Below are 103,148 nucleotides of genomic sequence, written 5' to 3'. Positions count from 1 at the left end.
GCAAGTTTGAGGTTGAATCACACTGGTGGTGCTGCCTTTAAGGTAATTGATGTCTCCTACTGCCAATGATTGTTCTGCACCACTACCCCAAGATAAAACAACCTCCAACTAGAAGATAAAACAGTTCTTCAAGTCCCTTGAAGGAACCAAGAGCTTCAGCACAGCAAATCTCTAACGCACTTAGAAGAAAAGGGGGAAGGAAAAATAAGACTTTTTGTGATTGCAAAGTATGGGCATGGATGTGTATCAAGATGTGTTTTACAATGCATTTGGTTGGGTTTATATAGGCCCAAAATCAACCCTTTCACACCCTTGGAATACCCAAGAATAACCACCCACTTATGATCAATTTAATTGGATAATGAAATTTATGGACATGAATTGGAAATTAATCCTAATTCATGGCCATTCCCCACTAAGGATCATGAAAGGCCTTAACATCCATTCATTCCCTATTAAAGATCATAAAAGGCTTTAAAATTCCATAAAGGGAAAGAGATAACCTATGGCCATAAATTGAGAATTAATTTCATAATTGAAATTAATCTCAATCAATATTCTTGACCCACATTCCCACTCATAGTAGTGACCATGAATGGACTTTAGGGTACCCATAGGATGTTACAACCTTTTGGAATTCAACCATTATCTCCTTTATCACATGGGTCCCACACCATAACAAAGTAATCAAAACCTTTTGAAACTTAAAAATAAAAAATATATATTACATATTTTAAAATCTAACAATCCCCCACAAGTTTCAAAACAACACAAAAGATACATGTTGTGACTGAATTAGATACTATAGGACACATTGTTGTAGGTATTTTCTGGACTTGAACCTACACTAGGTCTAATGGACCGCGCTACAGAGTAGAGGTAGAGTCAGACTCCTTGAACCTTTCCTCATAGGTGTAACAGACAGTCCCATTAACCATATCCCATAGGTCGATTCTTGAGCTACCCATCATATAATCACTTTGGACTTTTGAACCGACCATGTCCCTTATCTTGAACTCGTGAATGTTTTAGAGAACTCGCCTATAAGTTCTCATCGACGGTGACCACACCTCCTACATTCACTTAGGTTAGTCCCTGGTGTGTACCACAACTGACAGACCCCCACATTTCCTAGGATTAGACTAATTATGAGCTTTACTGTTCAACCTCTTTCTTGTGGTAGTACTACTTTCACCATCTACAGCTTGGAATGAATATTTATACAAGTAGTAGTACAGAACCAGTTAATCGGTGACTTCGTTTGTATCCCTTGAACCTAATTCAGGTATTTAGCCTCTTCACATAGGTAGGGTGTCCATCACATGACCTATGGATTAGGCATTAACCCCATTCCTATAGATGCACTACACAAGTTCTTGACAGACATAGGCTTTGTGAACATGTCAGCTTGGTTACTTTCTGACTTCACATAATCGATAGCTATCATTCATTCATCTATGTACTGTCTCATAAGGTTGTGTCTGAGGCATATGTGCCTCATTTTACCATTGTATATCCTGTTCTTGGCTAGATGAATAGCCGTTTGGTTATCACAATGTAGTAATACCGATGGTGCCAATTTTTACCACAATGGAATATCCGCCATTAAGTTCCTAAGCCATTCGGCTTCCGTTCTTATCTTTTCTAAGGCTATGAACTCAGCTTCCATGGTAGAGCCCATTCCACAAGATTATTTTGTGGACTTCCATGAGATTGCACCGCCTGCTAATGTAAATACATACCCACTAGTAGCTAAGAACTCGCTTGTATCCGATATCCAATTTGTATCACAATACCCTTCCAAAATCTTTAGTTTACCACTATAGTGTAAACTATAGTTTATAATGCCTTTTAGGTACCTTAGTAACCTATCAACCGCGCTCCAATGTTCCTTACTTGGATTATGAGTATGTTGACTCAATTTTTCTACCGCAAGGGTAATATTCGGACGCATACAATTCATTAAATATGTGACCGAATTAATAATCTGAGCATATCTTTTTTGATTCACTGGTTCACCTAGGTTTCTTTTCAAATGACACCCCATATCAAAAGGTGTTTTAACCTTTGAAACTTCGTGGTACCCATACCTTTTAAGTATGTTTTTCGCATAACGGGCTTGGGATAATGAAATATGATTTTCTTGCTTGATGATCTTGATCCCAAGGATCACATCAGCCTCTCCTAAGTCTTTTGTGTCAAAATTAGACATCAAAAGTTTCTTAGCTTGATTAACCATTTTCAAGTTTGTTCCTATTATAAGCATATCATCTACATATAGTAGTATGAATACGTCCCTACCACCATAGAACCTGCTATATAAGCATCTTTCAACGTCGTTTACAACGAACCCATTTGAAATTAGAACCTTATCCAATTTTCCATGCCATTGTTTTGGTGTATGCTTTAATCCATATAATAATTTCCGAAGTTTGTAAACCTTTCGCTCTTGGCCAGTTACAACACAACATTCTGATTGTTTTATGTAAATTTTATCCTCTAAGTCCCCATTAAGAAATATTATTTTCACATCCATTTGATGGATGACTAGGTTATGTATTGACGCCATTGCCAACATAACCCTTATCGTGGTAATTCTAGACACTGGGGCAAATGTGTCAAAGTAATCAATATTAGGCTTTTGCCTAAAATCCTTGACAATAAGTCTGACCTTGAAACTATCAAGTGACCCATCACCTTTTAATTTCTTTCGAAATATCCACTTGGTTTCCAAAGTTTTGGACCCGAATGGTAAATCCATCAATTCTCAAGTGTTATTCGTTAAGATTGAATCTAGTTCACTCTTGATTACCTCTTTCTAAAAGACGACATCCAGTGATATAATAGCCTCTTTGTATGTAAGAGGGTCCTTGTCTACTAAATAGATAAGCCACTCATCATCTGTATATTTGGGTCTTTTGAATCGCTTGCTCATCCTAGACCGACTTTCGTTATCATTACTCAATTTTTGATTGGTAACCCTTTCATTTGACTCCATTTCTCCATTAGTCAATTGACTATCCTTACTTGTAGGTAAGTTAGACTTAAAGAAAAATAAATTTTCAAAAAACTCAACGTCTCTTGATTATATGATGCTATTTGATTCAATAACATCATCCATGGCTTTAATCACCATGAACCGGTATGCTGTACTATTTGTAGCATATCCCAAAAATATGCAAACATATATTTTTTGTCTCAATTTTATTTTCTTGGAATCCGGTAATGACACCTTAGCTAAACAACCCCAAACCCGTAAATGTTTTAGACTTAGTTTCTTACCAAACCATTTCTCAAATGAAACCATACCAGTCTTGTTATGTGGGATTCTATTTGATAGATAACATGCCGATAGTATGGCTTCCCCCTACATATCAAGTAGTACACCTGAACTCAATAACATAGAGTTCATCATCTCTTTAAGAGACCTATTTTTTATTTCAGCAACCCCATTTGATTCCGATTAGTATAGAGCAGTTGTTTCATGGATAATTTCATTTTTCTCACAAAACTTATCAAGGTTAAAATACTCAGTCCCTCTATTGGTTCTAAGTCTTTTAACCTCATTGCCAAGTTGATTTTCAACTTCTATTTTGTAAGATATAAAAGTCTTTTCGGCCTCATCCTTTGATTTGAGTAAATACATAATGGTATATTTAGAGTGGTAATCTATAAAAGTTAAGACATACCTCCCCTAGACTCATATGAATTGTAGTCACTTAAGTCACTATGGATTAATTTCAAGAGATCACTCTTCCTATCCACAGTCTTGTGAGGTTTTTTGGTTAACTTTGCCTCTACACAAGTTATACACTTGTTCACGGGGGATTCCACCTTATCGGTGATCATGCCTAACTTGCATAGTTTGGTGATATATTTCACACTATTATGATCCAACCTACCATGCCACAAATCAAGAAAGTTAGAAGAGACAACCATGTAAGCGAAAAAAGTACTAGTTTTTTCAATTACAATATTTTCAACGCTTAGTACAAACAACCCCTCACTAAGGTATCCCTACCCTACCAAAACATTGTTTCTAGTGATAACCGCCTTATTACTTTCGAAAGCTAATTTCATTCCTACTTTATTAAACAAATAAACTAAAATTAAATTGTGCCTAATGTCCGACACATGGAGAACATTGATGAGAACCATAGTCTTCCCTGAAGTGAGCTTCAAAGTCACTTTTTCTTTTCCCATAACAGGGGCACTTTGAAAATTTTCCATAAATATTTTTCATCATTTATACTCATGGAATAGGAAGAGAACATCTTCAAATCACTACAAATATGTCTTATAGCCCCGATGTCCAATACTTAATCCTTTGATTTTTCAACCAAATTTGCTTCAGTGACTATAGCTATAAAGACATTGTCTTCAACTAGGTTCACCTTTTTATAATTTTTCTTCCTGAACCGACAATCTTTCTTGAAGTGCCCTACCTTTTCAGAATTGTCTTAACGAATCTTCCTTTTCTTGCTTTGTTTGTTGGTTTTTACCAAGTTCACTTTTAGACGTCTTTCCCCAAGGTCTTTTTCACCCTTCTCTTTGTGCCGGTTCTTCTCCTCAATTTTGATCCTTATAATCAATTGGTCTAGAGTCAACTCCGTCTTCTTGTGTTTCATAAACGCCTTAAAAGCATCCCAAGAAGATGGAAGCTTTTCAATCAAGGCACCGGTCACAAATTATTTTGGTAGAACCATCTTTTCCTTTGCTAGCTTTCCAACCAAAATTTAAAATTGATCAATTTGGTTTGAGACGATGTCACTATCTTTCATAGTAAAGTTTAGAAAGTTAGCCACCAAGTACTTCCTTGAACAAGCATCCTCAAGAGAGTATTTTTTTTACCAACGCATTCCAAATCGAACATGCATACTCCAAAGAACTATACAAATGGTATAAGTCATTTGATAATGCGTTCAAGATTTGATTCTTGCACTGGTAATCCGCTTGAATCCAAGCCACCCTTTTGCCCTCCTTTTCAGAATCATTGCTTTTTTCTGGCATGGGTACAGTCAAGGAAACACCACCCCAATTTGGGCTAAAATAAATAACATCATTTGCCTCCATCGTTAGAAGTTTTGACTTCTAAACTGTTCGATCTTATCAAATTCAGAGACAATCATCATCTTATCCAAATTCGGGATAAGCTCCGTCACCGACGGGATAACATTGGTGGAAATTGAGTCAACGGTAGGGAAAAGAGGAATCTCCTTACCATTGTGGCTAACAGGAACTCCGTCTCCTTGGTTGTTGATTACTCCTTCAATACTATTGTTTGAAGGATTTCCTTCATTGGCAGCTCCATCAACGGCATTGTTGTTCATTGCATCACCCTCATTGCTTACAACTCCAAGATCAGCCATGAGATTTTATAACAATCAATTACCTTAAACTTGTTGGGTAATTGTATTACAAGTCCTTATAAACAATTGAAAGAACATAAACTATAATACAATAGCTTAAGCAGTAGAAACTGGGCTATAGTTATTTTGACCTTTGGCTGAAATGAGAAGACCAAAACACGAACTTGATGTTGAGTCACACCCGCAATAACTTGAGCAAGTTTGAGGTTGAGTCACACTTATAGTGCTGCCTTTAAGGTAATTGATGCCTCCTACTGCTAAAAATTGTTCTGCACCACTACCCCAAGATAAAACAATCTCCAACTAGAAGATAAAGTAGTTCTTCTAGTCTCTTGAAGGAGCCAAGAGCTTCAGCACAGCAAACTTCTAGCACACTTAGAAAAAAAAAAGGGAATAAAAAATAAGACTTTTTGTGATTGCAAAGTATGGGCATGGATGTGTATCAAGATGTATTTTGCAATGCATTTGGTTGGGTTTATATAGACCCAAAATCAACTCTTGCACACCCTTGGAATACCCAAGAATAACCACCCACTTATGGTCAATTTAATTGGATAATGAAATTTATGAACATGAATTAGAAATTAATCCTAATTCATGGCCATTCTCCACTAAGGATCATGAAAGGCCTTAACATCCATTCATTCCCTACTAAAGACCATAAAAGGCCTACTAAAGACCATAAAAGGCCTTAAAATCCCATAAAGGGAAAGAGATAACCTATGGCCATGAATTGAGAATTAATTTCATAATTATAAATAATCTCAATCAATATTCTTGACCCACATTCCCACTCATAGTAGTGACCATGAATGGACTTTAGGGTACCCATAGGATGTTATAACCTCTTGGAATTCAACCATTATCTCCTTGATCACATGGGTCCCACACCATAACAAAACAATCAAAATCTTTTGAAACTTAAAAAAAAAAAAAAAAAATTAAATATTTTAAAATCGAACAGATGGAGAAACAAATATTAAAATGATGATATATGGACACTGGGAAATGGAGAAACAAATAACGAAAAGAAGATTCAACAAAAGCCCAAGATAGGACGAAACAAAAAAAAGGATGATACATGAAAACCTAGAGGTGGGAGATCCCAAGAAGATGCAAGATGGCTACTTCTTAGAATGTCTAGACTAGCAGTACGAATAGAAAGAAGCATGTTTCAATCCTAATAAGAAATGGCTTCCTAGATTTGCTTAGTAGTATGAGACGAGGAGGTTACTAAGTTAATTAGCCACTTTAATTTTTCAAAATCCACTTCCATTCTCTCTGACAAGGAAGGATATTTTTATGATAGGACCCACACTTATTGATGACACTTTTCCAGATAGATCTTGAGAAAGAACAAGAGAATCTAATTTTCTTGAGAGTTTCAACAAAGACAACAATTTGAGATTGACATATTTCTTTTAAGAGAAAAATCTTGAGCAGGAAGGGAAGAAGTCAAAGCTATTAGCTTGCACCAAGGAACTTTAGGAGCTTCGGATCTAATCTGATTCCAAGTAAAAGCAGAGGTGAAATTCTTTGATGAATTGGGAAGCCATTTGACAAAATCACCTCTACCAGTGGATCTCAACAAGGAATGTGAAAGATGAAACAAAACTTCAATGAAATGAGAGAAAATACTAGGACATGGATACCACAATTATAGAAGAGATCTTAGCAATTCTATCAGAGTTAGCATCATATGTATTATATGATTCCCATGGTTGAAAAAGAGGACTCCATTGGGATACCAATTATCAAGCCAAATAAAAGTATCACAACCATCATCAATGCTTGAACAAATGGAATCACCGTCAAGATGTCTATATTTAAGGATATTCCTCCAAGCCCAATAGGCGTCCATAGTTGTCCAAAATAGTTAGTTCTTTACTTTTTAATTTCAAGAAAAAGTTTCTCTAAGTTGTAGGGAGGGTATGCTAGCATCCTCTCTCTCACTCATGAAATAACTACACTGTCATCTTATGTATGAAACCATTCTGCCCACCTCATTTGTACTCTTTGATGCCACTTGCTCAAAGAACCCTCTCCGTAATTTTAATATTAAGAAGTAGGTCATACTACATTAGTATACTTTCATTGGATTATGATGTTGATGATGATGATGATGGTTATTGTTATAGTTCTGCTACTGTAATGACCATGGGCAAATACGGGGACCACCATGTGTCCACCTCAAACCTCTCTGGGGGAAGAGAGATGAGCATGAGGATAAACGATTTCAGAGAAATAAACCAGCCCTCGAGGTCTCATTTGATAAGGAGTCGCCACCTAAATTAGGATCTAAGACCCTTACTAAAAATAAAACAAAAAATACTCCATTCGAACTGATCCAATCCAAAGGTTGTGGGTCCGGGAAAGGTGTTAAGCATCCCGATCCATTTGATAAAAATTAGACTCCTACAATAGGTTGATAAATTATGTGGACCAACTAATCACAGATCAAATAAGCATGGAACAAGCAAAGCACGATAAGGAGGGGGAACAAATTAACATACCTTCATCCAACTTCCTGCATCCCGGTCCACTTGATAAAAATCAGACTCCTACCATAGGTTAATAAATTATGTGGACCAACTAATCACGGATCAAATAAGCATGGAACAAGCAAAACACGATAAGGAGGGGGAACAAATTGACATACCTTTATCCAACTTCCTGTATGGTTAGTATATTGAATTTAAGATACCTATGGAAAAAGTGTACTAAGCTAAAGATGTTAGGAATTCTTACTATTACAAAGATATACGTGACAAGTAAGTATGGCAGGACATATGAAATCATGGGAATCAAGAGCGCATGAGAAACTTAGAGAACATGAATAGAACATATGAAAAGATTAAAGTGAGAAATAAAATATGATACACATGCTAAAAATTATAAGAGTTGCTATTCAGATAGACAATTTGATAAAACAATCACAGTATATAGTAGTAGAAAGTATCCATACATGGGGGATCGAAATAACATACATGTTAAACATAGTGAACATAACAACCAATAGTATCACACACACCCACACACACGGAGTTCATGTTCAATAAAGATCAAAATACCATTGATCCCTAATTATGGCATACAAGTGTAACACATGGAGATCTGAAAAGATGAATGAATACAAATTCAAAATGAACATATGCATATTGAGTATGAACACCATAAATAACAAAGATACAACCATCAGAAACTATAAAATAAATAATGAAAATTCGTGTACAATAAAAAGACAAAAATACCACTAGACCTAAACTCGAGCTAAAAAAAATAAAAACCATGGAAATGGGGATAGCAATTTCCAAGTCCTTTTAGTGGCAGTCTAATAAATATATTGCATTAAAAATCCAACAAAATCCTTAGCCCAACAACTGCTTATGTGACATTATGGATCATCACGAGGTTACTTCAAAGCATTACTAGCGATGTGGCACATGTACCGTGACATTCACGACTATCATCATGAACAATATAAGGCACTTAATTGTTAATTTCGTAGGTTCCCACTTCAAACTCCCCTCTTCTTTTCATGATGAAGTTAAAAAAGCTTCGGCCAGATTTTATTGGGGTGTTTTTGAAGAGAAGCAAATTATCCATTGGATGTCTAGGTATCGTCTGTGCAAACCTAAAAGTAGAGGGGGTTTGGGTTTCAAAGACACAAAGCTTCAGAATCGAGCACTTCTGGCTAAAGTTGCTTAGAGGTTATGGTCCTCCCCTGATTCTCATTAGGCTAAATTTCTAAAATCTATTTATTTCCCGCACTATGATTTCCTCCATGCTAAGATTGGGTGTTATACCTGTACCCCGGGATATAATTAAATATTATTCCTTCTCGTGACGTGTAGATACTGCTGCCATGTATGCTGGTGACCTGTTCTCCATGATGGTCAAACCTAGTTATAAAATCATTAACCACAGTACAGGCTTACCTGTAGAGGAAAGGTTCCTCAACCGCCAGTGGGGAAAGTTCGTTGACGGCGACTTCGTTGACTATCCTCCAAGTACCAGCCCGGAAAGCGAGGAGTTTAGGAGAGAGCATCCTGGACCGTCGCCTCAGTTGGACACTTCGTTCAGTGATGAACTTGACATTACCGTGGCGAAGCTATTCGGGGTCATGAGTGACAAACCATGACAGGGGTAAAGTAAGTTCTAGCCCTCAAGTTTTATTATTTATTCTTTCTTTGGTGACCTCGAAGTACGGGTCAAGGCCTGAACCGCTCGAGCTATTTTATGTGAGAAGGAAATATTTTAATTTCGGGTCCCACTTACCTTTGGAAAGTACATTGAGGGCTTATACCCATCTCATGTGAACCCATCTTAAAGTGGGCTTTTCCCTAATTAAAGCTTGTGGGCAGGCCCATTTAACTTGTATGGCCCATTTCACTAAAGGCCCATTTAACCTATTGACCCAATGATGGGTTATTCCATTCACTTACCCACATAGAACTAATGGGTCAACCCATTAGGCCCTCATGACCCATTTGACTTGAGGTACCCAAATACCCACTTGTTATAAATAAGTCCAAGGGGGAGAGAGAGAACATTTACTTCTCCTTCATCATTCTCATCTACCCTAAACGTGGAGGAGTAAAGAGGAAGGAGAGAAGGAGGGAGAAGAATGCAGCAGCTTAGTGGGAGGTTGGAGACCCCACCTCTTGAAGCCTCAACGTGGAGCTTCTCCCTTAAGGTAGGTAAGCCATTAAAGATTTCTTCCTTCTTTTATTTTGATTTGGGATTTGGAGAAATGGGAGAGAATCGGTCTAGGATTGTCTTTGAACCCAAAGGTCGATTGGAACCCTTGGCTATAATTATTGTGGAGCTATTTCACTCCATGGCTAGTCCTAAAGCTCACAATCCCTCTCCAATCGAAAGGCTTAGGGTTCCTACCCTATTATGCCCTAAAATAGGATTATTGTTGCTTTTCCTCTTAAGTTATTGGGATTACATGGACCTAATGAGGTCATAGGACCCTACTAAACTTAGGGGGAAGCTTTCTTGAAGCCTCCTTACCCTCAAACCCCTTGGGGAAGAAACCCCTAATGAGAAACCTTTCCATTTTTGGTTCTGCAGGTATGTGGTTTTACATACGGTTTCAGTACCTACGAGAAACCACCCTGAAACCACCCTCCTGAAAAAACTCTGTTAAAGTCGGTTTTAGGTGTGGTTTCATGTTCTGAGACCACCCAACCACACTGGGCAGAGACCTTCCTAAGCCCCTGGTTAGCTAGGATTTACATGTGGATTCAGGTTTTGGGCACGAAACCACCCATAAAACCACCCTGTCTCTGAAACCTTAAACTTAGCTAAATTATGGGGTATCTTTTTTAGATTCTTTCCTTTTATATAATTAACCATGTTTTCACTTTTCCATTAGGTTGTATTTTCCCTTCTTGCAACGTGTTACTTAACCTCAGCGGCAACCCATAACTTGAGAAATAACACATACGGTGAGTGGGTTTGGTTGTTTGGGCTTAATATTATTATTGCATTGTATATTATGTAATCATTATAATTATTAAGCATGGTTGCGCATATTGTATACTTTTATATATGATTGTTATAATGTTGATTGGAGATATTTTACTTTGATGGGTCTCGGTGCCGAAACCCCGAATACTATATACATTTATGAAGTAATTATATTGAATGTCATGTTGAACTGTATGCGCCGTGCCGTGCTGGTAACCGGGCACTAAACCAGATGAAAAGTTCATGCGCCCGGATTACCTCTCGGGACGATAGGACTTGCATGTAGTATATCTGCGGCTAGGATTTCACACCCTTATGCTACGACCCTTACTAACAAGGGTTTAGGTGTTGGGTAATCAGTACACCGGATTCTGTGGAGGTGGGAGAGGCCAGTCATGGTAGTATTGGTTATCAAAGGTCTGCCACTGAGTGGTCTTGGAGGCTTTGATCGGCGTAGGTCCCAGGTGACAATTGAGGTTTCATTGTGGCAATAAGTTAAGTGATCCACAGTGTCTCCCGAGTTATCACAGTAGCATATACCTTTGACTTAGTTGTTTATTAGGTGGAAAAATGGAATTAACATGTGCATGCATCATTGGACTATGTGAATTGCGTGTTTGTGCATCCCCATCTCCTCACTGGCTCAGTGGAGCTAACCCCCTCGTGCGCACACTTTTTAGATTATGATGCAGGTGACGGATATCTCGCGGGACTTGGAGTTCAACCCTCGGGATACGATGAGATTGGTGAGGGAGAGCCGAAAACTGTGTTCGAGGAACATGGTGACGGTTGTCCTTGTGATGATTGTGCCTACGGGCCGTGAGGATATTCGGACTTGGTCCCTTTTTTATTTACTTTTGGGGCTTAGGCCCGTGTTTGAACATTTACAGTTGTACCCTTTTGATAGTTATTAGATGGTCATTGGAAATGTAACTCACTACTGTAATTATTGTCTAGCCTTTGAACATTTTGTAACTATTTGATTCTATATGCTTCCGCAATATTACTGATCTTTGGAATGTAATATTCCTTTTTTCCGCATTCTGATATTATATTGTGTTAATATTGGTTATGACTATGCGTTGGGATACTGTGTCAGTGATCTGGGCGGTTTAGTAGGATGACACGCGTCATCCTAGTCACCCTTTATATTATATTATATTTCTTGTCTAGAATAGGGGCGTGACAGCGTGGTATCAGAGCGTGATGCTCTGCACCAACCACAGTCTTGCGGACTTATGATTTACTCTATACAACTAGGGTCTAATTTAAAAGCCTTCAACAAAAATAATTGGAATGTGTGTGTACTTTAAGGAGAAGACAAGTCAGGGTGAAAGCCGATGATAATAGTGAATAATAGGAACAATAGTAGAAGGAAAAGATATATGTATATATATTCCTTGATTTTCAGCTGTTTAGTACATGGTTCACAAGTCCAAAAAGGGGAATTACAAAATTTCGGCTGAAATGATAACTGTGAGTTCTTACAACCAGGGAAGAAAAAGAAAATGCTAAATAGTAAGGCTAATAACTGGAAGGTTCAGGGAGAAACATGCTAGAAAGGGCTGGGAGTCTATAAGTCCATCTCATCATCACTGCCTGACTCATCATCGGTCCCTTCATCATGAAGATAGGAATGTATGTCGTGCACCTGCCTCTCGAGGTTCTCGATGTGCTGGTCGGATACATCTAGTCGGGCATTTACACCAGCGAAGCCCTGAGTCATGTCAGTGCTCATCTGACCCAAGACCACAAGAATCCTGTCTATGTCTGACCTTCCTGGAGCAGTGCCTGATGTCGAGGCCACGTGTGCAGCTAGCTGAGGAGGAGGCTCCGGTACCTGAGGCTCAGGCCCGTAACCCTCTGCTGGGGGAATTGGTTCCCCATCACTGTATGTGTCAACTGTAATCCGCATCCTCGCCACTGCATTGCGATCTAGAGGTGGATCTTCAGTTAAGTCTTGATCCTCCCCGCTCAAATCAACCCCGAAGTGTAGAAAGATAGTTGTAAGCAGCCTCCCATAAGGTAAATCTAAGTTCTTCTTAGGATTCTCCCCAACATGAGCCATGGTGCTCATAATGATTTAAAGATAGAAGGCATGGTGCGGTGACCTGCTATGGGCACGATGTTGTGCTAAACGATTCGGCTCAGTATCCTTGGAGACATAGCAAATGAAGTTTCAGGCACCTTCTTCTCAAATGCCCCGTGGGTAAGCTCCTTGTATAGTCCTATGTAAGCCTCTCGCTTAAGGAAGGAGTAAGGACTCTTTTTCGGTGCACTATAGGTCTTCTCTCCCCAAACACCCACATTTAGGATACCTGCTAGCTCTGCTGATGTGAAAGTTATAGTAACTCCCTTGACATATGAGATAATTCTATAGTCTCTTGTGCCCAAATTCTCGGTGACCAAATTGGAGTAAAAGTGACGGATGAGCTTGGGGTAAAATGGTTCTGGGAGATTGAGGAGGTTGGTCCACCCCAATGCATCAAATCTTGGCCCCACCTTGTAGGCTTTGAGGTCTTCCAATACTACATCCCGTCCTTCCACGATACTCTTGAGGCGGAAGTAGTCTTAGTAAAGCCCCTGTTTCTCTAGGTCTCGAAACCACAGTGGATCCAGAACTCTAGGTGCAGCTTGTTCAGCCCGTGCACGACGTGTCCTTGGGGCCATGGATTTTGTTAACCTGCAGCTAAAACCAAACATGTATAGCAGGTTAATATATTGAATGCTAAGGCATGAACAAATGAACAAAGTAAGGAAAGTGAAGCTTAAATTTTAGTCCTTGATTTTCCCTTTTCAAGTAACTAAATTACAGCAGGATTTTAAATTTGAAAGTTCAGATTTCTATCAATCTATGGCCTAAGATGCTAGGAAAATAGGAAATGCATGGCCATTGTGGGGGTGATTTGGTAGATAACAAAGATCTATGGTTACATTGTGCTTAGAACCTGAAATCTCATACAAAACAGCAAGACCAAACAAGAAGAAAAAAATATATATATATGGATTTATTGGTATAAAGCATGCTCGAAATTTCAAAGGAAATTTTCAGATGTGGTGCTTGGAGTTATATCATGATAAACAAGTGACTATGTCTTGAGGCAACTAAATTAGAGGAAACTAAGCATATATAGAGCAAAAATCGATTCAGATTTGACAAAAAAAAAACAAAACAAAAAAACAAAAATTTCGGTCCAGACTTGGGGTTGGGAATTTGAGTAATGGAAAACAAAGTAAAGATGATAGTGACAACCCAAATAAGTGCAAATTGATACTACATAGCAAAACAGAATTCATTTGGGGCAAAAAGAAAAGGAATTTTCGGATAGAGTTTGGGATTTCTCCAAAACCCAACCCAAATCCCTAATGTAGGTGCAAAATCGTGGGAGATGCCTCATATAAGTTGCATATGATGTGAAATCGATTAGGAGTAGGCTATAAACAGTCTATCTTACAAAAAGAAGTGAAACCCCAAGTTTCCATAAACCAGAAAACGCATATTGGGGCTTCTCCATGAGAGAAATCGATGGGAGAGAGAGAGGGATCGATAGAAAAGGAAGAGACCATACCTGAAATCGATCGAGTGCTATGGTGGAGTGATTTGAGTACCAAAATCTACCAAGAAATGGTGGAGAGAGAGGCTACGGTTGCTCCTAAGGTTCTCCAAAGCCTTTCAAAGGTGTTTTGAAAATAGAATAGTAACCCTTTAAGTCGCAGGTTTTAAAATTTTAAGTTTTGGGCCATGTGGTTTTACCCATGGTTTTAGTTAAGTGAAACCACCTGTGAATCCGCACTTAACAGAAGCTATTTTCTGGGTTCTGTTAAAGTCGGATTTACCTGCGGTTTTGAGAATTAAGTGAAACCACACTTAAAACCACCTTGGCCAGAAAGAGTTTTTGACCCTGTTTTGCTTAACCGACTTGTTTCTAATGCTTATTACCCTCATTATTGCTTCCCTTACCCCTCTTATGGCCTGTGGTTACCTTTGTAAAGTAATTTTATGGTTGATTGCCTATGATTGCTATTGTGCCCATAACTATGGGTGTTGACTGTAACCAAGTGTTTACCATGGTTAACACGTGGTCCAATGCCAACCGTTCCCCTGCTAGGGAAGAAGCCGACAAGGCTTCGAATACGATTTTATCGATAGCACCGCCAGTTAATAATAACGCGGATGTCGCCGCCTTGTTGAGCAATAGGTTACAATCCATGGAACGAGAGCATAGGGAGGCACAACAAGAGCAGCGCCAATTCATGCAAAATATGACTGCTATGTTCCAAGACTTTGTTAAGGAAAGGCAGCCAGTGCCCCCTCCTGTGCAAGTCAATCCTCCCCCACCTGCCCCTGTGGATTCTGCCATACCTAATGTTCCCTTGGCTCCTACTGTCGCTGGAATTTCTTTGGCACAAGAGGTGCTAACACCTACTCTACCTCCCACTTCAGTGGCTCCTCCAGTCCAAGCGGTGGCTCCGGCTTGGGCAGATGCTGCTAGGCTATCGGAAAGATTTCAGAAACATCGCCCTCCAACCTTCTACAAGATGGCCTATGATTCCTTTTTCCCGGCAACATTTATAAGGGACCTTGAGAGGATCTTTGAAGTGATACAGTGCAATGACACGGACAAGATCCGGTGTGCTACCTACTAGCTCCGGGGTGATTCTGATGCTTGGTGGCTCTCCTCTAAAGACCATTTTTGGGCAACTCACCCAGAGGCAACTTGGGCTCAATTCAAAGAAGTCTTCTTCAAACATTTCTTCCCTCAGAACTTCTGTGATAAGAAGGAGTCTGAGTTTATGAGCTTCTTTCAAGGATCCAAATCGGTCCTTGAGTACCAGCAAGCTTTTGAGGAGTTGTTTTACTTTGCCCCGGTGCACATGAAGGCCGAGGATGTGAAGGCTAGGAAGTTTGAGAAGGGGCTTAAACCTAGCATTAGTACTTCTATGGTGCTTCACAAGTACCCTACTTATGCTGAGACGGTCCAGGCCGCTAAGGTGATTGAGGACCAGCAGAGAGAGAACTACAGGGCCATTCAGGCTGGTAAAAGACCCATGACCTCTCATGAGCCTAAGGGATCCACAAAATTCCAAAAGAGAGGATCCTACATTACTGCTTTTTCGGTCCAATCCCGTAGGTCAGATGTGGTGCAAGCACCCAGGCCTACATCAACTCCTCACTATGGTTCCCAGACTCTTATATGTTATAATTACAAGGAGTCCGGGCATATGGTTCGAGACTGTCCTCATCCTCGGATGATAGGTCCTCCAAGTGCAGCTACACAAAAGGCACCCCAAGCCAAGGCAGTTGTGCGTTCTCTTCTTCCTACTCTGGCCCATAGATCTCAAGGTCGGGTGTATTTTGTGACAAATCAAGAGGCCCAGGCCGATTCTAGTGTTATTACAGGTAATGCACTCTACTCTTTAGATGTGCATATTTATAGCTTTTGTTTCTATGATTGGTTGTCTGTTGCTTGTCAGGTGTGGTTCTTGTTTGCTCTCAGCCTGCTTATGCTTTGTTTGACTCGGGGGCATCACATTCTTTTGTGTCCCCTAGCTTTGCTAAGAAGATACCTGTCGAACCAAAGCAAATGGCCCAGAAATTGATAGTCAGTACACCAACGGGAAGCAAGGTTGAACTTGACTTGAGTTGTGGTCCTTGCCCTGTACATGTGCGTGGTCGTGGGCTCGAAGCAAGTTTAGTACTGCTGGATATGAAAGACTTTGATGTGATTTTGGGAATGGATTGGCTATCAACTCACAAGGCCAGTCTAATCTGTTCAGAGAGGAAGGTTCTGTTCAAACCAGCTGAAGGTGAAGAGTTTGTGCTTATGGGTACTAGGCGGAAGAGACCCAAGAAAGTTATCATCTCTTCCCTCCAAGCACAAAAGTTGGTGGCAGAGGGATGTCAGTGTTACCTGGCATCTGTGATAGACACTGAAGCCAAAGTCAGGCCTTTGGAAGAGTTATGTGTGGTGAAAGACTTTCCAGATGTCTTTCCTGAGGATCTAACGCGGTTGCCACCAAATCGCGAGACAGAGTTCATGATAGATCTGATTCCTGGTGCAGCCCCAGTATCCAAGGCACCTTACAGGATGGCCCCAACTGAGTTGAAGGAGCTACAAGAGCAGTTGAATGACCTGTTGAAGAAGGGTTTTATTAGACCCAGTGTATCTCCTTGGGGAGCACCTGTGTTGTTTGTGAAAAAGAAGGATGGTAGTATGCGTCTGTGCATTGGCTACCGTGAGTTAAACAAATTGACAATCAAGAACCGGTATCCTTTGCCTAGGATCGATGACCTATTCGATCAACTACAGGGTGCTAAGGTGTTCTCGAAAATTGATCTCCGGTCAGGGTACCATCAGTTGAAGATCAGAGATAGTGATATCAGCAAGACAGCATTCAGATCTCGCTATGGTCATTATGAGTTCTTGGTCATGTCCTTCGGGTTGACCAACGCCCCGGCCGCCTTTATGGAGTTGATGAACCGGATGGTCCACGATGTTCTAGAAAAGTATGTCATTGTCTTCATTGATGACATCTTGGTCTATTCCAAGAGCGAGGAGGAGCATGCAGACCATCTTCGCCTAGTATTGCAACGCTTAAGGGAGAAGCAGTTGTACACCAAATTCAGTAAGTGTGAGTTTTGGCTACAACAGGTGGCATTTCTGGGACACTTGGTTTCTGGCAAGGGTATAGAGGTTGACCCTGGCAAGGTGAAGTCAGTAGTTGACTGGGCGACACCCAAGAGTGTGGCAGACATTCGCAGTTTCCTGGGACTAGCTGGCTATTACAGGAGATTTATTGAGAACTTCTCAAGGCTCTCCGCTCTTATGACATGACTGACCCGCAAGGGAGTGAAGTTCGAGTGGTCTGATAGCTGTGAAAAGAGCTTCCAAGAGCTCAAGCAGAGGCTGATTTCCGCCCCAGTACTTACTATTCCTAATGGTACTGGAGGGATGGTAGTCTACAGTGATGCATCCAAAATGGGCTTAGGTTGTGTCCTAATGCAAGATGGGAAGGTAGTGGCCTATGCTTCTCGGCAATTGAAGGACTATGAGAAGAACTACCCGACCCATGATTTGGAGCTTGCAGCTGTGGTTTTCGCTCTGAAAATCTGGAGACATTATTTATATGGTGAGAAGAGCAAAATATACAGTGATTACAAGAGCCTCAAATACTTCTTTACACAGAAGGAACTCAATATGAGGCAGCGACGGTGGTTGGAGTTGTTGAAAGATTATGATTGTACTATCTATTACCACCCCGGCAAGGCAAATGTAGTAGCTGATGCGCTGAGCCGGAAATCTCAGTCCTTGTCACTGGCATCACTGGCAGTCAGTGAGAAACTCATCGAGGAAGCTAGAAGAATGGACCTGGAATTACTGGTTGATGGTGTTACCTTATCTCTGTCAGCTTTATCAGTACAGTCAACACTGGTAGGGCGAATCCAGTTAGCCCAGGCTTCTGATGAGGAGTTTCAAAAGATTATTGAGGCTATCAAGGAAGACACGCAGCGGGAACTAGACTTTACTTTAACAGAGAGTGGTGTTCTCATGTTTAGACATCGCTTATGTGTTCCTAGTGACCCTCAGTTGAGGAAGGAAGTGTTAGCTAAAGCCCATGACTCTCCTTATTCTATTCATCCAGGTAGTACGAAGATGTATAGAGATCTGAAGGAATATTACTGGTGGAGTGGAATGAAGAGGGATGTGGCTGAGTATGTGGCAAAGTGTCTTACTTGTCAACAAGTGAAGGCGGACAAACAGCGACCTCATGGCCTCTTACAGTCATTACCTGTTCCAGAGTGGAAGTGGGAGCATGTTACTATAGACTTCATCACCGGGTTGCTCCGCACACCTAGAGGTGTCGATACCATATGGGTTATCGTTGATAGATTGACAAAGATGGCTCACTTCATCCCCATGAAGATCACCTATTCGATGGACAAGCTGGCTCGCTTGTATATTGATAATGTAGTTCGTCTGCATGGAGTTCCTGTTAGCATCATCTCCGATCGGGATCCCAGATTCACATCTAAGTTCTGGGGTGGTTTTCAGAAGGCAATGGGTACACTGTTGAGTTTCAGTACGGCCTTCCACCCTCAGACTGACGGACAGTCGGAGAGAACTATTCAGACATTGGAAGATATGCTCTGAGCTTGTGCCATTGATATGCAGGGCAGCTGGGACGAGCATCTCTCACTTATTGAGTTTACTTACAATAACAGTTACCAGGCTACTATAGGAAGAAGTGTGGGACACCTTTGAGGCTCAGTATGGGAAGAAGTGTCGGACACCTTTATATTGGGACGAAGTAGGTGAACGGCGTATTCTTGGACCCGAGTTGATTCAGGCGACATGCGAGAAGGTGGATTTGATTCGTGAGCGGATCAAGGCGGCTTAGTCCAGGCAGAAGGGTTATGCAGACCTGAGGCGGAAAGACCTTGAGTTCACTATCGGCGATAAAGTGTTCCTTAAGGTATCACCCTTCAAAGGGGTGATGCGTTTCAGCAAGAAGGGCAAGTTGAGTCCGAGATTTATAGGACCTTTTGAGATCCTTGCACGGATTGGACCAGTGGCATATCGGCTGGCACTTCCTCCATCTTTAGAAGGTGTGCATGACGTCTTCCACGTGTCCATGTTGAGGAAGTATGTCCATGATCCAAGCCATGTACTGACCCACGAACCACCAGAGCTCGCGACCGACATGTCCTACAAAGAACTGCCTGAAAAGATTTTGGACAGCAAGGTTGTTCATCTTTGCAACCGGCCCATCCATTATGTGAAGGTGAAATGGTGCAACCATCCTGAAGAGGAAGCTTCTTGGGAGGCAGAGGTAGAGATGCGGGCGAAATACCCTTTTCTTGCATATCTACAAGGTACGTCAAATTTCAAGGACGAAATTTCTTATAAGGTGGGGGGGGGGGATGTTACACCCGCACCCCGGGATATAATTAAATATTATTCCTTCTCGTGACGTGTAGATACCGCTGCCATGTATGCTGGTGACCTGTTCTCCATGATGGTCAAACCTAGTTACAAAATCATTGACCACAGTACGGGCTTACCTGTAGAGGAAAGGTTCCTCAACCGCCAGTGGGGAAAGTTCGTTGACGGCGACTTCGTTGACTATCCTCCAAGTACCAGCCCGGGAAGCGAGGAGTTTAGGAGAGAGCATCCTGGACTGTCGCCTCAGTTGGATACTTTGTTCAGTGATGAGCTTGGCATTATCGTGGCGAAGCTATTCGGGGTCATGAGTGACAAACCATGACAGGGGTAAAGTAAGTTCTAGCCCTCAAGTTTTATTATTTATTCTTTCTTTGGTGACCTCGAAGTACGAGTCAAGGCCTGAACCGCTCGAGCTATTTCATGTGAGAAGGAAATATTTTAATTTCGGGTCCCACTTACCTTTGGGAAGTACATTGAGGGCTTATACCCATCTCATGTGAATCCATCTTAAAGTGGGCTTTTCCCTAATTAAAGCTTGTGGGCAGGCCCATTTAACTTAAGAAACCATTTAACTTGTATGGCCCATTTTACTAAAGGCCCATTTAACCTATTAACCCAATGATGGGTTATTCCATTCACTTACCCACATAGAACTAATGGGTCAACCCATTAGGCCCTCATGACCCATTTGACTTGAGGTACCCAAATACCCACTTGTTATAAATAAGTCCAAGGGGGAGAGAGAGAACATTTACTTCTCCTTCATCATTCTCATCTACCCTAAACGTGGAGGAGTAAAGAGGAAGGAGAGAAGGAGGGAGAAGAGTGCAGCAGCTTAGTGGGAGGTTGGAGACCCCACCTCTTGAAGCCTCAACGTGGAGCTTCTCCCTTAAGGTAGGTAAGCCATTAAAGATTTCTTCCTTCTTTTATTTTGATTTGGGATTTGGAGAAATGGGAAAGAATCGGTCTAGGGTTGCCTTTGAACCCAAAGGTCGATTGGAACCCTTGGCTGTAATTATTGTGGAGCTATTTCACTCCATGGCTAGTCCTAAAGCTCAAAATCCCTCTCCAATCGAAAGGCTTAGGGTTTCTACCTTATTATGCCCTAAAATAGGATTATTGTTGCTTTCCCTCTTGAGTTCTTGGGATTACATGGACCTAATGAGGTCATAGGACCCTACTAAACTTAGGGGGAAGCTTTCTTGAAGCCTCCTTACCCTCAAACCCCTTGGGGAAGAAACCCCTAATGAGAAACCTTTCCATTTTCGGTTCTGCAGGTATGTAGTTTTACATATGGTTTCAGTACCTACGAGAAACCACCCTCCTGAGAAAGCTCTGTTAAAGTCGGTTTTAGGTGTGGTTTCATGTTTTGAGACAAACCACCCATAAAACCACACTGGGCAGAAACCTTCCTAAGCCCCTGGTTAGCTAGGATTTACATGTGGATTTAGGTTTTGGGCACGAAACCACCCATAAAACCACCCTGTCTCTGAAACCTTAAACTTAGCTAAATTACGGGATATCTTTTGGGGATTCTTCCTTTTTATATAATTAACCATGTTTCCACTTTTCCATTAGGTTGTATTTTCCCTTCTTGCAACGTGTTACTTAACCTCGGCGGCAACCCATAACTTGAGAAATAACACATACGGTGAGTGGGTTTGGTTGTTTGGGCTTGATATTATTATTGCATTGTATATTATGTAATCATTATAATTATTAAGCATGCTTGCGCATATTGCATACTTTTATATATGATTGTTATAATGTTGATTGGAGTTGTTTTACTTTGATGGGTCTCGGTGCCGGAACCCCGGATACTATATACATTTATGAAGTAATTATATTGAATGTCATGTTGAACTGTATGCGCCGTGCCGTGCTGGTAACCGGGCACTAAACCATATGAAAAGTTGATGCGCCCGGATTACCTCTCGGGACAATAGGACTTGCATGTAGTATATCTGCGGCTAGGATTTCACACCCTTATGCTACGACCCTTACTAACAAGGGTTTAGGTGTTGGGTAATCAGTACACCGGATTCTGTGGAGGTGGGAGAGGCCAGTCATGGTAGTATTGGTTATCAGGGGTCTGCCACTGAGTGGTCTTGGAGGCTTCGATCGGCGTAGGTCCCAGGTGACAATTGAGGTTTCATTGTGGCGATAAGTTAAGTGACCCACAGTGTCTCCCGAGTTGTCACAGTAGCATATACCTTTGACTTAGTTGTTTGTTAGGTGGAAAAATGGAATTAACATGTGCATGCATCATTGGACTATGTGAATTGCGTGTTTGTGCATCCCCATCCCCTCACTGGCTCAGTGGAGCTAACCCCCTCATGCGCACACTTTTTAGATTATGATGCAGGTGACGGATATCTCACGGGACTTGGAGTTCAACCCTCGGGATACGATGAGATTGGTGAGGGAGAGCCGGAAACTGTGTTCGAGGAACATGGTGACGGTTGTCCTTGTGATGATTGTGCCTACGGGCCGTGAGGATATTCTGGACTTGGTCCATTGTTTATTTACTTTTGGGGCTTAGGCCCATGTTTGAACATTTACAGTTGTACCCTTTTGATAGTTATTAGATGGTCATTGGAAATGTAACTCACTACTGTAATTATCATCTAGCCTTTGAACATCTTGTAACTATTTGATTCTATACGCTTCCGCAATATTACTGATCTTTTGGAATGTAATATTCCTTTTCCCCGCATTCTGATATTATATTGTGTTAATATTGGTTATGACTGTGCGTTGGGATACTGTGTCAGTGATCCGGGCGGTTTAGTAGGATGACACGCGTCGTCCTAGTCACCCTTTATATTATATTATATTCCTTATCTGGAATAGGGGCGTGACATTGGGAGCCGTCCATCTTGGGGTTGGAGAAGCCTTTTAATAGGCCGTGAGGTGTTGTTAGAAGGTCTTATTTGGAAAGTTGGTAATGGGGCTAATATAAACCTTTGGGAAGATAGATGGATCCCAGCTCTTCAGAATTACAAATTGGTTTCTCAGAAGCCAGTTGGATGTACTGTTATGAAGGTAGCAGATATTATTGACCCAGTGTCTCGTAGATGGAGAGTTAATCTTATGCAATCCCTCTTTAACCCCTCTGAAGTTGCTGCTATTCTTCAAATTCCTCTGAGTATCTTTCCTTCGGAGGACAAGTATATTTGGGGAGCTATGAAGGATGGGAAGCTCAGCGTAAAGACTGCCTACCACTTGCTGGCCCGAATAGAAGAGAGAAATATTGGGGAGAAAGCTTCTACTTCTAGAGTTCGTCATTGGGAGCATGTTCCTGATGAGGTATGGAATCGCATCTGGGCTATTCACACTCTACCAAAAATCAAATCTCTATTATGGAGAGCTTGCAATGAAGCTTTGGCTATAGGCGAAGGACTGTTATCTCGGCAGATTATAGTTGATCCCAGCTGCTTGAAGTGTGGTGCTTCTCCTGAGTCGGGTGACCATATCTTATTTGAATGTCCTTTTACGCGAAGTGTGTGGTTTGGTAGCCCTCTCCAGCTTATCCCTCCTTCTCATAAGCCTATACTAGCTGATTGGATCAAAGGGTGGGATGTTTGGTTTAAGGAAGATAAAAAAATGGCAAGGGAATCGCTTTCCATAGCCTCTTTTCTGTGTTGGTACTTGTGGCAGGCGAGAAATGATTAGGTCTTCAGTGGTAAGGTTTGGACGCCCTCAGATGTCATTCTTCTAGCAGAGAAAGCATTCTTGGAGTTCATTTCTGTTGAACAAAGGCAAGGTAACCCCACTTGGGTCAGACCGAATGTTCCCCCTTCTATTCGACTTTGGGAACCCCCTCCAGTGGGTGTGGTAAAGTTAAATTGTGATGCTGCTTTACCCAAAGGTGCAACAAAGGGAGGGGTGGGAGTGATAGGTAGAAGTCACACTGGTTCCCTCCTTGAAGCTCGCTCTATCCCTCTTCACTTTGGCTCAGTTGTTCTAGGGGAGATCCTTGCAATTAGGTGTGCTCTGCTGTTAGCTTTGGAGATGAACTTTGAGAACATCTAGGTGGAGTCGGACTGCTCTGTTGGGATTGGTTTTCTTATTGGAGGGAAATCCCCGAGCTGGGAGGTGGAAGACTTGGTTTCAGATGTGAATAGTCTCTCGGCTTCTTTCTCTTCGGTTTCTTTTTCTCTTGTTCCTAGGGCTATGAACGTGATCTCAGATGCCCTGGCTAGGAAGGCCCTGTCTATTGTGTGTTTGACAGACTGGCCACATTCCACGCAGTGGCTTCAGCATCTTTGTGGGGTTGAAGCTGCTGGTTGTACACACCCCCCTTCTCAATAAATTCCCCGTTTACCCAAAAAAAAATAAAAATTTGTTAATGTGATGCTGCCTCATGGCATTATTCCTTCTGTAACATGTAGGTTCTAAATAGTTTGATTTATTGAGTCAAATGAGCTAGTCAAAATGCCCTAAACCTCTGAACAAATTAGTCTTAATGATATGCCAATGCCGGTTAATTACAAATGAAGGCCTATACTCTAACTTTATGGGCTTTAAGAATACTATGAAAATTCCTAAGCACCTTTGATGACAATCTAGTAAACATTTGGCATTAACATCCAAAAATATTCTCAAAAGTCATAGGACACACTGCCTTGGTTACTCAAAATTTTAATTTACCAGCTTTCGTAACATCTTAAATCGTCACAGGTTACATAAGACATTATAATATGATGGCATATAGTGCCTTGTGACATTGTGTGTCATCACAAATAGTTAGGCATTTAATTCACATAAGGTCTCCTCATGACGTTTCAAAATGTCCTACTTAAGTGACATTTAGCATAGGTTGAATATGTGAACATAGAAAACCATCCTCCCTAATCATCAAGGAAGTATAGAATATGGTTTTACAGAAGCGAGTCTGTCTAAAGTGTTTTTTAATAAGTTACCTAAAACGCCCTTCAATTGATTCTAAACCAGTAACCATATAGGTCCTTAAACTGTATTTAAATTAGTAACGAAACAGGTCCAAACTGATTTTAAATCAGTAAATAAATAGGTCCTCAACTGGTTTAGAAACTAGTTGCCAACCAAGCCCTCGACAATGAACCAAACAGACCCATAACCAGTGGCCAAACAGGCTCTCAACAATGAGTCAAATAGACCCATAAGCCAAACAGCCCACTTTACCTCATTCTCTTTCATTCATGGGCTTTAGCCATTACCAGGGTTAATTACCAAGACTGGGCTGTAAAGGCCGGCCCATGACACTGTAAGAATCTGAAAAAACCAAATGCAGCCCAACCCAAGTTCCCAACCAAAAAGCTTTCAACCTTCTCTTGGGCCTATTGGGCCTCATTACATGTAGAAGTAATAAGTACCCCCAATACCAAAAAAAAAAAAAAAAAGAAGAAAAACAAGAAGCAAAAATTTAAGAAAAACTATACTATCTTAAAAATCCATCATATAAAATCATATTACCAATACAATAATAATAATATATTTTGTCATCTATCAGACATATGGAAGGGTGAAAACCCGTATGTCTCAGTGTCTCTATTCTCTCATCGTATAGCTTTTTGGTTCCTAGCATAGTTTCTAATTGGGCTCTAGGCTCTGCTGGGCTCTGGGCTCTGGGCTCATATAGTCCAACCATACGGAAGAAATATTCTTCTTCTTACATTGGTAACTACTTAGAACTGTGTAGAATGATTGCCTTTAAATGCTCTAATACGAAAAAGTTAATTGATTCAGATTGAAGGAACTAAAAGAGCCAGGGGTAAACCTAAATGACTCTGGGAGAAGTGGTGAGGAACGACATGCATAACTTAGGCTTTGTTTCATGTATGGCTTTGAATAGAGTTGATTAGAGGGTAAATATCCATGTAGCTGATCCCAGTTGGTTGGGATAAGGCTGAGTAATTGTTGTAACTACTATAACCATACTTATTCATAACATTACTAGTAGTTAAGAATATTGTAATAATATTGTTTTGCATTTGATAACCATTTTTACTCTTGTTTTCTTTTAGGAGATAGTTTTCCTTCGCCATGCAATGAAGTTTCATCATACTATCCTAGGGTTTACAAACCCCTATAGGGTTTTAGTATATTCCCTCTCAATCCCCTCCCACACACATCTGAACCCCAACGGTCCCATTCACCATGGCTTAATGAAAACTTTGTACTTTAAGGCAAAGGTTCCCACAAAAGGAGTTGGCTTTCTTGAATCTTCACACACACACACACACACAAAATTAATTCATAAATGTGTTGGGCTTAGGCTGGGTCCAGTTTAAGTTAACCTGAACTCTGGTTTGGGCCTGGCCCAGTTAGTTCAAGCTAACGAAAACCTTGTCTAAATAAGTTGAGCATAGTCGGAGCAAGTATCAATCCTACACCGATTGTTAGTGAGAAATCTCTTTTCAAATATAATCGTGAACACTCACCTCTCATAAATCGGTATTTGAAATGGCGATTTACATGGTATCAGAACAAGTTAGGTCATCTTCCTTCCAGTTTGGTCTAGCTCTATCTTCCTCTCGAGAGAGAGAGTGTTAATCCCACATCGATTGTGAGTAAAAAAATCTCTATCCTAGTATACCCATGAAGACCCTCCTTTTATAAGATCGATCTTTTAAAATGGAGATTTACAGAAAAGGGTTTCATTATCAATCCTCAATCTTTGACAAAGAGATCACTATAGTATTAAGATCTCAGGCTTAGTAGAGCTTAGGGTGGACCGTTGAATCTAGGAGTGCAAGGTTGGTCCTGACGGTCTGAACCCGCCTTGAGCCCGAACAGGGTCTGGGATGAGATACCTTGGCCCTGAGGGCGGGTCAGGGTTGGAAATTTCTAGCCCTTAATCAAGGTCGGGTCGGGTCATGGTTGAGGCCTCGGGCTAAGCCCGGCCCGGCCTGACCCTATCTTCTTCTTCTTTTTCATTCTTTTTTTTTTTTTGTTTTGTTATTCTTCTTCTTCTCAGCCAGTCAGCCTGGCCAACCCATGCATCTCCCTTTTCCAGCTTGGCCAACTAATGCATATCTCCTTCCCCCCATTATCAGGGCCAATCAGGGTCGGGCCGGAGGGCAGGTCAGGGTTGGATTTTTCTGGCAATGAGTCAGGGCCGGATTGGGCCTAGGCCCAACTAAGGACACTCAAGGTTGGGTTGGGGTTTCAAAAGGCCCGGCCCAACCCGACCCTATTGCAACCCTAGTTGAACCGGTCACCTAGACCAAAATGATTTATGGATTGATGGTACTAAATGCATTAATTTATTAAACATTGATTAGGACTGGTAGTAGCAATTAGTTGCTCATCTAAAGACAACAATTAAACAAATGAAGATTACTATGATTATTAAAATTTCAATCATAGAAGTCAACCTTAGTCCTCCCATATTAATGTATATAATTATAATAATTTAAGGTTGGGGGGAGGGTTGGATGTAAATATAGAGAATGTGAACTTAATCGAAACAAATGGGTCAACTCTATACTTTAAACTCTAAAGTAGTTGCCTCGGTGAATAGGGAAGTCGAGGATGTTCTGTCTGCCTCCGTGCATGTTTCACAGTCGGAAGTTTTTCGGAGTTCAGTGGTGATTCCCCCCTCCCCTCCTGTGGGAACCTACTACTTCTTCGTTGATGCGGCTACTGGTTCTAGCCCCAAGGCCCTTGGCATTGGCTGCGTCATTTTTGATCCGGGTGGTGAGTTGTGCTTGATTGCCTCTGAGCCTTTTGCCTTGGCACCGACGGTGGTTGATGAGGCATTGGCAATCCGATTGGCTCTCTCAGCAGCTAGGAAGTTGGGAGTGCTCTCCATTCTGGTTACGTCGGATTGTTTTTTCCTCATCAAATGCTTGTCCCCCTCCCCTCTTCCTTCTTCCCCTAGCTTCTCTTGTATTATTCAGGATATTTGTATCCTGAAAGTTTCTTTCTCTTTCTGTGATTTTGTTCATGTCAATAGGGATGCAAATGGCTTGGCTCATAATATTGCTAAATGGGCCCTCTCTAGCTCGCTAAGCTGCTTTTGGGAACCCCCTTTTTCTAGGGACCTCATGGACATTGTAACTCCTTTCGGCCTAATGAATAGTTTTTTGGCACCAAAAAAAAAAAAAAAACCTCTAAAGTAGTTGACCACTTGATGTGGAAAATGTACCATTAAACACAATGACTAATCTTTGGGAAGAAGAAGAGCCACCTTTGAGATGACTCTTGACTTAAAGACCAACTTTATTCTTTAATGCTCTACTGGCTACTGCCATGAAATTTACTTTCAAGAAACCTTGAAAGATCATCCTTAAAGTTTTTAATTCCTTTAAAAAAATGCAAAACCTTTTTGGGTACTAACCAATATTTCTTGTTTAGGTTAAAAAATTAATAATAATAAATAAAGAAACAAAATCTATTGATCAAACAGACCATAGTTTTGTGGAAAATGCATGGAAAGTCCTCTTTTTTCATGAAGAAAGAACAGTCTCTAGCTAACAAGATAGTCTTCAACTCTTTTACGTAGGAAAAAGACATAAAAATTGACATGAAGAAGCCAAGAAAGATCTTCCTACTATCTTTATTGTATTTGTTGAGGAAATTTGGAAGAAATTATAAGAATAAAATGCTATGTAAGTGATCTGCCTTCATTTAAGTTAAAACCAATAATATTTCAATTCTAGTCTCAACTAGTGGATGAAAAAGAACAACTTTTTTGTGGAAAATGTATAGAGAAAGCCACCCGTCTAGAAGAAGAAATAGTCTTTCAAATGACAATCTTGGCGTGCTTGGAAAAAAATTATTGATAGTCCTCTTATTCTTCATCATTTCTATGTAATTTAACCACCATTGTTTTGGTCCAAAGATAGGTTACAACCATGAAATTGACATGAAGAAACCATGAAATATCCTTTTTAGTTCTTCATCATTTCTATGTAGTTTAACCACCATTTTTTTGGTTCTAAAGATAGGTTACAACCATGAAATTGACATGAAGAAACCATGAAAGATCCTTATTTTGTCTAAAGGAAAAGTAGGATGGAATTTTTGCAACAAATGCTTTACAATATAATTATTATCATCAAGTCTAATTATAGGATAAGATCGTCGTTGGTCCTTCTTTTACTTGCTTTTTTACCAGGTCCGATAGGTCAGTCGCCCTGTAGTCGCCTGCCTAGGTTTGTATATGTTTATTCTAAAACTTTATCCCATAATAAATAATGGGGGAGTCTTTCTTGGCAATCATGGTGAAACTCAAACACTCTTGTCAATTAAAATGTTAATTTCTCGATTAAGAGTCTCTTTGGTATGATTTATGTTTATGTTTATTTGACATAGTTCTATTTCAATGAGTGTTTATACTCCTTTTTACTTATTTTAAATTAATTAAATTAAAATTCATAAAGAAATAAGGAAGTATTTATGATTTATTGGCATAAAAAGTTTATTGTTATTTATGCTCCATATCTTACTTGTGTTAAGAAAACTGTTGGGGGGGAGGGTTAAGAGGTAGGAAAGTTACCCTTCTATCAAGAAAAAAGAAATGTATTTGAACAACATGAACCCTAAAAAATCTAAGTGAAATAATGATTGAAGAAAATACAAGTGAATCCAAAATCCATGATGGGAAGTTTGATCAATAATAATAAAAATAGAAAATGAATAGAGTGAAAGTAAAATTTATTGGTAAAATATGTAAATCATAGGAAATACTTGAAGGCTTTCAGAACCGATGGCTAATTGGTTAGTTATGGTCCTAATCATTAGAGTAATTTATATTTTAAAACCAGAACTAGACTGAATCAATTAACAAGTTAGAACCAATTATCGTGGTTTATTATATAAGGGTGTTTAGTTTTCTCTCACTATCATCACACTATTGGACCATACTCTTTTTTTGTGTGGAAACCATTGAACCAAGCTTACTCATGTTAAAATAGTCCATTGAGTTGAAAAGCATTATATTTCATAGATTTTTGTCTAATTTAATCATAGATTGTGTTGGACCCGATATATGGATATTAATAATACTTTTTTGGAGAAAGTTTTCCTCCACTGTAAATGTATGAAAAGTACACCCATCTAGGATCATAAATTCTCTGCCTCCTTTAGTATGAAGTGTATAATATCTTCACTGTTCTTCTGCACCACATATAAACCCCCTTGAAAAAGAGATTCTGCCTTGATCGTGGGTAAAGAAAAACTACCTCCTACATCCTTTTGGCATAATTGACACAACCAGCACAAAAAGACCAATGCACCCCTGGTCCTTTTTTTGCTTTTCTAGGGGGTGTGCCAGTCTTTTAGCACTAGGTTGTGTCTAGGTGTAGGTACACGTCACGCCCAATGACCGGTTACCGTTTCTTTTCCCAATAAATAATAAGTAAAAAAATCCAACCTCTCATTAGATTGTACTTCCAACCTTATTAACAAGGAAAAGATTGTCCTCAATTTTCTAATTTCTAATGGAAAGCTTCCTTCATTATGGTTATTTCCACCACAAGACAAACAAATGTGGCAATTCTAACAGGTAGGATAAATAGGTTATCTTTTTTTAATCTATAGGATTTAGTCTTTCTTCATAGAGAGAAACTCTTCACCCATGGTGATTTGATGTTACGATTAGACTCTGGGAAGAATGAATGTCATAATTAACCCCAACCCCCATTGTTGAAGGTCCGAAATACCTTTATCCAGTCTAATCCAAGAGTTAGATTTCATGGACGAAGAGATTCTCTTCACTACGGGTTAAGAGAAACTGGGTCCTAATCCATATGTCAAAATCAATGTCCCGTTCTAATACTTAACTTGTACGGGACTTTTCTCTTGGATTTTTTTTTGTCACAATATTTTTATTTATCCCTATTCATTTTTTATACTTCTATATAAGTATGTGGTAGAGATGAATTAAGCTGAAACTTAGCAAATGGATATAGTAATGTGCACAACATATTCTCAATGTTTGAGAATAGAAAGTGATTACCAATAAAAAATAAAAAATAATAGAGTTAATTTTTCTTAGTGATATTAATACTACTTAGTGTATTGGGTATCAATGGGCAAGAACTTCACCAATTAATTGGCTGGTGAGGCGACTGATTGTTGTAATTCATATAGATGAAATAGTATAGTATGAACAAAAGATCGAATTGAAAGAGCTTAGGTCTAATTTTCTCTAACTACTCATATGTAGTCAAAATTTTGCAATATTAACAAATACAATATTGGTGGCTAACTAATTTTTTATATTGTAATGTGAACATAATAAACAAATTAGAGCTAAGGCAACACTCTTTATAATTAATTCTTCATTTAAAATAAATTATCCATATTTTTGTGCTTTTTCTTTAATGTTTTCCTTGCTATAGGCTTTTCTATTGTTGTTTACTTTTTTAAAGCTTTGTTTGTTTGACGGATAAAAAGAGGTGAAAAAGTTGTGAGGGTGGGTCTCACATATTGTGGGTTAAGTTGATAAGATCGAAAAGGAAAATTAAGAAATGAAATAATAAAATAAAGACTAATTACTAGGGTGGGATTTCGTGGGAAAGAGGAGAGAGCTATACGCAACATGGCTTTAAAAGTGAGTGGAAACAGAATAATTATGTGGAGTGTAACATCATTACAAGAATAAAAGCATTAATGAAGTTGTTTAATAAGTTTTCTACTCCGTTTAATCAAACACTTTTATTTATGATAATTTATGAAAAATAAGTATAAATTCACCATCTCTTTTTACCGTTTTCATTTTTCTATCAAACAAACAGTGCCGAATTAAAAAAACATGGGAACCTAGTACTAGTACAAGGAACCAGCCACCTACCAAAATAATTTTAAAAATTAAAAATAAAACTAATATTTTAGGTCTAAACTTGAGTTGACAGGTACCACTCCTTTATAAGGAGAGGAAGAATGAAGAATAGTAAAGTAACAAACTGATAATCTCTAACTACTCATATGTAGATTAAATTTAACAAAGGGTAAATTACACGTCACCCTTTGGTTTTCAAACGAAACTCAAATCACCATTTGGTTTTTTAAAATACTTAAATCACCTCCTGTATGAGACCCCCCATATGACAAATTAATCTCTACCATTAGTTTTATGTTGTTAAGTGATGATGTCAGTTAGTTAAATAAATTTAAATTCCTAAACTACCCTTGACATCCAAACATAGATTTTGAAAGGTAGTATTATAAATTTAATTCTAATGTTCTAATACAAGGGTAAAATAATACTTTCACACCAATAACTAATAGTAGACTAACACCGTTACTATAGAGGGAGACGAATGAGTATTTTCAAAAATCAGGGGGTGATTTGAGTTTTGTTTGAAAACCAGAGGATGATGTGTAATTTATCCTTTAACAAAACTAATAAATTAGAACTAAGGCATCTATAAATTACTCATCTAAAGTCAATTTAACATATTAATCTTGTGGTTTACCTTTAATCCTTTCTTTACCATGTGTCTTCCATGTTGTTGTTTACTTCCCTAACAAAAAACAAAGCATGAGAAGCTAGTAATAGTAATCACCCCAACAACCAAAACAAACTCTATTATTTTGAAATGGGTCCAAACTAGTTTACATACATGGATAGGGAGAATCAAGAATAGTCTTGTCAAGGGACAATTGGACAAAGATGCTTTTGACTGAGGACCAAAATGTATTAATCATTAAGGTCAGTAGCTCAGTATAGGTCACAAGCATGGAATTCACATGGAAAACCATTAAATATAAGACCAGTCAGTTCTGAATCACGTGTCTCACATAAATGAAGATTGGGACATGGAGATTGCCAAAGGCCAAAAGATCAGAGAGAAAAGTGCGTTCCTTTTGTTTGATGATCGAACACTGCTTGACCAAGTGGGACCTGGTGACTGAGTTCGTGGAAAATGGAGGGAGAGATACAATAACTTGTCCTCACGAAGCAAAATAAGAAGGAAAAACATTGCGACTGCTATTCTCTTCCTCTTAATTAATGTGTGTTGTGTATATTCGTCATTTTACGGTCCTAAAAGTTCGATTAACTTTTTAGGATTAGTGTGTGGTTTGTGTGATTACACTTTCATCAAAAAACATAAAAAACTTTATCTTTGGATCACCAGCATATTGGCCTAAAAAAGAGAAAAGAGAATACAACCATGAAAGATCTATCATTGGTGAACATGATCTCCGTCTAATCTAGGAATAATTGTTTATTTTCTTCTAATATTGAAGGTTCCGCTCACTAGAAAGTGAACCAGGGTTGGGGACTGGAGCCCCTGATGCGAATTTTTTGGGAGTCATTAAAACTGGGGGTAATTTTGTACTTTAGGAGAGTAGGGTTTCTTTATATTATATTGTGTCAAACATTATATATAGGAGTGATCTGATAAGGAAACAGGTGTATTAGGGTTTTGGGAAGTAGTTTTCTGTCTGAGAGTGTGGCCTACGCTAGCATACACTCCCATGTGTTTATCTCTCTCCTCCTCAAAATAAGGGGCATAGGTGTCTTTTCATATGGGGAGGAGAGAGATAGACTCATGGGAGTGCAGAGTCTGGCGTAGGCCACACTTTCGGATAGAGTTTTTTTTTTTTCTTTATTTTTTATTAGAATAGTTGAAGCTCTGGTTTATCGCATGACTATGGACGTAGTCCAGTTTGGATCGATGAACCACGTAAAACGTTGTATTCTATGTGTATGTGTGATTTTCTTTTGCTGTCGTTGGTTTGATGCGTTACTAATTCTCAACAAGATCCTCCTCAAAACTATTACTTCTATACCATCTCATGCTATATATCATGGGTGTGATAGATTTGATGGATCAAGAGATTCCGATCAAGAGTTGACATTGGGTGTATTGGTCTGGTTCAGTGGTTTACTATCATAACTATATAGTCCAGCTCGGTTCGGTCCAGTCAATTTCGGCATTTCATCAACAAGAACCAAATTGGTTTAATTATAGTGTGAACATAATCAAGAGATGGGTCTTAGAGTCTCTACTCAACCATGCAATTTAATTAACATCAACGGAGATATATAGGAAAGGAATCAAGCATTCCTAGTTGTTTGGAAATAGAAAGTCAACATTCCATGTCTCTTTCGTATTGATGTGTGATATATGCTAGTTAAAGGAATTGGGTCCTCGTTTGAGCCCTTCTTTTTTTTTTGGGGGGGGGGGGGGGGGGCATACGAAGACACAGATTTATTGATACTAACAGGTATTACACATGGATGGAGAAGAAACTATCTCCTTAATCCATGACTAAACCATTTGACCAAAAGTTCTTTCATTAATGACTTTCTTTTATTGAAATAGGATAAAACAAAACATGTGAACAACTATTTAACTGGTCAGTTGGTCAGTGGATTGTTAGTAGAGTGCATGCCCCTAGGAGGTCACCCATTGACTCTGTTGTTTCACATTTGTGCATAAGGCACCCCTTCCCCTAACCCTAATGGTAGTAATTAAAGTCACATTGGGCAGCTGGATAGGATAGACAAAAAATAAAATAAATAAATAAAATTAAAATAATGAAGTTCTTCTTATAAGTTGAACCTGCGAAACTGAATATGTTAGGGTTCAAAAAATATAAAATAATGAAATACATCACCATGAGTAGGATCAATTTAAAGTAATAATACATTCTTCTTTATTTACAGGATTGCAATCAATATGTTTATTCATCTTTTCTATTTATCAATCTTTCAAAAAGAATAAGAAAAGAGTTACAGTACAACTCTTGTAATTTGATACCCAAACCCAAAACCCTTCTACACCTCTCTCTCTACTCTCTCTCTCTCTTGTTGTCTTTCTACTTCTGGATTCTCTCATTTACTTGATCCTCTCTATCCTCTTTGGTAGACACTTCTTCTTTAATAGATTCATTATATTCCACACTTGGAAGATACAAACCTCTTAAAAGACTCTTCATTTTCCACTCTTTTGGAAATCTCCACCTTCTTGACGATTCCACTACTTGAAAGACTCTATATTATTATTCAACTTGCTTGAAAAAACTCAACTTTCCTGAAGACTTCATTCACTTGAAGACTCCTCATCTTCCCCATTAAAAGCCTTAATGGACAACCCAATTGGATCATAAAACAAAACCCATCAACTGGTCTAGATAAAAGACATCTAACCTAGTAATCTGCACCTCGGGTTTTACTGCACTGGTAGCAACATATTCGCATCTTGTTGACCTTTGGTCTTGAATTGTGCTTATCACCAGCAATGACAAGTATCTCATTACCACTCAAATATTAACAACTTTTAGTCACACTTGTTTGATTCATATCATCATCAATCCTCCTTCCTTTCCTTTCTCTTCCAAATATCTCTTTCTTTCCATACAATCGCATTTTTTGTATGCTACATTGTCACAATAGAAACATGACTTCATTTGTGTTTCTGCCTCTTGAGTTGGACTATGAGTATCATCTCCTTGCAAATCTTTTGTCGTTGTTTCTATCCCTCTATTGGTTCTCATTATTATTCATCATCAATTCTTGTGATTCTGAACCACTATTGGGCCTTTTAAGTGTCTCCATGTTCAAAAGAGTTGATGTAACTTCATCCATCTTAAGCATGTCCTTTCCAACAAGAAATATAGTGATAAGAGTACATAAACAATTGGAAGAGAATACAGTAGAAGTAAGGCTTTGTCCTCCTCTTTTACAGTATCTGTATATAATATACGATATACGGTACACATTGACACCCTTACCCCACCCACCCCAATAAGGCCAGTATGGATCATAGTTGAAAAACAAAGTTTTGATTCGGCCGAATCACCCAAATCAAGTCAAAATTTTGGAAAACCAGTTAATTGTTTTTTACTCTCTCTATTATCATTAATTGGAGGTCAATTGTTCTTTTTTTTTTTTTTTTTTCTTTTTTTCTTTTGATTTATAAAAAAGGAAAAACGAAAAAAATAAAAAGGATTATTAAAGACGTAAGCTTTGGCTTTTATCTTTACGAGCTAGGGAGGCATGGCAGGCGCCGCAAGCGTCCGAATCTTAGATGCTTCAAATGGGTGATTATAATTTGATTTGGCACATTCGTATCGCCCAAATATTCGATAACAGTTAAAAATATATTAGCACGTGAAACTAATTGGTGGGCTTTCTGTTTTATGTAGGGGTGTCAATACCTAATTCGAACCGATGAAACCGGCCCGAACCAGTTCGAACGAGTCCGAACCACATCGGATCGAACTCTTAATGATTCGATTCGGTTTGTGGATCCAGAAAGACAAATGGTTTGGTTTGGTTTGGGCTAGCCTGACGGTGCACCGGTAGCCCGAAACCCAAATTGAACCGACCTAACCCGATAAATGAGTAAATCAGTAAATGCCTAATGCCCCATTGCCCCCTAAATGTGTTGTGATAGTTTCTCACTTTATCTCATATCCTTTGTTAGTGATTACCCAGCCAATTGTATCCATAGGCCATAGGACATAGGATACAAAGATGCATTGTATTTGTCTATTTGAAATATTTTATGTACTTAAAAGAGAAAGAGAAGAAAAATTAGCACTAACCGGACCTTACTAGTTATATAAAATCGGTACCAAACCGAATCCAAACCAATATCAACCCGTTATCATAAATCGAAAATGACACGAAATCAAACCGCATCGAAATCGAAACCGCACCGAAATCAAATATTTCTTAATGGTTTGGTTTCGATTTTTATAAAAGTCACATCGAAACCGAAAAACCCGAATCGAAACCAGCCCGAACCGGCCCGTTGACACCCCTAGTTTTATGTACGAAACCATATCATTAATTGGTGCACAATTGTTCTCTTTTTTTTTTTTATTTATAAAAAAAAGAATATTAATAACGTAACCTTTGGCTTTTATCTTTACGAGCTAGGCAGCCGTCCGATTCTTAGATGCTTCAAATGGATGCTTATAATCCGAGCTTTCATCCGTCAGTAACGAGCATAAGTGACATGTGTCACGGAGATGCATGGGCAAATAAGACAAGAGGAAGGTATTGCCACGTGGTGTGGTCCCACCATAGGCCTCTGCCGCCAAATCCTATGCTTTCCTTCCGAACTAGTTCCTTCCCCGCGTGTGCTACTACTACGTACTTTTTATTTGTTGGTTCTTTCTGTTTACGTGTTTTAGTGTGCTTTTGATGCCTTGGAGAGGATGACGCGACACGCTCGGTCCCGATGCTGACTCGGGATTCGTGACTCGTTGTTGAAAACCAGTTTTGTCTCGGAAAGGCCGAGCATTCTTGATCAGTTTTAGGCCCCGTTGCGTCTACGCCGAGCTCGATCGATCATCTGTGTGCATGCTGATATGATTTCACCAAAATGCCACGAGTCAGCAGAGTTGGAACGAACGAGTGAACTCAATAAGTACTGTTCTTTCATCGTCTTCAGTCACAGTCGGAATATACACATCCATGCACATATACACCTAACTTGCAGGGGACAAAGTCGGTCAAAGGATAGAGAGAGAGAGAGATGGTCGGTTTGCCATTTATTACACATGATTCACGCACTGTGCGTAAGTTAGAGATAGGTTCGGTTTCCTCTGTTTGCTGCACATGATTCACGCACTGTGCGTGAGTTAGAGAATCGGTTAACATGGAGCAGGTTCAAGCCTCTAGACTTGAACAGGGAGTTGTTCTTCTCCGACCCTCGACAAGGAAAGGCTCTCTCTCCTTGAAAAGATTCAACTTTCTTGAAGACTTCACTCACTTGAAGACGCCTCACCTTCCCCATTAGAAGACCTTAATGGACAACCCAACTGGATTATAGAACAAAACCCATCAACTGGTCTAGATAAAAGACATCAAACCTAGTAATTTGCACCTCGATTTTTACTGCACTGGTAGCAACATATGTGTATCTTGTTGACCTTTGGTCTTGAACTATGCTTATCATCATCTGTGAGTGACAAGTATCTCATTACCACTCAAATATTAACAACTTCCAATCACACTTGTTCGATCCATATCGTCAATCCTCCTTCCTTTCCTTTCTCTTCCAAATATCTCTTTCTTTCGATACAATCCCATTTTTTGTGTCCTACATTGTCACAATAGAAACATATGACTTCATTTGTGTTTTTGCCTCTTGAGTTGGACTATGAGTATCATCTCCTTGCAAATCTTCTGTCGTTATTCCTATCCCTTTGTTGGTTTTCATTACTATTCATCATCAATTCTTGTGATTCTTAACTAGTATTGGGCCTTTTAAACATCTCCGTGTCCAGAAGAATTGTTGTAACTTCATCTATCTTAAGCGTGTCCTTTCCAACAAGAAATATAGTGATAAGAGTACATAAACAATTGCAAATCTACTGATTTGGTTGTTCTAAATAAATGAGTTATTTCCTTGATTGAACACTCATGTCGTTAATTATGGAAAACAATGGAATAGTACATCCTAAATTTCGGTTGTTTGCTTGAAAACTTTTGACTAGTGGTATCTCTACAAAAGGGAAGTTGAAACATTTTCTTCCTGTTGAGGTAACCTATGTTGTTTGCTCTTTGGAAAAGGAAAGTAATTGACATTTATTTTTATCGTGTTCCTTTACCAATTAATAAATTTCGGGTAGTGTGATAAATAGGATTACGACTAGAGCAACTCCAAAGTAATAACGCACTTTACTTTCTGTATGGCCTCGTGGTGCCTAAGTCATCCATCATGAAAGATAAATCCTTTTTTCCTCGATGTTACTTCCATCACATGTTATGTTGTATGGGTCATGCGAAACCAATGATTGATTTTTGCATTGTAACCCAAACCCCTTCAAGATTATGGCTAATATTGACTAGTGGATAGCAGATCAAAACCTCTATATTTTTTTGTCCTATGTTGATGATAGTCCACCTGCAACTCCTTATTTGGAACTATGTGATTTCTTTGAACTTAAACACACTGGTTCTACTACAATCATCTGCATGTGATGGAAGTATTTTGGAAGCAACTCATCAAGCTGGCTGGGCATTTGTTATCATTTCCAATGGAATTATTATTATTATTGTTATTAATTTTTTTTTATGAGTTATGGATATGCAAGGAGTGCTCAAGAGGCGGAAGAAAGGGGGCTGCCCTTGGGAGTGCAAAAAACAAGGGCTTCAGACATCGATTCCGTTGATGTCTGGACTAACTATGAGGAACTGATAAACTGGATAACACAGGATACAAGTAGATGGCCTCGAGAAGTATTTACTATTATGTGGGATAGTAAATCAGTTATGGACTCCTTCCTTAATGCAATTATTAGTAAGAAGGACAGGCGTTATGTGGAGCTAGCTCATAAGCTGGCAGTGAAGATTAGATATAGTAGTTGTATGGTCCATGTGTACATAAAATATCAAGGTTCAAGCCAGCAGTAGACCTGAACCGGTCTACTTCTAAGCCTGAACGGTTCATCTTCCGGTTAAGCTTGAAAGATACTCTTTAACAGTTTAAACCAACATAGGTGATGATGTATGATAATATCTTAGCTACTTTTCCTTTGGATGTGGTGTGTGTGTCACGACCCACTAGGTCAAATATTGGTGTTAGGTAACAGTTGAGGAATTTGGACCCCACTGGCTGATCAAAAGTATTTGTGGCCCATATGACTCCCACGATGGGTAAGGTTCATTCTATAGAGATCTCTAAAACTTAGAAATCTCTAATCCCACTATTTGATTTTTAGAGCTTCCCTTGGCTTACAAACATTTAAAGTTTTATTCTTACCCAAAAAAAAAAAAATTCACCAACTTCATCTTTGGCTAACCATATATTTTCAGCCCGGATCACGGTTCAAGGGATCGGTAGCGGATTGGAGGGATCATCTCGATCAAATCGGTATCAGTGGAGAGCAATATCGATTTTGGAGTCATTCCGTATCTATGGATCAGTACAAACCAAGGCTAAAAAGGTTACAAAATTGTTTTTTTATTTTAAATAAAAACCAATTAAGGGTAAATTTGTCTGATCCAAACGGATATGGGGTGATCTGGATCGGTATCACATAGGTATCAGCCTAGACCGATCCCATATCCGATACCAATTCCTAAAACCCTAGCCTCGATAGATTGAAATTGACCATGATTGGCCATTTGCCAAATAAGTAAAAGTTTCTAACATAGTCCACTTAGGAAGTTTATCCAAAAAAAACAACACTAAGACCCAGGTTTTGTGTTCATATTTCAAGTTTCAGTTTAATCAGAGTTTGCCAAGTAAACACAATACGATTTTAAAAATCCAAGATTATAGAAGAATACAGAGTAGTGGTTAATTAGATTGTTGTATACGCATAAAATACATATAATGGTATGTGATTGAATTAGGTTTTAAAATTTGGTTCGTGACTAATCTAAACCATGTCTCCTCTATCCAATTATCAAAATTATCAAATTATCCTAACCCATAATAAAAGATTTGGTGTATCAAATTGACACACTAAAACTGCAAAATTCATAACCAAATAACACAATCATTAACATTCACCATCGGTATCAAATGGTTCAATTTCATAAATAATAATGAGGTCCACAATAATATACTCCCTCTTTCTTGTCCCAATATTTTGGGTCCACAATCTTTATTATTTAGTGACCCACTAATCCCATGTTCAAACAAAAGATGGGAGGCAGTACTCAACAAAAAAAACTTTTGATGAAGAATTTTTTTTGTTTTTCGGTGCAAGAAGATGAATGATACCTATTTGTGAATACAAATTGTTACATCAAAGCCCTTTCTATTGCAGTGTTATCAAACTTTTTGCTTTATTATAACCAACTGCACTTATTAAGGTAAGAGATGGCAACACCAACACTTTAACCTGATTAGCACATATCCCAGTTTGCTAATTTAGGGTTAGTGGATTATTTTAATCTGAAATTAACACGTGATGATGATCGATCACGTTAAATTAAGGTTAAACTCTTGGCTCAATGCCTGGTTCCAATCGAATCCGGATCCCCACCCGAACATGTAATTAACCATCCCACCCCATGGATGGTATGATATGGGGTAGTGTAGTTACCCGCAGGGGAGAGGAACCTGATTCCAATCCAAGGGGCCAATCGGTTTCCCCGTGGGATGGCGGAGGAACCAAATTTTTATTTTTATTATTATTTTTAGAGGGTTTTCTACAAGAATAGTGTAAGAAGGAATCTGCACGCTACACCACTGAAGGGTTAGATTTTAGAATAAAGTATCATTCATATGGGACCTATATGATCAAGATAAGAAAGTGAATGTCAATGTGAGCCACACTGTTTAGATTTTCATTAATGTATTCAAGAATATGATTGTAATCTTGCTTTCATTATTTTTAATATTAGGGTTTCTTGGTTTTTCTGTCTCAATTCTTACTATTAGGGGTGCAAGTTTGACCGGGCAAGCCTGAGCTTGCGCGAGAATATCATGACCTGGGTTGGGCTATTCAGCCCACAAGCTAGACCAAGGTTGGAATTTTCGGTCCCGGATCAGGTCAGGCTGTGTTGGACTTGGATATAGGTTTTGGGTTATGTCCAACCCGACACTACCCTACTGCAAAGAACCTACTTTTGAATAAACTCTCTCAATACTCTTTAGGTTGCAATTGAAGAGTTGATTTTGTTGGGGAATTAATATTTAGTGAAATTTGCAAAGGAGACTGGACAAATTAAGAACTCCATCATCTCTATTACAGTATTACACTCTCTAGCAAGCTGTAGTTATTTCGCATTAAATTAGGAGAGTCAATTTGGACTAGCGATGGAAAAAGGTGGACCCGGTGAAGAGATTCTCAATAGGAAACTCCAAAAACTCCATCTAGTGGACATAGAATTTTGTAAACCAAAATATTTTTTAAGACAGAAAGGCCAATAGCATAACAGAAAACACTAACACTTTAGATAGTACTAGTTGAAGAGTGAGTAAATTTTTTACTCTCATTCATTATATTTTCTACAAATACGTACGGGGAAGGTATTAGTACACAGGAGATTCTTTCATTAGAAAAGGCCGTACCTAGTGCACAAAGCTCCCACATTTAGCAGGGTCTGGGGAGGGTCAAATGTACACAGCCTTACCCCTATTTCTAGGACTTGAACCTGTGACCAAGCGTTTATGGGAGATTCTTTCATTAACCTCATCAAATAAGGAGGGGGGGGGGGGCTGCACGATGCCTCTGCACCCTGAGTAGACACCTAGGCGAACTCTCCATTGGCCCTACCGTTTGTATAGAAACCATAGGACTAAGTAGAGATCTCTTGTCCTTGAGGAATTTAGTCAAATTTTTTTATTGTTATATTTAATAAGCTTTTGAATTAGAGTTTTCACCACACAAAAAAAAAAAAAAAAGAGTGATAAAAATCCCCATTTAAGGAAAGTGGAAAAACATATAATGAGAGAAAGTGCTGGAAAGTGACAGGAAATCATATAGAGGCAATAGATTAGTTAGTGTAGATAAAAGATTGAAAAGTGTTGCCGAGATTGATATATAGAATTAAAAGTTATGTCTTTTGCTGGTGCGGGCCTAGGCTTCTAATCCAAGGAGACAAAAATAATCGATAAGGAGCACTGAGACACATACGAGACAAGGGTCTGCATCTGTTACAACTAGCCACGTGTCAGATGATTGGAAATAAGGGTCAGTCCCCCATATCATTTGGTTCTCTAATGAAGAAACTTCTTTGTTTTGCAATTTTATTAGAGTTTTCTTCTAGCTTCAATTCCTAATTCATATTATGACAATTTATCTTAAATAAATGATTTTTTTCTTATAATTTGTAATTCTACTCTCTAATTTTTATTTTTTTTAGTATGGCATAAAATTATTTTCTAATGAGGGTAATAGTGTCATTTTATACATACATTCGAAAAATCTATACCACGATGACACCTTTTGATAATGACATAATGAAATGTCATTAAATTATTTTTGAAAATCCTTTTATTGCACTATCTTAAGAAACTTTTGAAAATAAGATAAAGAACAATTAAAAGAAGGTGTCAATATCTAGATACACCTATGAAGTGTCATTGAGGCACTCTCTAAATAATATTTTAAACTAATCTAGTACGATTAATATTCTCATACTCTTAACATAAGAGATACATAGAAAAGTTACGCGTGCTTCAAACCAAGTATGGAAATCTTGTGACACTGCATCTAATTAAATTTTGGATTTGGTTTTGATTCTTCTTAATTAATATTTTCAAAAACAATATAATTCAAGGGTCAAATAGCAGCCTGGTTGCATTCCTTCTCGCCCCTTCCCCCCCCCCCCCCCTCCGCCCCCCGGCTCCTTTTTTTTTTATTATTATGGTTGCATCTTGGTGTGATCAAAGTAGTGATCAATTGAAAAATTGTAATCTTCCTTCCATTGATTGTTCTCGTTTTATTGTTTTCAAAAAATTTTAAAAATATTTCAAGAATAAAAAAAAGATTTTCAAAATAATTTAAAAATGACTTATCATTATGTCATTGTCAAACGATGTCATTGTCTTTAACGGTTCTCTAAGTACGTAAACAACATTTTCCCTTTAATTATTAACCGATTTATGTTTCTCTCAAGTCTCAATCTACCATGTAATCGGAAATGTTATGGATGATTTTCAACCACACCTAATGAGTGCTTGTGGCTGAGGCCAGAAATTTTGTTAATTTTTGAATCCGTAATCACTTTATTAGAAGAAAATGAGAAAAAAAAAAGATAATTACAAGCAAAAAGAAGATAGCTGGACCTCCCTAACAAGAACAGGACCTAGCTCTTCTCCAACCATGGTGGGAGCTGAAAGATCCAGCCCAACAAAAACAGGAGGTTTGGTCATTTTACAGGGGGAGCCTACCTGTACAATGAACCAAACACCCCTTATTTTGCTGGGTTGAATCCTCCAGCTGTCACAGCTGGAGGAGAACCGAATTGACAAGAACAAGCCAAGAGAGGAAATTAAAGAACCCCACCTAACAAGCAAAGCAAAACAAGAGCCTAACCACCAAACAACAAGAGAACATAAGAGAAACTCCCCAAAACTCCACAAGGAAAATTTTCCGAGGCCAATCTGGATGGATTTTACCTAATAAAAGAACTACTATGCCACGTTGCATTCCATAATAAAGGTTTGTCTGTTCGTTGTGGGCTTGTGCGATGGAATTTTACAAGTTAGACAACGAAAAAGAGAACTTCTATATTTGCTTTGTGCATTTTCTAAACATTTTTTTTTTCAGAAATTGTTAGGAAACCGTCCTAAAATGTAACGATATTTTTTGTTTTTCATACGTTTCAAATTTTTAGGTCATAACTTAAAGATGAAATATTCTCTGTGCAGCAGCGCAGGTTGTGCCTAAACACTTGACGGTGGGCAAAATGATCACTCTACTCCCCTAATAGGCAGCCCATGTGTTTGGGTGCAATCTATGCGACTGCACAGAGAACAGGGCCCTTAACCTAAATTAATAATCCCCAAAAAAAATATCTATATGCTGTCAGTGAAGGCTATGCAAGCAGTTCCTCTTTCTATCTCTTAAACTTTCTCCCATGCGTCCATGCCCCTCTATTGGTGAAGGAACTGGAACCCGTCCTCTGATTGGCGGTGTTTGGCACTTGTCCTTTTTGTAGGAAATGGTCCTTAAAAAACAAAATGAAAGTGGGTGTGACAAGTGTCGAGCTAGCAATGCCCGTATAGTCGGGTCCCCTTCTCTAACCCCTCAATAAATTCTTGAGTACGAAACTATTATGCTGCCGGCGTGGAATGGAATCTTCCGTACCAATCAAATGAGAGTATTGAAAGAGCACTACATATAATTCATATATAGAAGGCCCACATGTCACTGAAGGGAGAGAATCAAAAAGGAACATGACATACCATCATTTTTCTTAAGTTTATGCTAGAGAAAAATATCTGAGTACCTAACGCTATTGAGTATTATTGTCAGATTATGCAGTGGTGGAGTATAGAAAAGGACTCATCATTATTTCCTACTTGAATGGTTCATAGCAATTTCTTGGAAGTAAATAATTTTTTGAATGAGGGTTGTTGTGAGCCTTATGGCTCAAAGTGAGAAGTTCTTGGAAAATACTCTTTATTTTACCCACGAGCCTAAAAGTTGGACCTCCCTTTTAATGTAGTTCTTCCATCCATAGAATTAAATCTTGGTTGAAACTGATCACTTTCTATGAGTTGTCTTGAATTTGAGCTTGATTAAAACAAAACTTAAGATGAAAACCCAAGTTTTGATTCTAATTTTCAAAATAAGGAGATCCAATGTCGAAATCTCAAAATGAGATCCAACACATCTCAATTTTCATCCTAACTGAAACTGAGTCTAAAATCTAGATCTTGATTCTTATTTTCATCAATGTTGGGGTGTAAAGAAAGATGGGAAAAATATAATAAGGAAAGTATTATATATGTGTCTAATGGAGTTTATTCTAATGTATGGGCGTTAGATTAGGTCAACCTAGTATGAGATAGATTAAATGGCTAGATTTAACACGTTCCATCAACTTTAGAGTTTTCAGTGTTAACAGAAAGAAAATGCTATCTAGTTGCGTGTAGTGCGCGGATCCAGCCTGTGTCAGACACAGTGTCATGTGAAAAGAATGCCGCACCCTTAGGATTTCCACCTTCTTATGGGGGTACAGTGGTCATTTCGTAAGGCCTCTGTCCAAGCATAAGGGTCACATGCCACACGCGATCAGGTAGCGGTTCTTTCTCACCCCCCCCCCCAACAAAAAAGGAAATATCCCAATATCTCTACATGGTCTAAGCCGTCATGAATTGGGGTTAGACCATCATACCTAAAGTCGAGAGGACTAGATTCAAAGTCTAGATCCAATTGGGCTTAAAAGAATAGAGTCAAGAGCAATAAAGACAAAGGGAGGGAAGTTGAAGCAAATAGAAGTTTACATATGTAAATTAAAAACAAAGCCAAAATAATATAAACAAAGACATAAAATAGTGTTAAAGAGTAAGGGGTCGCAATGAAGCCCTTTCTACCAAAAAAACAGGGAAGCCCTACAAAATGTGAACGATGTAAAGGCAATAAAAGGTCAATAGTCTTCTGTTCAAACCGTAATAACATCTTCCACATAACATCTTTGAACCTTCCCTCCTAACTTCCACATAACTGACCCTTTCTTCCTTCCAAACCTCAAATTATACCTATGGACTACACTCTTCCTTCTCTCCTATATAAACCCCAACCCCCTACTCACCCCTCACTTCCATACCGAGAAATCCCTCAAAAACAACAAAAACCCATATTTCCCTGTCTCTTTCTTCATTACCTCCTTCTCCTCCTCCTTCACCTTCTTCCTTACTTCAACCCCTCACCCTAAAAAATGGACATGTTACCCAAGTGCCCTGCAAACTATGTACCTCTCTCTCCCATTAGCTTCCTCTCAAGAGCTGCTACTGTGTATGGAAACCGCAATTCTGTCATCTATGGCAGAACCAAATTCACTTGGAGAGAAACCCACCAACGTTGTCTTCGCCTTGCTAGCTCTCTCCGATCACTTAACATCGTCAAGAATGATGTTGTCTCAGTTCTTGCACCAAACATTCCTGCACTTTATGAGATGCATTTTGCTGTTCCCATGGCCGGAGGTGTTCTCAACACAATGAATACAAGGCTAGATGCAAAGAACATTGCCACCATTCTCCAGCATTCTGAAGCTAAAGTCTTCTTTGTTGATTACGAGTATGTTCCAATGGCACGTGATGCACTCCGCTTACTTGTCACAGAAGAATCTCTGATACCATTTGTAATTGTCATCGACGATATTGATTCCCCTACCGGAATTCGCCTAGGGGAGCTTGAGTATGAACAACTCATCCACGACGGCAATCCGAGGTACACTCCGGAGCCACTCGCCGACGAATGGGATGCGATCACGCTGAATTACACTTCCGGCACGACATCGAAGCCTAAGGGTGTAGTTTATAGCCATAGAGGTGCTTTCCTAAGCACTCTCAGCCTTGTTTTGCAGTGGAAAATGGGGGATGAACCAGTTTACTTATGGTCACTTCCCATGTTCCACTGCAACGGGTGGACATTCACATGGGGAGTCGCCGCACGCGGCGGCACAAACGTGTGCATTCGCAACACATGTGCTGCTGACATGTACAGAGCAATCTTCGAACACAAGGTGGCATACATGTGTTGTGCACCTATTGTGTTTAACATCCTTCTAGAAGCGAAACCAGCGGAGCGCCGCCGTCTTGTTTCACCAGTTGAGATACTAACTGGTGGCGCACCACCACCTGCAGCGTTGCTTGAGAAAATTGAAAAATTAGGATTCCACGTAACACATGCATATGGGTTAACAGAAGCAACGGGACCGGCTTTAGTGTGTGAGTGGCAAGCTAAGTGGGATCAACTGCCTCGTCACGAACAAGCCAAACTGAAGGCCCGGCAAGGTATTAGCGTGCTGACGCTGGCTGAGGTAGATGTGAAGGATTTAGACACCATGATTAGTGTTCCAAGAGATGGGAAATGTGTGGGTGAGATTGTGTTACGTGGAAGTAGTATTATGAAGGGCTACTTTAAGGATCCAGAAGCTACTGCCAAAGCTTTCAAAGATGGATGGTTTGTTACCGGCGATGTTGGAGTGATTCACCCAGATGGGTATCTGGAAATTAAGGACAGATCTAAAGATGTTATCATCTCCGGCGGCGAGAACATTAATAGCGTTGAAGTGGAGGAGATATTATATAAACATCCAAGTGTGTTAGAAGCTGCTGTTGTAGCAATGCCTCATCCACGTTGGGGAGAGACACCTTGTGCTTTTGTTAGACTCAGAAAAAGAGAGGAAGGAGAGAAAGGAGAGGTGAAGGAAGGTGATATTATCTTATATTGTAGAAAGAATCTTCCACATTTTATGGCTCCAAAGAAGGTTGTGATGAAGGAGGAACTCCCAAAGACTGCTACTGGTAAGATTAAGAAGTTTGAGTTGAGAGAAGAGGCAAAAGGGTTTTCTGTTTCAGAGAGTAATATTAACCAGAAGACCCCACAAAGCAGGAATCAGAGATCACAGTATACACATCAGCAGCCTATGGAACAAGCAGTGATGGCCATGTCTCGTCTGTGAGGTTTTTTCGGGCTTTTTTTTTTTTTGAATTTTTTTTTTTTTTTTTTTGGAAGGGGGTTGCCCTTTAGTACTAAAGTGTATATGTTGGTCGTTAGCGTATGTTATGCTTGCTTTCCTTTATAAGCAATAATAGAAATTAATTGACAGGTTTTATTAGTCTTGTTTCTGCAAATTTTTGTTTTCTTTTTCTTTCGTTTTTTGGGGATCTTAAAACTCTCCAGGTTAAATCTGTTGCTGTGACATCCAAACATAGCCTTAGACATTAACTTCAATTCTGCTAAAAGCATGGAAATGGGAGAGGGATTTATGATTACAATCTGTAAACTGGTGGGTCTTGAACCTATGAACCATTATATATATAAATGGGGTGAAATTTAGAGATTTTCTATGTAAGGGTGATGGTGGATCAAGGAAAGAGTACCAATACATGAACAGGTGAAAGTATCTTTAAGGCTATGTTTGGATGCCAAGGAAAGGAAAAACATGACAAAAATCATGATAATACACAAAGACAAAAATCATGATGATGTAATAATTGATTTATGTATTTATCTCTTTCTTCAAATTCAAATTTTCTTTGAATTTTTTTTCTTTTCTCAGCATCCAAACATAGCCTAAGGGTAAGTTTGCAAAAACAATGGGATTCAAACCCCCTTCAGCCCCCCCCCCCCCCCCCAAAAAAAAAAGAGTTTTGTTAAGATTGCTCCAAATATAAATTTACCTGCTGTAAACTTAATCCTATTATCTCTACAGCTTAATTTTTTGTTGAAGTTGCAAATTTTCATTCGTAGTTTCTTATTTCCTTTCACCTGTGTTTTGTGTTTTGTTTAAATTGTAATTTGGGTTTTGGGGATTAGGTGTCAGAACCATTAATATTCCACTAACTTAAATGTTTGCCACCGAAGAAACTTTTAGATATCCACAATTGGTAGCTTTTCCGGTGTCATCCAAATTTCAACTTTCAATCCTATTAGTTACATGTTATTTTCTTTTCAATATAGTTTTTCTTTATATGGCTTATATTATTGTGTGGAGGAGTAATTTTGCTATTCCAACAATTGAATTTATAACATATATTTTGCTAAGGCTAAATCACTGCATCTTGAGTTTAACAATAAAATTTAAGGGCCAAGTGGATTTCCTGTACCAGTGGAATCTCCCCTGTCACACCAATGGCATCACACTAGTAGGTATCATCAGTAGAGCCCACAATGGTCAGGAGAAAATGATTTAAATAAATCCTTCGAAATGACATACATTAAGTAGACAACGTGAGGATTTTTTTCCTTTTCAAATAATTGTAACTTTTAAAAGAACTTTTCAATTATATTGTGAACTTTGGTTTCAACCCATCTTGAGGTTCAATTGGGACTAAAATTTAGAAGGAAATTTTAAAAATAAAGTTTGGATAATATCAAAGTTTATTTTGTGTCAAGAATGTGTTGGTGAGGCCAGGTTATCTTTGACACCACAAAAACATATCCCTTACCATCTAATGATCTAAACAAATTGAGCAGACTTGGGCACATCGCACACTCTAGGTAAACTGGCAGACGACAGACACATGGGGGGACAACCATGGATACAGGGTTCATTTCACTAGGTTGAGGGAAAGGTCAGCGGACACATGTTAGGTACCTTGGTAGTGTGTCCAATCTTTCCCAAAAAAACTGAAGGACATGGAAATTGAAATGTGGTCAATTATGATCATACTTTATGTATTTAATTATTAAAATCACCACATCATCCTTCTTTATGGTAAAAAAAAAGTGGAGTATATTGAGAAGACACTTTTAGCCTTTGTCGGCCAAATTGGGTCTAATCAATTTTTGTGCATCACATAGTATCTTTTGTCCTTATGCAGTGAATAAAGATTAAAGGTTGACCTTGCATGTTCTAAATTTTAATAATAAGTGAGAAGAACAAAAAAAAAAAATTTATCTTTTGGTGAACCTTGCAGAACAAAACAGTACGAGGACAGTGGCTTGGACAGCCACACTGGCAGTCCTCAATATCTGAGCTTAGTTATCAAAGTTGCTGTCATGAACCCCACAGTTTAAAAGCCCCATATAACATGATCACTGGCATTTTTAAACGGTACAATTATATAACCAACAACAACAATAATTGTTACATGGGCCCACACCCTTCATAGTTCAGACCCCCATTTCGTGTGAACAATAATGTTAGGTTCACGGGAATAAGAGCAACACAACAATTATTCCTATCATTAACAAAAGGTTTATTTGTTTTTTTTGATAAAAGGTTTCGTACACGGTCATGTATGGTGCATATATGAACTTATGGGGAATGATCGTCTTACTCCTGCCCGAGCGTCTTGCCTGAGTGAGGGTAAGGCAGTCATTTATCATTTTGCTGTGTCTTGGCAGTAGGGTCCTACTGGGCAACTCGACAGTAAAGGATCCAAATTGGCAATACAGTCCCAGAGTTCCATGACTAGTTCCATCTAAGTGTACTCTTGTGGAGAGGAAAAACTGACTTATCCACTCCTTTTTATATATGATGATCCATTTATCAAGCCCACCACATCTACCTATTTTTGTATATGATTTGTGTACCAAGTCCACCCCATCCACCCATTTTTGTATATGATCTATTTACCAAGCCCACCTCATCCACTCACCTCTTTGTCTATTATCCATTTACGATGCCCATCTCATCCACCCATTGTCAAGTTACCGAGTCAATCATCAGTGATCCTTAACTATAATGATACCAAGTTGAAATTATCTTGAGTTTATTCTAAGGTTAACATATATAACACATGACAAACTAAGAGGTTTTAAACTATATGGAACTGGAGAAACCACAGAGAAACAAAATATATATTAGAGTTCAACCAAAATAGTATTATCAAACTATGTGGGTTTTTTTTTTTTATCCCGAATATTACCTAGGATCCGGGTTGACCCCTACCATTTTATTAATAATCAAACCAAACCATGTGGTTTCTGATTAGGGGTGCAAGTTTAGCCCTATCGGCCCAAACCCGCCTTGGCCCGCCCTGAGCCCCAACAGGGTCTGGGCTAAAATATTTGGCCCTGAGGGCGGGTCAGGGCTGGAAATTTCTGGCCCTGAGTTAGGGTAGGGTCGGGTTAGGGTTGAGGTCTTGAGCTAAGCTTGGCCCGGCCCGACCCTGATTTAAGTTATACTATAAAATATATATTGATATAATTTATACATTATAGACTTTAAATTTCACCCACATTTTTTTATATAATATATTATACATGAAGATAATAAGTGTTTTATATAATTTATTATATTGTTATTTTATGTAAAATTAATAAGTTCTTCCCAACCCATTCTAGCCCATGCATTTTTTCCCCCTCCCCATGATCAGGGCCAATCAGGGTCGGCCCGGCCCGACCCTGAGGGCGGGTCAGGGTTGGATTTTTCTGGCCTGAGTCAGGGTCGGGTCGGGCCTGGGCCCAGCTAAGGGGACTTAGGGTTGGGCTAGGGTTCTATAAAACCCGGCCCAACCCGACCCTGTTGCAGCCCTATTTCTGATTCATAGTTTTTCATTAAAATCCTAAAGATATATATATCCAACAAATTAAGGAAAAGAAGAAAAAGAAAGAGAGTGGCTAATATCTGTCAACTGAACATTGAATGTAATGGCTTTCGCCGGCCAAACAAAAATTAATGTCAGAAAATCTCAAATTTTTCCATCATTTCTCTTAAGGTCATACATATCCAACAAATTAAGGAAAAGAAGCAAAAGAAAAAGAGTGGCTAATATCTATCAACTGAGCATTGAATGTAATGGCTTTTGCCAAACAAACATTAATGCCAGAAAAGCTCAAATTTCTTCATCATTTCTCCTAAAGTCATTGTAGATCCTCCCTTCTAAATCAACCTATCAAACCATTAGTTAGCTGTGTGTATCAAATGAAAAGATCGCTTCCTATAAATCATGTGGACAAGTTGAAACACAATCACAAACTCACACTGCGTGCAAAACACATATGAAGAAAGTCAAGATCGAGCAATATGATAACGATTGTTATAGTATTATTGGTTGGTTGTCCTTTAATTTTGGGACATAATTTTTGCTTTGGCTTCGGCTGGCCATACACGTATTAATTTGTTTGCTTCTCCTCCTCCACCCAAGAAATAGCTGAGAAGGTTTCTTGGAGATATTAATTTTGTCATTTGTCCAAGTAGTATTATGGTCGTCCTTTTCGGACATTTATTTCCTTTTGATTGGCTGGGCCATTCACGTAGTTGTTGCATCTCTACCCAACTCAAGGCCGGGAGCTCGTTTTTTGGTAGCTAGTCATCAGAATGTGAGGGCATTTTGGTTAATATATATTCTAGGGGTGTCAATTTCAGACCCGGATCAGCTCGATTATTAAAAGTGTAATATCAGTCGTTTCCGGTGTGGGGTCTTTGCCCGTCGGTGATTAATCGGACTGACCAACTATATGCCCGACCTAAACCCACCCTTTTAGCCCGACCTTTAATATTGTTTGAAATTACCATTTTTCCCTGCACTGCCCATAAACTAAAGATTCAGGCACAAAAACTGAAGTCGATTCCGAGCACAAAAATTGTATGCATGTGCAACTATGGTTGCTAATCTTTGATGCAACTCGTCATCATGTTCCGATGTTTGACAAGGTAGAAATATACTCTCTCAGTATTCATTAATATTTCATAGATTTGTCATGGTATTTATCAGAATATCAAACAATTTTATAGTCTTTTACTCCTTAAAAAATCTTAAGATTTGATGATGGGTGGATCTCGATAAGATTTTTGGGCCTCATTTTATTGATATCCCCTTCCAGCCACATTGGAGAACAATTTTAGGGTTGCACCGTTTAGAGCTTGTCTAGAGTTAAATAGACACATAGCCCGCTTAAGATCCGGTTAAGGCTTGATTCTTGTAGCTCACTTATTGCCCGAGACCGATCGACCATATGTAAACTGTACCATGCCCGTCCAAGCTAAGCCAAGTTAGCTAAACGGACGATCACGATGCAGGGTTTGAAATTAGTTAAGCCCGATATATATATATATATATATATATTCGTGTTCATACCCAATGGAGCTCTCAGCTCTGATTGGTAGCAGTCATATTAATTTGTGTGTATCTCATAGGATTTTATTATTTTTTTTTATAGAATATCTCGTAGGTTTTTTAACTGTATGTAGCTATATCAATCAGAGCAAATCCCTACCTACATATTAAAAGGGAGAGGGTTGAGCATGCCGCTTACTCCAGGCAAGCGGGCGGCCTTGTCCAATGGGAAAGGTAGGATGGGAAGGGGTAGGGTGGTCCTTTTCCTTGAGAGGGGAGAGAGATAGACACATGTTTCCCATATTAGAATTACAATAAATCCATATATATATATATATATATATATATTGGATAAATAATCCATATGGTTAAATACATGATTTTGGCAATGTTATAGCCAAAACCCTATACAAATATAAAATTGCCTGGATCGAATCAAATGAGTTAAACTTGTCGATTCCTAAAACTAGGATTAGATACCTTCACTTGCAAATTCATGTTTATTTCCATTTCCTTACTTGTTAAACTAATTAACTGAATTATGGTACATGTGATTTCTTGTTAAATGGTATTTTGGAGACTTCTCCGCAACATGTAGTATAAAGGATTTGATTAGGGGAAAGGGGCTTGTTTGGGAGTGTGGCTTTTGCACTCAAACACAAGTCCTTGTAAAATGATCACCCCATCCCCATGAAAGGCAAAAATCTCTCTTCCATTTAATTTTATATTATCATAATATTTTTTTTTTTCATTTTTTGGGATAATGTTCTTATAAAAAAGATGATGACCATTGTATACCTCTCAAAAAAAATTTTGAGTGGAAGGAGAATAAACTATTTTTGTTTTTGGTAGAAAAACAAAATATATTAATAGGGGTTGTCAAAGTGTACAAAAGTTTCAAAATTTACAAAATTTTGCTGATGCAGCATGGCAGAACAAGATCCTAGTTAGACTAGCATTGTTAGCATTTGTGTTTATAGAGAAAACCAATTCATTGAAGTTCTTAGTAGCATTGGACATTTGGAGAAGATGTGGGAGACGGTTCCATGGCCAAGTAGTGGTTAATGGAGCTGGTAAAAAGAGGCATATGTCCTTGTTGTTGCACCAAACTTCTTTAATATTTAAGTGCAACCTTTGTGCATATTTCAAACTTTGCAAAAATTCAAATATCTCGACCTCTAGATCAATCGCTGAGTTTATATACCCTGCAGCTATCAAAACAAAATGTCCGTCTAATAAATGCATACAACACAACCAGAGGATTCTAGACTTGAGTTAGAAGCTCTTGTGGAAATTAAAATAAGGTAATTTAGCATGGGGTTGGGATTACACAAAGTAAAAATCTAAAGGGAGATGGGTTAAAAGAAGTAAGATTATAAAGCTCAACTTGGGAGGATGAGAAAGGGTGGCAAATGTTAAGATCTGAAATCCATCTTAATATAGATTGACAAAACGAATTTGGATCAGCCATAACTAAATCCTTAACAACTTTGTTTCTGACATGCGAGATAGCATAACATGTAATCATATAAACTAAGAAAAACCAAATACGAGATTGTTTGTTAAGAGCATTCGATGAGATGAGTGCCACACAAAGTTGTGTCAATAAAGAACTATAGAGAAACTCAATTTTCAATCCTAAAGGGCCTGTAGCCTAGATTCGCTTAGTCCATTCACATGATAAAAAGATGTGTCAGGTGGATTTATCACAAGAACCACAAAGAACACAAGTAGACTCGATCGAGATCCAATTTGGGAGTTGCTTTGACTAGAATTTTTACTTATAAAACATTCAAAAATAATAGTTTAACCTTAAGATGTAAATTAAGTTTCCAAAGAAAATACCACCAATTCGAGAAAATGGAATCACGAAATGAGCAAATTGAGGCCTAATGTATTTTGCAGCCAACCGAGTTGAGAAGTGGCGATTCTTAGACACGGAACACCACCAATATTGGTCCTCATGTCTTGAAATAAGAATCTTAAAATTTCTCCAACAAAAAAAGAGGGAGCAAAGACATAAGTAAAGTTATATTCCAACTAAAGTTAGGAATAACATCACAAACAAAGGAAATACACTCCAAGGGATAGAGCAACTAGAGATGGAAGGGATCCAAGGGTCCTCCCCTAAAAGAGATTTTTTTTCCATTCCCAATTTTGAAGTACACCATCTTTTTGAGCATTGAAAGGATAAAAGCAATAGTATTACACGTCCAGAAACCACGTTTAGACATCACCTTGGAATAAAAAATAGACTTGATATGAAAATACTTAACTTTTAAGACACGGGTCCAAATGGTAAAATCATCATTTAGGTGTCTCTACCCAAGTTTTACATCACCTTGGAATAAAAAATAGACTTTATATGAAAATACTTAGCTTTTAAGACACGGGTCCAAATGATAGAATCATCATTTGGGAGTCTCTACCCAAATTTTAATAATAATTGTAAAAAATATACTAGTTATCTAATTGTCAACCTCTCAATTTGACAGTGCAATAGTTAAGGATCCTATAGCTTTTAGTATTTTGATCAAGTTGTAGGAAGTTGGGCACATATTTTCATTACCAATCAACATTGAAAATAATTATAATAAAATCGAACCATTTAATAAATAGTTTGATTTTGATTTCTGCCTACTATACTCCGTATCAAACCGAAACCGTCTAACACTCTTTGGTAGCTTGGGGTCAAACCTACCGTCTATTCTTTATTAATATTCTAACAAAATGCTCACCCTCAACTTTTTTGAACATTTTGGCAATATCTCTCTCTCACGCACACACACACATTCATGACAAACTCTACCCATATATTGTCGTGGTAGTAGGCGGTTAGGCTGCTTTACTCGAACCCACCTGAGCCGGCAAACCCCAAAAGGAAACTAGGTTGGGCTTCTTTGTTTAAGCCTAGGATTGGGCTTGGGCTTTAAAAAATAAAAAATTAAACTTGAGATAATGTTGGGCTTAGCCTGGCAAGTCTCTGAATATCAGAAAACTCATTTTTCTTTTATGAGATAGAGGTCTCTGTCCGGGAGCATAGCATAGGTTAGTACTCTTTGGGTCTCTCTCTCTCTCTTCCACCAATAAGGGTAAAGATGTCATTTCATAAGGGGAATAGATAGATAGACATAGGGAGGTGCTAGCATACTCAATGTTCTCGGACAAATAATATTTATCCCATATTTTATATTATATACATACATACATACATACATACATGCATACATGTATTATTTAACTTCAATTCAAATGATAAAATATACTTCAAAATTTTCAATCTACACTCCACTTTGCATCCATCTCAATAGTACTTAATTATGGTAATTGTAATGCAATGTATATACATGTATTTAGTGGGTAATTACACTCTTTTTAGTTAAATAATCCAATTTAAAGCACAAGGAAGATAGAAGATTATATGACCAAATTGAGCAGTTCACCAGTAGAGGAGCTCTTATATGCCCATAATCCATTTTCTACTATAATCTCATTCAAATTTCTGAATTTCATAAATTTACCTAAACAGACAGGTTAATTTTGCTATGTGGTTTGGCATTCATGCTAATACTTACCATGGATGGATGTTGTGACTTATATAGGGAGCACAAATAAGGGTTTGTGAAATTTAATGGTTAGGGGTTGAATTTGGTTTAAGACAAAACCCACTCACCCCATCTTTTTCACCCCCACAAATTCTCAACCTAATTACCTTGTAAAATATGTAAGGAACTTGAATGCTTCAAAACATAGGAAATATGGTTAGGGTTGACCTTGCCACTAATAAAGCCTGACCCAAACCCAAACAATTACCATTTTCGTTTTAGGATTCAGTATCGGTATCGGTGGTGATCGATATTGATATTGATATCAATACGGATTGGTCAATATGGTATAGGTATACATTCATTCATAATCCGTTGCCGCTGAAAAGAAAACAAAGAAGCAAACATATAAACAATTGAATTGGTATGTTTCATATGTGTTTTATAAGCCTCCATAGCAATTGATGATTTTTTTTATTAATTAATAAGTATATTCCTTAGTTTTAGATTAACAAATTTGAATACACGATGAATGGCTATCAACCTAATTATTGGCAAAATAAAATTAAAGACAAGAGCGTCCCAAATTAAGCATGTCTTTTGTAATCATATAAAACCTATGTATGTGTGAGTCTCATATCTATCCATGAGTTTTACGATCATATGATATGGGTTGCCTAATTCAAATTTGTTATAATAGCAGCTTATGTAATTATTTTAAATAATTTTACTATGAAAAATAAATAATAAAACAAACATTGAAAAAATTTTACTATGACATTTAAATCATATTTTACCTCCTGTATTTAAATGTTTCAACAAGGAAAACTTTGCACTAAAATAAACAGAGCCTAAAGGGAAAAAACTCATTTTCACATCAAAGCAGCTCACCCTCATTTTTGCCAAATGGATCATGATGTGTATGTTTCCACGATTGGCTTGGGTTAGCTATGTGTTGAATTTTAGATCCAAAATTCAATAAAATACCTCCCTTGTATGTTCATTAGGGTTGTAAATAGATCGGATTCGGCTCGGATAGTGCTATATTCGCATCCGCATCCAATTAGCTATCGAACGGATTCGGATAGTGCTAAACGGATACGGACACGGATACAGATCGAATATTTTATCCGTTTACATGTAAGTATAACTTTTTGGATAGCTATAGCCTATCCGTATCCGCATCCGTTTAGCTTTCGGACGGATTCGAATAGTGCTAAACAGATATAGACACGGATACGGAAACGGATTTCAACTATTCATTTACATCACTAATGTTCATGCATTCTTACTGTTTGACCATTGTTGTGCAGTCTCCCATCGTTTCAATTCTTAAAGGCTTTATTTTCCCACTTGACAAATTCATTTTATGTTGAAATTAGACATGAAAATACTGATTGGGGAACCTTGGTCTTCATTGTCCACCAAATTTAGACCACCTCTGATGTGAATAACGATAGGGAAAAGGGTCTCTCAGCCAAGACATATACTATACCTCATTACATGTCTTATTGTATTATTATAATATATATTTAAAGTCAGAGAAATAATGATTAAAAAATGGGAGAGCGTGGCTCCTGCACATGTGAGGTCCAATGAAGGAGCACGTGGAAACATCATGAGGAGTGGGATTTATACCTCTCATAGGGGGTGGGGTGGTTATTTCGCCCCCACGGTGTTTGGGCGTGGTCGTGTGGGTGGTACACTCCCCAACATAGAGAACTTTTATCTTTAAAAATTTTAATGTGAGAGGATGTAGGGTACTCTGCTTGCATTGTAAAGATATATTATGCATTGTTTACAAAGTTTTGTTTGTTAAAGTTAGGGAAAAGGAATGCTATTGGTTGCGCAAAATGATTGGTGTATTCCTTGTCCTTTCTGCTTTTCCAAGGATGTGCGTCAGATATTTTCTACGCGGTTGTGTGCACCTGTGCGACTGGGTGGCGTTCTTTCTCCCTTAAAGTAACCTAAACTTTAGGGGGGGTGGTGCGATCGTTTCGCCCACCCCATGTGTTTGGGCGCATCCTACGGCCCCACACAGAGAACATTTGACCTCAATAATAAAAATAGAAAATAAATGCGCACTCCGCACCATGCGTGCTCTATAATTGTGCATTCGCGCCAAAATAGTGACTACTCTGAGAGTCTCTTACCAAAAAAAGAATACTCTGAGAGTCTGAGATATGTTCCTTTCTAGTTAGGGTAGCACTGGCGGAGTCAAACAACAGAATTCAATGGCGAGTTTCTGCCATTCCCTATCGACAATATCCTTAAGCCTCTGAGAAGCCTAAAAGCGCTGAACCCTAATTTCACAGAGCTCGTTCGTTTCACCATTGAAGGGGCTCAAAGAAATGGCGATGGCGATCTCAAACGTCCTCCAGTGCTCCAACTATCATTTCTCTCAAAGGAAACCTTTAGCTTCTCGTGATCCTTCTCTCCCTCTGTTTGTTAGGTAATATCTGTCGCGAAAGCTTCAGTAATTTTGAACCTGAGTTTCGTGCCATTGCCTTTTATCCCTGTACTTTCTGCTTAATATTATCTTTACTTACGAGGTTTTGCGATTTCTGAAAATTTCATGCTCTCGCCTGCATCTAAAGTCTGAATGTCATATTGTTTTTGAGGATTAGTTTTATTTGATATTTCATACTGTTGAGGTGCCGTAGGTACTTCATTCTATCCGTTGTTTGTCATCTCTTATACAATTACAAGAAATAGGCTTGAGGTTTTATGAAACTTATGGTTGAAGTAGAATACATACTTGAGGCTTTGTATTTATGAGTTCTGTTCTATGAGTTTTGTGCTTTTCTATTATAAAAGGCGAACTGTATCTGGTAATGTCCCTGCGTGCATTGAAGCCTGTAGTGACAAAGGTTTCTTCTACTTGGAACATCGACATGGCATATCTAAGTTATCTATCTGATAATGGATCCTCTGGATTAATCACTTCTGAGCCTTGTCATATGATAATATTTTGCAGTCTTTTAGTTCTTTTTTTTCAATCGAACAAGGGTGATAGAGTGACTTTCTTTTTCCCATGTGGAAGAGTATTACTGAGGTAGTGCTTAAAAGGGAGGTGGAATGGCAAACACACGACCCATTTTGGGTTACTATATCCTGAGCCTGTTCTTCCAAATAGCATTATTATAGTTGTTTATTATTTTTTCAATGCCTTAGTTTTAGCATGGTCTTGGTTTGAACAGGTATTCTAGAACAATTCCCCGAAAGTCCATGGTGGTTTGTATGGCTTCATCTGCTGCAGGAAGTTCTAATCCCGATAATGATGTTAACCCATATGAGGTAACTTCAATTCATGTTATGTTTGCCATTCTTATGGGAATAATCATAAGCAGTGGCCAGTAATTTTTTTTCTTCTTACCAATCGACTCTTCTGTATGCGTATATAAGGTTCTTGGTGTAAGCTCCATAGAAGGATTTGATATGATTAAGGCAGCATATACAAGAAAACGGAAGGATGCTGAGAGAAGAGGTGATGAAGCAACTGCTGACCTTGTAGGTTACAAAGGGTCTTTTGCTTGAATTTGATATTCTCGTTAAATTTCATGTTTGGCATATTCTAGGAAATACGGGTTTTCATTTAATATGGGATCCTGAGGTATTTAAATTTATGTTCTTTGCAGTTGGAGAAGGCATATGATAAAGTCATGATGTCACAGCTGACAAATCGGAAGAAGGGCCTAACATTTGGTTCATTTAAGGTGGGTGAACTTACCCTTTTGTGTAACTTATTTAGAATTTCTTTTCTTTAGGAGCAGGAAGCATCGGATTTAATTTGCCACATCTTCTCTGCTTATTGTTAAGTGGAAAGAACGCTAAAGAAAATATGCCTTTGTAAACAAATTCCATTGGTCATATGTATTCAACTTTTAGTTTAACTTCTCGTAAAAATAATTTGGGTTGAACTGGATGTAGCTAAATGTGGTTGGATTGTCCTTGCCTCTTTGGTTAAACAAGATAAAATTACTTTTTGTGAATAAGGGGGGGTGGGTGGCTAAGTAAGATGCATGGCTTTCAATAGTCACTCCTGAGACCTTACCAATAGGGAAGGCATTGTGATGCGGAACCTGCGTCACAAAAACCTATTTGGGTTTGCTATGGACGCCCTCGGATAATAAAAGACTCAATTCAAGATCTTAGTAGCAAAACAGTAAATATTTTGAACATTATAAGTGCAGTAACAGAATTGTAAATAGCGGGAATCTTAAAGGGTAATTTAGTAGATAGGTGGGGGAAAGGATTCAAAGGGAATTAATATCAAAAGACCTAGGACAATCTTGGAACTAAAAGTAACTGAAGAGCCTGAAGTAATTAAAGGTGAAAGGAAGTAACTAAGTGACAAGAAAGAAAAGATAAACCAATAATTGTGGGTATGGGTTATTGATGCACGTCCAAGCATGAGAAAGAAGAAGAAGAAGCCATGACTTGGCTGTTTTTGTGTTTTTGTTGGAGCCTTTCTTTTTCCCATACTTAGTTTTTTTTTAGAGTTTAGTTATTAGGGGTAAAACAGTCTTTTTCCCTTTTATTTACTTAAGTGCTACTTAGTTTATTTCCCCTCCACGATTTCTAAAGGAGGATTAGTTTTTAAAAAAAATCAGATTATAAGATCTGATCATATTGTAACTAGCATTCAGAGCTAGGACTACAGTTCCTACTCTGATCATATTGTCATTAGGACTCAGAGCTAGGATTACAACTCCTTCTCTGAATAGGATTGATTGGCTGATTGATGGATCAGCCCCTATTATAAATACATCAATTCGTGGGAGGCTCCCCCACTGTTCATTATTACAATTTTGATGCTTCTTAGCCTTGCTGCTACTGCTGCTGCTCTTTGTGAGTTATATCCTTGTGGATCTCAAGGTGGTGAAGGGTAGGTGGACTCCTGCGACTCCTTGCATTATGAAGATCGGGAGGTTTTATCAAGTCTTCAAGCTATTGCCATTATTCCTGCATTACAGTAAGTTCAAACCTGCAAGTTATTTCAAAGTTTTCTTCCACCTAGCCATTACCCTTCCCTTAGATCTAATCTACATCCTCTTTCACCCATCAAACCTTAAACTCCATTAAACTTGCAACTCCTACCTCAACTAGGACTCCCTTATAATTCCAGATTTAGCCCTCACCCTCAAACCCTACTTCCAGCCACATTCCCCACTTCACTCCCCACACTCGACCTTAACCCTAGCCTTTAGTATCCACTCTAATCCCTCCATTCCCTTACTCCATTAAACCCTAAGACCTGCAACCCGATTCTGCCCAACTGCAGAATTTTAAAACCCCTCCAAACCCTAACATCTTTATATCATTAAGACCTCCTAAACCTGCGTATTAAAACCCTATAAACCCCATTATCATTACTCAACTCTAACCCTAGATTTTGCCCTAATTAGCCACATCTGTCCCATTCGGCCAACCCTATTACATAACCCTATTCCCCTGGTTCCTAGTGGGACTTTTCCTACCTAGGACTACATTAATTGGTATCAAAGCCATGGAAGAACATGGCAACCCTGTTGTTGATCCAACACTACCACCCCCACTTGATCCCATGGCTGCAAACATGGACATGCTCCATAAGATCAGTGATCGGTTACAGATTGTGGAACAAAGGCAAGCTGTGCCTCTTGTAAGCAACCCTCTATATGTAGAGGAGGATAGATTCCAAGTTCATTCTGAAGTACATGGAACTCTGGGAAGGGATGAATATCATAGAGGTCATCCCAGGCGTCACAGGGACCACAGAGATCATTCCAGACATGATAGAGATTACAGGGACCGACGTAGACCTGACAGAGATGACTACAGAGAAGACAGGGACAGAACTACAGAAGCACCTCAAAGACCTAACTTTGAGGAATATGTGAGAACCTACTTCACTGGAGATGAAGCTACTAATAGGAGGTACGATACGTAGAAGGTCAAACTAGAACTAAAGGAGTATAATGGTCATGGTGATCCACAGATGTTCTATGACTGGCTTGCTGCCCTGGATGATTATTTTGACTGGTATGACTTGCCGGAAGATTGAAAGATGAGATTGGCACGTTCCAAGCTGATTGGCCCTGCCCGAGAATGGTGGTGAAAGACAGAGAGAGACATGGAGCGCGTAGGTGATGCTCCTACTAACTGGGAGGACGTGATAATGTAGTCCTAGGTAGGACAAGTCCCACTAGGAGCCAAGGTACTAGGATCACTTAACAAGGCTGCTGGTTTGGGGCAGCTTAGGCTAATTAGGGCAGAATTAGGGTTACGGTTAGGGTGTTGAGCTAGGATTTTATTTGGTAATGATGGGCAGGTTTTTAGGAGTCTATTGGTGTAGGTTTGGATTGATTTGGATGAAGTTGGAATTCTAGGGTTTCAGGTTAGAGGCCTTATGAAAATGGACTGTTTGTGAGATCTAGGGTTTAGGGGTGGATTTTGGGAAAGAGGTTTATAGGGTATTAATGGGCAGGTCTAGGGGGTTATTTTGGTATAAAGAAGTTAGGGTTTGGATGAGTTACAAAATTCTGCAATTTAGGGTAGAATTGGATTTAGGGTTTTAATGGAGGTTAGGGTTTGATGGATGGAGGGGAGTTTGGACTAGGTCTAATGAAGGGGAATGGCTGGACAGATTAGAAGAAGAAGGTTTGAAATCAAATCTCAGATTGAAACTTACTGGATTTGCAGAGATCTTCAATGGTAGCAACTTTGAAGATGAACAATGGGGTCTCCCGATCTACAAGATGAAAGGAGATAAGTAGCAGCCCTCCCGATCTTCACAATGCAAGGAGTCGATTGGAGATCCACCAATCCCTTCACCTTGATATTACTCACAAGGCAACCTTGATATTACTCACGATGGAGCAAAGGCAGCAACAAAGGCAGCAAGCATAAGGCTGAGTTTTTATTATTCAAAATTCGTCTACAATGCTGGCCTCCCTTACAAACTTATATAGAAGACTCAAAAATAGACTTAGACACTAAAAAGGAATGGCCTAACCTTATCCCTAACCTATTAGGCAACTTAAACTGACTAGGAAATTCAAATAGACTCAAAATAGAGTCCTAATGACTTAAAACAACTTAAACTACTTAAAATAAAGAAGATTCCCTAGTAGCCAATAGGATATAAGAACCTCTTAGCCAATAGGATCACTTCACTTAAATTAGACCAATTGAACCAATTGAATGTAACCAATTTAAACCGGTTCAATTAAAAACACAAAATAAAAACTAAGTATTGGGCTAATCCCGTATGCAACCTATATACCCCTATTTCAGGCCCACTAAAGTGGCCTAATACATAGAAAACCCTTGGGAACAAAGGCCCAACATATATATATATCCCAACCCTACACTTATTCCCAATGAAACAAGCCCTATTTGATGATGAATCTGCATCACGTGAAGTATGACTTGAATGAGAAATATTTGCCTAGACATTACAGAGCTCAGATACAAGATCAACTCAATTCCCTTCGGCAAGGAACTATGACTGTATCTGAGTACATGCAGAAGTTCGATTCTCTTTCTTCTTGTATTGATACCAGAGAGAGTGCTACTCAGATGTTATCTTGATTTCGGCTGGGATTGAGATCTGATATTATTAGGGCGATTGGAGTTGCCGATGTTCTGGACATCAAGGATTGCTTTGAGAAAGCCCTGAAGGCTGAAGACCTATTGAACACCGCTAGAAGGTTTGGCTCCACTGCTGTCGACACCGGGAAATCTTTTCCAGCATCCAAACCAACTAATGGTTACAATAGAGGTAACAACATCACTGCTGGTTCTACACGGACAGCCCCCTATACTGGCAACTCTTCCCGTGTGGACAAGGGCAAAGCACCAATGACCACCTGTGAATCAAATACATGCTATCGCTACAATGAAAAGGGACATTATGCTAAGGATTGCCCACAAAAACAGAGGCCGATTCATGTAGCTGAAAGAGAAGAAGAAGACCCTGATGATTTTGATGAACAAGGTATTTATGCATCACCCCCTGATGATGATGATGATAGGACTGCCTACTTTGATGACCTGGGTGATGACTTTGAAGTTACCCGAGGTGTTTATGTAGTAGCACGTATGTTGAGTGTTGAAACTAAGGGTGAAGATTGGTGCCGTAGTTGCATCTTCTATACCCGCTTGCGAGCAGGCGAGCGCACTGCCCAGATAATTGTTGATAGTGGCAGCTGTGTTAATGTTGTTTCTAAAGACCTTGTAAAGAAGGCAAATCTGAAGTTTGAAAAGCATCCAATGCCATCCAAAGTCTCCTTATTGAATGGGAAGAAGCTTGATGTCAACAAAAGATGCTATGTTCCCTTATAGGCCCACAAATATTCAGAGGAAATTTGGTGTGATATCATTCCGATGAGAATGACTGACGTTCTATTGGGAAGACCATGGTTATACGACAACGATGTTGCCCTCCTAGGAAGAAAAAATCAGTGTGTGTTTAAACATAAAGGAGAGCAGATCACGTGGTACCCTCTTAATTTACCTGCAGAAGCACGTAAACGCCGTGTCATGCGCACCAATCGACGGGGACAGAATCGGAAGTAATTTGTTAGCTGTCCCACGAGAGGGGTTTGAACAAACCAGCCATGATACAGCTTGTTTTGGTTAAATGTGGTGACTGCCCAATCCAAAGTGAAACTTACTAATGTAGTCCTAGGTAGGAGTAATCCCACTAGGAACCGGGGTAATAGAGGATTCTCTTAACAAGGCTGGCCGATTGGGACAGCTTAGGCTAATTAGGGCAGAATTAGGGTTATGGTTAGGGTTTCGACTTAGGGTTTTATTTGGTTATGATGTGCAGAATTTTATGAGTCTAATGGTATAAGTTGGATCAAATTTGGTTGAGGTTGGAATTCTAGGTTTTGGGTAGGATGCCTTGTGAAAATGGACTGCTTGTAAGATCTAGGGTTTAGGGGCAGATTTTGGAAAGAGCTTTATAGGGTATTAATGGGCAAGTCTAGGGGTTATTTTGGTATAAAGAAGTTAGGTTTGGATGAGTTACAAAATTCTGCAATTTAGGCAGAATTGGATTTAGGGTTTTAGGGTTCTAATGGATCTATGGATTAATGGAAGGGGTATAGGAGTAGATGGAGCTTAGGTTAGAGGATTAGAAGAAGAAGGTTAAATGCTGAATTAATAAACTACTTTAAATCTTCAAAGATTAAAAGATGCAAGGAGTCGATTTGGTACCGGTGCTATGTTACCAAATCTGCCCGCCTATAGGATGAGTCCTACCGAGCATGAAGGAGAGCTGCTCCAAAAGAGGTTCATTGAAGAAAGCATAAGTCCTTGTGCTGTTCTAGCCTTGTTGACACCAAAGAAAGATGGTTCGTGGCGCATGTGTGTGGACAAGCTGTAGAGCTATCACGGGGGGGGGGGGGGGGGGGGGGGGGGGGGGGGGGGGGGGGGGGGGGGGGGGGGGGGGGGGGGGGGGGGGGGGCAGTGGGGGGAATAAAAAGGATATGGGGGGGGGTTTGGGGGGTGGGGGGGGGGGGGGGGGGGGGGGGGGAGGGGGGGGGGGGGGGGGGGGTTTTAGTGGGGGGGGTGGGGGGGGGGGGGGGGGTGTTGGGGGGTTGGGGGGGGGGGGGGGGGGGGGGGGGGGGGGGGGGGGGGGGGGGGGGGGGGGGGGGGGGGGGGGGGGGGGGGGGGGGGTATGAAGAAAAAAGTAATGTTTTTTTTTTTTTTTTTTTTTTTAAGACAGAGAGGGGGGGGGGGGGGGGGGGGGGGGGGGGGGGGCGGACCAACACAAAAATCCGCCAAGTATATGTTCCCAATTCCTAGGCTTGATGATATGCTAGACATGCTGTCCGGTTCTAAGATCTTCTCCAAGATCGATCTTCGAAGTGGGTACCATCAGATTCGCATCTGGCCTGGAGACGAATGGAAGACAGCCTTCAAGACCAAAGATGGATTGTTCGAGTGGAAGGTCATGCCCTTTGGCCTGACAAATGCACCTAGCACATTCATGAGAGTCATGACACAGGTACTTCGTCCTTTCATCGGTAAATTTCTCGTTGTTTATTTGATGACTTTTGGTGTACAGCAAGCATCCAGATGAACATATAGACCACGTGAAACAAGTTCTAAGAGTCTCCGGCAAGAGAAGCTGTTTATCAACTTAAAGAAGTGCTCCTTCATGCTGCCCAAGGTTGTTTTCCTTGGTTTTATAATCTCTTCAAAGGGTGTTGAAGCTGATCCGGAAAAGGTCCGAAGCATTGTCGAGTGGCCTATTCCGACGACATTCACTGAAGTACGAAGCTTCCACGGTTTGGCTTCCTTCTACAGGCGATTCATTCGCAATTTTAGTGCCATCATGTCACCCAAACCGAATGCACCAAGCAGAACAAGGGTCAGTTCGAATGGACAGCAGCGGCTCACAAAGCCTTCTAGGTGATTAAGAAGAAGATGACTGAAGCTCCAGTGCTACGCCTGCCCAATTTTGACCATGTTTTTGAAGTTGCTATTGATGCTTCCCATGTTGGTCTAGGCAGAGTTCTTATGCAGAATGGGAATCCCATTGCCTTCTACAGTGAAAAACTTAATGATGCCAAGACTTGGTACTCTACCTATGACATAGAGCTTTATGCTGTTGTTCAGGTCTTGCGACATTGGAGACACTATCTTATTGGCAAAGAATTTGTCATGTACACTGATCTTGAGGCACTCAGGCACCTCCACTCACAGAAGTCCATTAGCACCAGGCATGCTAAATGGGTTGCATATCTACAGGATTTCAATTTTGCCTTAAAATATAAGTCAGGAAAGGAGAACACAGTGGCTGATGCACTAAGTAGAAAAGTCCTGACTTTGAACACTTTTTCAGCCCATGTACTTAGCATCGAGCAAATCCGAGAAGAGTATGCTAGTGACACGGACTTTCAAGTCCTATATGCTGATTTGAAGCAGGGTGGACAGCACCCTAAGTATTCATTACATGATGGTTACCTGTTCTTAGGAACCCGGCTTTGCATTCCCGATTCGTCCTTACGACACCATATTATCAGGGAATTACATGGAGGAGGCTTAGGAGGACACTTCGGGAAAGATAAAACCATCTTGCAGGTGACTGATCGGTACTATTGGCCTCACTTGGCCAAAGATGTAGAGCATGTAATCCGGAGGTGTCGAGTTTGCCAGCTAGCTAAAGGTACCAAGCAAAACACAGGCCTCTATTCACCACTGCCGATCCCTCACCAGCCCTGGGTTGATCTAAGTATGGATTTCGTACTTGGATTGCCCCCTACCAAAGACAGATTTGACTCCATCATGGTGGTGGTTGACAGATTCACCAAGATGGCTCACTTTATCCCCTGTCGAAGAACCCTTGATGCTTCCCACATCGCCAAGTTGTTTTTCAAGGAGATTGTTCGCACCCATGGGTTACCAAGTACCATTGTTTCTGATCATGACGTGAAGTTTATGAGTTACTTCTGGAAGACTCTATGGCGGAAGACAAACACCAAGCTTTTGTTTTCTACTGCATTCCATCCCCAGACTGACGGGCAAACAGAAGTAGTTAACAGGAGCCTTGGTAACTTGCTGCGGTGTTTGGTCCGCGATTATGAGAAGACATGGCCCTCTATCCTTGACATTGTTGAGTTCGCATACAACAGTTCTGTGAACAGGACCACTGGTCGTACTCCTTTCGAGATTCTCCTTGGGATACAACCCCGCCGTTCGATTGATCTCATTCTCTTACCCCCTCAAGCTCGGGTAAGTGTTGAAGCAGATGAATTCCTCCGCCATATCACCGAAGTGCACGCGGATGTTCGATCCAAGATAGCACTCAGTACTGATCACTACAAGTCCACTGCTGACAAGCATCGCCTTTTCATAGAGTTCAAACCTGGGGACATGGTCATGGTACGGGTGAATCCAGAGAGTCACCAAGCGGGTGTCAACAGTAAACTCCATCCGAAGAAGATGGGTCCATACAAGGTGCTGAAACGTATTGGGCCTAATGCTTATGTTCTAGAGCTGCCTACTGATATGGGCATAATCAATGTTTTCAACGTGGCTGATCTATACTTGTACACGGGGCATCATTCAGATGATGGTGATTCAGAGTACATGTTACGGCTGCCCCAACTGAGGCCACCTACGGAAGATGTGATTGAAGAGGTTCTGGACGATATGCACAAGACAACTCGTCAAGGCGCCGGTTACCACTCTTTCTTTGTCAAATGGAAAGGTCGCCAACGCCAGGACAACACTTGGATCCATGCCGATGACTTCAAGAAGCTTGATCCGGAGTTATATGATCGCTATATGGCATTCACCCATTCATCGGAGATGAATGTTTCTAAGCCGGGGAGAGCTGATGTAGGTCCAAGCATGAGAAAGAAGAAGAAGAAGCCATGACTTGGCTGTTTTTGTGTTTTCGTTGGAGCCTTTCTTTTTCCCATACTTTAGTTTTTTTTTAGTGTTTAGTTATTAGGGGTAAAACAGTCTTTTCCCCTTTTATTTACTTAAGTGCTACTTAGTTTATTTCCCCTCCACGATTTCTAAAGGAGGATTTGTTTTTTTTAAAAATCAGATTATAAGATCTGATCATATTGTAACTAGGATTCAGAGCTAGGACTACAATTCCTACTCTGATCATATTGTCATTAGGACTCAGAGCTAGGATTACAACTCCTTCTCTGAATAGGACTGATTGGCTGATTAATGGATCAGCCCCTATTATAAATACATGAATTCGTGGGAGGCTCCCCCACTGTTCATTATTACAATTTTGATGCTTCTTAGCCTTGCTGCTACTGCTGCTGCTCTTTGTGAGTTATATCCTTGTGGATCTCAAGGTGGTGAAGGGTAGGTGGACTCCTGCAACTCTTTGCATTGTGAAGATCGGGAGGTTTTATCAAGTCTTCAAGCTGTTGCCATTATTCCTGCATTACAGTAAGTTTAAACCTGCAAGTTATTTCAAAGTTTTCTTCCACCTAGCCATTACCCTTCCCTTAGACCTAATCCACATCCCCTTCCACCCATCAAACCTTAAACTCCATTAAACCTGCAACTCCTACCTCAACTAGGACTCCCTTATAATTCCAGATTTAGCCCTCACCCTCAAACCCTACTTCCAGCCCACATTCCCCACTTTACTCCCCACACTCGACCTTATCCCTAGCCTTTAGTATCCACTCTAATCCCTCCAGTCCCTCACTCCATTAAACCCTAATGCCTGCAACCCGATTCTGCCCAATTGCAGAATTTTAAAACCCCTCCAAACCCTAACATCTTTATATCATTAAGACCTCCTAAACCTGCATATTAAAACCCTATAAACCCCATTATCATTACTCAACCCTAACCCTAGATTTTGCCCTAATTAGCCACATCTGTCCTATTCGGCCAACCCTATTACATAACCCTATTCCCCTGGTTCCTAGTGGGACTTTTCCTACCTAGGACTACATTAGTTATCTTCTTCAACCTTCGACAAAAGCAGTGGTGATAGAATAGCTTTTGGCTCAGATAGGAAGAACTCACCCAAATCAAACTCAGTTACACTGAGATTTTAGAATGAAGTTCCTAATCGACGTGTCTATTGATTCCAATCAGCAATCACTCAAGACAACTATCATGCTAATTAACAAAATTCCTGAAATCAGATGCTTGGTGGAACCATTGGAACCAGATCTGGTCGCTGGTTTCAATATCACAGCAGAGGAAGAATTGGGGGCATGTACCTGGTGTTTGGGTCGCCTAGCAGAGGTAAGTTAACTCCCAAAACCCTATGTTGTAGTCCTAGGTAGGAGTAATCCTACTAGGAACTAGGGTTATAGGATCAATAGCAAAAGGAACTAAGGGGGCTGCTGGTTCAGCAGTTACAACAAGACAGCAGTGTAGTTTTAGGTCAAAATTCTAAGGTTAGGGTAAGGTAATGGGAAAATAGTTTATAGGATTAAACTAGGCAGGTTTTAAAGGTCTTAATGAACTAGGTTTGGTTAGATTTGAATAAGTTTTTAAATTTCAGAAATTCTAGGTTTAGGGTTTCGGGTTTTGGGAATGAAGGGGGAGATGAGATTTAGGGTTTAGAGCTGGAATTTGGGCTGGAGCTTAAGGTTGAGTGTTAAGGGCAGTGTAGGGGTGGTTCGGTTGTAATATTGAAGGATTTGGATGGTTGGATAGGTCTAGGTAAGGCTTTGGGTTTTTGGGGGCAGAATGGGGATCGAGTGAAGGAGAGGGCCTGTTGGAACTATGGTGTAAAATTGGAACAGATCTGATGGTGGGAAGGGGCTGGACAGGATAACTAGGGTTTAAAACAATAGGTTCAAGGGGAATCGATCAGGGTTAGGTTGGATGGCGAAGAAGAAGAAGGAAACTTGCAGGGAAATGCCACAATTATGACGCACTATGGTCTTCAACCAGTCATTGCCTCTGATAACCTCTGGCTTCTTTTCTTCTACTTTGAGGGATTCAAGTTTCTTTTCTTTAATCCGTGGTGAAGGTCTGTAAGTTAAAGAGTTTTGAACATATTCTTCAAATAACTATACTTCTCTTCAACTATCTTGGCATAAGTAGCTGCCACATCAACGGACCTGAAATCATTGTTGGCTAACTCTAGTTGAATATTGGTATTTAACCCATTGCTATATCTCAGAACCTGTTGTTGGTCTGTCTCAAGTCGGCACCTCGAAGATAATTTGTGAAATTTTATCGTGTAGGAATCCATATCCTTGCCGAAAATTAATTACTTTGTGAAATAATACCTTCTCATAATTAAGAGGGACAAACTTCTCATTTAGAACCTGCTTCATGACCTCCCAATTATTAACGGGCCCAAGTCGTCTGATAAGCCTCGAGTGTAGTATGTCATCCCATCAAGAACATGCATACCCAATAAAGTTGTTGAGGACGAGCTCACACTTTTTCTCGTTCGGAAAGTATTTATAAGCAAAAATCAACTAAGGTGGCATGACCATGTTCAATGGAGGCCTTCGGATGCTCCAGTTCGGAGGAGTGACTTGATCCAAATTGAAGGTACTAAAAGATCTAGGGGCATGCCTAACATGACCATCGGAGAAGTGGTGAGGAAAGACATGCATAGTCTAGGCATTGTCTCAAGTATGACGTTGAATAGAGCTGACTAGAGGACAAGGATCCGTGTAGCCGATCACAGGTAGTGTGTATAAGACTGAGTGTAGTTGTAGTTGTTGTGTTCCTTTCCTTCTTACTTTTATTATAAATATTTTGTCTATGCAAGGATCCAAGCCGACCCCATTTAGTTGGGGTAAGGCTGAGTTGTTGTTGTTGTTGTTGTTTAGTAAGCCAATTAAAAAATTCCTCTGGCTCCTTTTCACCATTGAACTCTGGAACGTCAAACTTGATGATATAGTCCCTGTTTGAAAATTGTCGTGTGACATCATGGGGTATAGCTGGATCAGGTTGCTGTCAATTGATTCCTTAGAACCATCCTCAAGTGAGTCTGCCTTTTATAGAGGTCAGATTGGTATAGGCTGTGGGCCCACCACTACCATTTATTCTGGTCCCGTTTCAATACGGGGCCTCTCATGTTAGAGTAATCTTATTGAATATTTTTCCTAATATGGAGGCTTTTGAATGATCTTCCCTTGCGAGGTACTGAATCTACTTGGTCTTCCCCCTCCCCCCAAACCAAAAAATGGTCCCTGAAAGGTTTTGAATTTACTTGGTCAAATAAATGAATTCCTTCACCTTTCAAACAGAATGGGTTTGATCTAGGCAGATTTACAAAATGTGTGGGTAATGGGGCTAACTAGAGCTATAACCAAAGTACATAATTTGAATAAGAAAGTTAAAGAGATAAGAAGCTTATTCACCATGAACAAAGCTAGGGTTTGACCATCAAACCACTTGGAAAAGGATCATTCGCTCAAGAAAAACCATAAACAAAAATATTCCGCTCAAAATACACTAGTTCCAATGTTTTACATAGGTACTAATCAGATCCCTATGGCCCTACACGAGTTTGACTTGTTGACACTAAGATAAAGAATTCCTAATATGACTTTAATTACAAATTTCCTATTCTTATTAGTGTATAACCCCTTTCCTAAATAAATAAGAACACTACTGAAAGAAATAGACTCTTAAGTATTATATGTCTCCTAATCTTATCGAACATCTTAGAACAAATCCTGTCACATACTTACACATGATCAGCAAATTGGACATAACTTTCCAAATACAGCTCAAATTGCAAGATCTTCGTGTTATTGGAAAGGTAGTTGATTAAGCTTTCAAGCGGCACCAAAATCCTGCTAAACAGTTCAGTACTGACATTCTAAAGTAGACCCAGAGAAATGTGATAGAAATAACCCATACAACCCAATGTAGGTTGATACAACACTCTTTGATCTTGAGGAAGTAAGCCATACTACGTGATTAGGCCTCTTGGACATTCCCGCATCAATGTTCCTCTTTTCTCTTGATTGAAAGTATCACTTCTTGAGTAGTTGTACAGGAGACCTTGCAAATTTAATCTCTGATAATAAGCCTATTTTTCTAAGGTGATTCCTAAGGTCACTTTGCCTTGGAAATGCCTTTGGGCAATCTTAGTTTTATTGCTCAAGGTAAAGACTGGTGAGTACAACAACAACTCAGCCTCATCCCAACTAAATGGGATCAACTACATTGATCCCTGGCCTCCAATCAGCTCTATTCGAGGTCATACTTGAAACAAGGCTTAAACTATGCATGTCTTTCCTCATTGCTTCTCCTAGGGTCATTTTAGGCCTGCCTCTAGCTCTTTTAGTTCCTTCAATTTGAATCAAATCACTCCGCTGTACTGGTGCATCTTAAGGCCTTTGTTGAACATGGCCATGCCACCTCAAGCGACTTTCTCAGAACTTATCATGTATCGGGGCATGATGCAGGTGCACTACCTTGGATCGACCCAAACCCGTTTGGGAATCTAAATGGAGATGAACCGGGTCCAACTTGAATCGTTGGGCTAGTAGGATAGTTAGGATTTTATTATTTATTTTATTGGTATGATTATGTAAGGAGATCTTTTAATTTGTGTAGGATACGTTGGAAGAATTTTAGCAAGTTTTAAGTTTTTTTTTTAATAGGAGTCCTAGAATAATTGTTTCCTTTTTTAAGTCTTTATTTTCTTATTTATATGCTTGTAAAGATATGTATGAGGGTGTGGTGACTATTGTGAGATTTGTGGGAGGTCAGGGCAAGGAATTCCCAAGTATGATTGGATTACATCAGGGTTCAGCCTTAAGCCCTTACCTTTTTGCGCTTATCATGGACGATATAACCAAGAGCATTCAAGACGAGGTCCCATGGTGTATGCTCTTTGTCGATGATATCGTTTTGGTGGATGAGACAAAAGAAGGGATTAACTCTAAGTTAGTGCTTTGGAAGTCTATCTTGGAAGCAAGAGGCTTTAAGATTAGTAGAACGAAGACGGATTACATATTTACATGATGTGTAATTTTAGTCACACTACGCCGGAAATTGATATGGTACGAATTGTGGAAAGAGAGATACCGCAAAATGACTATTTTAGATATCTGGGGTCAATCATAAATAAAGATGGTGACATAGAGGATGATGTTTCATAGAGAATTAAAGTGGGATGGTTGAAGGGGAGAGGTGCGTCCGGAGTGCTGTGTGATCGACATATTCCTTTAAAGCTTAAAGGAAAGTTCTATAGGACTGCTGTTTGGCCGGCCATGCTTTATGGGGCAGAATGTTGGGCAGCTAAGAAGTTTCATATTGATAAGCTTTGTGTAACAGAGATGAGGATGTTAAGATGGATGTGTGGAAAAACAAGGAAGGATAAAGTACGAAATGAACATATAAGAGCGGACTTGGGAGTTGCCCCGATCAATGACGAACTCCGAGAGAGTCGTTTAAGGTGGTATGGTAATATTCAACGGAGGCCTAGGGATGCCCCAATAAGGAGGAGTGATATGACTACGATTGAAGGAGCTGAAAGAGCTAGGGGCAGATCTAAAATTACCATAGGAGAAGTGGTGAGAAAGGACATGCATAGTCTAGGTCTCGTACCAAGTATGACCTCGGACAGAGCCTATTGGAGGACAAGGATCAATGTGGCAGATCCCATGTAGCTGAGAATCTCTTGACGTGCTAGGCTTTGCCTCTTTCCTCTTACTATCTTTCATCGTTCTACTTTTTTCCCCATCTTTCATTTGTCTTTTTTATTTTTTTCATTTCTCATCTCTTCCCCCATCTTTTCTTTCCCGTTTTGGTTAGAACTCTGTTTTCCATACTTTTTTTTTGTTTGGATCCAGTTAGTCGACCCCATTAAGTTGGGATAAGGCTGAGTTTGTTGTTTTTGTTGTATGCTTGTTACCAACATATTGGAAAAATTGAAACGATGAATTGAGTTGGTTGTGTTTGAGAGCCTGTGTGCTGATGCATGTGCGATTTCTCCCCCTTCTTCTTGTGTGGTTTTCGCTCCCCTGCAATCTTGAGATTAATCTCAAATTTCTTCCCTTCTCCTAACGTCCCTCTACCAATTTGGTATCAGAGCTGAAGGATCCATTATCCTTTTCTGTCCTTGTCAATCTCTCTTATCTCATTCTTCTTCTTCCCAAATCTTTCCCATTATTGTTTTGCTGTACAGTAGAAAAAAAAAAACACATCGATTCTCACAGAATCTTCCAACCCCACTCCATCCCCTGACTCTCTTTGAGATCCATCCCTGCTATCAAACCCTCCCTCTCAATTCTCTTAACAAATCCTACGTCCCCACCGTACCCAGCGACAACCTCCCATCACCTTTTTTCTTATTTTCCCCCTTACCTCAATTGAACCCCCCTCATCTCCCTTCTAGGATTTCGAGAGCACAAAAAAAGAGTGAAGTGAAGGAAGAGCGATGGAGACAGTGAAACTTGGTTCTAGACTTCACCGCGAGTCAATGCATCCTTCGAGCTGGTCGCCTAGTTCAATTCCACAATCCACACGAAGGACCTCTCCTTCCTCGCATCACAGTTTTTGCAGTTGGTTTCGAACACTGCAACCACAAACTCCACTGGATTCTCCGTTGATAGAAGTTGAGTGGAACACCCCTCTGTTGTCGCAACCCATGATTCCTTCACAGTCGAGAACCATTACTGTTTCCCTCTCTGAAGTCAAGACTTCAAGTAGGAGATCGTTAAGTCAGTGACCCTCCCACAAATCCTTTCCCGTGTCGTTCTGCCCTTCCTTTCTCTTATATCCCTTTCTGCCTCATATTTTTCTTAGCTTCCAGGTTTACCCTTCTCACCCCATACGTGATATTCCTCTATGTTTATAGTGAACCCCCCCTATTTATGGTATTGCCACCCTTTATGACTTCTGGTTTATTTGCATTTGTCCCATTATTGTTATAAACTTCACTTTTACCATTAACTCCTTGATTTGAGTACCTTCTTGTTTGTGTGGACCCATACCATTTCCGAATACAACCTTGGCCTAGGATTCCCTAATGTTTAAGTTTAAAGTTCGCTTCCCCATGGAAAGCTTGCTCATTTATTTATTGATGAAAGGCAAAGTGAGAATTTTTGTCTTGTGATCTGTGGTAGAGATGTTATCAAAGGCCGACCAGATCATTACTGAGTCCGAGGTTTTATCTATTCGTTGAATTCTTATTTCTCAGTATTGTGACAGTGCATATTGTCAAGTGTTTGATTCTCCTCAGCGTATCATTAAATTGGGTCGCAAATAGTTGGAAGAACAAAAAGGCATCATTGTTCGTGATGGAAACTTGTGCACCCTACAACCTTTTCACATGCGCCAGACATTCATTCTTTATGGGCTAGTTGATGAAGTTTGTTCCAAGCCAATAGAGGCAACGCTAGTGATGCAGCCTCAACCAAAATAGCAAATAATGGCAACGAGAAGATGAGAGGATCATGGAACACATAATGACGGAAGTCAGTGTTGTGAAAGGTATTCCCCATCATGAGTTCGTTCTCTCCCACGATTTTCCAGCCATTGATGCAACCCCAAAGCTTCATATTTTGGATTTTCTTCAAGTTTAGAGTTCAGACAAGAAGCCGATAGCACTTGCTTGTGAGCTTTTATTTCTACTGTTTTACAAAACTCGTGGATGAGTTTTTCTCGACATCAGGGGAATTGATACAAGTGCATTACCTTAGACCGATTCAAACCCGTTTGGGAACCCAAATGAAGATGAACCGGGTCGAACTTGGGTCTTTGGGTTAGTAGGATATTTATGATTTTATTATTTATTTTAGGGTTAAATATGCATACCCCCTAAAATGCACCCAATATTCCTCATGCCCCCCTAAGGTTCTGACAAGTCCACATGCACCCCCTGAAAATTCCACGTACCACCCCTACTTTACCCCCTAAAGCCATTTAAGTCCACACCAGGCGTTAAATACTAAAAAGTGACCAAATTACCCTTTCTTCTATCTTTTCTAAAATTTGAAAAGACCAAAATGCCCTCATCTTCCCCAAATCATCATCTTCTTTTACAAATGAACACCGATATGATTTTTGCATGTAGTATTAGAGCTCTCCCAATGTAAAGTCAGAACCAACTTAGTATATGATTTTAGTTAAAGAACTAAATTACTCCCAGTTAGACCAGCAAATGAAATGAAACAAGAAAATAAAAAGTTTAAAAGGAATTATCTCATGCTTTATGTCCACCTCTCTACCCCTTCCAAAAATAAGAAATAAAAGAAGCTTTTCCACCTCTTATGCTCCATTGTTGTTTTAGCCACTACAGCATTGCTAGTTTTATACCCTGTGTAAACTCCCAGGGTTTGTACACTCAATAGAAAGGTGTAAACAGCATTGGAATGAATGCTTGAGTGATTAGAATCGATTACCCAAGCCCCTTTATTTATATTAATTTGAAGTAAACTGATCAAAGTACAAATAGGAATAATAACACCTCAGTCCTAGTCCTACTAGGAATTCCTAATACAACTAGGAATGCCAGAATAGGACTCAGCTGAGGATAAAACAATACAAATGAAATAAAAGGAAAGAATCCAATCTGATTAGTACTACTCCTAACATGACTAGGACTAATCCTAATCAGCTAGGACTAGTAGGACTAATCCCAATCAAACTAGGACTGCTTACCCCAATCGGGTAAGCAGCCTATTTCAACACTCCCCCTCAAGTTGGAGCAAAGATGTCGATCATGCCCAACTTGACTAGATTGGGATGAAACAATTTTCCAGACAATCCCTTGGTGAAGATATCAGCAAGTTGATCCACAAATGTCACAAAGGGAATACAAATCAGCCCAGCTTCTAACTTCTCTTTGATGAAATGCCTATCCACCTCAACATGCTTGGTACGATCATGCTGTACTGGGTTGTGTGCTATGCTCATGGCAGCCTTGTTGTCGCAGTACAGCATCATAGGAAGACGAATAGGAACACCAAGATCTTGTAGCAAACCTTTAAGCCATAGTAACTCACAAATAGCTTGTGCCATAGCTTGAAACTCAGCTTCGGCACTAGAACGAGCATCCACCTACAAAGGAGCAAATACCTAGAAATAGACTTCCGATCTGCAGAACCAGCCCAATCAGCATCAGTGTATGCTTCTATCCATAGATGACCATGCGTAGACAAAAGAATTCCTTTTCCAGGAGCTGACTTCAAATAGTGCAAGATACGAAGAACAACCTCTATATGAGAAGAGTAGGGATCATGCATAAACTAGCTCACAGTACTCACGGCGACAACAATGTCAGGACGCGTGTGTGAAAGATAAATCAACTTCCCTACAAGTCTTTGGTACCGGCCTTTATCAACAGGCTCACCCTCTTTCTCTTTGAGTCGAACAGTAGGGTCCATAGGAGTATTTGAAGGATGACAGCCTAGCAACCCGGTTTCAGCCAATAAGTCTAGGACATACTTCCTTTGGCAGAGAAAAATGCCTTTAGAAGATCTGGCTACTTCAATCCCAAGAAAGTATCGTAGTTTCCCTAGATCTTTAATCTCAAATTCTTGTCCAAGGAAGGTCTTCAACCGTCTGATCTCATCACCATCATTGCCAGTAACCGCTATATCATCAACTTTGACTATAAGAACAGTGAGTTTTTCACCAACCCTCTTTATAAAGAGTGTGTGATTAGCATTACTCTGTTTATAGCCCACAGAAATCATGGAGTTGTGGAACCGGCCAAACCATGCTCGAGGTGACTGCTTCAACCCATAAAGTGCGCGCTTCAGTCTGCATACTTTTCTTTGGTTTCTGTCACAAGAGAATCCTGATGGAATGTCCATATACACCTCCTCATCCAGTGTTCCATTTAGGAAGGCATTTTTTACATCTAGTTGGTGCAAATCCCATCCAAGGTTGACTGCACAAGATAATAACACACGAACAGTAATTAACTTTGCAATAGGTGCAAAAGTTTCCTGGTAATCAATGCTGTATGTCTGAGTGAACCCCTTGGCCACGAGTCGTGCTTTATACCTATCCATAGTGCCATCCACCTTCTATTTCACCACAAACACCCATTTACATCCAACGGTTTTCTTCCTAGGTGGAAGAACCACAAGCACTCATGTGTTATTTTTCTTCAAGGCGTCCATTTCTTCCATCATAGCTGCCTTCCACTTTTCGTCTGATAAAGCTTCCTGCCAATTGTTAGGAATACGAACAGAAGAAAGAGAGGAAATAAAGGCACGAAAGGATAGGGAAAGGGAATCATAAGAAACAACATGAGATATGGGATGCTGAGTGCAAGTTCTGACACCTTTGCGAAGAGCAATAGGTAAGTCAGGATCATTACCAGGTGGAGAGGCAGGTTCTGGATTCGGGTTCGGCAATTGGATGGGTACTGGAGCAACAGTTGATTGAACCTGCTTATGTTTCCTTGCATAGGTCTTCACATTACTGGCATCAATCCTCCTCTGAAATTCACTAATAGTCCTTTGGATAGGAGTTTGGACCGGGGTAGATTGCTCCCCCTGTATAGAAATGGTCTCCCCCTGTATAGGAACCTCTTCCCCTGCCTCAGGGGGTGGAACTGGTTCAGACTCATGGTAAATAGACTGAAGTGGAGGTGGAGAGTCAATAGTCAGCACATCTTCACTAATACTCTCCCTTTGAAGAGGTGGGGACACATAATACGGAACATGTTCATGAAAGACAACATCCATGCTGACATAAATCCTGCGGGATGGAGGGTAGTAACATTTCTACCCCTTTTGGGTAGCAGAGTAACCCAAGAAAATGCAGCGGAGGCTACTTGGGTCAAGTTTATCAGGGGACCTTGTATCCCTAGCATAACAAACGCATCCAAACACCTTAGGTGGGACTATAAAGGAAAAAGAGGCAAGTAATAGCTCAATAGGGGCTTTTGAAAGAAGAACCCGATTGGGCAGCCTATTAATTAAATAGGCTGCAGTAAGGATAGCATCCCCCCAATAAAGGGAAGGGACAGTGCGAGCAAACATAAGGGCCCTAGCCACCTCCAGGAGGTGGTGGTTTTTTCTCTCAGCCACACCATTTTGGGCTGGAGTGTCGACACAGCTGGTCTGATGGAGGATTCCATGCGCAACAAGGTATTTTTGGAACTGACCTTCCATATACTCTTTCCCATTGTCACTCCTCAAAATTTGAAGAGTGGCATTAAACTGGGTCTTAATCATTTGATGAAAGTGTTGAAAACATAAAAAAACTTCACTCTTTGTGTGCATAAGGTAAACCCAAGTGAACCTAGAATAGCAGTCAATGAAAGTGACATACCACCGATGGCCAGTTAGGGAAGATTTCCTATTAGGCCCCCACACATCAGTATGAACAATATGAAATAAGGAAGAGGATCGTTTATTAGAAATAGGATAAGTTGAACGCGTCTGTTTAGCCAAGACACAAGGCTCACAAAAAAAATCTTCCTTATTACAGTCTTTAACTAATGCTGGAAATAAATTTAATAAAGTACCTAAGGGGGGATGGCCTAGTCTAGAGTGCCATTTATGTAAAGCAGAAGAGAAAGATGCTGAAGGCAAAGCCGGAGTAGGATCGCCATCAAGCAGGTACAATCCGCCATGCACTTTACCCGATCCAATCGTCTTCCCCGAGTCCAGTTCCTGAAAAACACAGTGAGTGGGAAAAAAGGTCACTTTACAATTCAGGGATTTAGTGATACTGCTAATGGAAAGAAGGTTAGTTGTAAATTTGGGAATATGCAACACAGATGACAGTGTAAGGGAAGGAGAACAACCAATGGATCCTTTCCCTGAGATGGAGGAGAGGGACCCATCAACAATTTTGACTTTATCCTTACCAGAGGCAGGAGAATATGTATTAAAAAGGCTAGAAGAACCTGTCATGTGATCAGTAGCACCGGAGTCAATGATCCATGGAGTGGATACTACTGATGCACAATGACCAGCGAAAGAAATACCTGTACGGGCAAAGAAGGAACCTGAATTGGCAGCAAAAGTACTAGAGGCAGTTGATGTGTTCAACATATGACGCAAAGCCTGGAGTTCTTCTTGGGAGAAACCAATGTCAGCAGTGGGAGTTGGAGCTACACTTTCAGTATGATTGGCTTTGTTTTTAGACTTGGCACGACCACGTTTGGCTTCAAAATCAGTTGGCTTTCCATGTAATTTCCAACATTGAGCCTTAGTGTGATATGGTTTGTGACAATGCTCACACTTAACGGGCTCTTTGGTAGTTGAAGCATCAACACTGTCAGAAGAAGCAACAGGAGTGGGGCCAGCAGTCTGTAAGGCTGATCTCTCAACTTTGGGAGTAATCATCATGGCAGCCTGTCGTGTCTCTTCACTGTGAACATAAGAAAAGGTCTCTTCTAAAGTGGGGAAAGGAACCCGTCCAAGGACTTGCACCCTAATAGGGTCATAGTCATCATTGAGGCCAGCCAGGAAATCATAGACACGGAATTGGTCTACATAGGTGTGGTAGGCGAGAATATCGGCAGAGTAGTAGGCTGAAACCGAGCATAGTGATCCAATTGCTGCCATAAACATTTGAGGGCAGCATAGTATTTGGTGACAGACATCTCCTTCTGAGTAGTGGTTTGGAGTGTCTTCCTGATTTCATAAACTTGAGCACCACTTCCTGAACGACCATAAGTACCCTTGACAGCTGTCCATATCTGTGTAGCAGTGTCAAGGAGAAGATACTGACTAGAGAGGTCAGTGGTCATAGAGTTCAGAACAAAGGACATTACCATTGCATCATTGGCAGCCCATTTAGTACGAGCAGCACCTTCTTCAGTAGGTTGTTTGGTGGTGCCAGTGAGGTGGCCAGTGAGTCCCCTACCAGCCACTGTTAGGGATAATGATCTGGCCCAAATCAAGTAGTTTGTACCATCAAGCTTAATGGCAGCAGCATAGGGAAGAAAATCAGACCTAGTTTGATCTCCTCTAGAAGTTGTAGTAGTCATCTCTGAGTCACCCATGATTCAGCTAGATAGAAAAATCAGATCTGTAAAAAACCTGATTCGAATGGGTTTTTAATTTGCAGAGTTTTCAGCCGTCAGAATGGACTGAAACTTTGTTCAAGTTCCCTACTAATACCAGGGAAGATAACCTCCAAAAATTAGCTCTTTCTGGTGAGCCAATAAAAAACCCTAAATTTTGACTAATTTAGGAAGAAGCTTGATTGCAGGAAATTGCAGAAAAGTGCAGCACTGTATCTCAAACACTTCTGCGGTCTTCAACTAGGGGCTGGTGTAGACCAATAGAAGCAGGGAACAATCTCCATAAAAAAAAGAAATCAAACTTCAGGTGTAAGAAGAGCTCGATCTCCAAGGATGGAATAATCCTGCCGGCAGATTTAGGTCACACCAGCTGTTCTTCGATCTTCAATGAGGTGACATTGAGGGCAGCAACTAAAATTGCATTAGATCACCTCACAGTTGCTGCCCTGATGTGGAGAAGGAGGCCGAGAGTGGTGGAGAGAAGAAAAAAAGGAAAAAAAAGAGAAAGAAGAGAGAGGAGAGAACCTGAAATCGAGAGAAGCTGTTTCCTAGATCAGATTAGGCTCTGATACCATGTAAACAACATTGGAATGAATGCTTGAGTGATTAGTGTCGATCACCCAAGCCCCTTTATTTATATTAACTTGAAGTAAACTGATCAAAGTACAAATAGGAATAATAACACCTCAGTCCTAGTCCTACTAGGAATTCCTAATACAACTAGGAATGCCAGAATAGGACTCAGCTGAGGATAAAACAATAAAAATAAAATAAAAGGAAAAAATCCAATCAGACTAGTACTACTCCTAACCATAGTTGTCATGGCGACGCCATGGCGTCCTGACGCTGGAGAGGGTTGCATGGCGACCCTCTTTGATTTCTTCTTCCTGTCTCTCTTTCCCTCTTCGATTTCTTCTTCCTGTCTTCGATTTCTTCTTCCCTCTTCGATTTCTTCTTTCCCTCTTCAATTTCTTTCGATTTCTTCTTTCCCTCTTCGATTTCTTCTTCCTGTCTTCTTTCCCTCTTTGATTTCTTTCGATTTCTTCTTTCCCTCTTCGATTTCTTCTTCGATTTTTGAATTTTCTTCTTAAAACTTGAGAAACAATAGAGAAAAAATAAAACATGGCTTGAGTATACATCTATTAACACATTAAAAATAGAGAAAATAAAAAATAAAACATGGTCGACATGCTCGCCATGGCGTTGACATGTCGATATATCGACGTGACACCCCTCCACCCACTTGGATCGCCGTGACGCCGTGACAACTATGCTCCTAACATGACTAGGACTAATCCTAATCAGCTAGGACTAGTAGGACTAATCCCAATCAAACTAGGACTGCTTACCCCAATCGGCCAAAATTTTCTTGGGGCAGAATATAATAGTTATGGATACTCTTAGCCTTAGACTGGACAAACGACTTGCATGTTTTTGCTGCTTTGCTGTAGTGGTAAAAGGAAGGAATGTGCCTTAATTAATCTACTGTCGCATTTGCAAAGTTTTTCAAACACTTTTAAGATCCCTGATTTAGCTGTAGATTTTTCTGTTAATATGATGTTCTTTACATCTACTATTTTTGATGCATTACAATGCAGGTCTCAAAGGACATCAAATATGCTGATAAACAACCAATTGTACCGTGGGGCCCAAGGTAGTTCTTTGCATCAACTAATATAAACATACGATCTCACTAACCCAAAAAGTGATGTCAAAGGTGGACGATCTCTTTGTATAGCTAGGAGTATAAATAAAGCATAAGAATATATACATGTGACTTTATTATCCCTCCTTAAACTTTGTTTTTATTTATTTGATTGAGTGATCAATTCTTTTTGTATTCTTGGTATAAATTTCATGTCATCATCAATATAAAATAAAAACACCAGAGCATCCCAGCGCACGAGGCTCCACTACCTGAGGGTCTGGGAGGGGCAAATGCATCAGCCTTACCCCTTGCTTCACAGGAGAGGCTGTTTCCAAGTTTTGAACCCACAACCAACTCCGGTTGCAATACGCAACTTAACAGTTGTGCCAAGGCTTGCCCACCAACAAAAAAAAAAAATCTATCACGTGTGTACCTGCATAATAAAGGAAGATTGATGCAGGGGAGTTTAAAACCTACTCCCGCAGGAGAGGTAAACAGGCTTTTGTAGCCTGTTTTGGAGAATGGCGCCTGAGACCACCAGCCAAATTATCAGGTAGTTTTAGCTAGATATTTATTTGCATTTACTTCTTTTAATTAGATTTCAATTTTCAATTGAAGTTTCAGTTCTAAAAGGACTCTCCCATGTTGGAGAGTTCTCCTTAGCCTTTTGTTTTCTATTCCTATTAGCTTTACAAACATTGCACATAAAATATCTTGCTGTGATGTTTCCATCAGATGTTCTGTTTTAGAGCACCTTGTTCTGCCAGAGTCTAGACTTGCTTGAGGAGGATCTGACCAGCAGATCACGTTCATCTTTTGGACCATTCAAGGTCTTCCTATAGAGACCTTCGACCAAGACCTGGTCGGTATTTGAAATCTTCCAATTCTTCCCTTTTTGTTTTCCAGATTTGGTTCTTTGTTAGTTAATCTCAATCTGACCTTTGATTGTTAACATCTTTTGGGGATTCCATCTTCTATCAAATTACTGAACTTGACCTGACTCTTGGGCAGATCTAAGTTGCAGATTGGCTGTAATTAGAGAATTGCACTTCCCAGCCTCCTCCTCTTTGTTCCAGCAGCAGATCCATAACAGGGCCCTTCGAATTGTCCCCCTGTGATCAACACTAATGGGGAAACTAAAAGGAGAATTTACCCACCACAGAGGAAGTCTATTATAGTTAAGCTTCTAGCAAGACTGTTCTGGCGTGCTAGCCACTAGCCGTTGTATATAGCTGATCTACGAGCAGCCTTGCTTCTTTTTTCGTTTGTCTAGTAGTTTTCTTCACTTCTTCGGGTTCATTCTGCGATGTTGATCCTTCCGACCCCTTCAGACTTTTCCCTTTTTGCGAAGCCTTGATTTGCGGGACCTGTGTGAGGTTCGGAATGAGCATTTTCTATACATAAATATGCCAAAATTAGAAACCTTTTTCATGTTCTCTGGGGAAAGAGTTCTTTGGTTTTGATTCCAGGTATGCCGTTGTAGAAAGAAGAGTCCTTTGCCTTAGCTTGGAGCTATAGTAGGACTTGGGTAGGGCAGGAGGTTGAAAGCCCTACCTTTAACCGACCCCCACCCTCTTGCTCACAACCCAACCAATTCACAGACGATGACAAGAACTCCTCAAATCCGAAGTAAACTAAGTGAAGACAGACCAGTTGCTCGTTAGCTGGATCAACGTCACCTCCATGTGGAAACGAGCTGGGCCCTATAGGTTCAAGAGAAGATTAGATTCTATGCATCAAGTGGCTGAAATGATTAAGAATCTATCCGATTGAACGTCGTCTGAGAACTGTTACATCACAGGCACCACCGTTTACGTTTGAGGATCACTTGAGAACATACTTTGACAACAACACTGGTTCTCTCCTTGGCAGTTTGATGATTCACAGAAGGTGAAGCTAGAGTTGAAGGAATATAACGGGAAGCTTGATCCACAGGTGTTCCTTGACTGGGTAAATGCGATTGATGATTACTTTGACTGGTATGACGTGGCAGAAGCTAAAAAGATCAAGTTAGTCAAGACTAAGCTTGTTGGACCAGCCAGAGTGGTGGAGATTACACGAGCGGAGGAACCAAAATAGAGGCACGCCCATTACTACTTCGCATGATATGAAAATTAATTTAAAGGGCAAGTACCTTCCATAGGGTTTTGTAATTCTCCTGCACAATCAGATGAATATATTATGTCAAGGTACACTGCATGAGTGGAAGAAGATGACATGCAGGCTACAGCTGATATCTTGGTACAAGATTGGCTACGACCAGAGGTCATGAGAAGAATGGGAACAACTACTGCCTATGATCTTCAAGACTCTTATCACAGGGGATGAGAAGCAGACCTTATGGAAATCAAGTTGGGGGTAGTACACAAGACCACCGGCTACTACTCGACCAGCTCCTTCCACAGATAGATCAAGCAAACACTTCCTCGTTTGCTGACAAAGGAAAAGCTCCCATGAATGCAAACAACGAGACAAAGTGCTGTCCTGTAACAAATATGAACACTTTGCTAAATTCTGTCCACAGAAGACATGGAGTACAAATACCGTTGTTGTTTCCCTTGAGACTGAAGAAGATGTTGAAGTTAATAATGGACTTTCTCTCGAAGATGATACTAAAGACCAGCCAGCATATGAGTATGACGATGGGATGCAAACTTATGAGATTAATGTGGTTAATCACATTCTGGTTGCTTAGTCACAGGGAGAAGAATGGAGACGTCATTGTATTTTCTACAGTAGAATGGCCGGTGGACCCAAGATAGTGCAAGTGATTTTGGAACGGTAGTTGTGTGAACATAGTTTCACATCCCTTCGCCTAGCGAGCAAATCTTCGAAAAGAGAAAAACACTCACACCTTACGCAGTTTCTCTCCTTAATGGAAAGACCCAAAGGTGTTCAGTTCCACTTAAATTGGGTTCCTACAATGAAGAATTCTGGTGTGGTGTTATACCAATGCAGTTGACAGACGTACTTCTTGTTAGGCCCATAGTTGTCAAGGCGACAAGGCGACCATGGCGTTTGAGGGCCTTCCTAGCGCCTTGGCAATAGGGCTGCCGCAAGGCGTCGCCTTGGCGAACAAGACGCTCTAGTGTTCTTTTTTTTTATATAACCATTTTTTAGGCACAAATAGCATATTAATTTTTATATAATTCTATTTATATACTAAACAAATATGAAAGATTTGAAGTACATAATCAAGAATTACAAAATAGCATAATCACATAATTACAAAATCAAAAAATCACATAATTACCTACTCACATAATGACAGAATTACCGACTCACATAATCACAGAATAAATAGTTACATAATCACAGATTGCATAACTTATTATAAGAGTAAACAGATGCATTTCATAAATTATACTAAGAAATGTACAATTTACATTGAATCACTGGAATTACGGCAGCAGCCACTCACTAGCAGAAGCCAGCCATAGAAGAAGAAGGTATAGGAGAACAAGAAAAATAAAAAAAAGTAGAAGACGAGAGGAAGAAGCTAGAGGAATAAAAGGAAAAAATGCAGCTGCCAAAGCCACCAGCCACCACTGGCAGAAGCCAGCCATAGAAGAAGGAGGTAGAGGAGAAGAAGAAGAAGAAGAAGAAGAAGAAGCTAGAAGAATAAAAGGAAAAAAAATGCAGAGCAGAAAGAGGGTTTCAGACCGTTCAAGTAGAAAAAGGGTTTTTTTTTCAAAAGAAAAAGAAAAGAAACCCAAAAGAAAACAGAAATAGGAGGACGGCGGAAGAAGTAGAAAGACAAAAGAAGCCAGAAAAGAAAACAGAAACAGGAGGAGGAAGACGGAAGAACTAGAAGGACAAAGGAAGTTTTAATTTGCAGAAATAGAGAAGTAATAGAGGAGGAAGAAGAAGAGTTGCAGCCGTAATATCTCACTTTCATTAATGAGGGAAAGACATATAAAAAAAGGGCTAGGGCCAGATCTGGAATAACAAAAATAAAAGGGCACACAAAACCTAGACCCATATGGGATATCGAGATTAGTGCCATCGGGATTAGCGCCTAGCACCAATCCCGAGACCCAGAAATGGGTCCACACAACACTTCTAACACTCCCCCTCAAGCTGGAGCATATATGTCAATCATGCCCAGCTTGTTACAAATATAATCAATCCGCCCACTACCCAAAGGCTTAGTAAACACATCTGCAAGTTGTTCTCCGGTTCTGACATGACTTGGAAGGATAAGACCACTCTACATCTCATGAACAAATGACAATCAATCTCAATATGCTTCGTCCTCTCATGACACATTGGATTTGAAGCAATATGAACAGCCGCCTGATTATCACACCACAGTTGCATGGGAATCGAGGGTTTAAAACCCAACTCAGATAACAATTGTTGTATCCACATCAACTCGCAAGTCAAATGTGCCATAGCTCTATATTCTGATGCAGCATTAGAGCGGGCTACAACACTTTGTTTCTTGCTTTTCCAAGACACAAGATTTCCTCCAACAAACGTACAATATCCTGTAGTCGATGTCCTGTCCACTGGAGAACTTACCCAGTCAGCATTAGAGAATCCCTCAACTCTGTTATGTCCATGATTTTGATACACTACTCCTCTACCTGGAGCCTTCTTGAGGTATTGTAGCACACAGATAACAACATCCCAATGAGTAGTCTGGGGGGAAGAAAGAAACTGACCCACCACACTAACAGAAAAAGCAATATCTGGTCGGGTAACTGTCAAATAGTTCAACTTACCCACCAGTCTTCTATATCTCTCAGGATCATCAAGAGCATCTCCCCCTTCAGCAGTGAGCTTCACATTGGAATCCATAGAAGAGTCAATAGGTTTGGACCCAAGCATACCTGTCTCAGTAAGTAAATCTAGCACATATTTTTGTTGTGACAGAAAAACTCCCTTCTTGGATTGAGCCACTTTAATTTCCCAAATCTTTGGTCTGAAATTTTTGTTGAAGATATGACTTCAACTCTACAATGCCTGCTGAATCATCACCAATAATGATATTATCATCCACAAACACAATAAAAAATATCTTTCCAGCACTTGAGTGTCTATAAAAAAAAGAATGGTCACCCCACACCTAGATAGACCAAACTTTTTAAGAACAACCTCAGTAAATCGGCCAAACCATGCATGAGGGGACTGTTTCAGCCCATATAAAGACTTTTTTAGTCTACACATACCAGACTCCCCTGAGCAACAAACCCAGGAGGTTGCTCCATATACACCTCCTCCTGCAAGGTACCATGCAAAAATGCATTCTTGACATCAAGCTAAAACAAAGGCCAGTGATTGGAAGCAGTAAGAGATATCAAAATACAAACAAAAGAAAGCTTGGCAACAAGGGAGAAAGTATCTCAGTAATCAACACCATACACCTGAGCATACCCCTTCGCCACTAGTCTTGCTTTCAAATGAGCAAGAGAATCATCAGGATTCACCTTCACAACATACACCCATCTACAACCAATAGCAGTCTTGCCTGAGGGCAATGGTACAAGTTCCCAAGCTTGATTGACCTCTAAAGTTGATAATTCTTCTTCCATAGCTATCCTCCAGCCAGGACTAGATAATGCCTCTTTCACAGACTTGGGAAGGGGATGAGCATCAACCGTAGATAAAACGGAACGAAAAGAAAAGACAAACCAGGATAAGAAGCACAATTGGAAATAGAATGTTGAGTACAACTACGAATACCTTTCCTTTTAGCAATGGGGAGATCGAGATCAGAAACAACAGGATCAGATGGAGGGCTTTCAGGAGGATCTGCAACAGAAGATGGGGTAGAATCTGCGAGCACAAGGGGGGGGGGCAGCAGCTACCTTCTGGTGACGGGTATAAACATGAGTTACAGGAGGACGAGGAACAACAGTTGGCGGAGCAGGATCCTGTGACAAAGGGGGCTGAATAACACGAATAAGGAAATCAGCATCCAACTCAGAAGCATTTACCTGTTCAGCATGATAAGGCGTGGACTCAAAGAATGACACATCAGCCGTGACAAAATACTTATGCAAAGCAGGAGAGTAACACTGATATCCCTTCTGGGTACGAGAATAAGCAAGAAAAAAACATTTAATGGCTTTGGGATCCAACTTTGATAAACCAGGCCGATGGTCACGAATGAAACAAACACACCCAAAGATGCGAGGAGGTAATGAAAACAAAGGCTGTTGGGGAAACAAGGAATGAGGGATGCCACCCTTCAAAACAGAGGAGGGCATACGATTAATAAGATAATTAGCTGTCATCATAGCATCTGCCCAGAAAATTCTTGAAACATGCATTTCAAATAACATGGAATAGGTAACCTCAAGTAAATGTCGATTTTTCCTTTCAGCCACATTGCTGAGGTGTGTCTGAACAGGAAGATTGATAAATGATACCATGCTGAACCATAAATGCAGAAAAGGGTGAAGAAAAATACTCTTTGGCATTATCACTACGCAAAATTTTCACACACACCAAATTGAGTACGAATTTCAGAACCAAAAGCACAAAAAATGGAACATAACTCAGAACGATGTTTCATTAAATATAACCAAGTAACTCTAGAGTGGTCATCAACAAAAGTAACAAAATATTTAAATCCCAAGTTGGAAGTAACAAGACATGGACCCCATACATCAGAATGGACTAAAGAAAAAGGACTAGCTGAACGCTTAGAGACTCTAGGAGGATAGCTCATACGATGGAGCTTCCCAAACTGACCCGCTTCACACTCAATACTAGAAACAAAAGTAAAACCAGGATCTAATCTTTTAAGACTTTCCAACGATGGATGACCAAGCCGACAATGAATTTGATGATGAGAAGCCACACTAGAACATGCAACCGAACCCAAACCATCAAGTAAATACTGCCCCCTGACTCTCGTCCTCTACCAATCATCCTCTTCGTAGCAAGATCCTGAAAAACACAAGAATCAGGGTAAAAGGTCACGGAACAATTCAAGGCTTCAGTTAACTTACTAACAGACATGAGATTAAAAAGAAAGTTAGGTAGATAAAGAACAGAAAGCAAGGACAAACAGTGCCAGTGCCTTTAACCTTGGCTAAGGACCCATCGACTAAAGTGACACGGGAAGATGATGGGGATAAAGAAGAGAAAATACTTGACACTCCCGACATGTGGTCGGATGCCCCTGAATCAGTGATCCAGGGACGGGATGTAGCAGAGAGACATGCAATGGCATTATCTGTCTTAATTAAAGTAGTAGTGGAAGAAGTAGGCTGTGAAATATGGAACTGGTTGTACCGTGCATACTCTTCATTAGACATAACAATCACCTTTACCTCAGAAGGTTGGGACTGAGGTATTGAATCACTACTAGCAGCCGAGTTTGCAAACTGTTGCTGTCCAGGCTTCCCATGAAGCTTCCAACAAAATCTTTGAATGTGGCCAGGTTTACCACAATGATGACAAGTGCGGGCAGTGCTCGATCCATCAGAAGAGGCATTAGAGTGCCCATAACCTTGGCTGTTACCTTGCTGAATTGGTCCTCTCCCTGTACCACAACCAGCCCCACGGCCACGAGTCCCCCCACGGTAGCCACCATCTCCACGGCCACCACTACCAGCCCCAGTTTGTGCAACAAGAGCAGCACTGTCAAGTGTCAACTGCTGATGTAGAGTCACAAGAACTCTCACAAGATACGCGAAGGACTCTGGCAAACGTATCCGTGAGAGAGGCAATGTTCTCACTACCAAAAATCTGAGATAGGAAGAAGGGTCAATTGTTCTCTTTGGAGTTGCATTTGCTTCACATCCGAAGAAATAGGAAGAAAGGCATTCAATTCTTCATACATATGCTTAAAATCAGCAGAGTATTAGGTGATGGAACGCCCCTTCCGTTCAGTTCTATAAAACTCCCGTGATAGATCATAAATTCTTGATAGATTATTTTGGCCAGAATAGAGTACGTCCAAATAATCCCATAAATCTTTCACAGTATCAATGTGAGTAACCAAGTCTACAATATGGTTCTCCATTGAGTTCAACATCTGCCCAAGAATCCTTGCATCAATCGTTTCCCATGCATGTTGCATCATCCTGTGGTGTGGGGCCTGTCAAGTGTAACTGCTGATTCCGGCCAGTCAAAACTAGTTTCACAATTTTCCACCATTGCTGAAAATTGGTAACACCTTCAAGTTTCTTCTCTGTGATTCGATTGGAGGAGGAAGACACCACCTCAGTGACCACAACACTACCTTTATCCTCATCACCCATGATGACACTTTGAAGATAGGATCCAAAAATTGACAAATAAGTTCAAGTAAAGCACTAAAGAAAAACGTAAGAATCTCACCTCAATATATGTTGTCACCAATCGAACCACCAAAAAACCACCCTCAAATCTTCAAAGGAAGCAAGAATACCACCAAAAAATCGATGACACTTCTATTGAACCAGCATACAGCCACCACGACTTCAAAGAAACTCGATGAAAACTCTATCGAGCATAGAGAAACCTCCCAAAAACATCATACCAGAAGTAGGGCACTCGATTGCCAGTCATTCATCCACAACCATCACCACAAACAAACCAAATAACACCACGAATCTGCTGTAATTTGAAGGAAAGCAGATTCACATCTTATACTCTCAATCCCCAATCAATCAATCACAAACAAACTTGCAGGGGTGAAAAATCACCCCCTTCTCGTTGTTTGTGACCCTCTGGGAAAGCAAACCAGAAATCGCAAAAGAGAAGAGAATGGGAAAAAGAAAGAAAGAAATATGAAAGAGGTCTGTGCAGGCTTACAGCTCTGATACCATGTAATCTGCAGAAATAGAGAAGTAATAAAGGAAGAAGATTTGCAGCCGTAACATCTCACTTTCATTAATGAGGGAAAGGCATATAAAAAGGGGCTAGGGGCAAATCTGGAATAACAAAAATAAATGGGCTCACAAAACCTAGACCCATATGGGATATCAGTATTAGCGCCTGGTGCTAATCCCGAGACCCATAAATGGGTCCACACAACACTTCTAACAGAAGTCAAAAGAAGAATAGGAGAAAGAAAGTCAAAACATACCTGAAGAACTTGTTCGCGGCGAACAGCACCAACAGAAGTGGCATCTGCTTCGGCATTTGCAGCGGCGTCGGCAGCAACAGCGAGTTCCTTCCCTTCATTCTTTTCGTCTTTTTCTTTTCTCCATCCCTTCTTTCTCTTCGTCTTCGATCCCTCCTTTATATGTGTTGTGTTTTATGATATGATTAAATGTATCTGCAGTATATCTAATGTGGTATACAATCCAATCTAATTGCTAAAACGGGTATCATTCCTTTTATACAAAAGTATGAAACGATTTAGTGCATCTACAGTGGATCGAAGCTACATGTGCATCCAATAAAAACATTAGAAAAAGCATCAAATTAATTATAAAGTTAAAAACAAAAAGTTTAATAGGCGAAGCCCAGGGACCTTAGGCCTCCCAAGCCGCCCAAGGCGACGCCTTGGTAACTATGGTTAGGCCTTGGATCTACGATAATGATGCGATGCTTGGAGACAAGAAGAATCAATGCACTTTCACATGTAAGGGTAAACACATTGTGTTCAACCCTGTAAATGTTCCCGCAGAAAAAAAGCATGATGCTAAAGCCAGCAGCAAGCATGTAAAGAAGCAAGAAAGAAAGTTGGAGAACGGAGAATCTAGTGGAACCAAGTTATTAGCACTACCACAGCAAGAGTTCTTACAAACCTGCAAAGAGACTGGCCTTGTTTTGGCCTTAGTCATAAAGGAAGTTACTCCTCCACCTGAACTAACTTTTACAAAACCCATTCAGGAATTTTTATCTAATTTTGCAAATCTTGTACCTGAGGAGCTTCCAGATTAGCTGCTGCTGATGCGAGACATTCAATATGCAATTGATCTTGTACTAGGGTCAGTACTACCAAACTTGCCTGTCTATCGTCTCAATCCCATAGAGAATATGGAGTTTAAATGACAAGTGGACGAGTTGCTGAAAAAGAGTTTCATACAAGAGAAAATGAGCCTGTGCGACCATTCGAGGTCTCCCTAATAGAGACCAAGACCTGGTCGATATTTGAAATCTCCCAATTCTGCCCTTTTTGTTTTCTAGGTTTGGTTCTTTATCAATTAATCTCGATCCAGCCGGTTGATTGTTAACATCTTTTGGGGATTTCATCTTCTGTCCAATTACTGAACGCGACCTGACTCACATGCAGATCTGTGTTACTAATTGTCTGTAATTAGCATAGTTGTCAAGGCGTCCAGGCGGCTTTGCCTGGATTGGCGCCTTGGTCGCCTAGGTGACGCCTTAATTTTTACTCCCCTCGACCACCTTGGTTCGTGTAGGTTCCGTGAAAACTTTTGTAATTAGAGTTCTCTCAGATTCTTGTTTTAAATTCCAGATTCCACTGTTTTGTCAATTGGGTTAAATCTGGCTGTTGAACCGTCAGTCTTTTGGGGTTTTGTTAATCTAACATCATCCTACCTTTGACCAGAATTTGAAACCCATCCGATAAGGTTGACTTTGACCTTATTGTTGATCTATATCTGATTTGGGTTTACTTGGGTTCTTGTTAGAAGGGGCATGTAATCTGAAATTCTGAACCTAGGGTTCATCCTACTTACTCCTATCAGAGATATACAGGGATCTATATGACAATTAAGTTGCAAGTATTATCCGCATGTCACATGTAGCAAGATTTCCCTTTCTTTTGGCGTTGGAAGGGGGGTTGTACTCAAAAGGACACAAGATGTCACAAGTTATGCTAGTTCTATTGGGGTTGTAGTTTGTGTTTTTTTTTGAAGAATTTGTATTGCTGAAACTTATATAATCAATTCAATCGGTGTAAATTCTCTATACATTTCTGTCCCTTTTAGTATTAGTTTAGCTTGTGCATGTTTTCCATCTCCAACTTATTTAGTCAACCACATCTGGTCATGTCTTTTTCACATCTAGATATTCACCAAGACCCCAGTACTTTGCAGATACTTATTTTCTGGCCTTAGAAGTATTGAGCTACTGATTGCCTACACAATTTTCCATTGTTGGTTCTATCTGATTGCAGGTTCACCAAGTCCAGTGTGCAGGACACGCGCATCAACATGGCCATATCTGCTTTCTTTGTAAGTTTAAAAAATAATTGAAAAGTGAAGTTCTCCCCCCACCCCCACAAAATTGCTCGTTTTGGTAGTTTCAGTTACTGAAATATTGTTACTATCATCAGTTATGAGCATCTCACTGAATGTCTTTATTGTGCTTGTATTCTTTATTTTATCTGCATTATCAAATGACTATAAACAAGGTGTCAAGTATCGGTATTGGTCATTGTATTGGAGCAGGGATTTAGTTTATGATATAGGTGCTGGTATCGGTCACCGACGATACCGATACCGATACCGATCGGACTATTTTCCCGCAAAGATTCTGATACCTTTTCTTGAACGATTTTGCCCTCAAGATTTTTTTGTAAACCAGTCCTGTATTGGCCAGGTATCAATATCAGTATTGGCTATGGCCGATCCTATACTGAAATCCTAAATCCATGATCGGGAGGGTGATTTTAAGAGACATATCGGAGAGACGCTATGAGATGAATGATATGCATTAAACAGATGGATATGCTTACGATGTATACATAATATACTTTAAATAAGCAGTAAATAGGTTCGACCATAGGACGTTAGGTGGTCTGACCCAATATCCACCACATGGCAGATCAGTTAGAGCCCAAATTTTGTGTTATGCTCCATTATACGTTGATTACCTGTCAATTTGGAACTCAATCAGAGTTGGTCATTTGGAAGCTTTATGGTATAAAGCTTTGAAGATTCATTACATTATGAAAAACAAATGGATGGTTGAAAACACAAGGGAAAGATGCCAATATATGGGTGGGAACACAATTGAGTTTTGCTGTGAAAATTGATGTGTAACCTATCTAGACCATGCCCTTCCTATTCAACAGTTGGATTTGCCAAATCATCCTTCGATGTGGCACATAGGTGGCAGTGGCACTGCATGGGAGCTTCCATGTGTGGCTGATCACAGGAGCAAATACATAGGTATAAAAGATGGGGTGGAGGGGGAGCTGTGGAGGGTTTCCCACTGCCATTGCTTCTGTTGCCGATGCTGCTGCCGTTGGCGCTTACACTGCCGCTGCCGTCACCACTGCCACCAGGTGATTTCTTCATCATCTTTTGCTGCTGCGACTGAATCATCATCTTCTTTCTTCTTTTGCTGCTACTTTTGCCACTGCTGTGGCAGTGGCGGCAGCAGCGTCTGCTGCCACAAATATTTTTGTTTTGGGTAAATTACACGTCACCCCCTGGTTTTCAAACGAAACTCAAATCACCCCCTGGTTTTTGAAAATACTCATCCGTCCCCCTCTACAGTAACGGTGTTAGTCTGTTGTTAGTTGGTGTGAAAGGACTATTTTACCCTTGTACTAAAGCATTAGAATTAAATTTACAATACTACCTTTCCTTCATCTTCAACCTAAAATACCCCACCCCTTTCCTGCAACTCCTCCGGATCTAGCTAACCCTTTCCAAGATCTTATTCCAATTAAGGGAAAGAATCAACGCTCAAATTTATTAAATACAGATCTCAGAAAAATCTGATGTAATTAAACCTAGGAGTCTCTGTGTACAGAATTTTCCAGATCCGACCAAAACCTTCACCAGATCATACTCTGACTCACTAGATCTCAAGCATTGATGAAGTGAAGTGGGAGGTGCAAGCGTTTAAAGATTGACGATTCTGATTCCTAAGCGTTTAAAGAGAGTGGATAGTCAAGGAATAAGAGGAGAAAGGTGAGTGGGAGGATAGGATGGTTCGTGCCTTGTTGATTTCTTGTATAGTGCGAGGTCGAGTGGGTGGAGAGGGACTTGGGCCATAAGGTTGGGTTTCTTCCATTTCTCTGCAAGGTCCTTGACAAGATCGGATTTGGCATGAAATTGAGACCTGGATATGCACTTAGGGGAGTAGTAGGCACAGTCGAAGAGCTCTGCGTTGTCGGAGGGAGTTGCAGGAGATCGACTGACGATGAGGATGGGAAGACCACTTACGAGAAGAAACAAGAAGCGAATGAAACTTTTGGAGTAGTTCATCTCTCCTTCTCTCTGTTTGAAGCTTGGAGCATACACAGAGAGAGAGAGATCGTATTTCACAAGCTTTTAAAGATTGACTTCTGAAAGCCCTTGTCTTGGACAACACAGACAATCTCTGTTTGCGTAGGGTTTTGCAATCTGACCTGAACCCATCACTTGATATAAATCAAAGGAAAATAGCCTGAAAACCTTAACCATTTCATCTCTCAATTACTCATTTGAGGATTTATCAGCCAAAAGATCTCTACTTGCAGAGGGATTTCTAGATCTAGCTAACCCTTACCAAGATCTTATTCCAATTAAGGGAAATAACCCTAAAATTTAAAAATCCAGACCTCAAAAAAATCTGATTCAATTAAACAAAGGAGTCCTTGTTTACAGAGAATTTTCCAGATCCGACCAGAACCTTCACCAGATCATACTCTGAACCTCCCCCTTTCTGGCCGAGATGCCTCTGTCGGAATTTGAAGACGAAGGTTGAAGAAGAATGTTGAAGAAGAAGGGTTTTTGTTTAAGAAGTAAAATGAAAGTCGATAGGGTATCTTGGATAGGGTTTTCGTGTGTATCTCGGCAAGCAGCTCCTTGTAATTTCTTCTCTCCGGTGAAGTTCAGCTTGAGATTGAGTTGCAGGTGAGGAATAGAGTGGTGTGCTGAAGAAGATAGAATTTGGGGTTTTTTGTTAGAAGGGTAAAATCGTAAATCAACACTGCTCAAGGGTAGTTTATGGATTTAAATTTATTTAACTGGCTGACATCATCACTTAACAGCTTAAAACTAACGGTGGGGACTAATTTGTCATATTGGGGTCTAATACAGGGGGTGATTTGAATATTTTCAAAAACCAATGGGTGATATGAGTTTCGTTTGAAAACCAGGGGGTGATGTGTAATTTACCCTTTTGTTTTTATGGTTTCGTATGGTGCGATAGTTGTCAAGGCGTCGCCTAGGCGCCTTTCTCTCGCCTTGACTTTTGGTGTCACCTTGGTCGCCTTGTTTTTTAGTCCTTGCCATCGCCTTGGTTCGCCTAGGTGCCATAACAACTATGATGATGCCTGTATCGTCGTCTTGGGAGGGGCCTAACAAGTTATGAATTGGGCCTATATTCCGGATACATATCAAGACTTTATACCTTGACTATAAACTCATATTTATGGTTTGTAGATGATGCTCTATGGCGCCCAAGAACTTATTTTGAGTTTATTTTGATTCATCCTTGGCTACTTCAAGGACAAAATATTTTTACATCATGGTCAACCTACCCTCCTCCATCACATTGATAAAGACCACCTTTACTTTCTTTTTATAGTTAATCTCAATCTCTTCTCTTTCTCTCTCCACTTTGACAACATCCTCTCTTTTTACGAGCGTCAGTCACAACTCACAAGGGAAGAAGAGCCAGAGGGCAACTACGATGAGGTGTGTGTACTACCAGTGGAAGAAACCATGTGTAAAGAAAATAAAGTAGGTTCAGTGAACTTTGCAGGACATCCTTTATTCCGATTAGGTCCCAGCTTGTTTTCCTTAAGGTGATGATATCAGCCATGGGGTACATCTCAGTTAGTCCTCTTCTGGTTTTATAGGCTTCCTACCCACTCCTTTAACATTCTTCTGAGCTGCAGTGGTGGAGACAAGTGCAGATTCGGGAACACTATGTTATATTGCATTGTGTCTACTCTTCTTTGAACACTGGAATGTATTGTTAAAGGAAACTGTTTTTTAATCTTTCCTAAGAATTTGAAACTCTGGGTATGGTCCAGCAAGAAATTCTACAATATGATTACACTTCACATTCTTCCTTTCAACTGCATTCATAGTACATACTGGATGAGTCATAAACACATAATGATCAATTTCTTCCCACATTCCGTGAAGGAAAAACCAACGGCCTCTACTCTGTCTGTGATTAGCAATATCTTGACCTAACTTATAAAGACAAGGCATATTCTTCACTGGTGAATATGTTTGTTTTGTTGAAGCCAATATCTTCTTTGCTGTGTTGAGAAATAAAAGAAACTGCTGCTGGTTTCAGTTTGTGTCGATTTATCGGCTATGAGATCAGAAGGAAATTCTGCTGATTTAAATTGGTCATAGTTGGTTCCGCAGCATTGCCATTGATATACCAACGTTGTCTCTTCTTCCAGTATACATACTCTCTGATTGAGAACATCCCAATTTCTTCATTTTTTTCAATGGAATCATTTCAAATAATTTGACCTGTCAAGTCTACCTCGTAATTTGCAACCTGGCAATATCCAGAAAAGATTCTTCTCCATTACCATTACCAGAACTCCCAGAAGTGGCTTTATTTTTTCTCACAGTCTACATGGGAAAAGAATCAAGTGAATGCTGCAGATTATTACTGGTCTACACAAACTACTCACCTGGTACTGCTGGTCAAGACATCAAGTTACCAAACACCATGCACATCAGCTACATTGCACACCCATAAAATTGTACAGTCCACTGTCTGTCCACCTTAAGCAAACAAATAGCAACATACTGAGGCAATGGCTGTGCTTCCAACTCTAGAACCTCTCTCTCTTGCTCTCCCCCCTCCCCCTTTTTGGACAATAGAGAAACCATGGGATTACGCAAAGAGCTAGCATCAAGTGATAATTATCTAATACCTGGTACACTTTTCACTATATCCACTTCAATCTTCACTGGCCATCATCCAATAACCAAATCAATTGAACGAGGTCTACAGTAACTGATATGCAGAAAGGGGACAAATATATCAAAGGAGTTACTACTGCAGCTTCAATATTGAGTCAGATGCCATGAAACTAGATTCAAGTAGTCAGTTTTTGCAGTGCGTCTCAAACTCTATTAACCCCATGATCATTGATTGACTTTGAAAAAGGGGGGGGGGGAACCCTCTAGATTGACTTTGAGTAAATTTTTTGAAATTGGGTGCAAAAGTTCAATTATACAACCAAGTTACATGATCCTTGATTCAAAATGTATCTAAAACTAGTCTTACCACTAGTAGGAACCTCTATTCCCTGAGTGAAGAATATTTACCGTAGGCTGATGAAGCTCATGAAGTCGGCCAGAGCTCAAGCTTCTTTGCCTTTCAAGTTGCAGCAGAGGCTTTTAAGAAAGACCTGGGTTGCTCGTATATCAAGATGTGATTTGTCCTCTCTCTGTTAGACATTTAGGGTTGAAGAAATGTGGAAGGAAAACGGAGAAGGAAAGAAGAAAAAGGGGAGTGAGTTAATCTTTCTTCAATCTCAACTTGTTTCATTACTATTTTAATTTAATACAAGTGATGTTTAGGTTTTAGGGTTTAGTGTTTGAAAATATCATCAAAGAACATCCCAGTGCACGAGGCTCCCGCTTCTGCAGGGTCTGGGAGGGGCAAATGTACACAGCCTTATCCCCCTGTTTCACAGGAGAGGTTGTTTCGGAGTTTTGAACCTGCAACCAACAGGTTGCAATACTGCAACTTAACTGTTGCGCCAAGGCTCACCCACTGTTCGAAAATATCATAATGGAGAAGAAATTTTGTGAAGAATTGGAGTAAAATATTGGAGATTTTTTATGGCTAAAGGTTTTGTGCACGGCCATGCACACAATCATTGGATGGGGGATGAGGGCCTACGGTGCACCTCCCTCACCCCCATCCGATGGCTGTGCATGGTCGTGCACCATGCATGACTGTGCCCAAAACCTCTCCCCATTTTTAATTCTGAAACTTTAACAATACAGGACTGATTTTTCCTATTTCATTTTCTGTCATTGCAAGTTTGTTTATAAAATGTTTGGAATGTTATTAGTTTTTGCATCCATGGCATTCTAATTTAAATGTGTCTTCCTTCTATCTCTTTTCTTTCTCAACCCAAACCCACCCCCCCCCCCCCCCAAAAAAAAAATAAAATAAAATAAAAAATATTAACAGCATATGATGGCAATGAATAATCTGACAAATGTATATTTTATTTTGTAGACCAATATATCAAATGTTTCCCCACTACAAACTGCATCATAATGCCAGTGATATCTATTTTAAGGGGACTCTGGAACCAGCAGTCTATGTTAGGAAATGTCACCCTTTCTTAGGCTGGGCTGGCAGTGAATTTTCCATTGGCTACCCCTGAGCTAGGGTGCTGGTTATAACATAGCTGTACTTCTTTGATCACTTTAAAAGAGTCTCTGAATGAGAGCTTTAGTGACTGAAACTAATCAGTGAACTGGTCTTCCTGGTTTGGATTATTGAAAACTATGACATGATTATTTCCTTAACGTTGTCTTGGTCCATTGCTTTTGGTTTTCTGCAGACAGCTTGGATTCTAATCACACGCAATGCTGAATGGAAGCCTCTACAGTTCTTAGCATTTGTGTTTGTGTACCGAGTGTTTGAAAAGTTAAAGTCTTCTGAACCACCTGTCTCTCCTACATTCACTGTAAGTTACACCGACTGATTAAAACTTTGTTCTTTTTTTTCCTGGCATTTAGCTACTAAAATAAATTGTTTCTCTTGGCTTCAGGAAGATGGTGAAGATGAAGGGAGGGCATTGCGAATGGGAAAACGTCTACTTCGTTCTCTGGCACTAGTTTTTGGCTGCATAGCTGTTTCCGCCTTGGTTTGTGATTCTGCCTTACTGTTTGGATCTGATTATACTCCCAAGTGTTCGTTAATTCAGATCTGTTTGTACTCCAACTGTAGCACTATTTGGATCTGATTTTGCTACAACTGTAGGTTAAAACTCTAATTGAAAGAAACATCCTACCATATCTTTCTAATGTGTAAAAATACAAGATCCTCCTTGTTAGACTTGATACGCCTTGCATCTAGGGACTGAAGTGCTGTTCCCCATTAATGGACATGTCCTATTTCATGACTATTTTGAATGGTACCGATTTATCTTTCTTGCTGTGATAAAGAAGAAATGAAAAATTAGTCAAATTCAATGTATCTGGCTAAGCTCTTTTTTTATACAGGGGTTCACTGGTGTCCTAAACTTAATTGAGCTACTTGGTCAATATATACCTGCTTCTCTTTATAATAACCAGGTACGCAGTAACTTGTTATTAGCTTAAGATTTTAACCATGTATGTAGGCACACAATCATGTTGCTGTATTTATCCTTTATTACATATTTGTGAATTTATTTTAGCATAATATAGTTTCATCATTGTACCACTGATGTGGAGTCAGAATTACAACACTACATGCAAATTTAAACTGGCCAAAACCTCCCATACCTTGAGACTGCATATATGCCTGCAGCTTATGCAAATGAGTTTGTATGCATATCTTTCCATATATAGTTCTGTTATATGTATATTCCCTGATGGCTAGCTTGTGAATGTGCAGGAACTAGTTGTGACCGCTGCAACTGCTGTCATGCTCTTCATTATGGCTTCTTACTACAGATGATAAGAAGCAACATCAGTGGGTTGCCGGTTTTCCCTGTTCGAATTTTGGCCGTCAAATTTTGTATAATGAGGTAGTGGTACTCTATTAGAATTAGATTGGGTTTTGGGGGTTGGGGGGGGGGGGGGAAGAAAGGTAGAACTGTAAAGATTTTTCCTCTGTTAAATCAGATCGGCATCAAAGTAAGTTTATATGCTCCCTTTTAATTTGATAAGATGTAGCATGAAATTCTGATTCCAGGATGAATCTTCTTTCTCCTTTGTCCTAAGCAAGGGGAAGAACAAGTCAGCTGGTCAATAGCTCAGTCAGCATTTTTTTTTTGGTTTCTGATCCTATCAAATATTCTTAATACAGATTCTATGGCTTTTCTTTCATCAAGACCATTGGAACATGTGTCCAAAACCCATAGCCAGCATGGTGATGATAATCAACAATCGTGATGCCCTAATTACCTGAACCAGAAGCAGAAGCCTTTGACCATTGGATAAAAGAGAGAATTCTATAATTATGTGGCAGAGGAGTACAAAGTTAAAGAGAAATAGTTTTTACTATACAAAAGAAATGAAGCTAGAATTGGGAGGCAATTTTAGTCAACCCATTCATACTATTAGAGAAAGATAAAGCCAAAGCAAGACGAACTACAGAAATCCAACAAGGATGATCCGGGATAAACCTATGACCTACATTCTTGATGACAAATGAATTTGAAGAACTACTTCAAGAATTACCGCTGAAAAGGCTAATTTGACCTACTGTCACACATAACTCTCTTTCCTTCTTAGTAAGAAACCACTCTAAGATTAAAATGGAAAAGCACGAATGGTAATCAACTACCAAAGTTTTGAATGATCATTTGGAGCTTCATGGTTATTTTTCACCCAATAAAGTACTATATAAGGAATATTTTTTGGTAAGACTAAGGCAATGTTTGGCATGCATTCTAGGAATACATTCTTGGTCAATTTGGTCAATTTCGTATTCTTGGATAATTAAAAAAAAAACTATTTTTATCATATGAGAATTTGAAATCGACTTAGAATGCACAACCAAACGCTGGCAAATGAAGGAAAATTTTCCTTTACATGGCCTAGTGTAGAGAGGTTCTCTCAACGGGACCAGTAATTCTACCCCGTGTCAGGATGTGGCAAATTACACCTGTTGAATAGATAGGGATAGTTTGGATAGTTTACATGTCAAATTTTAAATGTAAATTTAACCATATACCTTTTTACTCAGATATTGGCATGCATTT

At 39.8% G+C, this 103,148-nt stretch overlaps 2 protein-coding genes across 2 annotated transcripts; both read left to right on the top strand.

Moving 5' to 3' along the window:
- Positions 1-46,015: 46,015 nt before the first annotated feature.
- Positions 46,016-47,832, top strand: LOC122663941 (trans-cinnamate:CoA ligase, peroxisomal-like). The gene has a single exon (XM_043859615.1). The coding sequence runs from the start codon at positions 46,041-46,043 to the stop codon at positions 47,787-47,789; it is 1,749 nt and encodes a 582-aa protein (XP_043715550.1). The 5' UTR covers positions 46,016-46,040; the 3' UTR covers positions 47,790-47,832.
- A 10,795-nt stretch (positions 47,833-58,627) lies between these two features.
- On the top strand, positions 58,628-101,933 carry LOC122666271. The gene is made up of 10 exons (XM_043862443.1): positions 58,628-58,833; positions 59,582-59,678; positions 59,787-59,891; positions 60,020-60,097; positions 83,391-83,446; positions 94,473-94,530; positions 100,797-100,922; positions 101,007-101,102; positions 101,461-101,532; positions 101,837-101,933. Exons 1-10 carry the CDS (start codon positions 58,733-58,735, stop codon positions 101,897-101,899), a joined length of 852 nt encoding a protein of 283 aa, XP_043718378.1. The 5' UTR covers positions 58,628-58,732; the 3' UTR covers positions 101,900-101,933.
- Positions 101,934-103,148: the final 1,215 nt, after the last annotated feature.

Source organism: Telopea speciosissima, chromosome 6 (assembly GCF_018873765.1).
Source record: "Telopea speciosissima isolate NSW1024214 ecotype Mountain lineage chromosome 6, Tspe_v1, whole genome shotgun sequence".
Lineage (NCBI taxonomy): Eukaryota > Viridiplantae > Streptophyta > Magnoliopsida > Proteales > Proteaceae > Telopea > Telopea speciosissima.
The sequence above is the reverse complement of the archived record's forward strand: the minus strand, read 5'-3'. Positions and strand labels throughout refer to the sequence as shown.

Bases quoted from the DNA above. Each gene is read 5' to 3' on its own strand.
- LOC122663941 (XM_043859615.1), top strand. From the start codon at position 46,041: ATGGACATGTTACCCAAGTGCCCTGCAAACTATGTACCTCTCTCTCCC.
- LOC122666271 (XM_043862443.1), top strand. From the start codon at position 58,733: ATGGCGATGGCGATCTCAAACGTCCTCCAGTGCTCCAACTATCATTTC. The intron at 60,098-83,390 runs GTGGGTGAACTT...ATTACAATGCAG, and splicing joins TAACATTTGGTTCATTTAAG to GTCTCAAAGGACATCAAATA. The intron at 101,533-101,836 runs GTACGCAGTAAC...GTGAATGTGCAG, and splicing joins CTTCTCTTTATAATAACCAG to GAACTAGTTGTGACCGCTGC.